Genomic DNA, 137,416 nt, shown 5'->3' with positions numbered 1-137,416 from the left:
GAACATACACACACACGCACGTGCGTGATGAACCCACACGTGCGTGATGAACACACACACACACACGTGCGTGATGAACACACACACACACGTGCGTGATGAACACACACACACACGTGCGTGATGAACACACACACACACACGTGCGTGATGAACACACACACACACACGTGCGTGATGAACACACACACACACGTGCGTGATGAACACACACACACACGTGCGTGATGAACACACACACACACACACACGTGCGTGATGAACACACACACACGTGCGTAATGAACACACACACACACACACGTGCGTGATGAACACACACACACACACACGTGCGTGATGAACACACACACACACACACGTGCGTGATGAACACACACACACACACACGTGCGTGATGAACACACACACACACACGTGCGTGATGAACACACACACACACACGTGCGTGATGAACACACACACACACACACGTGCGTGATGAACACACACACACACGTGCGTGATGAACACACACACACGTGCGTGATGAACACACACACACACACGTGCGTGATGAACACACACACACACACGTGCGTGATGAACACACACACACACGTGCGTGATGAACACACACACACACACACGTGCGTGATGAACACACACACACACACGTGCGTGATGAACACACACACACACACACACGTGCGTGATGAACACACACACACACACACACACGTGCGTGATGAACACACACACACACACACACGTGCGTGATGAACACACACACACACACACGTGCGTGATGAACACACACACACACACACACGTGCGTGATGAACACACACACACACGTGCGTGATGAACACACACACACACGTGCGTGATGAACACACACACACACGTGCGTGATGAACACACACACACACACACACGTGCGTGATGAACACACACACACACACACGTGCGTGATGAACAGACACACACACACGTGCGTGATGAACACACACACACACACGTGCTTGATGAACACACACACACACGTGCTTGATGAACACACACACACACACGTGCTTGATGAACACACACACACACGTGCTTGATGAACACAAACACACGTGCTTGATGAACACACACACACGTGCTTGATGAACACACACACACGTGCTTGATGAACACACACACACGTGCTTGATGAACACACACACACGTGCGTGATGAACACACACACACACGTGCGTGATGAACACACACACACACGTGCGTGATGAACACACACACACACGTGCGTGATGAACACACACACACACGTGCGTGATGAACACACACACACACGTGCGTGATGAACACACACACACACGTGCGTGATGAACACACACACACACGTGCGTGATGAACACACACACACACGTGCGTGATGAACACACACACACACGTGCGTGATGAACACACACACACACGTGCGTGATGAACACACACACACGTGCGTGATGAACACACACACACACACGTGCGTGATGAACACACACACACACACGTGCGTGATGAACACACACACACACGTGCGTGATGAACACACACACACACACGTGCGTGATGAACACACACACACACACGTGCGTGATGAACACACACACACACACGTGCGTGATGAACACACACACACACACGTGCGTGATGAACACACACACACACACGTGCGTGATGAACACACACACACACACGTGCGTGATGAACACACACACACACGTGCGTGATGAACACACACACACACACGTGCGTGATGAACACACACACACACACGTGCGTGATGAACACACACACACACGTGCGTGATGAACACACACACACACGTGCGTGATGAACACACACACACGTGCGTGATGAACACACACACACGTGCGTGATGAACACACACACACACACACACGTGCGTGATGAACACACACACACACACACACACGTGCGTGATGAACACACACACACACGTGCGTGATGAACACACACACACACGTGGGTGATGAACACACACACACACACGTGCGTGATGAACACACACACACGTGAGTGATGAACACACACACGTGCGTGATGAACACACACACGTGCGTGATGAACACACACACACACACGTGCGTGATGAACACACACACACACACGTGCGTGATGAACACACACACACACACGTGCGTGATGAACACACACACGTGCGTGATGAACACACACACACACACGTGCGTGATGAACACACACACACACGTGCGTGATGAACACACACACACGTGCGTGATGAACAAACACACACGCGTGATGAACACACACACACACACGTGCGTGCTGAACACACACACACACACGTGCGTGCTGAACACACACACACGTGCGTGATGAACACACACACACACACACACGTGCGTGATGAACACACACACACACACACACGTGCGTGATGAACACACACACACACGTGCGTGATGAACACACACACACACGTGCGTGATGAACACACACACACGTGCGTGATGAACACACACACACGTGCGTGATGAACACACACACAAACACGTGCGTGATGAATACACACACACGTGCGTGATGAACACACACACACACGTGCGTGATGAACACACACACACGTGCGTGATGAACACACACACACGTGCGTGATGAACACACACACACGTGCGTGATGAACACACACACACGTGCGTGATGAACACACACACACGTGCGTGATGAACACACACACACACACACACGTGCGTGATGAACACACACACACACACACACGTGCGTGATGAACACACACACACGTGCGTGATGAACACACACACACTTGCGTGAAGAACACACACACACACGTGCGTGATGAACACACACACACACACACGTGCGTGATGAACACACGCACGTGCGTGATGAACACACACACGTGCGTGATGGACACACACACACGTGCGTGATGAACACACACACACACACACACGTGCGTGATGAACACACACACACACACACGTGCGTGATGAACACACACACACACACGTGCGTGATGAACACACACACACACACACACGTGCGTGATGAACACACACACGTGCGTGATGAACACACACACGTGCGTGATGAACACACACACGTGCGTGATGAACACACACACACGTGCGTGATGAATACACACACACGTGCGTGATGAATACACACACACGTGCGTGATGAACACACATGCACACGTGCATGATGAACACACACACACACGTGCGTGATGAACACACGCACACACACGTGCGTGATGAACACACGCACACACACGTGCGTGATGAACACACGCACACACACACACGTGCGTGATGAACACACGCACACACACACACGTGCGTGATGAACACACACACACGTGCGTGATGAACACACACACCCGCACACGTGCGTGATGAACACACACACACGTGCGTGATGAACGCACACGTGCGTGATGAACACACACGCACACGTGCGTGATGAACACACACGCACACGTGCGTGATGAACACACACGCACACGTGCGTGATGAACACACACGCACACGTGCGTGATGAACACACACACGCACACGTGCGTGATGAACACACACACGCACACGTGCGTGATGAACACACACACGCACACGTGCGTGATGAACACACACGCACACGTGCGTGATGAACACACACACGCACACGTGCCTGATGAACACACACACACGCACACGTGCGTGATGAACACACACACACGCACACGTGCGTGATGAACACACACACACGCACACGAGCGTGATGAACACACACACACACGCACACGTGCGGGATGAACACACACACGCACACGTGTGTGATGAACACACACACGCACACGTGCGTGATGAACACACACACACACGCACACGTGCGTGATGAACACACACACACGCACACGTGCGTGATGAACACAACAACCGCCATTCACCACTAAGTGGCGGTGACGTCACCACGACGCTTGTGCCAGGCCATGTGCACCTTGAGGCCACGTGAAGTGTCGAAAGCCCGCGGGCAGGAGGTCACGGGGCAGACCCAGGTGCCACGGGTCGACTGACTGAGATGACTTGCTGATGCACCACCTGTGCCCCCTACTGTGCCAACCTGCTGTGCTTTAGCCACCCGGCGCCCCGCTCGTTGTTGTGAGCGTCGCTCCTCCGCCCTCCGTTGTTGTTGGAGGGCGACTGCCTCCAACTGCCCAATAACGTCCTTCACGAGCCTCCTCCACAGAGGCCGATCTTTACACCGCTAGTACCAGTCATCGACAAGTCCACTCAGCTCCACGTCCTCCTGTACCACATCGCTCCATCTCTTCTCGAGCCCGTGCCGCGCCCATTTAGCCCCCTCGATACGGCCGAACAAAAGCTGTTTCAGCATGCGGCGGCTGGGCATGCGGGCTACATGACCCAGCCGAAGTAAGCCTTGCCTTCCGGAGGAGCTCACCGATGGGACCTTGCCCAGATCTTTCAAGAATTTGTGAGCTTGATGAACACACACACACGCACACACACGTGCGTGATGAACACACACACACACGCACACGTGCTTGATGAACACACACACGTGCGTGATGAACACACACACACGCACACACACGTGCGTGATGAACACACGCGCACGCACACACACGTGGGTGATGAACACACACGCACGCACACACACGTGCGTGATGAACACACACGCACACACAAGTGCGTGATGAACACACAAGTGCGTGATGAACACACACGCACACACAAGTGCGTGATGAACACACACGCACACACAAGTGCGTGATGAACACACACACGCGCGTCATGAACACACACACGCGCGTCATGAACGCACACACACGCGCGTGATGAACGCACACACACGCGCGTGATGAACGCACACACACGCGCGTGATGAACACACACACACGCGCGTGATGAACACACACACACGCGCGTGATGAACACACACACGCGCGCGTGATGAACACACACACACGCGCGCGTGATGAACACACACACACGCGCGCGTGATGAACACACACACACACGCGCGCGCGTGATGAACACACACACGCGCGTGATGAACACACACACACACGCGTGATGAACACACACACACACGCGCGTGATGAACACACACACACACGCGTGATGAACACACACACGCGCGTGCGTGATGAACACACACACACACGCGTGCGTGATGAACACACACACACACGCGTGCGTGATGAACACACACACACACACGCGCGCGTGATGAACACACACACACGCGCGCGTGATGAACACAGACACACGCGCGCGTGATGAACACACACACACACACGCGCGTGATGAACACACACACATGCGTGATGAACACACATACACGCGCGTGATGAACACACATACACGCGCGTGATGAACACACATACACGCGCGTGATGAACACACACACACACGCGCGTGATGAACACACACACACACACGCGTGATGAACACACACACACACACACGCGTGATGAACACACACACACGCGCGTCATGAACACACACGCACACGCGCGTCATGAACACACACACACACACGCACGTCATGAACACACACACACACGCACACGTGCGTCATGAACACACACACACACGCACACGTGCGTCATGAACACACACACACACACGCACACGTGCATCATGAACACACACACACACACACACGCACACGTGCATCATGAACACACACACACACACACGCACACGTGCGTCATGAACACACACACACACGCACACGTGCGTCATGAACACACACACACACGCACACGTGCGTCATGAACACACACACACACGCACACGTGCGTCATGAACACACACACACACACGCACACGTGCGTCATGAACACACACACACACACGCACACGTGCGTCATGAACACACACACGCACACGTGCGTCATGAACACACACACACACACGCACACGTGCGTCATGAACACGCACACACACGCACACGTGCGTCATGAACACACACACACACGCACACGTGCGTCATGAACACACACACACACGCACACGTGCGTCATGAACACACACACGCACACGTGCGTCATGAACACACACACGCACACGTGCGTCATGAACACACACACACGCACACGTGCGTCATGAACACACACACACGCACACGTGCGTCATGAACACACACACACGCACACGTGCGTCATGAACACACACACACGCACACGTGCGTCATGAACACACACACACGCACACGTGCGTCATGAACACACACACACGCGCGTCATGAACACACACACACAAGCACACGTGCGTCATGAACACACACACACAAGCACACGTGCGTCATGAATACACACACACGCACGTGCGTCACGAACACACAAACACGCACGTGCGTCATGAACACACAAACACACACGTGCGTCATGAACACACACACACCACGTGCGTCATGAACACTCAAACACACACGTGCGTCATGAACACTCAAACACACACGTGCGTCATGAACACTCAAACACACACGTGCGTCATGAACACTCAAACACACACGTGCGTCATGAACACACAAACACACGTGCGTCATGAACACACACACACACACGTGCGTCATGAACACACACACACACACGTGCGTCATGAACACACACACACACACGTGCGTCATGAACACACACACACGTGCGTGAATAATGATGTTTGTGAGTCGGTGGTTCTATACTTCCCGTAGGGGGTGAAATTATCCAAGTTTGTTATACTTCACAATACGTGAAACAATCATTGTCATCTATGTCACTCCACTGCCGGATGAGCGCCTCCCTCTGTTTCGCCGTACTTCATCACGCCGGTCTCGATGTGGGCTTGTGGAGGGTTGACTGGCTGACGCCCGCATGGACGTGTTCACGTAACATTGTCCTTTGCCACGTTAGCCGTGGTTGAGATTCCTACTCGGGTTTCCAGGTCAATTTACTCGAAACTACACGGCTCCACTCCCGTGTACTAGTACACATGTGCTACATGGCAGTATGTATCATAATAGGTAGACACGTGTTAAACGGGTATCACGCTGAAACATTAGCGGCTTCATTCCGACCGCCAATGTCACAAACCTCGGTGGCTTCTGATGTAATCCCCCCAAAATCGCGTTACAATTAAGTGGTGGCTCATTTACCGTTGGTGGAGCGGTAGGGCCGTTTTTTTAAATATCCAAATGAACACGGTCGACCCGAGTCAAATTCCCGGCCACGTCTAGAAGGGCAATTACCCGCAACGTCGCCTACAATATATATATTCTTTAAAGACCACTGTGTGACTGTCACATGCTTGATTGTCAGGGGCGGGTGACATTTGAACCCATCACGTCCTGTCGATGCCCACCCTCTGTCCAGCAACCGATGCGCTCCGACCATCGTGGCGCAGTGTGGCCAAACAAGCCCGATGACCGACACTGCCTTGAGCGAGGCACTTAATTCAGCAGTGGATCTACGAAGGGCTTTACATTATTCTTGCTGTCATATCAAATAACATCTCGTTGGCTTCTTTTGTAGGGAGGGGGGGGGCGTGGCGTGGCGTGGCCTGACATTGGCATTTGGGCAACGTGATGTATTGTAGGTCTCCACCATGAGCTATGACACTTGCGTCACACTCGCGACCAGCCTCGCGACAATGCTGAACCGTGCCGAATTGGGTGCACAGGTACAAAGGCGGCCCTGGTTAACCCTGACGGTGGCACCATCTCGACAGCAGTGCAATGCAGCCCGTGCAGCAAGCGGACGCGCACGCGCACGCGGTGGCCATTTATACGCGCGACACACGCACACGGCGCGCGCACAGCAACAAGGCGCTCGCCTCTCGCTCACAATCGGGAGGTAACAAATCCAATTTCAGGTTTTAGGTGCTGGCCCTACCTTAGCATCATCATGGTCGTCATCGTCATTAGGGCTGAATTTCTCACTCGATATGGCACGGGACACTCCTCGGTTGGCTTGGAGTAGAGATTATCCAGCGCAAGGCACTACCAATAGAGAACAATATGCGTCTTTGGAAAACAATTATTGTAATACTCTATTATTTGACGCTATATGTTTATCAGATCTGTGAAGAAGTTGAGGTTGAAATACGGAAATGGATGTGACGTACCAAAATGATTCCTTCAACAGCGAATTAACAACAACAAATTAAACAGCGGACAACATCATCATCATCATCAACAACAATTCGATGCCAATAAAATGAGCACGACTTGGTGAACCATCAGCAATCGTATCCTCATGAGAGGCTGGTGCCTGCCAGAGGAACGTGGAATTCCCACGTTCTTCTGCCGGACGCTCCTTCGAGTAAGGGGGAACGTCGACTCGCTGTGACACGTGCCAGTGTATTGTTAGAGCAATTCCGCGTCCGCGGATTTAACGTTAACATCACGAACAGTGCAATATTCTGTGTAATGACGCTTGTGCAGTGTCCACAGGGGTAGTTCATCCAAGAGGCAATATTACTGGAATAACCACGCGAGATTGCCACTCTGTGCAGTATTATCTACTGATACAAAGACAAAGATCCCCCATATAGCCTTTAACAGAGTGCTGGAGGCAAGTGCTGTTAGCGAGCACCTATAACAACCGACTTGGCACACGAAGGAGTGGATGCCCAGCACCACGCCCGGCCGCCTTCGTCTCCCGAATGGACATGTTTAGGCATCGAGTCGACCCAGAGGAGGCTCAGGACCTCTTCAGACAATCGTCACCGGTGTTGACCGTCAGCGGGAATCGAACTCGGGTGGCTGGTCTCGTAGCGCAATGCCGCTATCCGCTGCGCCATCGGCTCCCTACCCACGGGGCTCGCCTCTCCGCCTCACCGGGTGCCGGTTATCTCCCTCCTGATGCAGGCAGCGGCGCGCAGGAATTGGTGACAAAAGCAGCTCAGCAATGATGAATGCAGCTCTGTAAATCGGAGGCTTGCACACAACGAGTGCATCGTCTGTGCTCTCTACAAACACAAATATATCTTGTAGTTTGTATTATCCACTGAGCCGCTTGAAAAAAAACCCCACAAACACACACACACACAAGGCTTTCCCAGTCACACAATTAATTTACAGCTGCCTCGGGTCTGCAGCTTCTGCTTAATCGCGTAATGCGCGCTAAGCTTGCGCTCTGCCGAGTTCATTCACTTGATGAGCCATAATGCCGCTGACCCTACAGGTGACAGGTTGCCAACCCAGCTGCCAGCGCAGCAAACACGCGTTTGATAAACGCTCCATTAGCGCCCCTTTGTGTTCCACAAATGTGGACTCGTTGGGGTTTACAGCCGGCCGGAGATCGAGCGACCGGCTGCCGAATTGCAATCAAGGGGTCCTGTTCACCATCAGCGGTTCTATTGTTCGAGGCGCATTGTCGCGGCACCGATGTGTCAGCGACACCCTTCGTTGCTCTCAGATGCGTGTTCGGCTAGTGCCGCGTGTTGTCCGGCCCGACATTCCGACGTTTCGCTGCACGTGCTGAGCCCTGTCTCGCCAGACGTCGTGTCGAGCAGCACGTGGCACAACGCGAAAACTCCACTGCAGCAGTGACGTACTTTCGTCGTCAAACGTTAAAATGTGCCGGCTCCATACTCTAAAGACAGAGTTGAGCAGTCGTATTCTCGATTGATGGTTGTAATCTTGAACGGACGTCCAGAATAAGCAACCTAATATGAAACTCAAACATCGCACCTCCTGGCTTTGGAATTCCTCGAGGATACTAGTGCTAACCATCAAGCGCATTCGAACATCGACAGGCCGATGCCCACATCTCCTCCGTGAATACAAAAATTTAAGGCGAGCCATAGTTACGATTGTGTTCGTTTAACCCAAACGCGTGGTAAACTCACTGAGGTCTGCACGCCTTCGACAGACGAGGAACAGCAACACTGCACGAACTCTCTCCTCGAATCCTCTCGTCGTGACGCGCAGACCTCGCCATATGCAGGAACACAATGTGGAGTCACTCATATCGCGAGGAAACGTGGGACTGGCTGCTTCTTCACAGCGTACACCAGGAGCATAAACCATCATCACGCAAACTCCGGCCGTCATCCTCGCAGCAGCAGTGGCTTCTGGCTGCCCATCGAACAAAGGCGGTGGTCACCGCATTGCGCGGCGCTTTCAGGCGCGCTTCTGCGGCCGTCTGGAACGCTCTCCCTTCCGATACGAGGAAGCTACTGGAGCTATGCACTTTTAAATCATCTAGATTGAAAACGAATTTCTTGAGAACGGCTTTTTGTGTTTAGTTTGTGGTCCTTCTCCCGCACCTCCGATTAGCACCGTTGGCTATATACGGTGTGCAACAAGTTCAACATGCAACCATAGAATAACATTTAATAATCATCTACAACAACAAAAACCCCAATTTATCCACTTAAACCCCCCTCTCCCGATAAATACCAGTTTTACATCACAACATACTTCGATAACGCTCTAAAATGTGATCAATGAGCGCTATAGTTTGGTGCGAGAAACCGCCTCGTTAAATATTCACGAGTAGCATCTGTGCGGCGGCGGCGGCGTCAGAAGGTGAACGTGGTCCGCAAAGCCACGGGGCCTCCTTCCTTCCCAGCGCAGGCACCGTCGTCGAGTCCACGGCGGGGATGAATTTCTCGTTGTAAATAATTTAAAGTCAAACGCCCTCCCTACCCCCCCGCCCCCAAAGGAACGGGCAAATTAGATTGCAAAGATGTTGCCTATTAATGATGCCGTGTCAAAAATGCGTTTACATTCTCCGAATTCTCCGAATTATCCCCGCAACAACAGATTTCCGTATGTTAATTTTTACATCTGAGCGATACGAACGGCCAACCATTAATGCAAATCGCATTACTCTCGGAGCTATTAGGCAAGGCGAGTCCATCACCACGCGTGCTTCAGGTGCGCCCGTACGAAAATAGCAATCGCCATCGGCATGGCTTTTATTAAGGAAAGAGAGGAAGAAACCGTCGACAGCTTTGATTCTAAAACTCGGTACACGTTATCGTGACACAACACACAGCCTCATCAGCATCAGCTGCAGCTGTGATCAATCCGTTGCAGGGCGAAGTGGATGACCACAGTGTGCCCATGCTAATTTTGTGACAACGCTGGAAAGGAAATGTAATGCGAGTGTTGTTGTTGATGTTGTTGTTGCTAAAGCGAGACAATAATAGCGTTTGCTCGTAATCGACACTTCGCTGGCCCGTAAATCTCTCTGTGAAGCCTCAACGGAGCTCACTGCACTTTGTGGGAGTAGCGGCGGGGTCGGGTTTAACGCGGACGACTGCAGCAGCTGTGAAGGGGTCGGCGGCTATTCATGCGCAAATTACTGTAACGTTTAGATTTTCGGATTCGAGGTTTGACACGAGCCACGAAACGACCTATTCACGGCAATGATGTCACCGGGGTCTTTAATGCCCACTTGGCGGCAGACAGCACGCTTGGGTGGTTTCACCCCTCCACCCACCCATTCACCCCTCCACCCACCCCTCCACCCACCCACCCCTCCACCCACCCCACCCACCCACCCAACCCACCCACCCCTAACCCCACCCAGGACAGCACTGGGGGTGGCTGCTGAAATCAATTCTCCTTCGCAGCGTACGGCGTTTGAAAAACGCAGCCAGCCAGCAAGCAGGCTGTTACAATTGGTGTTTTTGTTTGCTGTGTGTCTGTGCAGGCAAACCGCTGTAGCAGCAGAGTGTAAGTCGACTCGTCCCACCACACTTCGCGTGCTGTGTTTGGGCAAGTCATCGGTGACAACAGATGCGCCCGGTGGCTTGTACCGGTGGAATCTTTGTTTGCTCTTCCGTTTTCACCGCAACATCGCGGCGGCGCTTTCAGACGCGCTGCTTCTGCGGCCGTCTGGAACGCTCCCTCCTTCCGATGTCAGGAAGCCACTGGAGCAATGTACAGGGAAAACGTCTAGATTGAAAACGCATTTCTTTAGAACTGCTTTGTGTGTTTTAGTTTGTTGGCCTTACACCGCGCCTCCGATTAGCACGGCTGGCTACGTGCGGTGCGAAAGAAGTTCAACATACATACACACAACACATCACAACGAAGCCAGACCTATGGGCAGATCACCCAGGATGCGCCGGTTTGAGCTTGAAAGCCGGTTTGAGCCTGGAGAATTCTTTGAAGCCGGTTAACCACCAAGCTCAAACGGGTGTTGCCACGGCTGCTGTGGAAGCTACGTGGTGGACAGCAAGAAGGGAGGGGGCATTGGAGAAAACCAAATCGTCGTATCTTACTACCACCCGCACGGTTGGCTATTTACGGTGCGAAAGAAGTTCAACATACGTAAACGCATTTGCGCTGGAAATGTCCCCAAACCTTCTTCCCCCCAACTTCTGCGGTTGTTGTGTCAAAATAGCAGAGAGCAACCCGCGCGCTGTCCCTTCGCCGCGTATCCGGTGCGGTCCTTGTTTGGGACTCCACTGTCCCCAACCCCCCTTGCCACGCCGTCTCGCGCCGTTGGGTGGCAGGGTCAATTGATTTGGCCCAACTAGTGAGCACGCGAACCTCCGTGCAAGCCACGCGTCCACGCGGCTTTCTTGAGACGGAAACGAACGCGAACAGACGGGCAATCGTGGCCTCGGCCAAGAGCATGCCACCACATTGACACTGGTACAGCACTTGAATGCAGGCGTTAGCGGAACCCCACGGCGTCTGCACGTCAAAACGAATGCCACATTATTGTACACTTTGAGACGAAATCTTGGCCTAATGTTGCGCCGTGCTTGAACCGAGCCGTGAATTGTATTAAAATCGTGAAACCACGGGCACATTATGATCTTGTTTAAATTGGGGATAAATGTGTTCGTATACAGGGTGCTTCAAAAAAAGTATTAACATTTCCATGGGACTATCGTTGTTAACGGAAATAGAACGGATAATTCACTGTAACATGATAGCAAATTAATGTTAATAGCCTCAAAAAGTAAAATAGTCTCTCCCACTCGCTCGCCATCGTTGTCAACACGTGGCCTGGGATCTTGTCCAGGTGGTCTCCAGAGCCTGGAGGCAGCAGCACATTTCTTGCGGTGTTGTTGCAAATTCTCGAAAGTGTTAACATTCTTTTTGAAGCACCCTACATTTTACGCTTCTACAGTTGAATAAAAAAAATAACAACCAATCAATCAAACATTTCTTTAAATCCAGACGAGGGCTTGTTGCTTCAAGAGAGACGTTGGCTCAGCCTGTACTCCCAGCGCCGTGGAGGCACGAGTGAGAATTGGGCTGGGACAGCACACACATCGCTCAACTCCTTTTCCTGGGGAGTCGAAGTTGTCATCCCGAGTTTACCAGGAGATGTCGGCACAGAGAATTTAAAAAACGTGGACTCCAGAATAATGACGTCATCCGGCACTATTTAAGACCGGAAGGAGGTGGATGGCTTCACTATTCTGGCAAATCGCCCATAGATTCTGGATGTAATTATCAGCGAAACTGTCGTACTCAAATTCGAAATGTTGTGGATTCACGCTTCAAACACACCGGTGGGCTGAAGAAGTAACTAATTGGCGTTTTTGTTAACGTTACACGCTTTTTGCTGATTGGCCGTGTCGGGTGGTGGAGGGTTGCGACACATTTATAATAACCCGATCTAACCCAAAAACATTTATTATCAATCCACCTGTTCCGTCTGTATGGGGATAGAGTGCACCCCCCTCGCACGCGTGGGTTTTCTGGAGATGCTCGGGTATCCTTCCACATGTAAACACTCATTTAATTGGCCGATAACAAATTGATAAAATAACGGTCAGCAGAGCTTGGGCAACTGTTATCGCCGGCTCATATAGCGTGACTGCCTTCCTCGCTTGCCTGTGGCTCCTCGCGCCTCTAAGAGTCGCACCATCCCTGCGAGAGGGAGTGAACACCATGTGGCACGTTATAAGTTGACACTGTTGTTACACATTGCTTTGCTTTGACGGCTTTTATTAGCGGCTCACTTAAGTACAATTATATATATCTGATGACTGAAAGCTTTCGTGACTGCAGGAATTCATATTATTTGGGTCTTTCGCTAAAGTCACGTCGATGGTTATTTCTTTGAACCGTCTACGTGACTTTGTCGAAAGACCCAAACAATATATACGTGTGTCTGTGTGTGTGTGGCGCTCGCCAGCCATGCCACGTGTCATCGCTACAACGTCTGCGGACAAACCACGACGATATGGCTCCTGCCGATGTTCATCACATCAGCCGCGCGTGCCGAGCCGCTGACAGGCAGATAAGACATCAGCCTAAGCCAACGGAAGGAATATTTTTTTTGATTGGGGGAGATCTGTGGCAACCTGTTCATATTCATCCCAGTTAAGACCTGGGACGCAATGGGGGGGGGGGGGGAGAGGGGGAACGAAATGAGGTTTAATATTTCACTATGTCCCAATTATTTACCCAGCGCGCGCATCGGTAATATTTGGCTATAACGCTGCAGCTGGGTGCAGAAACTTCACCCGCCCCGTACCGATAGAGATGCTCATTGCAATTCGGAGCTCGGGTGCAAACAATATAATAACAATCAAACAATATAATAACAATATCATGGGACCTCCTTTGCCAGCAGTACCAAAATATGATAACCGTTTTTTTCCCTCTATTAGCAATATAATAAGAATCAAGCAAAGCACGCCCGTGGAACAGCGCCACTATATCCACGACCACACTTTAATTTCGAACTTGCTTTCAGAAATACATCAGTCAAATGTAATTGCAAAACAACAAAGCAAATGTATGTGGCTCGTGCACGGAGCGCTGAGTCCTCCTTCGAGGGGCATGCAAATGAGGATGAGAGGACAACCTCACACGGGGGATAGATATTATCGGCCATCACAAGCAGTGACGGGTAGAGACAGTCGCTAATTAATCATGACCGCATTCACATTATTAACCCAAGCAAATGATATAATGATAATGATGATGTTTCGTTGTATATGTTGTGTCGTCATTCGCACAAGTTGCATCTCACAGTTGCTTAGGAACGGCAGAGCTGGAAGGCAGCGGCTAGGCAGTGAGCCAGTGCTACCAACATTTGCCAAAGCTCTGCAGTCCTCTGCATATTCACCCCATTAATGTGTACATGTGTCTGTGTGTGTGTGGCGCTCGCCAACCATGGGAGGGAACTGGAGCACCAGAAGAAAACTCACGTGTGCAAGTGGGGGGGGCAGCACCTCATCCCATACAGAAGGGACAGATGGCATCAGTGCGCATTTTGCTGGCAAGCTAGGGAACGACTACTCCGGCGTCCACGTGGAGTGAGTTTCGCAACGTTCGTGTGCGGTGAGCCACCAATCCTCGCTGCTGCCTCCACAGTGCTGGAGTACGAGCCACGTGCCTAGCTACCGCCACCTGGCAAGCGTCACATGTGAAACAGTCGTTACCATAGCCATCGCTAGCCATCGTCTAGACACTGCTGGACGAAGGCCTCCCCCAATGCTTTCACCATTCGTTTTCATGGCCTTGCACTGCCACGCTCTCCATTTGACGCCTGCGCATGAACAGCTCCCATCGCGCTCCATGTCCAACGTCGTGGTCAATTCCGGTGCATTCTCTACCCTCTGGCTGCCATTCCATCTACAGTCTTTCCCAGCGGCAATCGAACCTTCTCGTCACGGGGTCCTTGCCTTGGGACACCTCAACTCGCTCCTCACCAAACGACACGAAGCATTTGGAGAGGCGATGGCGTGGAGTTGTTACAGAGCCAGGAAGAGGGACATGTATGGATCAGGAAACTAAAATAAAAACGGTGGTACACGTGAAACAGACATTTACCAAATTACGAGACGCATAGTTTCAAAGTAATGCAAGTGGGTTACTAAACATTTATGTTACTCGAGATAATGTGATTCCAGCACCCCCTGTTTAATCCGAGCGATGTACTTAAATGCTGACTCTCCCTTCTTTCCCCTCGCTAAAGTTGCATCCTGTAAACTAGCGAGACAAAGTGTGCACGTTCCCGTGGAAAACAATGATAATCCACGACTCACGACTATGCATTCGGTGAGAAATCACACGTGGGTAATGCTTCATGAATTAAAGGTGAAAAGAAGTGCAGAAGTTTGACACGAGATACCGTGGCATCGACACATCCTGCAGGGCTTGTTAACCACTATTACTGCTCATGGCTTCAAGAAATCACAGCTGAGACCAGGACTGCGGGAAATGATAAAAAAAGAAAATCGGAATAATACATTCCATCTAATTAGCCTTCTGCTGTGCTAATGAGCATTCGTTAGCGGACGCGTGGTAATAAAAAAAACAAAGTAGAATTTGAACTGCGGCTCGCAAACTTAGCGGCTTGCCGTCTCTGTTAGTGTTGCGCGCACGGCTAGTTGGGCCACGTGGTTATTTTGGTCGTCATTCCGCCACTCCATGGCAGTGGCCGTCGACTTGTAAACCAGAAGCATCGCGTTAGTCCATGAGCCCAAGAGGCGGGTCCCAACGTCTTGTTGTGCGTTAGCCAAAAAAGCAGTGAATTATGCGACGGCCATCAGCAAACGGTAAATACATCGGTACCGTTAAAGTGTTGCTATCCGAGGTGACGCAGGTAGGCGCAAGGGCCCTTATGGACCCACGCGCTTAAACCTTCGACCCACGCGCTTAAACCTTCAACCCCCGATGAAGCTTGGAGAGCTGAAATGGAGTTCAGAAGAACTCACAAACAAACACTGCCTGTGAAAGACTCGACGCCGAAGATCCCTGGGTTTGACCTTCCACGAAGCTCACGGCCCACCCCCGAAGTGCATCCGTTGCACAAACCATGGCAGATGCGGATAACCTGATGCACAATGAAAAATGAGAAATTCTCCAGCGTGCGGCTGTGGTCGTCCAGAACAGACCGTACAACGTATGACGACACAATGCCACATCCACAAATACCAAGGAGACATCACAGCGACAATGATACACCGCTCCACTGCTCCTCCTGACGCGGTCGATCTGGGCTTGACCACCTGAATGTGACATTGTAGTCTGTCGCTCTGCATCTACATCAGCCGTACGAAAGAAGAAGACAAATTGATGCCGATGCTGTAGGAGATAATCATATTTGTTTTACTGTGACCGTAGTCGTTGCTCATGTTGCTTCTGCTGCTGAGGACAATGGTGATGTAGAAGAAGGGAATGCAAAAGCAGTAGTTTTCTCTGGCAGCCCTCACCGCGTACGTACCAATAACTCGTTGTTCACAGTGTTTGAAACGTGGGAGGAAACTGGCATATCCAGGGGCAACCCTCTGATGGGGATAATGCTCAGAGATTTACGCAGATGGATTCAAGGGCCCATTACTTTTTACTCTCTTCGCTTCCTGGCCATCTCGCAGCGCCCAGCGGATTTGTGACTTCCATAAATCTCAACACGATCCACCTCGCCCTCCAAAGTGATGGATCGCGGCTGTCGTGCGCACACCGCGGCGTGCCACGCGTTGGAGGCTGAAGTCACCCAATCGGCGAGGGCTCGGAACGGGTCGAGAAAATCCGCTCGCCGCTGAATGTGCGCGGTGGCCGCTAATCAAAAATTAAGCGAGAAGGTTTCGCGGCGCAGTGCACGAATCACTGCGCTCCCCGCCACATTCACAAACGAATACAAAAAAAACCAAACTCGTATAGCCTTTACCACATTGTCGGGGCAATTGCTGACAGCTTGCACCTATCAAGGCCTGCGAGGAGCACGAGGGGGTGGGTGACCAGCAACACGTCTGGCTGCACACTGCACCCGGTACTCATTGAAGGCTGAGTCTATCTAGGGGAGGTCCAAGACCGTTTTAGATCTTTCGTAGCCAAAGTTGGCCTTGAGCAGGAATCAAACTTAGGTCACTTCATTGATAGCGCAGTGCGCTAATCACTGTACCAATTCTCCACCCAAATGCAATTGTGGGTTGGTGTAATGAGGTCTTTGTATCAGCCTGCACAATGACTCATTTCATTAAAACCAACATTGCATATCGCTTAATGCGGAACGCCGAGTGAGCCACAAGGCACCACCTTCCTTTCCCCAAGGTTTCCCACTTATAAATAAATAATGCGTCGTTTGGCAAATTAGCAAAAATTGTGAAGAAATTTTTTTTCACACCAACTGCCAACGATAACGTTGTACAAATGCTGTGGGCGTAAACACTCTCAATATTTAACTATTGACGAATTTATTTTAAAAAAAATCCCGAATTGTTCCAAGGGAATGCAACAAGTCCGCTACTAATTAAACGCTCCGTTGTGATATTGGTGAAATGGAAGGAAATAAGGGACAGAACCCCCATTTATAGGCCGGAGATAACGAAGTTTCTTCGCTTCATTGTGCGCGGCGCGCGAATCTTGACAGCTGCCCTCACACCCGGACGCACTCGCTCGTCGTGTGAATCGGGGACGGAGAGCGAAACCCTGGGCCTGTCTGTTTCCAGGCAACTGAGAGGGGAAGAGAGAGAAAAAATAATAGCTTCTCAAATTAATGCGAAGCATTTGGGCTTGTTAGCTCCGAAACAGCGATGACTACAGGATCAGCGTTGGCCGCGCACAACAGTGTGCGCCATGAGCACCAAATTCTTGTGACATTGAACGGGAATGCATACGAGATTTCAGAATTTTAGATGCATTTTGCAATTTTTTCCACAGAGTGTGCGCGCGTGTGTGGAGGAGGTGGTGGTTGGGGAGGGATCGGATGAGGCTGTTGTTCGCACAGCCCGCTACGATGCCGGCTCGTCAGATCAATTCCGGGCCCAGGAAACTACACCGGTGGTAATTGGTATGTGAACTTGACCTGGGACCCTCCCCGAGATCAATTTAGCCTTAAATAAGCGCACGATGCAGTGTGTCAACATCCGCAATAGACATACGCCGGTGGCCTGCAAAGATTTTGATCACACCGTTGATCACACCGCTCTCACGAGTGCCTGGCCAGCCTTAATAGGTGCTCGCTAAGAGCATATTATATGCGTTGCAATGCTAAATGGGGTGTTTGTGTTCATCTGTGTGCGTGTGAGAGAGAGAGAGATTGTGCATCTCCTTGAATGGGGTTGTGTGCGCGTGTGTATATGTGACTATGAAATAAGATGCTAAATGTTACGCATTAAATAAAAATACGGATGCATTAAATCATGAGGACATTTGCTCTTCGCTCAATTCCTATAGTGCACGGTCTTCGCCAGCGCGCTGCCGTTTCACAGATGATTAGTCCGCAGTAGTTTGCGCAAGGTGGCGGAATACAAGTAATTGTCTTTTTAAAATGACGTCAAGGGATCTTTAACGTGCACCTCAGCCCCTATACTTATGGTTCTTTCTCCAGCATTAAACTAAAATCTAATAAGAATAATAATAAAATGTTTTACTCAGGTAAGGTCCACTGAGCGATATAGCTCTTTTTTTTTCAGAAGCGACCTGGCTATCACAAACGATAGCTCAACGAAGTGGCTCATCGCTTGCGTGCAAATTTATAACAGCCGTATAATCTTAAATGCGTGATGTTAATTGTAATATGTGGAGGGAAAAACCGGACGACCCTGAGAAAAATCCACACGACCACGGGGAGAACATGCAAACTCCAAATGTACAGCAAGTGTCAGGGTCGAGATCGAACCCACGAACTCCTGCATACCAGGCGAGGTAGTTAACATCTCCGAGCCACCGTGATGATGATGAGAGAGAGACACACAAACTCCAAATATACAGCAGCAGCAGGCGTCAGGATCGGGATGGAACCCACGACCTCCTGCATACCAGGCGAGGTAGTTAACATCTCCGAGCCACCGTGGCACCCCTAACCAGGGCATCCACTGGGGTCGAACCGCGAACCTCTGCAAGCAATCGACGAGCACGCTACCGCTTGGCCACGTCACCGACCCACTCAGGACATTTAATATAAATATTCAAACTCTACTTTTTTTGTACATTTACGTTATCACAATAATTTAGAATTTGGTTTGAATGAATGATTTAATTGTAATGGATGCTTTTCTTAATTCCTACCTTTGGAACTGCTTATTAAATCCCTGAACAGATTCCCAAGGGCTTCGGTTTGTAAAAAAAAGAAGTCACATTTTAAAATCATGCTTAAAAAAAACAATGAGTTCTTGGGGAATTACGCAAATGAGGTTTAATATAATATTCAAATTACACACTCCTATCGCATAAGTGCATCAATATGCATGCTTTCCCGGCTATGTGTGTCTGTTTTGCATCACAAGTGCAAGAGTAATGTATAACAACTCATTAATAATATTCCCGTGGAGCATGCTAGGTTATAAAACAAATTAAAACCCAGAACTCCGTTGAGTGTAGCAGGAGGTAAAGGGGCAGCGCTGTAGTGTTGTCGCTCACGCCACGATGCTGGCAGAAGAACCCAATCTAGGATAAAGATCGAAACAGCCTCTCTTTGGCCTACTTCAATTAACAGCAGTCCGTTGTCCTTCCCCCATCACTTCCAATCAGTGCGGTTGACTGCGTACGGTGCGAAAGAAGTTCAACATACGTGCCTTCCCACAATGGCTTGACATTCACGAAGAAGCGGAACTACCCGGAATGTACCCCACCATACGCAATCTGCTACTATTGTTTCAACTTTTCGTGCGAACACCCCCACAGCGGCATTTCTCAAGTTTGTAACTCGTAAAAACAATTGGTTATTGAGGTGTTTAGGACCAGCTGCATTGGGCAAGTAACGTAATGATCCACTTCACAACCAAGCAACGGGAGAGCACAGACTTGAGAGGTTTCTTGACCTATCGGGCCATTGGCCTTATAGGATTTATGTTAATGCTAAAGTGATGCAAATGTCGGTTTCATCCATAATATAGATATAGCCATCGAGCTTAATTGATCAACGGATGAAAGAACTTGGGTTAGGCATTTCAGGGGTAAAGGTTTGCGCGAAAAAAACCTAAGATCATTCACAAACCTTTTTGAGCATTATTCCTGTTTCAAAATGCAGGAGGAAACTTTTTTTTCTCCCTGAAAGGTCACACTGTTTTGTCTGCGTCTTTCACGTATTATTTATATATAAACATGACATTTTAAAATGCATTCTGTCTTCGTGTCAAGCAAAAGGGCATCTGTCCGGGCTGCAGGTCCACCCTGGCTCTGGGAGACGATGCTTCATCAAGCACAGGTGAGTACCCCCACGTACCTGCTCCCACGCTCTTCACCAACAACCGGTCCCTTCCGACCCTCGCAAATTCCACCTCCCTCGCGTATCCCTCCCTCCTAATCAGCGAGCGGCAGTAAACAGATACAGTCAATGCCCCTTTGTCATCCTTCCCACGGTGCTTTTTTGTGCGCGTTACATTTGGCATTTTGACTGCCAAAAGCAGTGGGACAACCGCCATTGTGCCGGCGGTGCGACTGTCACTGGGAGCACTTTTGAAAAAAAATAAATAAAAAAATTGTTTGGCCTCATTGTCCCATCGTGAGGAGCTGTCAGACGTCGGCGCAGCGCCGTCCGGCTGCGGGAGAGAGCGCGATGCTGCACACGCGCGCTGCCGCTGTCGGGTTTTCGACGTCGCGCCACGCAGCTTGTACGGCGTGTTCGATGGATGTTCTCGTCGGGAACTGAATAGGCACCGAATGGTTTCCCGAGGTAGCTCCCCGGAATGCGGAGGCAAAACAAAACAAAAAAAAAACGTCGAACATCGTGCCGAAACAAAATTACGCGGCAATGATTCGAAAGAACATCGGAGAGCTATTTGAGCGACAGTATTACATTAGCCTGCGCTTAGATGGGAGGGGGGGGGGTAGTGTGGGGGCTTAAAAGGACTGTGTTACACGGGTGGATTTAGATAAAATGATCCCCGATGCTTCAATGTCCATGCCGGGAGATTGCACGTCCAGTGTGCTCACCATTACTCCAGGGACTTGGAAAATTCAATGTCTCCCAATAGTTTGTTGTGGCTTGAGTCTCTCTCTAATTGCCGTGGTAGTCCAGTGTGCTCACCATTAAATGATGGCAGCTCCTATTTTGTTTTTGTTACTTTAAAAACACAAAACAAACATATTCGCTGTACACATTAGGCCACTGTATTAAAGTCAGTCATTGATGAAAATTGGCAAAAGTCAGCAACAAGGACATTGATGACATCACACTATCTATTCGAGGCCGACAAGACTAGAAAAGACATTCTCGCAATCCTCGAAACTGCCACGCGATGCCGGTTGTAACCGCCAGCGCAACATCGCTCCCGATCGTTAAATGTTACGAGATCGCTCTCCGGCACACCGGTGGTGCTGAAGCAGTGAACCACTGGACACGTTTGTTCATCACGTGACATTTTTTGTTGTTAATTGGCAGTGTCGGGTGGAGGAGGGTGTACAACACACATTTTCGTTACACGATCAGACCCCAAAAAGCTTATGCGTTGAAGCTCCGCTATTTTATGTATTCGGCGGAATGAAACGCGCGCGCGCGTGCACCCATACACACGCACGTGGATGCAATGTCTAACGGCGCCCTTTGTTTCGTGAACTTTAAACATCGGGAGCGTTTAAATAAAAAATAGACGGGGAAAAACGCAACGCGGGGGACCGGGTCAGAGATCGCGGCCGCACCACGGATCACAATTGTGCACGTGTCCAAATAAAAAAAAGGCGGGGGCGGGGGAGAGAGGAGGGGGGGGGGGCAGTTAACTTCCCATCGTCGCATAAATGCTGCGATTTAAAACGTCGTGACTGCACACGACGCACAGGAAGAAGAGGAGGAGCAGCAGCCGCCGCCGCCGCCTTTGGCAGAACGCCCAGAACGCTTCGTGCACTGTGATAACGAGTGTGACACCATCTAAAGATTCGCGCTGTGGTTTGTCTGCCTCGAACACAAAAAAAAAGACATGTGAGAGGGGTTACTTATTTAATTCATTTGCATCGCACAAATTGGCATCGCGATGGAGAAAATTAGCCCCGGCACGCCCCTGCAAACCAGGACAACAAAACCCATTCCCCAGATTAAGATAACAGCAGTATATATTTGAGATAGTATCGCAGTTTCTTCAAGGAAACCTTGTCTCTCCATCTAAATGAGCATTGGGCAGCTCACATCTATATTTATGGAGCGAAATCCATTGTTGAAATCGGACGCTCCAATGGCAAGTGTCGGTTTCTGCGAAGCAAAATTGTCACGGATGGCCGTTTTTCACGACGATGAGATGAAGGTGCAGCCCCTGCTGTTGCTTGCACACGCCCCGGCAATTGGAAGGGCCTCTACGGAGCATGCGTTCTGAAATATCCGCTCGAGAAGCTATTTCGGCCTAATCTTCCACACCGGTCATATGAAGGCCTCCCCCCACCATGCCGTTCCGGCAATGTGGGTTGTCTAACCGCACTCCTCCACTTGTGCGATCTTGGATGCACTTTTGAATCTAGATTGAAAATGCATTTATTCATAACTGCCTTTTGGTGTTTAGTGTTGTTGTCCTTCTCCTGCACCTATGATTAGCACGGTTGACTACGTACGGTGCGAAAGAAGTTCAACGTACATACATTCCTAGAAGAGGTGGAAGTACCCACACCTGACTGTGGTGTTCCCATTCATACTGTTGGCTGGTGGGGATGTTACAAAATGTTCCCATTGTTTCCACTGCCGTGCCAGGAGATCGAACCCGGCGACCTCTGGGATTGCCAGTCCAGCGTGCTGACCATTGCACCGCGGCAGCACCCAACCCATCACGGTAATCATTTGACGGGATTATGAATTGGAAAATCAACGCTCGGATATGTCAGTGTTGGCCGCTCGCTCACACAATAGCCTCTGGGGCGGTACAACTTCCCAGCGCTAACAGATTCGTCCAGACTCCCGCCGAGAAAATCTATCTCGGCGCACATTATCTCCGTATACATTTGCAAGGTTGGGGGTCAGTGTTGCTACGTGGCTTTCTATGCAGGAGGCAGTAATGCAATGAGTAAAAAAAACCCCTATGTGGTTTATTGTCGTGTGCCACTGGCCATTGAATAACAGGGAAGTGTCTCAGTGTCTCTGGGTGGCCACGTGGCAGGCGGAGGGGGGGTCTGACACAGCATGCTTTAATTTGGCGATTCTGGCAATTGCCCACAGGGCCAATTTACCAGTATTTTCATTCATAACAGTCATTTTCCAAACGTGTAGATGTTGCAGACGTACGCATATGTATGCATGTTGAACTTATGTCGCACCGTACGTAGCCAACCACACTAATCGGAGGTGGGGGGGAGGAAGAACAACTAAACACACAAGTTTGAAAGGGAACGAGCTTTCAATCTAGAAGTGCATGGCTCCAGTGGCTTCCTAATATCGGAACGAAGAGCGTTCCAGACGGCCGCAGATGCACATCCAAAAGCGCGCAACGCAGCGACCGTTTAAGATCGATGGCCAGCCAAAAGCCGCTGCTGCTGCGAGGATGACCGGAGTTTACGCGACCATGGTTTACGTGTTCCTTGCACAGGCTGCCAGTGACTCGTAGAATATGTTTTATTACTCTTTGGTTCTTTCGGTAAAGTCACGTAGGTAGAAAAATAATAGATCACGACGTTTCGATCGCAACACAAGCAATCGTCATCAGGTGGGACAACCACTGCAGAAAAAAACCTGCTGAAATCGTTTAATGGATTGGCACCAGCATACATGTCCTCTATGCTTTGTAGATATGAACCAACACGATCCCTCAGATCCTTCGGCTCCGTTATTTTAGTCGTATCAAGGGCCAGGATCAAAGGTTACAGAGAAGGCGGCCTTCAGTGTGCATGGTCCTCGCCTGTCGAGCAGCCTGCCAGGGGATCTGAGGGCTTCGCAATCGTTAAGCAATTTTAAGTTGAATCTTAAAACGTACTTTTTAAACAAATTTTGCTTAAAATATTTTCATGGTGTTATTCTTTTTTTGTAACGTGCCTTCGCTAGCAATTCATTATAATACGATTTTGTTACGTATGGAAATTGCTTTGCATGCTCATGACGCGACTTGTGATGACAGGCGCCCTATCTGTCAGCCCTAATTATTATGACGATCCGTCAGACGGTAATGGGCAGTGAACACGTGCTACGGGTTTGACACCGATAACTGAGGACCTGTATAGTTCCATTTCAGATCTCGAGACACAAACGATACTCCACGCTGCGAGAATAACGCTGCCCGCGGCAGTCCGATGTAACATCTCGCGTGATGTCTCCCGCCACGGATGGCGAAGGGATAGGATGACCATGATCAATGTACCGTGCCATTAATGTACAAAAAGTGACACGCCTTTCGTCCTGCGGGTATAAAAGACGCGCAGGGGGGGGGGGGGGGGGCGAGGTGGATTGGTACATTGCAGAACCGCCAGGAGATGGCAAAATCTTCATCCAGCAGTGGATCGATCATGACCGATAATGGCGATAAGCCTCCCCCTTTTTAGGTGAACCTTTTAAAAGCAAAAGGCGGAGATAACGTAATGGAAATGCATTGGCTTTGCGTGGTGTATTATTAGGCATCAGACAAACAAAAAAACGGGACTCATCACCTTCCTGCCAAGCATTTCCAAATGTTCGAGGACAGCGGCTACCGAAAAGAGAAGAGGATGCTGGGAAAACAAAGGGAACGGTGGCACCCCTGCAACCACGCCATTCGGCAACATCCTGGATTCTCTGTTTGCACAGTCACAAAGTCACTTTTAGATGTTTTCTCCTTCATGTTTTTGTTTTTTTTGTTTGTTGCGGTTGCACCCGATTCAAGAGCCGAATGGCTCACAGGGCTATACCAAAATAAATGGAACTGAAACTGAACTGCGGGGGCCCCGGTGTCCTACCCGCGCCTGCACAGTACCACCCACACACATGCTGCCCCAAAACCTAATTACCACTTGAACACGTTCTCGTTCTGTCTCTCTCTCTCTCCTCGAGTCGTACTAATGGCGCAGTTAATTGCGCTCACAGGACAGGTTTGACGTGCCTAATAACGGCCCGTCTCCGGCACAAAGTGTGCATTGCGCCCCCTGTACCCAACGGCACAATCCGATACCCGAGAAGCGTCGACGCCGCCTGCGCGTTGCGCCGCGCGAGCCCCGACGTCGATCCACTGCTGAATGAGGGCCACGCCACGCCACGCCACGCTGTTCGTGGAGGTTGTTTGATAATGCTCGGAGGGTTGGTGAAAAGCGATGCGGTTTTGTTTGCGGAGAGAGTTTGAGAACCGTAATTGGCTGGGATTGCACTAACAATGGTAGTTGCAGCTGCGCTGAAAAGCAAACTTATACGAAGAGTTATTGAATAAAAACGATTTCACACGGCGAGTTCGGTACCACATTGTATCCTTTGAAATTTCAAAGCATTGCGATATAAACAGCAGACAGGAACAGCGTGGCAGCACTCTCCTAATTGCTAAGCGGAACGATCCGAGACCGTACCACTCAGATTGCCCCCCCTTTAGGAATGCACCACTTAGCTCGTGGAGGAGGGGGGTGAGCAAAACCCAATCACTCAAAACGGACAAATGTGCCCTAAGAGGTGACTGTGAGATTTGGCAGCGCAGCGAACTGCTCCCCTACCAAGCTCTATACAATCAGCTTCAACCATTTTTCTCAGGGCTTCAATTCCGTACGAAAAAAAGAATCCCTTAACATTTGCAATTTGTGCCAATTTTACCTTGCGGCTTCAAAGCCCACTTCTCTCAGCATCCAGGGCTTGGGTGGCACCCCTCCTCAAAATGCAGATTAAGTGACAGCTGCTGCCCCCACGTGAGACAGCTCTCGTTTCGGGAAATTGTCCAACCGTCCATAGCGGCTTCTTTTCTGGCCATCAAAACAAGAATATCTGATTGCTTGCTTTGAAAATCTGGATTGCTTGAAACAGTGCCATGCTACACTTTTACCCATACATCAGAGTATCGCGCGGAGAAAGAAAAATACCGTAGAAGCGCCCAATCTCTCTCCAGTATTACACCTGCCTCCAGTGGCAGTATTGCCTGGCCTCAATTACCCAGGAGCTGAAATTCCACCGTGCTGTATTGAATCAAATGCAGCTCGCAGACACTGCGTGTGGTTTTTTGTCAGCTGCCCCCCGCCCAAAGCGCCTTACCAAAAGGGTAATAAAATCTCCTTCCAAAATTCAACCAGTATGTGATACGAAAAAAAAAAACTGTAAAAGAGCGGTACCAATCCACTTTAACATCGGGTAGCAGGGTGGCGCAAATGACATTAGTGTCTCACAACAAGAAGCGCCTGGGTTTGATTCCCAACTCGGGTGCTTTTTTGCGTGGAGATTGCAAGTTCTCCCTCTATTCGGCGTGGCAGCTTTCCTCTGGGTTCCCCGGTTTACTCCCAAAGCAAAAAAAAACAAAAAACCCACCCATGGTGTCAAATGGCACTGGACAAATATCCCGATGCTTAAAATTTGCTCGCAGATCAATCAATTGAGATTACGCACGGCAGCAATGCCTCTCACCGGGAAAGTAAAACATTTTGGCAGGACCCTTCTGAAAAGCTTCATCATGATAAAAAAAATTAAATTGCGTCCGTGTTTTTGTGTGTGTGTGTAAAGGCTGGTCCCGGTGTAAAAAAAAGTCTCCACAACATTACAGAGTGGATTGTCACACAAAGTGTCGCACATTTAAAACTGGCGACTCGCCCCAATCCTCACAATCATCCGTGGCCTCGATGCAGTGCTCCCCAATCCGTGGCTCGCACAACCGCCGGAAAGAGCCGTGAGATGTGGCCCGTGGGATCGCCGATACAGCCCTTTGTCAACCCACTACTGGATTGATGGACTCTCCATATGCAGTGTCAGTTATCATGGTTGTTTAACCTATACTTCGCCACTCTGGCCAGTACGGGATGGTGAAAGTGGCCGTGCCCGCAGGAAAGTTTAGATCATACTCTCCTGTGATGTCAGCCATGGCCAAGACTCAACCCTTATGTAGGTGGGTGCGCAAACAGCCCTGTTGTGCAAACTGCTGCACCACCGCATCTCCCTATTTAAAAAAAGGTACAGCATTTTAAGGTGGCCACGCTGCAGGGCATTTGTTACGGGCAATGAGCATCTATATTTCTGTGCTAATTCAGAAAGAACAAAATAAAAATAATCGCATTTGAGCCATGCAGAGTTCCGTGTCTCCACCGGCGCGTGAAACGTCACCGTTCATCTGCCGAGATTAAAAGAGGTGGCTCTTCTCACATTGCCCCCAGTTCTCAACCTACAACTGCCCCCTGGCTGCACTCGCACTTTTTGGAGTAGCATGCGACGTGCAGTGGGTGCTACCGTACGGCCACTTACACACTCGACTGGCCACGCCGAATGCCCAAAGGGAGCCAAGGCACAGGCACACGTGGCGAAAATGAATAGCGAATGGTACACGAGGCTATTGTGCTGAAGCTTTAATGCCACGAGTAGTAGTCGCGTGCGTCGGCAGGGGCTGCAAGATTGCGCCCGTGATGTTGCTTAAAATAGACATTTTCAGGCTCACTTGAAAGGCATCGAATTGTGGGCGCAATATATATTTTTTATTCCTTGTGCAAATGACGTGCACGCGCAACGATAATGCTAAATTTAGGTTAAAGGGGGGAAATTAAGAAAAAATAAGAACGAGATGGTAAAAACAGCCAAACATAATTAGTTCTTGAATAAAATCCTGGCCTCCAATTCGCGAGAAAATATCAAATTGCAACGCTCCTCGTGTTAACGGTGCCAAGAGGAAGGGAGTGATGGTAAAGTATCGTGGCATTCATAGAGTTGGGCATCATGACCTCGTGATATTTGATAATTATTGTTTAATATTCTTAGCTCTTTCGGTAAAGTCACGTTGAAGGAAAGCAATAAAATAATAAAATATATAAACGGTCGTCATCAGGTGTGTCGGTTTGCATTTACCGACACACCCGATGACGACCGTTTGTGTTATGGTCGAAACGTCGTGATAATTGTTATTGTTTTATATATTATTATTTTATTGTTTCCCTTCAACGTGACTTTACCGAAAGAGCTAAGAATATGAATTACTGCAGTCACGAAAGCTTTAAATCAAAATTATTTTTTGTTTATCCTGGGCCGTAGACATTGTTTTTAAGAAACCTCAGTACAGTGTTTCACAGTCGTAAATTTCACAATCGCGTCGTTATTTTACTTGGTCTTGACACCACGAGCATGCGGAACGTATTTGTGAGAGAGAAAAAAATCCCTGGCCAAAAAAAAGAAAACGTGACGTAAAATGGGCTTCTACATTTTGACAAAACTTCAATCGGAATTGTTGACCAAGGCGAGAGACAGTTTGAAGAAATCCACAGATACATTTCAGAAAGTTACACGTCAGCAGAAGGCCAAGCGCTTGGGCAGCGCTCGCGAAAATATCCCCAGAAACACAGCAACCAGTCGTGCAAATAATGTCCACTGCCAGGAAGAAATAAAAAATGAGGAATGTCATCATTATCGTAAACATCGCAGAGCCTGGAAAGTGTCCTGCACCACACAAGAGAAAGTAGCAGAGCTGCTCAGGCCCATCAATGAATTTTGTCAACTGCGGAGAATGCATTCAGACTGCTGGGCAGACAGAGGCAGTGGGGGGGCATGAATAATAAAACCACTTGTCCCCATTATTTCAAATGCCACTTCGGAAGATTGACCTGGCGACCTTTGTAATGCAAGTCCAGTGCGCTAATCATCACACCACGCTGACAGCCCTCATTGTGGTAATGATAAAGGCTGGGTTCTCAGCTTCAGTTATCTTTACCAGCTCAGGTCAAAGACAAAGATCCCCCGTATAGCCTTAACAGACTCGTTGGGGCAAGTGCTGATAGCGAACACCTATGAAGGCCGGTACGACATACGAGGGGGTGAGTGGCCAGCACCACGCCCAGCCGCCTTTGTCTCCCCTTCGGCGATGCTTTCACGCATCTCGCACCAAGTACTCATTTGAGGCTAAGTCGACCTAGGGGAGGCACAGGACCGGTTCAGATAATAGTCACTGATGTTGGCCGTGAGCGGGAATCAAACTCTGGTCGCCGGGGCTTGTAGCACGGCGCGCTAACTGCTGCGCTACCGCGCACCCCAAAAATGAGACACGCGCGGATAATTTACATAATGCACCCGACCACGGAAATCGTTACACTTTCAAAAGAGACGCACTCAGTAACCTTATCACGAGTCTCAAAATAGGCGGTCGAGTGTGAAATTTTAGTTTTGCCTTCATTAGAAACATTTAACCTCGTCTAATTTTATACAAGAACTCTTAACAGGAGATTTGAAATGGATCACAGAGCACTCCCGGCTTGCCCGGACATCACTCATCATTAAACATAAACTGGGTTTAAATTAAAATCGGTGTGACGTCAAGGAACCTCGACTACCGGTGCAGCGCTTTGTGCGTTTTGACTCTCGCTCCTATGCAGAGTCCGGCCCTGCCCATAGGAATGTCGAATGTCTACCCACGCGCAGGGGATCTCCAACAGAGACGAGGACTGCACCACGGTCTCTTGACCAAGGATGGGGCTGGGCTGGGGGAGGGGGGAGACGCGAGGACGGAATGGGCATTGCCCATCGGACCGCGCGAACAGCAAGCCCCCTCTCCTCCTCATCCAACGCAGTTCTGAAATGAACTTGGCGACGGTCGATGGCCATGGAGCGCAATGAGTCTGCCGTGGCGGAGTAGCGGCGCCCAGGGCCGCGTCGACCCAGGGGCCCTGCCGGCTGCCCGGGTACCGTCGGTGCAATTTCGCAAATTTGCATTTGAGATTTGTTTTTTTCTTTCTGCTTTGCAGAAAAAAAAACTAAATTCGTCGCTTTCCCGTAAAACCCTGCCAAATATGCACTTACCCCAAATCCCCAACCCCCCCTCCTCGGCCATCTGGTGCCCTGTAGACATGCCCCATCAATTAACGTCGTGCCACCTTCATTTAAATACTGAAACCCCGAAAAGGAAAGAAGGCACGCGCGTTTTGTGCCACGGTTTGCTGCGACGTGACATGGAGGGGCCGAGCAATCTATTGGCTTACCCGGGCCACGCTCAGCTCTAATGTGGCCAGGCGACATTGGTAGTGGTGTGTCGGCCGCACGCTCTGGCACGCTTGAAACAACTGTTATGGAGGGACATTGAACCAGACGGTCCATTGGGATAATTGAATATACGACGTTATTTCCTGCTCGACATAAAAAAAAAACATTGTGAGAAATCCACGAGGATTGTCGTACGGAGCTTGCAACACGTCCCATCACAGGGAATGTGGAATTTCCTCGACAGCCTTCGGACCGCCAAATGAGAAGAGCGTCGAGGTGCGAGTTGTATGTGTGTAGAACTTCTTTCGCACCTCACGTAGCCAAGTGCTGATCGGAGGTGCGTACGAAGGACAACAAACTGAACACAAAAGCGGTTTTAAACAAATCGAGTTTTCAATTTAGATTTTAAAGTGCATAGCTCCAGTGGCTTCCTAATATCGGAGGGAAGTGCGTTCCAGACGGCCCAATTAAGTGTATCCAAAAGCTCGCGATGCGGTGACCGCCGTCTTTGTTCGATGGTTCGCCCAAAGCCGCCGCCGCCGCTGCTGCTGCTGCGAGGATGACCGTGGGAGTTCACGTGATGATGGTTTATGCTCCTTGATGAGATCAGCAAGGCAGTGTGGGTTCATTTGCATTACTGCTTCACTTTTTTTATTTTTAGTTACGGAACGCACAGCGCACGTGCCCGTGCGAGGCCGTGCAGCTTGGGACCGACAAAAATTGACACTACAATGAGCGGCGGCGCGGAGTGGATTATTTTTTTTTTTAAAGGAAGAATAAGAAAGAAGGGGCCCTCCCAGCTGCGGCCGTCTGGTCCCATTAGCGGCACATGGACCAGAGAAGGAGGGACGGTGGGGGGGGGGTGAGCTCGTGGGAGCATGAAGGGAGCAGCCGGTGAAAAAAACCCCAAAGCTTGTCAGTCTCGGTCTAAATTAATACAGCAACGCCATTAAACAGCGTCGAGTATTTAAATCTGCCTGTCACTCCCGACGGTCGATGCTTCACACGAATAGAAGAAACAAAGCAACGTGAGAAAAAAGCACGTTGGTCCAGATTATAAATTTGCATTTACGGCGAGCAAAAAAATCTGCGGAATGCATTTTCACTCTGTTTTCTTCCACGCGATGATAGCAAAATTGCCGGTGTGCGTGCATGCGTGCAAAAGAAGAAGAAAAACCTAAAATAGAATAGAGGGGGAAAAAAAACCTGTTAGAATGTGTGCAGCGTCAAAATGCAACGCTTTTTTTATATTCCACAGAGCCAAGTAAGGAATAAATAAATTTCGATTTAAAGCTTTCGTCACTGCAGGGATTCATCTTCTTGGTTCTTTCGGTAGTCACGTAGAATAGAAATACAATAATAAAAATAAAACATAAAATAAAATTCTCACGACGTTTCGGCCACAACACAAGTAGCCTTCTTCAGGTGAAGGAACAGAACTGTCGGGACGACAGCGCTTCAATGAACGCTGCTAAGCTTCGCAACGTCTTTTAAGCTGGGTGGGAGGAGCAGAGCGCCTTGACAAAGGAGTTTACATAACAGGAGAATTTAGCAGAAATAGCTGTGTTAAAGTGTTGGATCAGCAGGGTGTTAAAGTCAGAAATGAGCATGTAACTGGGAGATTAGTATGATGTTAATGTGAGGGATTAGCATGTAACTGGTCACGGAAATAGCTATGTTAAAGTCAACAGAGGCATTTAGTATATTGACGCTAAAGGACTGCAGATCTTGCTACGTCTGCAGCGATGTAACCTAGGCCCTTGAGTGCCACGACGACATGGGCAATGATATCATTAACTGGTATGTGTCTAGGTGTGACTGCAAAGTTTAGCCCTTTAGCTAAAACGGCTTTCAGACCATCAGAAATAGAACTGTTACTGCGATTAATTACGACTTTGTTAACGTCTAGCTTTTCGGTGTGTGGGTCCGATTTCTTGTTGGAAAGGCGGTTGAATTTGGAAATCAAATTGTCCTTACAGTTGGTCGACAATGGCAGCTGAAGAGGCAGTCATATTGTCTACATGTTCAGTGGGCTCACATGACATTGACTTCTCCAAGACAGAGGTTCTCTGCAAACCATCCGGCTACCATGAGAGATTCGTTCATGAGGCCATCCACATATACAAACAGAGACAATTTCAACCGAGAAGATGGATTCTGGCTTAGTAACCATTGGAAAGACGTTATAAACCATTTCGGTTCTTAATTGATTGTGTTTTACGGTGACTTTCAGACCGCAGTCCATTCGCTGGCACTGCCTAGTAATAAATTTCACACGACGGTCAATGGTATGGTTTATAGCATGTTGTATAATAATAAATAATATAACATTGTAATGTTTAACATAATTCATAAGGCAATATATAGTATCGTAACTGTATAGTGAATATACAGCAGTGTGGTATACAGTAGGGTTGGTAAAATAATACATCGTGTAATATTACAAGTCTAATATTTTACAGTGTAAAGTATTGTATGATTCAAGGGTGGGTTTGTCTATGGAAGTGTACATTACGGTGTATAGTCGTGTAATGTAAAAAAAAGTTTAGTTGGAGACATATCAATATAATGCATAATGTTAGAGCTTACATTGGGCTGTGTATACGATATTATACAATATAGTTTAGATTGGAAGGTATAACATTGCAATGTATAGTAGTCTAGTTCATAACATAGTTGTAACGCAACACAGGACAGAACAGCGCATCGTGGCTGTTTCTCTCTGTCTCCCCCCTCCTCCGTTCCAAGCATAGATGGACTCGTCCGTCTGAACAAAGCTCGTCGCTTTCCGTGGTGCTAACGTTGAAAAGAAAAACCGCCACCCTTTTTTTCGACATAGAATTGTAATGTATAACGACTTATTGTTAGCAGCTCAGCTGCTTGGAGAGTATGTTGAGTTTATTGATAACATTGATGTAGTTTATATTTTAGTTTTTTTTATCAGTTTACCATATGGTATTCATTATATAGTGTAGTGTATACCCAGTTACTTTATGTTAATAGCTCAACTTATTGAAGAATATATTCAATACATTTATTATATTGCTGTAGTTTATACTTAGCTGTTTCACATCGGTTTATTGTATGATAGTTCGGTAGTTGCAGTCCTTTAGCGTCAATATACTAAATGACTCTATTGATATGTAAACTCTGACTTTAACGTAGCTATTTCCGTGACCAGTTACATGCTAATCCCTCACATTAACATCTTGCTAATCTCCCAGTTACATGCTCATTTCTGACTTTAACACCCTGCTGATCTAATACTTTAACACAGCTATTTCTGCTAAATTCTCCTGTTGATATGTCAAGGTGCTCTGCTCCTCCCACCCAGCTTAAAATACGCTGCGAAGCTTAGCAGTGTTCATTGGAGCGCTGTCGTCCCTACAGTTCTGTTCCTTCACCCGAAGAAGGCTACTTGTGTTGTGGCCGAAACGTCGTGAGAATTTTATTTTATTATGTTTGATTTTTATTATTTTATTTCCATTCTACATGACTTTACCGAAAGAACCAAGAAGATGAATAAATAAATCTCAACCACAATGTGGGCTGGCGTGAGAATGAGCATTGCCAGACGTTGTTATATGCAGCGGATACTTAGAAAGGATGCGCACTGCAAATCAATCAATGCTTATAGCATGCACAGGATTCGTGTAATGCAGCACCATTGCGACTCGGGAAGTTGTTGGTCAGACCTGCAAAATACACACGTGGCGCTTGTGGTCACGGCAAGCAGTCTTCTGCAGCCATTCCATATTCCACTCCACTTTTAGTCAAACTAGCAATTGGGTACAGCGGGCATCTCTCGTTGCTGGTGCCGAGCTGACTGACGGTAAACATTCGACATTGCCCGCGATGGGAGCCAGTCTCTCCACAGAATGAGAACAGTTGACGATCGCATAAAAACGGTAACTGATCTCATTGACCTTTCAGCAGTTCACAACAGGCCACATGCCCACAGGCACGTGTGATAGCTAATCGAATTGGCTGATGTTACATGTGAGCATTTAAAGTAGCCAAATAATCCGAGCGGATGTTTTTTTTTAAATGGGGAGGGCAAAAACTGGAGGACTCGGATAAAAAAAAAAATCCACGCCACCACCAATGGGGAGAAGAGAGCATGCGAACGAACTCCAAATATACAACAGGCATTGGTCAGGGTCTGGGATCGAACCCACGCACACTGACGTATCAGGCGAGGGAGATAACATCTCCTCGCTACTGCGGTGGCCACAACTGAGTTTAAATTGTGCTCCCCTGCGCTCGCTCGCTGTAATCTGCCCTGAACACAAATTCAAAATCAATGCATGCGACTTTTGTACAACACACACACACCACACAAACTGCATTGCAGGCGATGCCACAGTGACAGTGACGGTCTTGACGACCCAACGGGTTCAGTATACCATGCCAACGAGCAGTCCACTGGACGCAAATACCTAACACACGGTCTTTTTCTCTCTCTGCCACCTGCTGTGGCGACCACGTTGAGAATTGAGGTTCTAAGAATCGAAGAAACACTTTGAAAAAAAATCAGAAACCAGGGACGTATTTTGCAACGTCTGAGATCAAAACAGACACGAAATGAGGCATTTAAAAAGTAAATCACAGATTCAACGCAGTAAAGCATTGCATTGATCGTCAAATTGAGCCTCTTTGTGTAATCTGCTCAGCAGTTGCCCAGTTATTATTATTATTATTAGGTTTGGGTATTATTTTAGTGTTTTACCGATATATATATTAAAAAAATGAGCCGGTCCACCTTTGCACAATGCGCAGAGCGCTGAACGTGACAGATTCAAGCGGAAAAGCCTGCGAGGACCGAACTCGCGAACACCGCCCTCCACGTGCGGGAACGAGCCTTGGTGGGCACGAGTCAGAATCACGGCTCTTCGGCTGCCAACGACGAGGTCTTTACTCATGCGACATTCCGTCAAACGAAAACGGGCCCCTCTCTCCCCTGTCACTCGGACAATTCGTATGGAGCGAGCGTGGTCAAAGCACCACCCCCCGCGTGCTATCGCCATCATTGGGCGGCACTCGTCGACGTTTTTTGGCGACGCTTTTTTAGCCTCGAGCGAATATTCCACGTTGCTATGGCGGAGGCCGCGGTCGACCCAAGCCGTCCACCAAAGTGGCGGCCTCGTATTTGTCGAAAGCTGGAGTCTTCTCCTCGCTGTGCGTCGCACACAGTCGTATTTAGGGGGGGGGGAGGGGTGCCTGGTAAGCAGGAGGTCATGGGTTCGATCCTGACCCCGACGCCTGCTGCTGTATATTTGGAGTTTGCGTGTCTCTCTCTCATCATCATCACGGTGGCTAGGAGATGTTAACGACCTCGCCTGGTATGCAGGAGGTCGTGGGTTCGATCCCGACCCCGACGCCTGCTGCTGCTGTATATTTGGAGTTTGCGTGTTCTCCCCGTGGTCGCGTGGATTTTTCTCCGCATCCCACCATTGTCTCCCTGCACATTTATAATCAACGTCACGCGTTTAGACTATTTGGCTGCAATACATTTTCACACGATAAACCACTTCTTTGAACTATCATGTGTGGCCAGCTTGATTCTGAAAAAGAGCTATAGAGTGGGCTTCACCTGGCAAAGTAAAACTAGTTTTTTTATTGTAGTTTTATCCAGTACCGGGTACGTGATGATGAAATTGATCGGTTCTCTTGCCCTGCTGGAGGAAGTCGTCCACGCCAGAAGCTAGAGGCGATGGCAGACTGAGTCTCAACTGGATTTGAACTCGAGACCCTTGCGATTGCAAGCCTATCATAAGATTACCATGTAAATTACGTGACAGTGTATATATACACACATATATTTCAACGTACAATATAAGTCAGGGTCTCTGTGTAATTTGTGCAACAATGCCGACTATTTTGACTTTAAATCGAAAGACAGCCCTGGCAAGGAAAATCCACAACGAACACGTCCCAGGTTCGGAGCCGTCTAATTAAAATGGGCCGTGTTGTTCAGGCCGCTGACACCGGCGTGTTTGAGCGCGGATCCCACATGTCCCCGGCATCAAACCACAACTCCTGGCGCCAGAATTTCTCCTCTCGGGGCTGTCCGTTTCTCTTCCACTCCGCTGCTTTGGAACGAGAACTCCGCTGAAGATGGTGGTGGGGTGGGGGGGGGGGGGATATGGTGATAGGGGGAGTAAGGAACGGATCCTGGCTGCGAGACTGCCTCCCTCCCTCCACCCACCCCTACCCACGCTCACCCCCGATCCCTGAAGGAGGCCGTCTCGGTTCACCTCACACCACCGCAATCCCCGCACTCATTACACACACACACACAGAGAGTGGCTTCGCCACAAACCAATCGCAATAGCTTGCCGTTCTCGTCAAGAAGCGTAAAGCATCATCACGCGAACTCCCACGGTCATCCTCGCAGCGGCAGCGGCTTTTGGCGAACCATCGGACAAAGACGGCTGTCACCGCATCGCGCCGCTTTCGGACGCGCTTCTGCGGCCGTCTGGAACGCTCTTCCTTTCGCCACTCGGAAGCCAACGGGAGCTATTGCACCTTCATATCAAGATGGAAAACTAATTTCTTGAGAATATATTGTTGTGTTTAGTTTGTTGTTATTCCCACGCACCTCCGATTAGCACGGTTGGCTACGTGCGGTGCGAAAGAAGTTCAACGTACACATACTGCACATACTCCAGCAGCGCGCTCGCGTTTGACAAACTACCGTGCGTTCTGACACTCACGGTACGGTTACGCCGTGCAGGATGCTTGCCTGCGGTTTCTTCAGCGTCTTGGTAACAGAATGGACATCACTGCAGTAATAGAGCGCCCGCATTATTGCCATGCGAACATTTTTTTTTAAATTGTTTTTTTTTACCGTCAACGTTACCTGGATCCGCCCGCTCCGATTAGCACGGTGGGCTGAAGAAGGCAGGCTTTAAAGCGGCACAAGGTTACCCGCTCTGACCAACTTGGTCGAGCGAAGAGCTGAAAGGTGGCCCAAACAGGCGTGGAAACGTGCACCTCGTCATCCTGGGAATCACAAAACAAAGACAAAGATCTTCTTTGGTTCTTTCGGTAAAGTCACGTAGAATGAGAATAAATTATAAATTGATGAAGGCCGCTTGTGTTGTGGCCGAAACGTCGTGAGAATATTATTGTGTTATTTTATTTTATCAATTTATTATTTTATTCTCATTCTACGTGACTTTACCGAAAGAACCAAAGAAGATGAATCATTGCAGTCACGAAAGCTTTAAATCGAAAAAAGACAAAGATCCCCCGTATAGGCCGAACAGACTGTTGGGGCAAGTGCTGTTAGCGAGCACTTATGAAGGCCGGCACGGCGCACGAGGGGGTGGGTGGCCAGCACCACGCCCGGCCGCCTTTGTCTCCACATTGGCAATGTTCACACATCGCACCAGGTATTCATTTGAGGCTGAGTCGACCAAGGGGAGGTCCAGGACCGGTTCAAATAATCGTCACAGGGTGTTTGCCGTGAGCGGGAATCGAACCCGGGTCACCAGGTTCGTAGCGCAAGATGCTATCCGCTACACTACCGCTCCCCACTCTGGGAATCACACACACGCGCACACACACGTGCACACACACGCACACGCGCACACACACGCGCACACACACGCACACCGAGAGACAGAAAGAGGATCACGCGGATCGTAGAACAAACACAAAACGACTTCTACATCCACCGCGGAGACGGAACGTCGCGGTCAGCTCGCGCGCAGGAGCGAGTCAAGTTGCTGCACAGCGACACCGCGTCGGATGGCGATGATTTGGTGGGGGGGGGGGGGGGGGGGGGAGGAATTCATCGTCCAACAGTGGATAGATAATTTTTGCCATTTTTATTTTTGCGGGTTTTTTGCTTTTATTATTTTTTATTTCCATTTTATTATTTTTACTTGTAATTAAAATTTAATTTTTATTAAAAAAAAAATGTTTTTTTGTTTGTTTTCTATTTGCGTGACTCTACCGATCGACTACCGTCGCACCCGGCGGCAAAACGCGGCCGTGCGGGCGCCTCTCATCCTCGGCCGAATGCGCCGAGTGGCACCGGCGATGCTGGCGCGGGGTCGGCTCCAGCTACGCACGGCTATGGGGGGGGGTGAGAGAGGGGGAGAGTTCACCCGGCTGTCGATGACCGAGCGCATCGGCGTCAGTATTAGCACCCCCCCCCCCCCCACTCCCCACACGTGAGATGGCTGTAGCCGTGTCCCTCCAAACCACCTACCCCACCACCCTCCCCCAGGCCCCTCCACCCCATCCGTGCGTCCAATCTGTCCGGCCACCGGCTCCGGGGACACGAACCACCACCATCTAAACTGAGCAATTGTCACCCATCCCAACTCCACATCTCTCTCCGTGCCACACACGCGCACGCGCTCGTACCATCTGCACAGATTCATTTTTTCCCCCATTTTTTTGGGTTAAATTCCGAACCCATTTTCTATTGATAGCTCCTACCTCCAACCCCCCCCCCCCCGTCAGCAGCGAGCGATGCAGCGCTCGGAGAATTCGAGAGTTGGTGAGCGGTGGCAGATGTCGCGCGTGCCAGCAGCGCACGAGGTGTTTGCCACGGAGTTTTATTTTGTTTTGTCAATCAGTCCCGAATAGCTAACGGCGGTTACGTTTGGCGTTAGGAAGTGAGCAAAGTAGGAGGATGAACATCGTTGCAGAGATTATCACCGTCATCATCATCATCATTATTATGTTTAAATCTATAATCGGGGGCCATTTTCATAATGGAAACGAGTTATCATTGAAATTAAAAAATTGGCACATTTTGTAATTAAGAGATACATGTTATCGGCATGCCCTAATTATAAGGAACGACGCGGATGATTGCATGGAGCACGCATACTGAACACCGTGAATCACAATTAACAGCGGGCACCTATGCACGCCTATATTATCCCTGGCTTCTGTCCACGCGATAATGTTTGCATGTGCGTACACACGGGGACGTTGCTAAACGGTAACTCAAATGGAGCATTTGTCGAATCGGTGGTAAATGAGCATAGTTTTCAGTGTACGGGAATTAAAGATATGATAACTGTAATATGAACCAAACACGTGATACTATAATATGTCACAGTACCCTCCGACCTTAAATCGTGTGTTACTTTAAAACATCAATTCCTGTTACCAGAACAAAAGCGCATCATTATCAAACAACAAAACAATCATCGTAACGTCACGCGAGAAATTAATGTTACCTATTCATAAATATCATCCACCCACCACTCTTTTTGGTAAAGCAGTGACGCAATGAGATGCAATTTTCTCAAAATAACATGTGCTGCAGTGCTATTGAATGAGCTTAAAAAAAGGTATGTACAGTATGTTGAACTTCTTTCGCACCATACATTGCCAACCGTGCTAATCGGCGGTGCGGGGGGAAGACAAAAATCCGAAAAAAACCCCACAAAGTTTTAAATCGAGATTTAATACATGTTGAAGCATATCAGCACCTTTGCCTATCGGGAAACATCACCCCACCATCTCAAATCACAATGTCTGACCACCTCCCCATCACACAGCTGCGTCACCACTGCTCTCCTTAACCGCACCACAACCGCCACACCACCTCGCTCCAACTACGCCGCAAACTGCCATCACACTGCCTCATACTGCACAGCGTTAACCACCTCCTCGCCGCCACCCATCTTCTTAGGCCTGTGTGTCTCGAGAGACAATTCTTTTGCGACTTACGAGGTCAGCTGTCGGTTTCGCAGCGCCTAGAATGACTTAGTAGGCCAATCCTTGAGTGACAATCCTTGCCACAGCAATTTAAAGTGAATGCGGTGGCAGCTCCAGAGGCGTTTGTTGCTTTTTCTTTACGTCGCTCCCTCTTGGTCTGCCAAGCGGTGCGGCTTTTCTCCTCGCCTCTCCTGAGGCCGGTTTTCACAGCCTGCTGTCAGCTGAGTCGGTCGCCGGCAGTTTTCTCCCAGTCACTTGGGTTGATGTCGCAGCTCTTCATGTCCCGTTTACAGACATCTTTGAAGCGCAGGACTGGGTGACCAGTGGCCCGTTTGCCTGATGCCAGCTCGCCGTACAAGACATCCTTGGGTATTCTGCCATCCTGCATGCGGCGCACGTGTCCAAGCCATCTCAGGCGCCGATGACCGAGTAGAGAGTACATGTTGGGAATGTTGGCCAAGTTGAGGACTGAGATGTTGGGAATGCGATCTTGCCATCTGATACCGAGGATGCGCCTGAGACATCGGAGGTCGAATGTCTCGATGTTCTTGATGGGCGTATGGTGTTGAGCGTTAGCGATTTGTTCTCCCACACTCTTTTGGTCAACCTGAACATAGCTGCAGACGCTTTTCCAATGCGCTTGTCAATCTCTGTGACAAGGGACAGGTCGCAGGTGATGGTGGAACCCAAGTAGGTGAAGTCCTGAACGACTTCCAGGGTGTAGCTGCCAATGTTTATGGAAAGGGTGTCTCTGACATCCTGGCCCATGACATTGGTCTCTTTCAGACTGATTGTCAGGCCAAAGTTGTTGCATGCATTGGCAAGGTGGTCGATGAGTGTCTGCAGACCTTGTTCTGTGTGAACTGTCAACGCGGAATCGTCAGCGAATAGGAGTTCTCTGATGAGGACTCTGCGGACTTTGGTTTTGGATCTGAGACGGCCAAGGCTGAAGAGTTTGCCATCAGATCATGTATGTAGAAAGAATCCCTATACTCCTGTCCCAAAGGCACGTGTGTGAGCATAAGTGAGAAAAATATGCCAAACAGTGTTTGGGGCAAGCACGCACCCCGCCTGCTTTACACCGCTGAGTATGGGACATTCCTCTGAGGTGGTGCCGCTGTGCTGTATTGTTCCTTACATGTTGTCATGGAAAGAGGAGATGACTGCCAGCAGCTTCGGTGGACAGCCGATCACTTTGAGGAGTTTGAAGAGGCCTCCCCTACTGATGAGGTCAAAGGCTTTTGTAAGATCAATGAATGCCAAGTACAGAGGCATTCTGTTCTCGACATTTCTCCTCTAGCTGACGCAAGGAGAAGAGCATGTTAATTGTAGACCTTCCTGCTCTGAAGCCACACTGAGCCTCATGATACGTCCTCTCAGCTAGTATCTGTAACCTGCTGAAGACCACACGGGCAAAGGTTTCCCCCACAATGCTCAGCAGGGAGATGCCGCGGTAGTTACTTCAGTCCCCACAGTCACCCTTGTTTTTATATAGGGTGATGATGTTGGAGTCTCTCATGCCTTGAGGCACTGCTCCTTCTTCCCGGCACTGGCAGATAAATTCATGGAGTTTTGTGAGGACGGCGGGTTTCGCACATTTCAGTACCTCAGGTGTGATGCTGTCCTCTCCCCCCGGGGACTTACCGCTGACTAGTGAGTTGATGGCGTTGTCAAGTTCCTTCAAGGTTGGAACATTGTCCAGTTCGTGCGTCGTTGGTAGGGGCTTTACAGCAGCAAGGGCAGCTTCTGACACACCGTTGTCTCGTGAGTAGAGCTCTGAGTAGTGTTCTACCCACCTGGCCATTTGCTCTTGTTTATCAGTGATGATGGCCCCTTTGCGGGATTTAAGGGGGGGGGGGCAGTCCTCCTGATGTTTGGACCAAAGGCTGTCTTGATGCCTTCATACATTGCACGGATATTGCCAGTGTCAGAGGCGAGTTGGATCCTACTGCTGAGGTTCACCCAGTAGTTGTTGGGGCAGCGTCTGGCGGTCGTTTGAGCTGCACTGCGGGCAGTTTTCAGAGCCCTTGATGATTCTGTACTTGGGACTTGATTGTACTTCAGGAGCGCCATGCGCTTGGCTTGGAGGATGGGTTCCAATATAGCCAGGTGTTCCTCAAACCAGTCTGTGTTCTGCCTTGTCTGCTTGCCGAAGGTATTGATGACTGCATTGAAGATGGCGTCTCTGATTTGCACCCACTTTGTCTCAACGCTTCCATCTGGTGTGTCGTGTAGAGACTGCTCAAGGCTCTGGGAGGGAGGTCTTGGCAGAGTTGATGGGTAGGTTTCGCTTTTGTTTGAGGCGGTGTATCGTTTATGGGCGTAGTCTGACCATGCTGGATACCAGCGAGTGATCGATGTCACAGACTGCACTGTGGTAGCTGCGTATGATGAGTACTGAGTTGAGGGGGGCTCGTCGGGTGATGACGAGGTCCAGTTGGTGCCAATTAAGAGACCTTGGATGTCTCCATGATACTTTATGGCATGGTTTTGTGAGAAAGAATGAGTTTGTGATACAGAGATTGTGGTATGAACAAAGCTCCAGTAGTCTTTGGCCACTGGCATTCATCTTTCCAATGCATCGTGGTCAGCCCCAACCCTTGCATTGAAGTCTCCCAACAGAAACATGTGCACAGAGCTGTGGATTTTGTGATGCTCTTCATATAACTGGTCATGAATCTCCGAAGGTGAGTAGAGTGTTGGGGCGTAGACACTCAGGATGTTTACATGGCCAGAAGCAGTGAGCAGTCTCATGAGCAAAATCCGCTCGGAACCTGCAGTCGGTGGTTCTATCATGCCAAGGAGTGTGTTTTTGACTGCAAACCCAACACCGTGTTGCCTTGGTTCGTTCTGCTGTTTTCCTTGGCAGTAGAAAGTGTAGTCACTCTCTCGTAGTGAGCCACTGCCAGCAAGCCGGGTCTCCTGCAGTGCTGCAATATCCACATGGAGTCTCGCCAGCTCCCTGTCGATAACTGCAGTCTTGCGGATGTCCTCAATCTGCAACAGATCTTCGGAGAGTCCAGAACACATCGTACGTACATTCCAGCTTGCAAAATGAAGGGCTGGAACCTTCATTCGTTTTGTTTTGCTTTTGTCTGGTGCAGGTGTTGTAACCATAAGCTCCAAGCACCCATTGGAGCAGGTGAGCCGTGACGGGAAAGCACCTTATTGGCCGGGGGCTGCCCAGCTTGAGGCGGGTGGCGGTAGCTATCCATTGGGGTGCAATGACCCCTCCCACCGACGATGGCAACCCATGGCGCCCATTTTTTTACGCCAATCTAGAATGAGCGTATAACCCGTGACTGCTGCCATCCGGGTTTCTTGGCCACGATTAGGTGGCCGAGGAGGAGTGTCCTCTCCCCATTTTTGCACCTCTTGTTGGCGCAAAGCCCGGGCAGGTTACTCTGGAAATCCTGGGTTGCCCATGCATCAGGATTCCCCCCCTCGGCCTTGATGGTGAGGTCCAAAGGAGTGCATAGCACGACGTTTGGTACCAGTTTGGCTGCAGGGGCTGCCTCGAATGTGCCGCAGTGCGTCACAAAACCGCCTGAGGGGCCCCACTCCTGATGTCCTGTAGGGGTTTACTCCCTTAGCCATTGACTCTCCAGAGACACTCACCCATCACCAAACGCGATAAACCCTCACCGCCACACCAGCATCATTGCTCCACCACCATTTCCCCCACCACAGCCCTACCACCTCAACATCCAAATAAATCACCACCACATTACACCGCTTCTACCATCAGTCCATCACTCCTACCTCACCACCACCACCACGCTCTACCACTACAAAGACAAAATCCTCTCCTCCTCACTCCGTATAGTCTTAACAGGCTAAATCTTGACTTAACGCTTTCGCGACTGCAGAAATTCATATTCTTTAACAGGCTGTTGGGGCAAGTGCTGTTAAAGCGAGCGTCATCTACGAAGGTCGTGCAGTGGTATGGCCAAACGACGTTGACCGGTGCGCATCGGCGCGTGACTGGCATGGTCCTATTGTGACGTGCATCGCCTGTGTCGGCACCGCGTTCGTTGGGGTTCGGAGTCGAAGTGGGACATTAGCGAGGTTTCCTTGCGCGTGCTCAAGCCACTTGGCGTTCCCTTTTGACAAAACTAGAAGCGCTTTTTACCGAACATTTAAAACGAAGCACCTTGTTTTTTTTTAATCACAGCAATTTTCTTTTTTAAAACTTAACTCACATTCAGGTGTCAAATAAATGTTAAGGCAATGCAATTAAAAAAATTTTTCTGGTACTTTCCATTTTCCAAATCTCAGATTTTGCGCCAAATTATCTACTAATCTTCCGCGGTGAATTCACTGCAGTATTCAAGAGTCAACGAACGAAAGTGGAAAAAGTCAACGGAAAGCCACAGCACACAAAACGGTTACATTCACAGTCGGTTGATGTCACGTACGAACAAAAACAAGTACAGATAACAAACAACTAAGTTAATTTAGCAATCGCACTCTGCGAGGTGCAAGTGGTTCATGCACCGCTCTATGAACCCGGCGACCTGAGTTCGAGTTCTCCCCACGGCTAACATCAGTGACGTGCGATTTGTGAATCGCCTGTTATATCCCCCCCCCCCCACCACCACAACCACCACCACACGCCTTTACGAACCCATACCGACCCAGCATGGCGACGTATGGTCGAACAGCCAACAAGACCTTCATCCAATAGCGGAACGACAAAAAGAGATGCCGGCTCTCATTACTCCATCCATTTCGGCAGCTTTTCCGGTTAATGCGCATATTTAAAAAAAACGGGGAAAGGAATTCTTCATCGCTACAAGGGACACCTCCTCTGCCTTCAATTCAAATCCAGGGTTTGTTATCGTTCGTCGCTAAGCGGGCAATGCGCGTGGCTGACAATTTTTCACATGACAAGGACAGGCGGACAAGACGCGTTTTCACCTCCCCGCCCGCGGGGCAGTCGGCATGCGGGAGCGATGCGCCGTGTGCACCACACGGCGCATCGCTCGCGTAGACGGGAGCGGATTTCCAATTTTTCCGATATCAGCAGACGAACACGCGGCCACCCACACAAAGGCAAAGATCCCCCTCCGTATAGCCTTAACAGACTGGAGGGGCAAGTGCTGTTAGCGAGCACCTGTGAAGGCACGCCACGGCACACGAGGGGATGGGTGGCCAACACCACGCCCGGCCGTCTTCGTCTCCCCCAGTGGCGATGTTTACACATCGAACCGGGTACTCATTTGAGGCCGAGTCGACCTAGGGGAGGCCCAGGACCGGTTCAGATATTCGTCACTGGCGTTGTTGGCCGTGGGTAGGAATCTAACCCGAGTCGCCAGGTCCGTAGCGCAGCGCGCTAACCGCTACACTATCGCTCCCCACACACACACACACACCTTCATTCCAAGAACATGACCGGGCGTTGAATTTAAGAGGGATGCGGTAATAATAAAGTTGATTCCCATCTTCCCTCCATCCCCCCCCCCGCGCCCCTTTAAATGCATGCGGGAGTAACCGTTGTTAAGTGTCATTCCAACATAACCGTGTGCGACATCGCCAATCGCATGAGAGGCGGCAGGTGGTGGTGGTATTCAGTCTCTCGCGGCCAGGAGCTTGGCCACGACACAGGCCGATCGTTGTAATTGCTGGGATTCCACAAAGCCAAACATATTTCAGTGGCAGCTATAACGCCTTCGGATGCGCCCAGAGCCCATCATCGTGCGCACACCACAATTGTTACTTCCATTTATGATTTTAAAAAAATAATTGTTACGTCTCCCTGTCATATTGCGTCAATGATGTTTTCGCACCATTTGTATATTTTGATCTTCACACTATTGTGTTCCACTCTCGTGGTTATATTAAGATGTCCCTGGCAGCACAGGAAATCTCATTATTGGACGCTCGCTTGATTATAAATAAAGGATTATAAAAAAAAAATCACAGCCTAGAATTGTAATATTAATAATAAAATAAAATAAATTCATCTGCGCAAGCTTGCATATCAACGTTATGAACGGAGGTTTTGATGGGACCTTCAAATCAAAGTATTTTTCATGATTCTAAGCAAATAAATGCATGCTGCGTCTCGTGTCTGGTGAGCAGATGTGTGTAGCGGTGAGAACGTCACGCTACGAACTCGGCCACCCGGGTTCGATTCCCACTCACGGCCAACACCAGTGACAAATATCTGAAACATCGCCACTGGGGAGACAAAGGCGGTCAGGCGTGGTGCTGGCCAATCCACCCCTCGTGTGCCGTGCCGGCCTTCATATTAGGTGCTCCCTAACAGCACTTGCCCCCACAGTCTGTTCAGGCTCTACGGGGGATATTTGTGTCATCTGCAGCATCGACTTGTCACGCTCATCAACCATTGCACACAGGCACATTACACGTTAAGACGATTAACCCGCAGCAGGAATGCACAAATGTGACAAATTAAATTTTGAAAACGTATTTGAAACGTTGAGAACATTGCAAATGAATCGCCGTGCGCACATGCATATCCATGCATAGTTTTTTTGCGCATCGTATGTAGCCAACCCTGCTACTCGGAGGAGCGGGGCAAGGTCAATAACCTCGAGGACAGCTCCTTGGAGCGATCCTCCTTCGGTGGCAAATTTCAAGGAGAGACACCCAAAAAAGGGAGGTGGACGGTGAACGTCGACCCGCGGCGGATGACGACGCCGAACGAATCGTCCGCGCAACAGGTTGCACGTTCGGCGACGCGGAAACAGAAGCCGAAGCAGTCGGCAGGGCCGTCAACCTTCAGCGCGGAGACGGCACGCGGGCGCGCACAGGCGGAGAGAGGAGCACCGCGCCGGTCACGTGCGCCGACTCTGCGTGGGAGCACTCTCACACGAGAACATCTGCCACCGCCGCCGCTGCTGTGACCCCGTAATGAGCGAACGACCTTGATAGTGGCACGTAACTTGCGTGTCCATTTAACAAACAAACAAACAAAAGGAAGGGGGAGATATGAGCTCTGACGGTTGTGTTTTTGTTGGTATTCTGGTCCGTCAATATTTCGGACAAGTCGAGAAAAGTCGTCGTTATAATAATAAAAAAGAGGAATTATTCCCCATGTTTGATTTTTTTTTATATATATTCTTCACGGTCACGACCGGGTGTGTCACGTGCTGTGCTTTGTGCCCTCGTGTTTTGTTTTACAGCGGACGTCCTGATGAAAAATAGCTTGTACAGAATGTAAATGACGTGCAGATAATTGGTCAAATGAAAACTCATTCACTGCGTTCTAAAATGTTTTTTTGTTATTCTAGGAAATTAATAGGAAGTATAAAGTCGCGTCCTATTTGCGAGTTGGATATGTATACATTTTAATCCTTTCCTTTATTTAGTTTAATGTGTCATCGAATAACAAAACATTGGGACGTGACTAGCCGTCTCGAGCTTCTACCACTTATTCTTCGAGTGGGGCACGCTATTGTAGCAAAAGTAGCAGACCTCAGTCACGAAAGCGCCTAATCAAGTTAGTAGCAGACCTATTTACAAAATATTAAAAACCCAAATGAATAATCTCAACCATGGAATGACGACCCAGCAATCCTTAAATTCAAAGGAGAGTCAAAAACAACTCGGAAATTTGCACTCCCATATTAGCCTCCTATCGCAACATACATACACTCTTCATACATATTATTCACAACGTAATAATGGAAAGTTGAGGCCAACCGACCATGACAGCGAGTCAGATTTAGGAAAGCACAAAGCTGCCATTGACCAAGCGTAGACCATCAGGTTCTGAAATCCGAGAACTGAATATTAAGTGCCATTATCCAGAGCCTTTGAAGGCTACCAAAAAAGGCATTTGATTCGGTGGCAAATTGAAGCTCTCATCCCAAGGCTCACTAAGAGAACCAAGGCCCGGTTACAAAGGCGGCGAGCGAGGGCAGGATGGCAGCTCCAAAAGAGGGGCATAATAATACATCTCAGAGCATGGGCGACCACGGTGACAAGGAACGATACAATCAGCTGATGTGCACATCGTTCGATCACGATACTTTGGAAGGATAGGGACTTGAGAAGGCATTCATCCAGCAGTAAAGAGAGCACAGCTGCCGATGGTGATAATACCTCAAAACAAAATATCATAACTTTAAATCCAATTGATTACGTGGGCGTTACTATTAGGGTACTGGAAATTAGGAGACACGTCATCGAATAATATTATGTTCAATTCTCGACGTGTCAAGATGTATTAATTCAATCACATTAGACGTTCATGGCATGTGAAAATTTACATTACAAATTTAACAGGTTTTTAAATGATACATGTTCACACATACACCTACTGAGCGTGATGATGCAATAATGAATTAAATTTAAGTGGATTTCACCTTAAAAATTTTACCAACCTGGCAACCGAAAGATTTCCAAATTGCATTTGCGAATGTAATGTTTAAGTGCCGTGTATATTAAAGAAAAAAAAATAATGCCCATAGGTGGAACGCATTGGGGCGTGAGACGTTTATTTTAATTGGGAGCATTCGGCATATTGGATGAATTCCATTTTCTCGCGATGAGTTCACTACCGCACAGAAACGAACAACGAAGCACAACACTGCCGCCGATTTCCACTCGGCATCTGCAGATCTCGGGCAACGTTACCCGTTGCAACGATACCCGCGCAAGAGCGATGCTTCATTGCGTGTGTGGATTGGTGCTCGCTAACAGCACTTGCCCACAACACTCGCTGTATGGGGAGGGGTGGAAATTGTCTTTTGATAGCACCGTGCTACTTGGTTGGCGACCCGAGTTCGATTACCGCTCACGGCCAACATCAGCGATGATCATCCCTACTGGTTCTGGACCTGCCCTCGGGTCGACTCAAATGAGTACCTGGTGCGGTGTGAAAACATCTCCACTCGGGAGACAAAGGCGGCCGGGCGTGGGGCTGATCACACACCCGCTCGTGCAGTGTCAGCCTTCATGAGATGGTCGCTAGCAGCACTTGCCTCAGTCTGTTAAGGCTGCACGGGGGATCTTTGTCTTTGTCTTGCGCTGCGCTGCGTGTACAGATATCCGTGCCGCCCGCTCAGCACTTTGCCCCAACAGTCTGTTAAGGCTACACGGGGGATCTTTGTCTTTGTCTTGCGCTGCGTGTACGGATATCCGTGCAGACCGCTCTCAGAGGGAAATTAAAATCAGCCACCCTCATCAGCTACCCACGCTGCAGTGAAATTCATAACGCAAGGGCCTTTCGAATTACAGCTTACAGCAGCAATCTAAACAAGGCGGGGGGGGGGGGGGTTGAAATAAAAAAACCGAAAGTATAAAATGCCCATCAATGTTTATTTAAGCGCTTCTCGTTGCAAGTGACGAAACTGTGAAACAACGTTTGGTGCCTTAGTGTGTGTTCTTGTTATTTGTAAAAAGGAACGTTCGTTCACGTATACGAATTTAAATCTATTTTTGTAATAAATGCTACATGAGAATCGCCTATTCCAGATGCAAATGCGTTTAATTACACGAGTGAGCGGACATGCATCTCCCAATAAATTATGGAACAAATGCAGCTACAACCAAGCGCGAGAAAACATTGGGATGCCGGAGCGAAACGGCGCATTTGCAAGGTAACGTCTCTAAATCTTCCATTTTCCGTGAGCGATGTGCATTGAGTAGACATATTTCGCACCGTACAATAGAAGTTCACGCGCACATATTGGTTCGGCATCAGAATGAGAGCGCCTTGCCTCCCTTCCAGTCCAGCCAAGCTTTATCCAATCCACAGCTAAATGCCCCAAACCAAAGTTATCTTCATTTCTCGAGGAGAGTTCAGATAACAAGTCGAGGCATTTCCGTTCGCATCTTCATTGGCAACCCCGAGCCCATTAGCTCGGGAATGGGCAGCACATCCACACTGCAAACACTGTCAACAAATTGCTACTCAATGTATTAGCTCCTGGCAGTCACTTGTTGTAACCATAGCACCGACGGACGGGTCGGGTAACTTGCTCACAACTGGCAAAACATCGACATCTTTTTGGAGCATGCAGGCGATTCGTTCCATCCAGGCGCTTAATGTCCGAGGTTGAAAGTAAACATTTCCCCCACAGTGGCACGTTAAAACACGCATTAAAAAGAGCCTTCCATTTTTCTCGATGCAGTATTTATCAGCCGGATGCTGTTCGGCACAACGCCCGACGTTTCGATCCGCGCGCCATGAGCAAAACATCGGAGGACAACGTGCCGTGCAACACCCTCCCCCACCCCTAAAAAAAAAAAATCCCCCCACACACGGGAGAGCGCTGCACAGCACAACCACGAAAAAAACGCACGTGCCAGTACAATGTCAGACAGATTGACGACCGTGTCTCCTGCTCAGCTGCAGGTGAAGCCACTGCATGGAACCGGAAACACAGCCCGCACTGGCTCGTATCGGCATGTGCGTTTAAATAACCTGCAGCAGCTGGGGTGGTATTCATGGCAACGCTCCAGAACATGGACACGTGGTTTAGTTTGGGTTGCGGTGACGTCCCCAACAAAACCACGGAGCCTCACCACAGCTGCATTGCTTTGAACCGCACCGTTTGCAAAGCCGGCATTCGACGGTATTTTTTATTTAAATTGTATTTCTCATTCATTAACATCATTTCAGTTGACCTTTTCCTAACTAGCAAATGGAAAAAGGGGAATATTAAACATTTGTACAAGTGGAAAATGGAAGGGCAAAACAAACTTTACATGCATGCATTCCAAAATGTCCATTAATTTAAATCTCGCAGAGTTGTTATTATTCCATACACGGTTAATAATCACGTGCATCGGGAATCGTTACCAATCAGTGGCAGGATTTGGCAGGAAGCAGGTCTGGAACTTTCAAAAATAGCTCCACCGGCAACCGCACCGTTACAGAAAGCAGTAAGCGTGTTTTTTTTTAAATATAATAATAATAAAAAGTGCCACCGCGCGTGCAACATTTCTGTTTTGGTGAAAATGCTTCTGCAAAAAAACAATTAAGTTCAATGCAAAAAAAGCAAGACAGTGTGTGGGGGTGACCAGTGGACAGCGAGACCGATCCCGGCTCGGTTGCTCTGGGTAACGACGTGACGTTAACTGCCACCCTCCCTTGCCTTACTACCCGAGACCGGCAGGAAGGAAAAAATATAAAACGGAGGAGGGTTCTCAGCGGCTGTTAAACGACAATTCGTATGGAGAAGACATTTGTTTGAGTTGCTGTTGTTGTTGTTGGCTTGCAGAGCTGCGAGGAGGAGGAATGAGTCCACGCAGGCACAGACAGACATACGAGCGTTACATAAAATATAGAAACGTGGAAATATTTGGTGATGATCGTACACGTAAGAACATCGGTTCTTGGCCATTAAACGAAAAAGGCTTAGAAAACACATCGTCACGAATATGATAACACGAAAAGTCAAAGCAAATACCTAACGCGACAGATAATATTTTTTTGGGTATAGATCATAAATAGGGGAAACCATGTTAACGGAAGTTATGGATGCAAATTAAAATATGGTTTAACAATTTGTTTTTTAGGTAGATGTCACAGGGGAACAGCCGAACGTCTCGTAAAATCTGGGAGCTCTGGTGGCCTGGGAATGCCGCTCACTAACAGCAGATGACACCAGCAGACACGGCAGACACATGGCCACGTAAACCTTGATCTTTGGGATTAAAGACTTGTTTGTGTGATACTGCATTGGCAGTGGTGGACAAAGCCACGGCCCCTTCATCATAGCAGAGGGCTTCCTCACGGCCAGGAACATGGCCTCTTCATATATTTTTAGGGCAGTGTTATTGACAAAAACGTGTTGAGGTTTAGTTATGTGGGCTTAATCTTTGATAGGTCAACTTAGACTGTCACGACTCTGCGACAGAGTATTCCTCTCTTGAGCTTGGCAAGCGAGAGCCATTCTCATTCAGTAAAATGCATTTTCAGGCAGTGCCATTTAGCCAGTCCAGCATTGTGGGTCCATTTTTGCAAATTTCATTTAGCAAAAAATATTCCATAGAAATGGAAAACCAATGGTTAATAAAGCGTTTCACGAAACGTTTCGGAACACTTTTTTTATGGAAGCTAAACATTCATCTTGAAAATGTGCTATGTATGAACAGTGCACGTACATGTAAAAAAAGACATTACATGGAATCATTACAATTGGCTGCAAATACTAGCGTTTCAACCGAATATGGCATTCAGAAATCATATTAACGAAAGATAATGAACGGCATGCAGAATGGTGGCATCTAAAAATGGAATGATTTATATACTTTTTTACGTCAGGTCTTCGTGAGCCCGAGTCACGTGACAAAGCGAAATGAATTAAAAACCCGCGGTGGGTCGCCAGGTCAAAGGTCACCGTGTTAGAGCGTGCGCAGGTGTCAACGACCGTGAGATGCCGACAACAATGGCCAAAGCACAAACGGAATAAATTATTACCACGTTATAATTTCATCATTTACAGCCTCTTTATCAATCCACCGTTGGTTGAGAGGTTTTTTTTTCCCCCCACACTGTGTCTATCATGGAGCGGGGTAGCGGATCGACAATACTTCACGATGCTTGCCAGTGCCGGTTGGTAAAGAGCTTTGGTACGGAGGGGGCCGTGTCCAGCACGAGTTCAGGGACATCGCTCACGGCTGACGTTTTATCCTGTGGCTGGGAATCAAACCGAGGTGGGGCCGGGTTGATCGTGGTGCGCTCAACACTGTGCACCACCAATCCATATTGAATTGACAAAAACAAAAAAAATGGCTTCATCCCGACGTGGGTCACAAGGCGCAGACCTCTGGCCGATCGGCACATTTTCCAGAGTAAAGGTTGACCGGGAACTGCAAGGCGTACATTTCGAATGCCATTGGGCCACTCGCAGCTGGCACGATCTCTCTGTGGGGGTGTGGGCGGGGGGTGGTGGAGATGCCCCCCCCCCGTCTCCAAACCTCCCCCGATCCCCCCTCCCCCTGTGTCCAGCCGTCGCTAAGGCAACGAAACATTCTGAAAAAAGAGGAAAAAAAAACACATCGACGGAGAATGCCAAAGCATAACCAATTTGACGTCCCTTTAAATAAACTAGCACGAGAAAGGTGGAATGAATTTCCACGCGACACAAATCGCACGAAGCCGAGGGCACGGAAACGGGCAGTGGCGACGGGGCCCCTGGGGCAAAGGGCGCTCGCCGCTTACTGCCGAGGTTCGCGGTTCGAATCAGGCAGCAGCCCCCCACCCCTGGGTTACGACTGCGGTTTCAACCGTGCAAATATGCGCCGTCTGCATGGCGGTGGACGCGTGCGTGCACGTGTGCAGACATTCTGTCGCGCCGTGCGTAGCCAACCGCGCTAAATCGGAGGTGCGGGGAGGGGTGGTGGTGGTGGTGGGGACAAACTAAAACACAGAAAGCAGTTTTGAAAGAAATTAGTTTTCAATCTGGATTTCAAAAGTGCGTAGCTCCAGTGGCGTCCTGATATGGGAAGGAAAGAGCGTTCCAGGGGGCCGCAGAAGCGCATCTGAAAGCGCCACGCGACGCGGTGACTACCACCGTCTTTGTTCGATGGCAGCAGCCAAAAGCCGCTGTTGCGAGGATGGTGGTTTAAGCTCATTGACGTGAAAGATCCCCCCCCCCCCACCCTCCTTGGTTGTCATTCGAAAGGAGTTCTACCATTGTTGCGTTGGCGTCATGATCCACATTTGAAACATGGCCCGGGATTGCACGCGAGTGATTTTGCGCCCAACTGCCTTTGTGGTACAGCCCTGTGCCATGGAACAAATACCAAAATGTAAAAAAGTGTCGTTTACGATTTTTTTTTATAAAGAAAGCAGCAATTACGAGGTCAAAGCAACCACACAGCTTCACCATGGGAAATGCATAACAATTGTCTCACATTACAGGTGGCGAACGAACTTACGGAGGTCCAATTGTTAACAATTCATGCCAGGCATTGACGATGTAAGAGATGGCAACATCATGAAATCAAACAGCTCTCCATGTGGTGCACACTTGCTGTGAACACCAAGTTAAGAAAACAACCAACTATATACGTTTTAAAATTAAAATCTAACGACACAGTTGCGAAGAACAGCACGCGTTTGCATAGTTCTTGTTTAACACGGTGTTATTTCACACATCCGATCTAACCATTAAAACGTGTCGCACGCCAAAACACATCAACTACACACAGGCTGCTAAAATTGTACCATCAGAACTCCCTGTAACTGGTTCATGAAACCCTTTGGTCGTCAACCCAGCGTCCGTCGGTACCAAGGGACACATTCCAAATCACGACAGGGCGAGCACGAAGCAGCAACAGCAAACAGCTCTCACACGAATGGGCAATGCAAATCAATTATCTCTCGTTACAGATGGCAAACGGATGTCCCCAGTTGGTCGTGGGAGAATAAAGGCACGAGGAGGCTGCCGTTCCGCCTGCGAGGTTGACGCCGGCAAAACACGGATGGTTCTTAACTAAAACGTGGTTTAAAAAGGTACCTTCATCAGTGTCGGTTGCCGTAAAATAATTAAGAGGCCTGATCGAGGGCAAAAGCTAAATCCGCCTCCTTCTATGTTCCAATCAAGTGTGAGGCGGCGTTTATTACGTCTCCGACGGTGGCTCAGAGCTAAAATTGTGGAAATTCCACATTCCTACCTAACTGGTGCGAGCGATTTTGTCAATGACAACATGTAGGATGGTTCATGTAAGTGCGAGGACTCCCACTCCTTCCAAGACGTCTGGCGAGCGTGGAAGAGTAGGCCAAATACACCCTTTTAAAAAGGGGCTCTCTAGAGCTACCTCTATTGGAGGGGCATTTCACTAGCAGTGGCGTGAGCAAGAGATTTCAGGGCTGCACCTTAACCCTTGATATATAAACGCATGCAGCCAGAGGCAGCTAATTAGAAGCAGACTATGTATTTATAATGCAGAAATCCGACGAGCTTATGAAGCTCGTTTTAATCAGATGTCCTGCACAACTCACAGCTCATGGCATGAACAGCATTGTTGCTCTGAATGTAGACTAAACGTTAATGCGTGCGTTAGTGCAGGAAAGCATCGCTAGGTCTCTTTTTCAGCAATTTAGTAACGTTTAAGGCATCTTTTTTAGCCAATTCCCTGCAGCCAACAACCCCCCCCCCCTCTCCTCCACAACCCGGCACGACTACATCCCTTCCCACCACGATTTCCACGGTTCCCAGCAGGGCGTGCAGCTGGAGGGCACTGGGAGTCGTGGGTGGGGGAGCGGCTACAGGTAGCTGTGGTGCCTGCGGGGTCGCGGCAGGGTTTCTTGCTCGCGCCTTTGCTGCACGGACGCCACCAGCTTGGCCAGGTCCTCCGAGAGGTCGCGGTACGGGTCTTCGCCCTTTTGTGGCACGTAGACGATTGGCACCGGGTGCTCGTTGCTCTTGCTCCGCCTCCTCTTGGACTTGGCCTTCTGCTCCTTGTCCTGCTGCTTCTGGGTCAGGGCCTTTTTCAAGTCCGTCTTCAGCCTTTGCAGCTGCTCCTTGAGGAGTTCGTTGGACACGGCGCGGTCCTTGGAGCCCTGGGCCTGAGCGGGGATCGCTTCGCCTCGTCCGTCGGCCTTCTGCGCGGGGTTCGCTTTTCGCGCATCCGTTCCATGGTCGGTGTTCACGGCGTATTCCTTCACCTCTTTCCGTTTTCCTCCCGGAACTTTGAAGCGGACGCCAATCTTTTCGCCTCCGTATTCGAATGGCTTCGCGGCAGATTCTTTGACGGGCGTCGATTTTCCGTGGTCGACGTTTTTGTTCGCATCAATTAGCTCTCCACCGCCAAGCAGGTGCGCGTTGATCCTCTTCCTGCCACCATCTCTGGCCGCACGATCCGCTTCCGCCGACGAATCTTTGCTCTGCACCTGCGCCGAAGCGTGCTTGGCCAGCCGAGCAGCTTGATTGGATTTTTTCAGAACGTCTCGGTGACCAATTTGCGGGCTTCTCGACACGTCGCTGCTTTTGACCACGCCGCGCCTTTCTCGTCCATCGCCGCGTTTACTCGGCTCCCGCTGGTCCTCCGCGTCATCCTTCCCTAGACTTCCAATGCCATCATCCTCATCAGAGACTTGCTCGAGTCCGCCGCCGCCTCTGATCTCCTTCCATCTATTCCCGGCATCCGCGACATCGGAGCCGTCGTCTGCTTGGGCAGAGCCTCCATCGACGGTTTTGCCGAATCTCCACGCAGTGCCGAGGCGGTCGTACAGCCCCGACGGCGAGCCGAGACCGCACACGAGCCAGACCACCATCCCCGTACCCAGCAGGGCCAGCAGGTAGAAGGTGCGCCGCGTGTTCCGGCGGCTCATCAGCTTCCTCCTGCTCCTCGGCTCGTAGGAGTCCGTCATGCCCAGCGACACGTACACGCGCGTGGAATCCATCCTCGTACGATCCAACCTCACGGCGCGTCGCTCTCTCGAGCTCGGGGTTGGTGGCGTACAACAACAACAACCACGAGAGAGAGAGAAAAAAAGAGGCCGGGACCCGAGGTCCTTCTACGGCACAACACCACGACCCTTCGGGCGGAGTCGGCAGACTCTCGACAATAAACTAACAAAATCGATGGTTGTCACTCAAAAGTGCTGCGGCGTATTTTGACTCCCGTTAAGTTAACAAAAAATAAAAAGCGCGGTTCTCCACGGTTGCCTTTTGTTTTGGCGTGTCCATCGGTGCCGGGCCCCTCTCTCTGTCCGTGAGCGAGTGTGCACGCTAGGCACCGACGCTCCGTTGGTCTCGAGCTCGGGGTGGCTTGGCGGCCCGCCAGGAGGCACTCGATGGAGGGGGCCACCATGGCAGCGGACGTGGCTAACCAATGCTCGCATCACACGCCAGCTGACTTCCCCGCATCGATCAGGATTCGACGCCCTCGCATCGATCAAGGAACCAGCGCCAAAAATAGAGGCGACGACGCAAACTTCTGGAAGAAATGAAATAAATTAAAGGGTTACAGGTGAGGGTGTTGTTTAATCACCGGAAAACAATTGGATTTAATCCACCGACCAATTGACTAACTCGGTCGAGGCATCCCAGTAACATTCGTTTCAGTCAGATCATCCCCGGGGGGCCTAGGTTTATTTACTTGATCGCCGAATTTAATAAAAGGTCTATATTTATCCCCCTTAGCTGTTTTTTTTCCTTTGCAGAGGTCATTATATTCAGCTTGTGTATAAATGAACCAACACATTGCTACCTTTACTTGGTGAATCCGAGGACCGAGTGATCGGCTCACGATGAGAAGGCAGAATCGAAATTCAGGTTTTGTGGTGCGCCTCCTTCGAGGTCGATGACAAAACGAAACTCATCAATTTAGGAGTAAGCCAAGCTCGATCATCCTTTGGATTGACTGCAGCTTACCATGGCAACGTGACATGTTCACGGCTAGCTTAGGGCTGCCAACACATATGAGCGCTCTATTTATGTACGATGTATGTACGTAGCATGTTGTATGAACTTCTTTCGCAGCGTACATAGCCAAAAGGAAGTGTGGGAAGTTCATTGTGTTTTTTTTATTTTTTAACAACCGCGTGATGGTGAATAACTGATCGTGCATCGATTGTACATTGGTGTAGTGGTAGCCCAGTGTTTCACACACCGGGGCCACGAGCCATTTGATCTCATTTCTAAATGTCTGGCCACGCGCGTTGACCAGCGTGGCGAAGTATGGCAAAACAACTGCCATGACTGGCACGGAAATGGGAGGGCTTTTACCCAGCGGTGGGTTCTGTAACATCATAACAATAATGCTAGAATAAAAAAAAGAGACACGCCTGTCACCGTGATTTGTTTTTATTTGATTTCATAGCAGTAACCCCTTCAATAACAAACCGTGCAATCTACCGCGCGATTGGCGAATTGGGATGGGAATTTCACAAACTACCCGTTGCCTTGGCACGAATGCTTTTCTTGTTGCATCATTCATCCTCATCATTTCATAATTTTGCTGCTCCCCGTCTCTTTCATGTCTGTTCTGTTCGTGTGTTACAGCTGTTGCTCCCCCACTTCGTCTGACAGCCAATCAGCCAATAGCACATTGCGCCAGTTTCACTTTACTTGACACGTGTCCGCATTCTATCGATCGCTTGAAAAGGACACTTAATAAGGAGAGTCTTCACTTTGTAAAACGGGGGGGAAAATATCCACACGTCAGTTTTTTTATTTATTATTCAAGCCATTCATTGGGCTCATTCCAATACTGAAGACTTGGGAAGTGGATTCTAAATGTATATCAGCTGCCCCCCCCCCCCCCTCACTCCATCCCCTGCCATACGATTGTACATATAATCTTCACAGCAATGTACCATAACCGGCATGGAGACATTCTATGTCCTCACCGTGCGGTGCGAGTCTGGAGTGCGTCAGTGGCAGGACAGCGCAAACAAGGAACAGCTGTGACCATAAAAGACGACTGACGCATCAAATTGAAGAGAGACCCGACCGGATCGATGTATCCCGGGTTGCGTTTGTTGAAACCAAGGCAACAAACCTGGACCCCCGGTTTTTCCACTTCACTCTGCGACGAAAGGAGCCGCCCTGGCAAAGTCGCAGCCCTGCAATCGCTGTGCTCAGGCCCCTGGTAACGGAAGTGCTCCCGCTCGAAGAGGAGTTCCAGAAAGCTCACCGCTTGAGAGCTGTCGATGAACAGAGGTGGAGCAGTCCAGCGCGCCGACCGATACCGCCAACGGCAGCTGCCCTGATGAATTTCGAATTACCCACAATTCATCGGGGCGCTACAAACTGGGTATCGCAATTATTTTGAGAGAGACGCGCACATCGGTAGTCACAACCGGGCCTAGGAATTGGCCGCATCCACACGGAACTTTGCGCACTCTGCATGGGCATTTGCCCGCGTTGCAAAAAAACAAAAACAGCGGGCGAGTTCATTAATCACAAAAGAAAATAACCGTTCCAAGGATTACTCAGAAATCCCCCCACCGGGGAAAGCATATTACTCGGATAAACATAACCAAACAACCCACAGGGAGGTCCCATGCCAACTTCAGATGAGTCCGAGTTACGCAGAGTCGTTGGGGGGGGGGGGGCAGCTACCGTCCCGTGGAGCTCTCAGCTCGCGAGGTGCCTCGGGGAGGAGGCCCGCGGGGGCATACGCGGGATTAAACACAGAGCCTCGCGTCCCCCTCTGATTGGATTACCCCCCCTCCTCCCCCCCCGTCGTAATGAAGGGCAGGCGAGCATTTGTACCCACGGTGTTTTGTTTGTCCGTGCGGAAAGGCGTCTCTCGCTCACGGTGGAATGGCTTCGGGTTCCTCTGCTCTGTTGTCCCAGATTTTTGTTGTTGTTGTTGTGATTATTTAGACGCCAGACGCAACCCGCCATTAGCAATGTGGAATCGTCACGCCGCTGGGGACAAGAGCCGCCAAAGTGAGACGAGCATTTTTACGCCGTCAATTTCCACCGTCAATTTCCACCGTCAAGTTGCATGGACGGCACTCTGCCTTGAATTTCGTTACACGTCGCACTGCGGGTGCACGCGTCCGTGGGTGTTCTGCATCACAACCCGGCTATATTCGAGCTCACGCGTCTTCTTGCCAACATCAACCAAGACCTCAACAATGTACCCTCTCGCCGCAAACTCTCGTCCCGATCCCCTTTCTGGGTATCGCGCCGTCGTCATTCGACACAATCCCACCCAGAACCCGAAAGAAAGCTGGCACACCACGCTAACGCGTCCACAACAAAAACACATCATGTGAGACTCAAACGTCGCACCTGCTGGCTTTGACACGCCACCTCGAAGACACGAGTGTAACCATCAACCACATCAGAACATCGAACAGGCCGGTGCGCACATTTCCCCCATGAATGTTAAATTAAAGACACACTAGCCGCATGATTGCGACTGTGGCCATGCAAGCCAAACTATGGGCCACAGTAAACCATCGTAGTCTGCGCTCATTCCACGGCGGAGGAACAGCAAAACGACACGAACGCTCTTCGCTGATGCCCTTCGTGAAGAGCAGGCCGCGACATTGGCATTTAGCTCCTGAACATAATCGCCATCACACGCAAGTTCTACAGGGTAGTCCAGATTGCCTTGTGGCCCCCAATTGACCCCGAATATTTGTTTCACTTGTACATCCATCTGTTAATGAAATAAACCTTACTTTAAAAATTGTGAAGTGGTCGATAATTACATGGGGGGGGGGAGGGTGGGGAAAATCACAGGACATCGGAATAGACAACCAAAGAGGCCGTCATTTGAGTCCACGAGCAACACCATTCAAATTCTTCACGCAAAAAACCTCCCCGACCTCCACACAAAACACAACGCTATCCCCTGTACGTATGTTGAACATCTTTTGCACCGTACGTAGCCAACCCCTTGTTAACATGGAAATCACTCACCTTTGTAACGTTCCCCTTTCGTTAACTGCAACTTTATTACCAAAGAGCGTAACGATCAACAAATTAGCAGCATCTTCTCGCTGATGACCGGTTTACACGGGCAAAGGTTTCCCAAACCTCAGTGATCGCGAACCCCACCGACGCTCCAACGTCTTTCCACGTTTTCCAACGTACTCCTCCCCATTCAATTACCGAATTAACGCGTTCCACGCTGCACACGCCCAATGATTGTTAAACACGTCCCACGTGATGCGCTAAGCAATCGGCGCCGTTTGTAACACCGTGTACACGCGGAACACGTGGAACACCCGCCGTGTACACGCGGACTGAGATCGCTATCTTAATTTTAATCGACTCTATCAACGCAGACAGCGTTAGCTGCTTAGCGCGTCACGTGGGACGTGTTTGACAATCATCGGGCGCGTGCAGCGTGGAACGAATGAATTTGCATCGGAATGGGAATGATTAAATTGATCAACGCGGAACCACGCAGTGGCGTGGTGGTGGTGGGGGAGGAATGGAGTTTGGGAAACGGGGAGTCGACAGAGCTCCCACCGATGGCACGGCTCAGGCAATCAACAGCAGCGGGCGGCGTGTAGCGAGCGCTGTCACGCAAGGCGAAATGGAGCGGTGGGGCTGCGATCCCCGTGGCACACGCCACGGGGATCGCAGCCCCACTGTTGGTGCAAGGGCACCAAACGCCACACTTTTTTTACCAAGATCCTAAAATGTTATACTGCTAGCATTGTATCTATTTCATGGTGAATGTATGTACGCAGCATAGGATTTATATTTTAAAATATGTGTAGAGATTAAGTGGGCCCTCATATTTGCGCCAAAACACAAATGTATCTATGAAAATGTATATGATAGGTGACGTTTCGGGCAATGGCCCTTCTTTATAGCACACGACATCGAATGAAAATGTCTTCACTCATCTTAAAATGAACGATCGTCATGAATTGACTGAAAGCATCTTAAAAAAAAAACAATACCGTAGCCTCCTGAAAAAAGTCCGATAACTCAGTTTGACTCTCCCAGATAGACGGATACACAAGTAAATTCATTTAAAAAAAAAATAAGACCGAATTCTTGACGAATGCCTGGAGTCATTTTGTTGTTGTTTGTGCACCACTGGCAAAGCAACAGCATCGCCAACTAATTGGTCAACTTTTACATCATGGGACCTCCTTTGCCAATACCAAAAAATGAGAAAAGGTTTTCCTCTTTTTTCTGGCAACATAACAGGTGTTTGTTGAGACGTTAAAGCACCAAAATGAAACCTTTTGCAAGGAATAATATCTGCATTAACCACAATACTTGTGGTCAAAATGTAAAACAAAAAGAAACACACTCTGATAATATATGTGGCGTTGTCTTTGAAACCGATTGGTCCACACCAGAGACAGCCGCTATCGGGAAGCGTCTCCGACGATACCCGTCACGTATCACACAGCCTGCTGCTTTCACCACGCGCCAATTAGCCGTCGCAATCACGAGCCAGACGAAGGCCATCGCCATCGTAGCGCGGCGAGAGCGTCAAGTGCACTCCAGTGAGACTATCCCGCTTTCGAATTTTTAAATGGCATTAAAGATTCCAAAATAAATTGTATGACCGCACGTGCACAAAAAAATGGAATCAAATGTCAGCTAATTACCGCGCAAGAGAGCGCTGCATTGTATATACAATATTTAATACCCAGGGGGACAAGTGTCATTTGTCTGGATTAACAAAAAATACTTTATTACCGCTGCATGCTTAACGTTTTCACAAAATCAAACGATTCGGAGCAAGGCAGCCCGTGGCTACGTAAGTGCAATTAAAATACCGCTTCGACGCTTTGAGAAATCTGATCTTTAAATTAATGCCAAACGCATTACTAACGATTCTCTCTCATTGTTCGCTCTTTTAAAGAAATTGCCTCCCCCCCCCCCATCCACCACCGCCACCACCACCACCGTCCCTCCCCTGCACGACGGTTTTCAGTCGATAGAACATTTAAGCAGCTTTCCGTGGTTTGACGTCAGCACTAATCACGCCCGCGGACCACGAGGGCCCAGCGAGAGAGGTTGTATTCGCGGGGTTCAAATTGTGAGCGGGCACCGTGATGTTTGACCCTCCCCCTCCCTCTCCGCTTCTCATTAAAGTCGTACGCACGCATTTCGCCACGGTGGCGCGCTACACAAACATCGCGCACCTCTCGAAGACGGACGACATCAAATCTGGCTACTGCCGCGCTTATTATTATTATTAGGTTTTTTTACCACTTCGAACAGTAATCGGATTCCAATTGTGAAAAAATAAATAAACTCTGCACACATCAGTGGGCGTTGCGATAAGGCTCCCGTTAGCTGGGAGTACAGAAGCGACCGTGACAAGATGTGCCTGGGCTCACAATGAACTCAACGTTTCTCCCAACTCAAATGATTATTGGGTGTCGCTGCTCGCGTCCATTACTTGCTATGCGCCTGCGTTGGAAACTCCATGTTCCCATGGCGGGTGCCAATTACTTCACAGGCTGGCCACTTGTGGACTTCCAGCGCAACGTGACGCTCAAAATTATTTCATCCAGTTGGGCTGCGTCTATCCCCAACCAGGATTCTGAACTCGTGGATGCCCCCCGTCTAGTCCGCGAGTCCGGGAGTTCCATCCACAGCTCCGGTCAAGCCTCGTGGTGACGAGGCGACGTTCTCCGCTACATTTAATTATGATATTTTCTTGTCTGTCGAGTTGCGTTCGTCTATTTTTAATGTCGCCTGGTGGCAGCGTAAACGAGCGAGCTGGTTGGGGTTGCGTTGTTACCCGTGATGGTCGTGTGCTGTAATTGTGAATAGCAGCGGCTTCTCCCGCTATCTCCAAGCCCGTGTCTGTATTCAATGATTTGCAAATGTTATGATTTATGACACACCCCCCCCCCCCCACACACACAAATTCCCCCCACCCCCATCGCCCCCCATCGTTGTATTTGTATAGTTGTGGCAAGATAAAAGTTTGCAGCTCTGATGAGAGTGTCATTTGGAAGATTGATTTAGAAAAACACATACAAATTAAATATAGATCGTCGCGCCACAATGTTTTCATTAAATGAGAATATCAGCCCCCTAATCCACGCTCGAACCGCACCTCGAAGAAGCACGGCATATAAATGTGGCTTAAAGGAGATCGACAAGAATTCTAAGGACCACAGACAATCACGAATCGCTAAGTCCCAGCTGTGGGTTGTATTTTGTGCCGACAATTTCAATGGGTTAGCAGTAACGACGCACAGATCAGCGGCAAAGTCCGGTCTCATCCCCTGCTAGGTGATTTTCATTAAAAGACAAAGTACAGCCCCCGATATTCCACGTCTTTAATGCATCACAACATAAAGACCCTGGGTTCGATTTCAGACTCGAGTGACTCTCGGTGTGTCGAGTTTGTATGTTCACCCCCCTGCTACTGCATTGGTTTTCTCCAGGTTCCCTAGTCGGGTGGTGTCCAAACATCCCAATTTAGCAAGACCCGATTGGCACGGTTGGCTACGTACGGTGCAAAAGAAGTTCAACATGTACGCATACATATGACCCTCCTGAAAAATAGTGTTTGGCCTCAGTGTGCCTTCCCCGGGAATATACATAATGTAATCATGATTATAAGCCGCTGCCATGCAGTATTGCCAAATTATTACCCATCAGCCTTTGTTGTAGCACCACTCACCACAAACCTTCTCCGCCTGATCGCACCACTCCAATGGAGCGCCATGAAAAATGTACATCAGCAGCTTTTCCTGCGGGGCTATGTCTCGAAAATCAAAAGATAGCTGACAATTCAATGTTTTTTTTTGTTCTCTCTCTTTTTTCAAGACAAGGTGAAACGGAAGCAGCACTATAAAGAATTTAACACGACGCCCGTGAGTGAAGTTTTCCGACCGTCAGAAACATCCCCGCTCGCCGCGGTGACGAGCTCCCCGATGCGGTGCACGGCCGTCACCGGCCCTCCCTCGATGCAAGTTGCCTCTTGCAGGCAGAGGCTTCGAGTGGCGGGGTGTTGACTACCTCGCCTGGTACACAGGAGGTTCGTGGGTTCGCGACCCCGACCCTGACGCCTGCCGTGTATTTGGAGTCGGCGTTCCTCTCTCTCTGCCCGTCGTTGCGTAGATTGTCCTCGGGTGTTTTCCCTCCGCATGTAAAAAACCCCCACGTGCATTCAGAGTGGACATTGCCACGTGAAAAGCCACTTCCTCGGGCTATTATTTGTGGCCGGTTCGCCTCTGAAAAAGCGCTACATAACTCAGTGGGGCTTAACCTGGTAAAATAGAGAGTTTAAATGGTAACATTCACGATGTCCTCTCTGTTAAGTGCTCAGCACAACCGATACCGTCACCATCAGCCTCCCGGTCAGCGCAGCACGCCATTAAAGACACGGCCGATATACGCACCAACTAAAATCGACGTCAACTTTTTGATGACTTGCTGCTCCCCTACAACACGTCTGCTATTCTGCAGCAAACCATGCGCCATAAGAATAAGAAGACCAAGTCAAGCTCACCGAGCTACAAGCTGTTTTTCAGAGGCGACCTGGCCACACGTGAAAGCTCATCGAAGTGGCTGCTAGCATCACACGTGGGAATGTTCTAGCAGCAGCCAAATTATCTCACCGCGTGTTTCTGGAGGAGAATATTCAGCGCTACCACCACCATGAGAGAGAGAGAACATGCAAACTGCAGATGTATACAGGCATCGTCAGGGGTCCGGGATGAACCCCTGCGGGTTCTTGCTGACCAGGCGAGGGAGGTAACATCTCGGTGGCGAGATTGTATCTCCGTCTTACATTAAAACAAATGTAGTCGGTCCCTAACTCTGAAGCAAATGGGCAGAAAAAAAATTAGCTTGGCAAATATTTCCGATGGTACCTTGGGAATCGTGTCGCAGTGATTTGCTCTGTGTGAACCTAGCCATCTAAGTTCAATTCCCGGCACACGGCTAACGTTAGTGACGAGTAACATCTGAACCGTTCCTCGGCGTTCGCTCACCCTTCTTCCTCCCACTTACTAGCGTGGTGAGGCATGGCCAAGCAACGCCTTTCACCCGAGCAGTAGATTTGTCAATGGGCTATGCAGTTGTTTCCATCCATTAAACTGTATTTGATTCTATAAACATTCACATAACATAACGAGTGATGGTGAAGTCACATGTCTGCAGTTGCCCATTGTAAAGCTTTGTTTTGCCTGTGAAACCGCCGTTCCGTATAGCGATACCACACGCCACGTGGTGGGGTGGGTGGGGGTGGAGGGAATCCCGCTGGAGCTGATCTGCAAGCTTCTGAATTTCTCGAGTCGAACAAAGCAAGAGAAGAGAGGCGGGCAGCCTTGTGAGCCTGACGAATGTCTCACCCGGGGCACGTGTGTGTGTGTCTGTGTCTGTGTGTGTGTCTGTGTGTGTCTGTGTGTGAGAGACATGGCATGGCCTGAACTCATCTGGCACTGCAGACAACAGTCAGTGCCCCATTCGGCCTCAATAAACTAACTGTTGTCAACACCATCATAGTACTCATCCATCGCGCTCAAAAACCAACATCGGAATGGGAATGAAAATACGGTAATGGATGAACGCCTCCCCAAGACAATTTCGCCCCCAGCTTGGGTCTGGGGCCGTCCATAAATGACGTCACGCGATTTTGGACGATTTTTGACCCCCCCCCCCCCATCGTCACACGGCGTCACAAAAGTCAGACCCCCTCAAATATGACGTCACAAAGCTCTGCCCCCCCCAAAAAAAAATAAAACATGCTTCAAATCGCTTTAAACTATTGTCATTGTAGTGCGTATTTAATGTGGTGCTGCACTCTGATGTTGTAGGAGAAAACATTTATTAAAAAGTCGATTTAATTAAGTAGAACGTGTTGGCTATAATTATTTAAAGTTGTGCATTTTGATGTGACGTCACATTTCTCAACCCCCCCCCCTCGTCACACATCGTCACAAATGTTTATCCCTCCCCCCCCCCTAGGTGCGTGACGTCATTTATGGACGGCCCCTCTGTGAACAAGGACGTGAGCCGTGGCTGGGAATCGAACTCAGGTCGCCCCACCGCTCCATCGCTCCGCCACAATCGACGTCGCGCTATCACGGCTGCTTAGTCCCCAGCGTAACCTGTGGCCCATAATTAAGAAGTGCAAATACGGCTTAGTCGTGCAAACAGGAATGCGCATCCTACATTCGGTCGAACGGCAGCTTGTCGTGTGGTGAGGCAAAAGTGTGGGTGGTGGCAACGCTTTCGTGACTTCTGATAGACATGTAGGGCAAGCTATCCTTTCAGAGCGGGGCTCTTTCGCTAAGAATTGGCGTGAGCCAGCACCTACAGGAATGCGCCTTCGCCTCTTCACTGTGCAATGGAATCTAATGCCTATTGCGCGCGTCCCTGTTCTCTGCTCTGTGCAGCAGACGCTGCCTATCCCTACATTTAACAGCGGTCGAGAGCTGATGGAGATACGTTGTCTGTGTTTCGAGAGACACTGGGTGGGTGGGGGGTGGGCATGTGGCGAGACTCAATCTCGGGACCTCCTCTCTGGCTGCCAAGCAAACACTCATCAACCGAAGCTGCCCTTCTGCCATCGGTGTATTTGTGATTACTCGAGCACCCGAAGGGATTACTGCAGAGGCAGTCTCTTCCGTGGGGTTGGGGGGGGTAAGTGCTGTTAGCGAACAACTATCAGGGCCGACCACGGTACAACCATGCTCAGTCACCTTTGTCTCTGATGTTTGCACACCGCGTATTGGGTAATTGTCTAAGACTGAATCGACCCGGGACCCGTTGTTGATCGGGAATCGAACTCGGGAAGCTGGGTTCGGTTGCGCAGTGCGCTAACCTGCTGCGTCATCACGCCCACGCACAACACAAATATAAAGACCCCCCGTATAGCCTTAATAGATTTTAGGGGCAAGTGCTGTTAGCGAGCACCTATGAAGGCCAGAAGGAGGGGGTGGGTGGGCAGCGCCATGCCCGGCCGCCTTTGTCTCCCCAGTGATGATATTTTTACGCACCGCACCCAGGTATTCGTTTGAGGCTGAGTCGACCAGGACTGGTTCAGATATTCGTCACTTATGTTGACCATGAGCGGGAATCGAACTCGGATCGCCAGGTTCGTAGCGCAGCGCGCTAACCGCTACACCACCTCTCCCCACACAACCCACGCACGCCGGCTCTGTGCTCCGTGTCCTTAATTGCGAGCTCTGTGCGGTGGCACTCAGAGGTAATTACCGACCATTACGCTTTGTTTATTTATGAGGGCACAGGCTCTCATTCGTCAAAGAAATAAGTGGCGGTAATGCTCCTCTTAAAATGAAAGGGCCGATTTAATTTCCGATTTTCTTTTTTAAGAAGCGATGTTACGTTTTATATTGAAAATTACGATAAATCATTTAAAATTATAATACATTTCATATTGTTGTTGGTTGGGAGGGGGGGGGTGTTCATGAACATTTTGGAGAGCCCCGCTCATCGCCCAGCATGAAATGCGAGGAATAGTTCCACTCTCTTTTGATGAGCAATCTTAAAAGGCTTGAATGGACCCGCCAGTGTTTTTTTCGTGTTACAATGCGAGGGGCAGCTGGTGTACGTTTGTCAACAGAGCACGGGTAATTTCCCGGTGCTAATAACGGCAATCATATAAGAGGCGGTAAGTTCTCGAAAAAAATGTTACTCTGTTGTGATGGACATCGGCCATCGACATGGACACTTCATTTACCCAACCGCCGAGTGGACATCGGCCAAGCAGAACGCTCAACGCGAGCCTCCCGTCTTGATGCTTTTTTTGGTCGGAACATGTGAATTGTGAATTGTGTGTGTACGTGTCTGCAGCGGGGAGCGGTGGCGCACCGCACGATGAACCCGGCGACCCCGACTTCGAACCCTGCTCACGGCCAGCGTCGGTGACGAATGTCTGAATCGGTCCTGGGCCTCCCCTAGGTCGACTCAGCCTTAAATGAGTACCAGGTGCGATGTGTAAACATTGCCAGGAGGGAGACAAAGGCGGGCGGGCGTGGTGTTGGCCACCCATCCACTCGTGCACCGTGCCCGGCTTCGCGAGCAGCACTCGCCCCCACAGTCTATTCAGCCTTTCCAGTTTTCCACGTGGGGTCTTTTGTCTTTGATGTCCTCGATTTGCGACGTGTTGCCTCAAGAGCGCGCGAGTCGGTGCGTGTCAGACCGTTAAAGGTTATTTGTGTTTGTGCTTTTAGCCGTGCTGGTCGGTGGAGGCATTTGCCACGGATGGGGCTCAATGTCACTCTCTGCGGCACGACGAACAGTCCCCACCGAGGATCAGCACCCAACACACCGCAAGCAGCGTTTGGTAAAACGACCGGTGCCATGTGCTCGCCCCAACCCGTCATTCCTCATAACGAAGCGCATCCTTACAAAATCGCCTCCTGTCGTGAACGTGAAGTGGCGAACAGAGTAACGTGACCGATGCGTCATCGTCGGTGCTAGACCTCGTGATCCACTAAACTCTTCTGCACTCGCTCACCTAAGCAACTTACTGCGCTGTACGCACATTGGCTTAACAGAGCAGTGTGCATGTATGTTGAACTTCTTTCGCACCGTGCATAGCCAACCGTGCTGATCGGAGTTACAGTGCAAGTGTTGCATGGCTAGCGATGGGACTTTAAATATGCGTTGGTATCGCCCACAATATATTTAATTCCAATTTACCCACTCAACTTGCCAGGGAAGGAATGCAAGATATGAGCACTCTTTATAGGTAACCCCGATAATTAAATCCAGCTCTTCTTTCCCTCCAGCCCCTTGGCAGAGGCCAGGAGAGTCACAGGCTTCCGACAGGGACACATCAGTCCTCCACTGTTGCCGATCATCAGATTCGATCAGTTGCTGACATTTTCGTGGCATTCCTCTGTGCTCTAATGACTTTTCCACCTCCATCAGTCCATATTTTTTTTTGTTCCCCCCGGCCATCCTCTGCCCCCGTATAACCAGAGTCAATTGACCTTTTCAGATTAAAAATAATAATTGTAGCTTTCAATGCGCCGCACAGTATTCGCTCAACTCTCGTGAAGAGAGTTAACGATTCAGAGGCGCGAGGAGGGACCACAGACAATCAGGAAGGTAGCCAGATGGTGAACCCGGTGCCAACAATTGCCCAAGCTCTGATGGCCCCCTATTTATAAATATGTTTTCAAACAATTAATGTGTTTACGCGTGGGAGGAAAGCGGGGGGCAACTCTCGATTCCCCATACAGACTGAACAGGGGGCGTCCACATGTGCTGTACTGAATTACCCTGGCAAGCCATGGTGTGGGCACCTCCTCGACGCGAATGCTAAGGGAGTTTGGTGCGATCCACCAAACCTCAATTACGTGGTGCTGCTGGATTCCAGATTTACCCCGACTTCCCAAGATGCCGTGCCATCCTCTCTTCCCAAATTCGATGAGTAAAACACGCAGCACGTGCTCCTTGCTCGACTCGTTTGCTCTAATTAAGGAGAAATGTCACTTTCACGGAAATCAAATGCTTTGCGATTCCGCTCTCTCGAAATGTCAGGAAAACCTGCATCACCCTTAAGGATTCGAAAATGCGTTTAATTTATATGGCAGTAACCCCGACCATTCAAACCCCATCAGGAGTTTTCCAGAGCGGTCAAAGGGGTTAAAAAGTAATTCAACAAACTCTTAACAATCCAGGTAATAATAATTATTGTTATATTTTAAAAAAACCCATGTTTTGGAGCAGAGTGTTTTACATTTCTTATACCACCGTTAACGGACGCAGCGCTGATCATAATTGGAAAACAGATACGCATCGCCAACCGCCGCGTTGCCTTGCAGGTGAAGATGACTCGGGGGCAATTTCCCCGTTTCTCGGTGTTGGGCACTGCACGGTCGATGCTGCAGCTCGAACAAAGCAAACTACAACAACAGCAGCCATACACGTCAATTCGTAGACAAATACACACACGTGTGTCCGTGTGTGCGTGCGTGCGTGCAGAGCGGCAGTGCAGCTGTTAGCGCATTGCGTTACCCGAGTTCGTTTTTCCCGCTCACCGGTAACGATTGTTTGTACGCGCCCCGGGCCTCCCCTAGGTCGACTCAGCCTCAAATGAGTACCTGGTGCGGTGTGTAAACATCGTCAATGGGAAGACAAAGGCGGCCGGGCGTGGTGCTGTCCACCCCACCCCCCCCCCCCCTTCATATATGCCTTGCCGGCCTTCATAGGTTCTCGCTAATAGCGCTTGCCCCAACAAGGTGATCGGGGGGACGGGATCGTTGTCTTTGTGTGCAGGGTACGTTACCTAAGTGGAGCAAAAGAGATGATAATGGTCGTGTAAGCGGATCGTGAAAGCGCGCTCCGAACAAAGGCGCGCGAACCCCCGCGGGGGTTTGTAAATTGCTTTTTCCAAACGACACCTGCCGACTGACTCCTCCTGATCGCTCCGCGTCTCTCTCTCGTCGCCGCAGAATGAACCAACAACGCCGCCAGGAGCCAGCTGCTCAACAACAAAAGTAATTAACGTCTATGGCCAGCAACCGATAGCTCACAACATCTAGTATATCGAACAACTTAACTCTGAATCCTCTTGCTGGGCACATGGCACGCATTTCGCGCGCGAGTCGAGGTAAAGGCGCAGCCCCGCAACTGCTTCCGCTCACGCCACTGCCAGCAGAAGGGCATCGAGTAGAAGGGGAGCTGTACAGAGCTCCCCCTTCAGACAGTATTGGGCCTACTCTTCCACGGTGGTCAGACGTCTCGGAAGAGGTGGAAAGTATCCACGCTTCATCGCATACCACGCTGCAAGCAACGGATCGACCGTTCGATGTATTAGTTTACACGGGGGGTGGGGGGGGGGCTTTGAGGAGGGGGGGGGGAGATATCCGACGGCCTCTGGATTGCAAGTGCAAAGTGCGTGCGCTCACCAATACACAACTGGCGGCATCAGCGTCTCACACGCAGCAGCAGCAGCAGCGGCAGCAGCAGCAGGAGCCATTCCTCGTGTGAGATTGATGATCATACTGGCGACAGCCAAAACTCACTCGGCTCCCCACGACGGCGTGGTGCCACGTCCAGCGACAGCGTGCGTCAGGCAGCCGACGTCCGCTCTCTTCCCGTCAGCTCGCAAGCCCTTCGATCCGCAGGAGGGTGGGAGGGTCCGGCGTGATTGGCGCCGTTCTCAAAGTGGCACGCGCGTTGATGGTGGCGCGGCTGAAATCAATGCGAACCGATGAAGCGGCGCGCAGTTGACAAAGAAACGGCCGCGGCCCCACCACGCTTTGCCTGCAGCGGTGTCGGTGGCGGGAGGAGGGGCAGGGGGCACGGTGGTTGGATAATTTACTCGAATGGTCTTATTGAGTCCTAGCGGTCGCTCATCCGCTTTTGTAGGAAGGCAATGAGCGAACGAATGAATCGCGACACACCGCGAAGCGACGTTCGAGAATGAGACGCCGACGGCATCATCGAGCTGCGCCCGGGCGGTTCACCGACTCGGGAGGGATTAGATTCGGCCGGACGAATCAGTTCATGCATTTGTGTGTAACGATTCTGACGATCGGCATTGTCATTGGGAGGGCACACTTCGTTTTCGTCGTGGCTTCCGTTGAGGTAGGCGCTCAAACGGTGCTGCGTGTGCGCGGCCAACCTGTCACTTGGCTTGTGCCACGGAGGAAAAGAAAAAAAAACCGATGACTTTCGTTGGGGAATATGAAGGGACAGGAGGAGAAGGCGTCCCTCTGCGATTACACGGCCCTGTGTAGCAACAGCAGCAAGCGAGCAGCTTCCTTTCTCACCAATTAGCGCCAAGGGTTGCAGCGCATTAAGTATAGCGAACCCCGAGCAAGCGTCCGACGCGAGACGAGGCAACCCTGCGAAGAGCGGTATCGCGCTGGGTGAGAGGGAAGAGTCTAATAAGGAGGGATGTGCCACAGGGCCGCCGTTTATTTTGTGAGCAGTCGATTGTGTGTGCCCACTGACAGCTCAAGTCCTTGGTGCATTTAACAAGGGGTGGGCAAATCGAGAAGGCGAACAATTGTCACCTACCCCGCGTTAAATACGTTCCCAACAGAATTTATTTCAGCGGCAAATACCCTGAGCCAGTCTTGACATCTCCAGTGTCACCTGCAGTCAGGCCTCGTCGTGTCACGCATCTGTCCGTGTGGTGTTCAGGCGAAACGCTCGTTGCAGGCTTAGCTACTCGCAAAACGGAACGCGGGTGACGCTGACGTTCATCGCTATCGGCGAACGCATTCGTAGGACGAGCGAGCCGCGAAAACCACAACGGGTGTGTGTGTGTGTGCATGACACGTCATAATCTGAGCAACGATTGTGTCGCGAAACCCCTCCGCCAACCGGACTCGGCCAAACAAACCGAATTGTCGCGCGCAGCTCGCAAAGCGATTATTTTTTTTTAACTGCGCCAATTCTTATCGTGCCAGTGCACCGGCAGGTTGACGAGAGAGGTTCTCACAGCCAAAACTTTAGCAAAGGGCAACGGTCGTTGACCCTTTGGAAATACGCCAACTGCGCAACGCGATCGCGAGCAGCGCACAACCCACCTGGGACACGTTGCCGTAACAAAGCCAGCTGACGACAAAGACACGCGGTGCAGCTTCAGCAAAAAAAAAAAGTTCCACAAGTCGCCGTTTATGTAAGCACGTGCAATGAACCTCGTTCGCAACCACACGCAGGCGACCGTGCTCATCGGCGGCGCGGGTCATCTCACCCGAGATTTTGTTTTTTGGATCTCAAAAAAATCTAACACCACGAACATTTTTATTATCTGAGCAAAGGGCTCGCGCTCACGGTGCACCGAGGCTTCGTAGCGACCCGGCGCGCAGGCCACGTAAATGAATCCCGGTCTCCAGCACGGAACAAGAAGAGGTCCCTGTCATTTCCTTCCCACTCAAACCACTCAGGCCCTTGAAAACCCCGGTTTCATAACAGTATTCGTAATTGGATTCAAGACAGCCACTATGTTACAAAATACTACGTTATTTCTTCTTAATTGCATAACATACATTTGACCTTTCATCTTTTTGTAAACAGAATTTCAATGTCGCTTGAAAGCATAAAACACAGTCTTTACAAAACATATATTTCGATTCTTTTCTACGTGCAGACTTGTAAAAATATATTTTTTCGTCAAACCCTAAAATACGAGTATGCAACACTGCAGGCTTAAGGACGGAAGCGAACATTCTGATCGGGAGCGTGGTGGATGAGTGATCGTTACGTTCTTGTACTCACCGACTCCACCCAATACAACCACACTCAGTCCAAATACTCGTCTTTAGCATAGGGGTGTTTGCTCACCAACCACTTACACGATACGTTTACATTATTTGGCTGCTATACATTTCCGCACGATATGCCACTTTCGTTGAGCTATCATTTGTCGCCAGGTTGCGTCTGAAAATTAACGAATAGCTCAGTGGGCTTTACTTGGTAAAATAAAAGTAATTTAGTTTTGGTTTATTCATTTATTTTAAGTGATTTGTCTAATCCTTTGCACTCATATCGGTTTATTTTTTTGTATTGTTCGTCATTGTAACTCTCTGACCCGCCCCTACTGGACATCTGTAAAAAAAATATAAAAGAGCTTCATAGCTCATCGGATTCCTCCAGGATAAATAAACATTCTGTTTCTGATGTCCTTAGCTATGTGACGAAACAGGAGACCCCGGAGGAACACCATGTAGGACATGGCGGCAGAAAACACAAACTCCACACAGTAAAAAGGCACCCGAGCGCGGAATTGAACCGAGGTCCTTCTTGCTGTGTCGCCGCGACTGTTACTGCTGCAACGGTGATGCAAGGGCCCACCTGACTCTGGAACCGAACCTTTTCCCCGAGTTAGTAGGCTTGCAACCTGTGCCAGATGAAGAAGCATCTCGCAGGCCCCCTCGGCTTACGCTAACGAGTTCGATCCCTTCTTTTGGCAGACCGACAAAGCACACAACCACAATACAACCTCCGGCATGTACCTAGAGCGAATAGACACACAGATCCTAAAACCAATTGCACTCTATTAAGACATTTCAGCAGTCAAGCCTCGGGTATAATTCAGTTGAGGAAATTAATTGAGAGATTAATTGGAATTGCTGTTGATTGCCGTCGTCTTTATCAATTATAATTCTCCCCCCCCCTCACCGTCTCTTTCACCCCCTCCCCAGTATCCCCCCACCCCCTCCCGTCTCCCCCCCCGCTTCCTTCCACCATCCCTCCATCCCCCCCGTTTGCAGCCACAATCTCAATTGTGCAATTAACGAGACCCCTGGGACTGATATTGGACCTGACGTTAAACCGATCATTAAGGATATCAGACGCTGGGCTATTTAGGTGGTGGCTTGACGCGAGTGGCTAATGAGTTGATCACGCGCAGTCGAAGGTCACAGTGCGGCAGGGATGTTATCTGGTACAGGCATGGAAGCAAGCTCCGTGCCCGCAACCAATCACCTGACTTATAATAAACTAAAACTGAACTAAACTTGTATTTTTTTTTTACCAGGTAAGGCCCACCGAGCTATATAACCTTTTTTTCAGGAGCAGCCTGGCCGCACATGATAGCTTAATGAAGTGGCTTATCACGTGCAAATTTACAGCAGCCAAAAATACTCTCTGTGCGCACGTCGATTCGATATGTGGAGTTAAAAAAAAACAGAGGACCCGGCGAAAATTCCACGGCGAGCGAGACGTGCACACTCCAAATATACAGGCGTCGGGCGTCGGGATCGAAGCCGCGTGCACGAGGCGAAGAAGTTGACATCTTCTCACGCTCTCCAGATCCCTCCACCAGGACCCCTCCTCCTCCACCAGGGCTGTCCAGGCAGGGCCCACCAGAGGCCATCGCCCCCCCTGCCCCCCACCCCGTTCTTTAGAGCTGCATCTCCGAACCGGACACCAACACGCCGGCCTCGTCGCGCTTGCGGGAGTTGCGCCGCCCTACCGCCGTGCGGATGTACGGCGAGTTCCTCAGATCTGCGGGGGAAGGGGGGCCAGCCAGCGGTGCAACGTGTGAGAGCCGGCGGCGCCAGTGCCACCAGCAGGCCCCGTTCAGCAAACCGTCCACAATTCCTCCCGGCTCAACGTCGGACACCGCGGCGCCCCCGGGGCTAACGGATCGCATGGAGACTGCGGCGAGAAGCGTGCGTCCACGTGTCGGGCGAGGACGGGGTGGGGTGGGGGGGGGAGGGGTTCGTCAACCTGCGGCTCCGGAGTCGCATGTGGCTCTTGCAGAAACTGCTTCGTGACGTTGTTCACGAAGGACCACCATTTCTCATATTCGCCGCATTGCATTGCGGCTCTTGAAATATAGAATTTTTATTTTTTTCCGAATTCGAACAACAAAAATGGCTCTGCTTGTTATTCAGGTTGCCGACCTGCTGGGCTAGGAGGTGGCTTGCAGACTTCTGACCTCCGCCACCCCCCGTGGATTCATTAGCGCCAGGAGAAACACACGACGCACGCTCAAATAGGTGAGCAACCCACTTTCTCGACTGCCTCGTGGCCCAGCAGGTGGGTGGTGGAGTTTGTAACAACCACCACCACCCGATCAACGTTGACATCCCGGGGGGGGGGTGGGGGACTTTTTGTTGTGTGACCTATGTGGAGCTGTGCTCTGTGCTGTGGTGCAGACCCCCAGAAGCCGGTTGGTCACATGGTCGCTCTCTGCTCACGAGTGAGTTTTGTGCTCATATAACCTCTGCTATACGGAGTTCCGCTGATTTTGCGATTTTACCCAATGGGTTACAAACAACGCAAAGATAGTGTGTGCATAATATGGTTGTTTGCGTTGAAACGGGGCCCTATGGTTTACGTGGAGTGCTCTTTCAAATCACATCTCGTAGGCAAGCAGACTTTGATCAAGCGGGTTGCGGATGAGACGCAGATGGTCGAAACCGGTCCAGAGTTTGCTGCTGGGCAAACGTGGTGCGAAAAAACAAATCTGCTGATGGACTTTTTAATTTTAATTAACTCATATGTGGAGACAGAGAACCGAGTTCTGCCCACATCTGTTTAACGCTGGGCTGCTGTGAAATGGCATCCACGGAGTCTGGGGAGGCTCGGGAGAAACCCGATATGCTTTGAACAAAATCTAATTTAAATGTGAGTCTGGAGAGTTAAAATGTAGTGGATCCCAGTTGAGTGAATGGTAATTTCAAATGCGTGGCTGCTCTGCACATATTTGACAGGCGACCCGTGACTGTAATGCATTAGGCGTCCGGTATTTTATGGTGGCTGAGGGTAACATATTTCACGTTTGTCTTCATCCGTAGGATGCTGCGTCGCACAAGTAACATTTGCTAGGAAAATATATATATACACGTTGGGTCAAACGTTGATCCTCAAAAAAAAAACACTCCTCGAGCGTGCCAACAGTAAAAGAGCCTCGGATAGAATCGGCGCTCTCTGTCGCACAGACGTTTCGGGATGAAAATGCTTTCGTTTTGCCCTGGCAAACGCCGCGTGCGGCATGAAAAATCGCTGGGCTCTACGTCCGGTCGGCAAAAATAGATCCCTTCACTTGCATCCCGTCCTGCTGCGCGAAGCTAATAAAATGGGCCACGGGTCCTGTGCAGTCAGCACGAGGCAAGGGCAAAGTTGTGCGGTCACCTAATTTTTTTTTATTTTTTTTACCATAAATAAGCATTAATATTTACCAAACGGTTGCAAATAAGCGGTAGCAATAAGCATTAATATTTACCAAACGGTAGCAATCGCGCAGATTATTTGACTTTGCCTCTTATCGTGTTCTATGGTTCCTTCACGTAGATTGAAAAAAGAATAACAATAAAATAATAAAAATGGAGCGAATAAAAAATAAAATAAAAATATCACGACGTTCTAAGTCAAAATTCGCTCTAATCGCTTGGGAAATAAATAAATGAAGGCGCCCACCTCTGATGGATCTTCAACAAGTTAAAGTGCTGCGGAACATTGAGCAGAGCGTCACGCGGCCACGCATCGGGTCAATGTAAGTGAGAGCATGGTGACTGCCATGCAACGTGTGTGCGTTGAACCTCTTTCACACCATACGTAGCCAACCGTGTCAATCGGAGGTGTGATAATAATATCGTACAACAATAATAATAATAATAAAAATTGCAGAACAAGCGCATCACGGGCAATCAGCAGGTGCGTGTGTGCCATGTTTGCGTTTGCTTATTTATTTGACAGAAGGAAACAGGCAGCTCCCGCACCTCCGATCAGCACGGTTGGCTACGTTCGGTGCAAAAAAAGTTTAACGTACACGCAGCCATAGGTAGGGAAGAAGCGTAGAGGTCTCCAGAGTAGATTTGAAGCGGCACAGACATGTGCAAGGGGGAGGGAGAGTCCCAGACGATGTGTCAGCAAAAGGGAAGGAGCGACCCCCCGCTCAGTGAAGGTTAACTGTGGGTGATTCGGAGACAGATGGCCTCGTCGATGGAGCAGGAAGCGTCTGGCAGAGGGAGCGGAGCGGGATGAGAGGTAGGCAGGAGCGAGTCCACGGAGGATCCTGACTGCAGTGACGATGCGAGCCATTGGAGAGATCAGAGCAATTGGGGCGATGCGGTAACGTCTCGAGATACGGGTGAGCTATCTGCGGTGGCATTTTGGATCATGTAGATTTTGAGGTGAGAGATTTGGATTGCGTGGGGGAGGCCGTAGTGGAGAGAATTGCAGTGGTCGAGTCAATCGGTGATAGGACTGCTGAAGAGATGCCGAGGGTTGAAACTGATCCCGTGGCTACATGCAGAATTCCCTACAACGCACCTCTGCAGGCGACTCAAGGGTTAAGGACAGCCATTTACAAAAAATAATAGCGAACAGGAGAAAAGTAGAAACACTTCAATATATGTCTGAGGTAAAGCAATCTCCACCTTTTTAAAAAGCGCATTGTAAAAGGTGAATCTATGAAAGCGAAACCCGTTGGTGGTAAGAAGGGCTGCAACTAATTGTGATTTTTTTATTTTTTAAAGCAACTACACCTCAAGTGTGGCGATCAGTACAACATTGAGACTTTTTCACCGGCGTCATTGTCAAACGCCGCCTCAAAACCTAAATTCGAATTTCACGTGGCCACACTTGCACTGCCACAATAAGCATGAGCTGCACACATCCCTGTGTACGGTGTGGCCCAAAAACTCAGGGCACGTACGGTTATCGTATTTATTTGTACAAATCATATAGGCTGATTTAATTTATTTTAACAAATGTTAAAATTGACTCCCATTAACATTCAAACATGCATGAAATATCTTTATCAATTCATTCAGGATTTTTGTAAACATTACTGGTGTAATCTTTGAACATCCATCAGTTATTGTGTTGCCTCCATTCATTCAGGGTTCTTTGTCCAGTGTGACCCCACAGGAAGAATACAAATAAACATTAATAATGAAAATAATTACTTTAACGAAGAAACAATTGGAATGTTTAATGCCAGTGTTCAAATAAATGAAATAAGTGTCCTGACTTTTGAGCTGCCCTGTATATATATACAGTCTACACAAAAGGCAGAGTTTGTTAATGACGACGACAGAGAGGTAAGTAGTTTAGCTTGAGTTTCAACACCACTTTCACAACACCGTCCCAGAGTATTCACACCGACGGTGACGCCCTGCAGAAATCAACTCAGCAAAAGCCTAGGGGCCCCAAGTGGCCCATTGGGGGTCCCCATTGTCAATAATAATTAGGGGTGCACCAAATATCAACGCAAATATCAATAAAAAAAGGTATTACTTCCAAAATTATTGTAATTGTGCTCAGTCTAAACCCATCATTATTTCACACAACCGTGATACACGTCATGGACTTAGGTGACCTATCCATCACAGCGTGTTCGTATTCAGGTGATGCACTCAACAAAAGATTTCTGCCCACAGGGCTCCCGACCGACTGGCACCACCGCCGACGAACGTTTCCAGCCCCGAGGCTCCTCAGCCGCGTGTGTCTGCTGTGTACACGTGTGTGTGTGTACACACGTGCTGTGTACACGTGTATGTGTGTGTGAGCGCATGCAGTAGTGCAACGGTAAGCGGTACGGCAACAGTTAGCACGCTGCGCTATAAACCCAGCGACCTGGGTTCGATTGCCGCGCACGGCCAACACCAGTGACCATTGCCTAAATCGGTCCTGGATTTCCTTTAGGTCGACTCAGCCTCAAATGAGTACTTCGTGCGATGTGTAAACATCATAACTGGGGAGACAAAGGTGGCCGGGCGTGGTGCTGGCCACCCCCTCGTGTGCTGTGCCGGCCTAACAGCACTTGTCCCAACAGTTTGTTAAGGCTATACAGGAGATCTTCCACTTTGTATGTATAACGTACTGCTTTCGCATCGTACATACCCAATCGTGTTAATCAGAGGTGCGGGGGAAGGACGAACTAAACACAAAAATCAGTTCCGTAGGATCATTTTTCAATCTATATTTAGCTTAGCTCCAGCGGCTTCCTAGCATCAGACGGAAGAGCGTTCCAGACGGCCACAGAAGCGCATCAAAAAAAGCGCCGCGCGATGCGGTGACCGTCATCTTTGTGTGATGGCCATACCAAAAACGTTTCTGCTGCTGCTGCTGCTGCTGCTGCGAGGACGGCCGAAGTTCGCGTGACGACGGTTTATGCTCCTTGACGAGATCGGCACGGTGTGGGAGTTGTGTTTGCGTGCGAGTGTGCGTGCGTGCGCCGAGGGCGTGCTGCGGCAGCGGTGCAACGGGGGAGGGGGCACCTGTGATGATGTCCTCGATGGCGCCGTCCTTGCCTTCGTAGACGATACGCTCCTTCGCCTGCTGCCTCCGTTTCAGCTCGGCCATCAGGTCCATCTGAGGTTTCTTGGCAGTAACGCTCTCCGGCTGGAGCCGCGCATATCAGACGCCCAAAGTCACGATCCCCCAACTCTGGTTTTAGGCGTTTACTTTCGGGTGCGTTTAACGTGGCTTTTAGGCGTCAACTAAAGACGACGAAAATAAAATGAAACTGCGAGTTGTGTGTGTGTGTGTTGAACTTTGTTCGCACCGTACGTTAGCCAACCGTGCTAATCGGAGTGTGAGGGGGGAAGGACAACAAGCTAAACACAAAAAGCACTCCTAAGGTAGTGAGCGACAGTCCTTGCAATTTCAGCTCCGGCGTGCGAGGCCCCAGGTACGTCGGGCGGGAATTTTTGTGAGCAGCCATGCCAGGTGTTGACAATAGATTAACTTCACTGTTACATGGCAGTGCATACAAAAAATAACGTCAATAATGTCCAATAATGGGGAACTGGTGGCGTAGCGGCGAGCGCACCGCTATATGAACTTGATCATCAGTTGACATCAGTGAAATATGAACAGATCTCAGGCCTCCCTCTTCACCAAACACTGGCACTGATCGGCATGGTGAGGTATAGTGAAACAATCACCATGACCGACAGAGCATGGGGATATCTTCGACCGCCAGTGGATTGATAAAGGTGGACTGTGAATTATTAATATTAAAGTTGAGTGCCAAAAATGCCCATTATTTTTGCCGCCAAATTGCGGCGGCAGAATTGAACCGTGAGGGGCTGACACTGAGCCATGTCTCTCTGTCTCTCTGTCTCTCTGTCTCTCTGTCTCTCTGTCTCTCTCTCTCTCGAGAGAGACAGAGAGTGGCCCTGCCCTGCGGATTGCCCTGTCAACGTCCCCCAAGAAGAGAGGCGCACTGCCGACGGTACCTTCGCCTCCTCTTGGTTGTCCGTGGGCTCCTCTTTCTTGGTCATCCTCTCGAGCTTCTCCCGGGCCTCGTTGTCCTGCTCTGCTTTCTGAAAGAGAGCGCGGCGCCACCGTCAGAGACGCGGCAATGACCCCCCCCCCCCCGATGTCACGTCACAGCTTAGCTTAGTCTGGCCTTCCGCGCTGTGGCGGGGGGGGGGGGGCAGTATCGGATTATCCTAGGAGCAAAAGTAGCTGCATATGTAGTAGCTACTACATTAGTAGTAGTAGCTACTACATATGTAGTAGCTACTACTACTACTACATATGTAGTAGCTACTACATTTGTATTAGCTACTACATATGTAGCTACTACATATGTAGTAGCTACGGGCCCCGCACTTTCAAGGGCCCCATGCTAAATGCTTTCAAGCTATCAATTCCGGTTCAGTGATTCTGCACTTACTCTATTACTATAGTACTGATAATTGTTTTTTTACCCTTTTATCTGGCAAATAAAAGTGACACCTTTTTTTGTTACAAGGAGTCATGTTTGCATTGACCACAATACCTGCGGTCGGAATGCAAACAAAAAACATAACTCTGATAATGTATGTGGCACTGTCCTTGAAATTAATTGGTCCACACCCGAGACAGCTTTCCTTGTCTCACATGGTGTTGGACCAGATGACGCCAAAGACAATGCATCATCAGAGTACGAGAGCTCGAGGTAAGTTTTGTTGCCAGATAAAAGGGTAAAAAAAACAATTATCATATTTTGCTACTGCCAAAGGAGGTTCCAATGGTTGGTACTATAGTACTATACAGCCTTCTACTTTTATGAACAACTCGGTGTTTGAGGTTAGCGATTTATCGTATTAACTGGTTGTATAGCAAATGAAAAAATACAATAACTTTAGCATGCAAGTAAACATTTTGTATTTTGATATTTACGTGTTTTTATCATTATTATTTAGGGCCCCTTCATAACATCATGCTACAGGCCCCGCACTAGCTTCATCCGGCACTGGGGGAAGGGGGGGGGTGTTGTTCATTGCCGGCACCTCTACACAGCCGCGGCCGCTAGCGAGCCTCAAGTAACTACCGTGCCACACACGTGATGCGAGCACATATGCAGGAGATTGTGGCTTCGATCCCGACCCTGACGCCTGTATCTTTGGAGTTTGCATTTTCTCTCTCCCTGTGGTCATTTGGATTTTTCTCCGGGTCCTCCGGTTTTTTCCTTCACATTCAGAAACATGGATTTTACAGTATTTGGCCGCTATAAAGTCCCACGTGATAAGCCACTTTCGCTGAGCTATCATTTGTGGCCAGGTCGCTTTTGAAAAAGAGCTATATAGCTCAGTGTGCCTTACCTTAGCATTGTGAGTTGTGTGCTCTACCATAGTGCCACTTGGCCGGAACAGATGTGAATAGCTGTGATCATACAGCTACCATACAGGCATAGTTATCTGCATGTGTACCCATGTCTCTCTCATTTGGTAAGGCATTTGAATAATTGGCAAAATATTGCAACCGTATGTTAGATTTGGGAATTAATTGAATGGCATCGGGATTTGCTAGATGTATGGCGGCAGGGTGTCGGGAGTGGAAACACTTGTGTCTCACAGCAAGAAGGCCCAAAGTTTAATTACTGATTCAGGTGCCTCTCTGTGTGGAGTTTGTAGGTCGTCTCACTATTTCACACTGTCACAAAAAGGGCACTTTTTAATTTTCCATCTTTGGAAGAAAGAGCCGCACCTGCCGTGTGTGCTTCGAACACAGCCCATCGTTGTCTCCTAGTACGCATGTTTGCTGAACTTCTTTCGCAGCCATCCGTGCTAATTGGAGGAAGCACAATAAACCAAGCTCAAAAAGCATTTCTTAAGAAAATGCTGCAATGGGTGCGCTTCGATGGACATCTCCCACTGGAATAGCCCCGTTTGTGCGATCGAGGCTCCCTGAACTGCGCGCTGACCACAAGCCACGTGGGCCACACCGCGGTAAGTTCGACAACAACAACAACAACAGAAGCAAAGCGAACGCACGGCCACGCGTCGGAGCGTGGCCGGGAGAAAACGCGGCGACGACGCCCGCGCAGAAGAAAAAAAAGACACGAGGAATCATCGTCACCGCAACGGGCACGCTCGCCCGCACGCACGCTGGGAGCGTCCGCGCCAAAGCCACCGCCGGCCCTGCGGCTGAGCCGTGCCACCAAAACCGCGCGTTGGGCGCTGCGGCGCCCCGGACGAACGGCAGAGCATCGCGCCACGAGACCGGCGGCGGCGCGGGTGTCTCAGTTGGCGCAGCGCCGGCAGTGACGTGCTCACGCCACAGGTGGCAGGAGGGCCTCCCGCAAGATCCATCTACAGAGTGTTGCGTTGGTTCTACTCTTCCAAGGTGGCCAGGCGTCCGGTAATACGTGGGAGTAAACCCACTCTTTAGCCCACCACACGCGACCTCTGCCGCTCGACTCGACTGCGGTGCATCCATTTATACTGCCGTGCGAACAGAGGTGGTGGGAGTAGCGAGAGGGATGGGTGGGAGTTGGGGGTGGGGGAGTGGTGATTTGAGACATTTGCACCGCCGCGTCGCCTTGGCAGCCGCGGCACCACGCCTCACCTTGTACGCGGCGGTAAACCTGACGAAGAAGGGGAAGAAGGTGGAGGGAGGCATGCTCTTGGTGGTCTCCCCGTAATATTGCACCACACTCGTGTACGCCTCCTGCAGACACGCGCCGTGCAAAACGTCGCGAGAGTCAATCGCGCCTTCATAGCTGGGAGAGTGCCTCTCTCTCACACACACACACATGCACGCAACTATCACTCTTCCGGCAAAGTGGCATTGGACGTTATTGACGCCGACATGAAAACGCTATACGGCGTGAAGGTGATGCGTTGGTTTTCGCGGGCCGATATTTGAGTCATAATTGCCTTATTTTTTTATCGCTCTACCTTCTCTGGCCTTCATTGTGCGCTGTAAAGACGGGGGGGGGCATTGCCTGAAACGTTGCCCATCATACGTATAATAATAGGGGTTTTCCTATTTTTTCTGGCAACAAAACTGAAACCTTTTAACGAGGATTCATGTCTGCATTAACCACAATACCTGCAGTCAAAATGCAAACAAAAAACATACAATAATGATATATGCATATATTATCATATATTAGCATTTTGACTGCAGTTATTGTGGTTAATGCAGACATGAATCCTTGTAAAAAGGTTTCAGTTTTGTTGCCAGACAAAAGGGGAAAAACCCTATTATTACATTTTGGTACTGGCAAAGGAGGTCTAATGACATCATACGTATGTTTATTTATTTCTATGGAAGATTTTGCCGACGGGCGTGTGTTTTTTTTCTCGTTAATTGTGCTTGTGCCCCACTGCCGCAACAGCAGCAGCAGCAGTAGTTCCAGATTGTTCTTCTGACTTTTTGAGTGATTTTCTTACCTTTGCACTTTTATTGTTTTGTATTGTCTGTTGTTGTAAATTTCTGACCCCGTGCCCCTACTGGACATCTGTGAAAAAGAGCTTCATAGCTCATCGGATTCCTCTTACAGCATAAATCAAGGATCTGATTATGAAATCATCAGTTTAATTGATTTTGTGTTTTAGGTCACGTGATGATCTGACCAAATTTGTGTCGATACAACCCCCCACCATCTGACATGGCCAAACAAATTATTAATGGTAAATATATATTTCAATAAAACCCACTGGTACACGTGACAATTCGTTTGGTTGTGTCGGGTGGTGGAGGGTCTTAACAACACACATTTTGTCCGATCAATCTGTGGCCGAACCCCCCAAAAAATCTGTTATTCATCAGATATATGAGCAGTTCAATAACGGACCGTGCCCTCGCTCATTATGCATACAGGATGACATGGCAGGCTTGCACTGAGCATAGGACTCACAACCGAAAGATGTGAAATGGGTTAACGCACTGCCCTCCGAACCCGAACACACAAGTTCGACTCCTGGCAAACTTGCTAACATCAGTGGCGAATCATATCAGAATGGGTACTGGGCCTCCTCTAAGTCGGCTCAGCCTCAAAATGAGTACCTGGCGCCATCTGTAAACATCAGCAACGGGGAGGCAAATGTGACCGGGTGTGGAGCTACCAGGTCGTGTGTCATGCAGGCCCCAAGAGGAATCAGCTAGCAGCACTCGCTGCTAGCTGCGGAGGCTATACGGGTGCCTTAGTCATTTGTATCTCTGCGTGTCCGGTGATCTCTCCAGGTACCTGAGCAGTGATGGCATCGCCCTGAAGCTGCTCCAGCTTGTCCTTGTTGTGAGCCAGGAAGTCCTGCAAGGTGGCGTTGTCAGGCAGAGAGGCGAGCTCCTTATGGCTCAGCTCCATGCCCCGCTGCAACTCCTTAACGTCCGACAGTACGCTGTCCAAGGACACTGGAAGGTCGCACGCACGCCAGAAACAACAACGCAACTCATTTGTAAGCGCTCGCGTCGTCGTGCGCCGTTTAATCTATATTAATGCCTCTTTTAAAAAAAAATTAACAGCTTTTAATTTCTTTTTGAATAATTAACAGACTTTCACCCAAGTCGACGGACTTAAAATACGGATTGCCGGCCAAAATGTGCGAGGCCGAGCCCCCGGCTCCCGGCGGACGGAGCGGATTGGCACCGAGGGCTCATTCCCGTGATCGGTGGGCGCGCAAGACCTGCAGCTGCTTTGTCCAGGAACTGCAGCTCCGCGTGGAAGTTGCCCGCCTCCGGGTACTTGCTGTGGATGACCGACGCTAGGTAATGCAGGAGCGTTTGCTTCCGGTCCATCGACTTCGTCTCGTGCAGCTGCCGGAGAAACATTTCGCCACCGTCGTCATCATCATCATCATCAGCCAAGGTCAATCGACTGCTGCATGAATGCCTCCCTCCAAGATAGAAAGATTTATTCGGCAACAGCAAAACACACGGGAAGCGAACTTGTTGGTAAATTGGCCCTTGTTCAGAACGCAGAGCGTAAATCAGGGCCGTTATAACAATGAGCAATGCTGCCAATGACTAATGCTATAATGCTGCCAATGACTAATGTTATAATGCTGCCAATGACTAATGTTATAATGCTGCCAATGACTAATGTTATAATGCTGCCAATGACTAATGTTATAATGCTGCCAATGACTAATGTTATAATGCTGCCAATGACTAATGTACAGCTGCTTTGTGAATCCACTACTTGGATGAATGCCTCCCCAAGGTGTGTTGGTCACGGGGTTTGTTTGGGTTGCGTGGAGGTGAAACCCTGGGACAGGATCAGATATAACTTCACCATTGACGTTAGCCATAGCCAGGAATCGATTTTGGATGGTCAGGTTCACAAGTGCGGTGCACGGACCGCTGTGCATGTGCTCCGTTAGCTAACACCGGTGGAAAGTGATATCCAAACCCAACCTGCCCAATCTCCCCCCCCCCCTCTTCCCCTGCCATCACCACTTTCACCAACTCACGCTCACCAGCGTGGTGACATACGTTCAAACAACACCTCTTGCTGACCACGACGTAGGAGTGGCCTTCATCCAGCAGTGAATTGACAAGCATCGGTAAAACTACCTTCGACTGGTATACAGGAGGCCGTGGGTTCGATCCCAACCCTGACGCCTCTATGTTTGGAGTTTGCTTGTCTCTCCCCGTGGTCGCGTGGATGCTTTGCTCCGGGTCCTCCGGTTTTACCCTCCACATTAAAAATCAACATCACGCGTTTAGAGTTTTTGACCGCTGTAAATATTTGACTGCTATAAATGTCCACACGATAAGCCACTTTGTTGAGCTATCATGTGTAGCCAGGACGCTTCTGAAAAAGAGCTACGTAGCTCAGTGGGCCTTACCAGGTAAAACATTTTTTTAAAAAAGAGTTCAGTTTATCGTTCAGATTGTTTCTATCCTATTTAAATTATTTAAATTATCATTCAGAGCTTACACACCACTGCGAGTGCATCCCCCTGGACCGTCGCGATTTTGAACGGAGGCAGCAAAAGAAAGACGAAGTTCTACAATCTCGCGCCACGACGCCCGTCCACGAGCGGACCGCACCGAGAGCACCGGCAACTTCGGCCGGCCTCTCGTCTCTGCCGTCCCTCATGCGCGGAAGCGGTGGCGGGGGGTGGGGAGGGGTCAGGCGAGCCATGCTGGGGGAGCTCACCAGGTCGAGGCTCTGCAGCTTGAAGCCGTACGCCGCCCCCCGCTTGCTGCTGTTCATGTAATTCCCAAACGCCAGGATGATCTGTCCATCCGAGCAACGCACACAAAGACAAAGTTGCCCCCGTGGGGCAAGAGCTGTTAGCGAGCGGCACCTATAAGGGCCAGTGAGGCACACGAGGGGGTTGGGTGGCCAGCACCAGTGGCGATGTTTACACACCGCTACGCCAGGTACTCAATTGATGCTGAGTCGACCTAGGGGAGGCCCAGGACCGGTTCAGATATTCGTCACCGGTGTTGCCCGTGAGCGGGAATCGAATTCGGGTCGCCGGGTTCGTAGCGCGCTACCCATTACACGACCGCTCTCCCCACACGCACGCACGCACACAGACACACACGCACGCAGACACATGCGCACGCAGGCACACACACACACAAACACACACAGACACGCAGACACACACGCACGCAGACACACGGGCACGCAGACACACACGCACGCAGACACATGCGCACGCAGACACACACGCACACAAACACACACACACAGACACGCAGACACGCACGCACGCACGCAGACACGCACACACACAGACACGCACGCACGCAGACACACACGCATGCACGCAGACACACACGCACGCACGCAGACACACACGCACGCACGCAGACACACACGCACGCACGCAGACACACACGCACGCAGACACACACGCACGTGAGCTGCTCGCGAGAAGCCGCTTGATGGTGATCATCATCGTCATCATCGTCGTTATCGTCATCATCGTCGTCATCACTTATTCAACAGCTATGGGCACGGCGTGACACCTGAGCAGGACTGCCCGCAGTTACTCTCATTCATGGTAAACCCGACACGACTTGTCTTTTAGCCGTATATCTGCAAACATCTAGGGTGTCACTATTTCAACAACCGTACACGGGTTAAATCAAATAACAAAAGCAGCTCCTTTTTCGTGGCAAACAAACGTCAAATAAAAGTTGGATCTAATTTTCACTTTATATTTATACATTGCGTCTATATATGTAAGTATTTGTGTTGACACTTACTATAGATGCCTCCGTGTAGCCTACATTGACTCATGGGGCAAGTGCTGTTATGGAGCAGATATTCAGGCCATCTCCCCGGTGCTCATGATTTCACACCACATTAAGTACTTATTTCACACTGAGTGGTTTTATAGTCGTCCCAGGGTCAAGCTTCAGATATCACTCACCACGGATGTTAGATGTGGTCAGGAATGGAAATCGAAAACGCTGGGTTTATAAAATAGTGTGTGTGAGTTTGTTGCATATACACATATACATGCAAAGACAAAGATCCCCCATATCATCTTAGCACACTTTTGGGGCAAAAGCTTTTAGCGAGCACCCTATGAAGACTCGCATGGCACACGTGAGGGTGGGTGACCAGCATCACGCCCGGCCGCCTTTGTCTCCCGAGTGGTAATAGCGCTCGGTACTCATTTGAGGCTGAGTCGACCTAGGGGAGGCCCAATACTGGTTCAGATAATCGTCAACCGGTGTTGGCCGTGAGCGGGAATCGAAGTCAAGTAGCCGGGTTGGTAGCCCAGCAACCGCTACACTACCGCTCCCCACACACACATATATATACACACACACATATACACACACAGACAAATGCGTACTTGTGCATGTGACATAAAACTACGTACCTCTAAAATCTTTTTCAACTTCAGTGACGACTTGAGGGAGCGCGACGCGGCAATGATGGAATTCACTTGCTGGAAGAAAAAAACTACAATGAATAACCAATTCATAAAAAAAAATCCGTAAAAGCAAGCGAACAGATTCCTCAACTGATCTGTGTCTATGTTGTGTGTCTCTCTGTGTGTGTCTGTGTTGTCTCTCTCTCTCTGCTTGTGCGTCTGTCTGTGTGTCTCCGTGTCTGTGTTTTGTCCCTCTCTCAAATTTAGTTCTACCTGATAACGGTTGCTTGTGTTGCAATCGAAACGTCGTACTCTATTATTTAATTTATTTTCTTTCTACGTGACTTTACCGAAAGAACCAAAGAGTTATTCCTGCAGTCACGAAAGCTTAAAATCAAGTTTGATTTGAACATTCAACACATGCACGGTGCGGTGCCAATTATCCATCGGTTCTCCCGTGCCAATCATGTAACCTGCACATTCCTACGGTGAGGTTCCAGGTTCCCCCCTACCACCCCCCCCCCTCGTCGATGGCACGACCCATCGATGACTTTCCACAGAACGGTAAGCCAGTCGATGCGTACGGCTACGCGCGTTAACCGTGCGCGATCGATCTCCCGCTCCGGCGGGTTGCGACGAGGATCGACGACCGGTCATGGCTTTTTGCCAGGAGCGTCCCCTCGTCGAGACAGCCTCCACGCAGTCGTAGGAAAAGCTTCCCGGGACATGAAGAGCGTCGCGGATCGTGTCCGCTGTGTAACCAATACACCGCTGACGATGCCCGTATTGTTTCACGGCAGAATTGTGAAGACTGCGACTGTAGAAACGAAGGCCAATTTTCAACTAAAACTCCAGCAGGCACTGACTCAGAGGCCATCGCGAGAGATGATTCAATCAGGAAGCGCAATCTCAACAAGTAGGGCATCGCTCCCCCAGACTTTTAGTGGGGGGGGGGGGGGAGTGAGGGGGGTAGGGGTCCACAGGCTACAGCATCGAAACGTTGCGGTGACAAAAGACGCTCATACAAAACGTGCACAAAAACGCGACCTCTGCACGGTGCTGTTCGTCATCTGGGGAACAGAGGAGGAGGAGGGGGGGCGAGGGGGGGCAGAGGTGGGGGGGGGTTAGGGTGGGGTGAGTGTGGCAACAAGTGGGCTTCATTAGGGGTGGTGGGGGGGGGTAGTGGCGGCCGCCGTACCACAAATGTTAAAATTCACACGAAAAATGTGAACGTTTTAGTTGTATGTAGCGTTGTTCACGTGGGGCGAGGAAGTTGACATCTCGCCAGCGTGGCATCGGCCTAGGGGGATGGGGGGAGGGGGGGGGCAAGGAAGCACGCCAGTGCCCACAGGGGGATGGGGGGGGGGCACCGCCTATCGTGTCGCGGCGAGAACACGCGGGGCGCGACGTGGAAGCCGTCCGGGGGGCCCCCACCGGCGTGAGACGCTGCACGCTCTCCTCGAAGTTGCCCATGAACACGAGCACGGAGAGCCGCTGCGGCAGGCGCGGCACGGCGCTCAGTCGCAGCATGAAGCGGTCCACCTCGGCCAGCTCGGACAGCGGCTTCCCGTCGCGCTCGTACTGCTGCATGCGCAGCACCTCCGCCTCCGAGGGCAGCTGCCGCGTCAGGCACTCGACGAAGTCCAGCGAGAGGCGCGACACCTCGAAGCTGCGTCGCGCGGACACACGCCGAAAAACGAGCGATCGCTCCAGGGTGCGGCAGGTTTCCCGGATTGCGGGAATTCGAAGCCGGGTGAAAGAGCGTCTATTGTGTGAAGTGCTGTGAAGATCCACCAGAAGTCACACGCGAGCCAGAGGGTGGCTGGGTGGCTCGGAGACCAGAGTTCTGAGCTGACACCGCTGAGATCCGGAGTTTGTACAGCGCGACCATCTGTTATTAGGGTTGTGATCTACGCTTAAGTGTAGAGAGTTGAATGTCTCTCAGCCTGGTCACCAATGGCATTTTCCTAAATTAAATTTCTTTAAAAAAAAAACCTTCTTCAAAGAAGAAGGTTCACGTCCAAAACGTCACCCAATATAATTGTTTTCCTTTCAAGGCGATAGTGTTGCGAACCAATGTGATTAGCATTGCTGCTGTTTGTGCTCGCACACCACTGCCAGCGCAGGATCATCGAACAATCAGAAAAATACAAATATATATACCTTCTCATATTTTTCAATTTTTAGAGCGCCTTTCTTTTAATTCGACTCTCGTCTGGAAAGTGCTGTCCCACACCACGTGGACCTAAGATCACTTTCTCAGAGCTCAGAGGTGGCTCTGCGATATTCGCTTCCGTGGGCCATCCCCAACAGGATTGGTTCACACCGCCCTGCGACAGATTAAAATCGATCCTCCACCCATAGCACGAGGAGACAATTGGGTTTAAGGACAACGACGACACAATCACACGTGACCTAAACTGCCACAGGTGGTGGTTACCTTCTCTCGTCCCGAACTGTGCGTAGCCGTGTGAGCGTACATGCGTATGTATGTTTGTGGGGAGAGGTCGTGTAGCGGTGAGCACGCTGTGCTAACGAACCTGGTGACCCGAGTTCGATTCCTGCTGACAGCCAACTCCGGTAACGATTATCTGAACCAGTCCTGGGCCTCCCCTATGTCGACTCAGCCTCAAATGAGGACCTTGGTGCAGTGTGTAAAAACATCGCCATTGGGGAGACAAAGGCGGTCGGGCGTGGTGCTGGCCACCCACCCCCTCGTGTACCGTGCCGGCCTTCATAGGTGCAGCTCGCAAACGGCACTTGCCCCATCAGTTTGTTAAGGCTATACGGGGGATCTTTTTCTTTTGTGTTTGTATGTATGTATGCACTCATAAGCGTGCACGATAACACGTCTTCAGACTTACTGACTTACGTCCACCGCGCAAAACATGAAATCAGCACGTGTACAGGTGCTAGATAGTTACATGTTAGGATGACGAGAGATTGGGGAGGCCTTTACCCAGCTGTGGATTAATCACGGATTAATCCCACGGTGGAAATGTATGTGCGTACGTATGTACTTAGCCAACCGTGCTAATCGGAGGGGGCGGATTGAGGTAACATACTTCGTTGCGGGTAAAAAAAAAAGATGTAGTTTAATTTTTTGTCGGGGCAATATTGCAGGCTTCTCAGCACTGCAATGATCTTCTTTGGTTCTTTCGGTAAAGTCACGTAGAATGAGAATAAGAGCTCTGTCGTCCCGACAGGTTTGTTCCTTTCACCTGAAGAAGGCCACTTGTGTTGTGGCCGAAACGTCGTGAGAATTTTATTGTTTTATTTTATTATTTTATTCTCATTCTACGTGGTGACTTTACCGAAAGAACCAAAGAAGATGAATCCTTGCAGTCACGAGAGCTTTAAATCGAAATACTGCAATGATGTTAATTCCTTCTGCAACCATTACGTTGTCAGAACGCGCAGTACTTTTCGAAACGCGAGCGCGCTGCTTTGGGGGGGGGGGGCGGGGGGGGGTTGTGGGTATGTACATATACGTCGAACTTCTTTCGCGCCGTACGTAGCCAACCGTGCGAATCGGAGGTGCGCGCGTGTGCGGTGTGCGGCGACACCCCCCACACACCCCCTCCCCCCTACCCTTCGATGGCCGTGAGGATGTCCTCGGTGGGCATCCCCGCACGGCGCAGCGTGATAGACACGTTGCGGGCGCGGTTCGCCTCCATGAAGCTGACGCTTGAGCTGGGGGCCTTGGCCACGGGCTTGGCGCGGCCGGCCGAGCCGCCGCCGCCGCCGGCCGCCGCGCTCGGGCCGCCACCCTGCGCCTTCGTCTTGAACAGCTCCTCGAACTCGCCCACGTTCAGCTCCTGAGAGCGAGCCACGTGGGGGAGGGGGGGGTGGTGAGGGAGGCAATTTGACGCCTCTTTGCCTGCAATGTGGCGGCGCCTCGTTAGCGTCGGAAATTGCGAATTTTGAATTTCACCGCTGCGGATGTTCATCTGCGAATGTTTCACTTTGCACTTTTATAAATATAAAAACAAAAAAAACTTTACACCTTTGTCATTGATACTGCCTAGGGACAGAGAAAAAATACACATTAGGCTACATCCATGATGTCATGCCCATTATGCCATCCCTTCAGGGGAGAGCAGCGCAATTGACTAAAACACGAGGAAGCTGACGAGATCTTTTCGTTTGTGCACCCACTGCCAGCGCAGTCTGCGTGCGTTTATTTATTTCAAGCCATTTGCACCGAGAGCTCTGAGGCCACGGCCGTCAGTCAGCCTGCCTGCCGGGGTTAGAATCGCTCATCGCATAACCACCCTGGCTTGCCCCCTGCCGGCCTGGCACCGGCAAGGAATGAACGAGGCGTCGGGCGCCCACACTCAGACGTGGCAGGGAGAGACGTGGCAGGGAGAGACGGGGCAGGGTGCCCACACTCACACGGGGCAGGGAGAGACGGGGCATGGTGCCAACACACTCACACGTGGCAGGGAGAGACGGGGCATGGTGCCCACACACTCACACGTGGCAGGGAGAGACGGGGCAGGGTGCCCACACTCACCCCGAGCACCTTCTCGTCCTCGAGCTCGTGGAAGATGGTGCCGTCTACTTGGCTACTCTGCAGAGCCACCCAGTTGAAGGCCTGCATGCGCATCTTGGTGACGATGGGCTTTTTCATCTTGTATCCTGCGACCGCAGCGAAAATAATATATAAATTAAGGAACTTGCCATGGGAGTGGTGGATCTATAAGTCGTCTGCCAAGTGGCAGATGTTTGGCCCTATCTTCCGTCATCTTGTCTGATCCTTTTTCGCTTCAATAAACGGACCACCTTTTACTGCAAGTCGTCGAGAAGAACGGAAACGTTTCTGCTCCTTGGCCCTTTTTTTTGCCCAACATCACGAATCTTTCCAGAACTTCACGAAGCGTCCACCTCTGAGAATGTGCTCAATCAAAGACGCCGCCTAATAGCAGAACATTACGAAGGGGGATAAGAATGTCTGCGGTGGCCCTTCTGCAGAGCGCATGTGTGCGGAATGATATTCATCTGAGAACGCGTCAAAACCGTACGTCGAAACCGGTCCATAGCTTGGCTTGTGTTTGAATCAATGCCGCTGAAACTTCACTGTGCAGCTGATGGGTTGTGAAATATATATATTTTTATTTTTTTTAGTTTTACGTGTAGAGACGGGAATGTCAGGAAGACAAGTTGTCTTGTTCTTTATTTTGATATTAGTATTCTCCACAACGACGCGAACGATTATTTTTTAAAAAGAAAGGTTATTCCTTCCTAACCGTTCAACCGATGGTATTATATTTTAGTGCGTTTAACGACCACGTTAACGGTGACGGTTGATATAATGTATTTATTTATTATTTGGCACCAGATCCACCCCCGCCGCCCCCTTCCTACAGGTGACGCGACCCGAACGTCACCGTCGGCTTTTGGTTCATCAACAATTCAGTCGTGTAGATTTTTTTTGAAAAAAAAAACTGACTTCAAAAACTAAATCAACGTGCCCTATCCCTCGCGTGTATTTAGACAGACGAGCTTTAGCCCTCATGACATGAGACGGTATCAATTCGAGAATGAATAATTTCAGCGGGTCGGATTAGCCCAAAAAAAAAACGTCACTGTGTAAGTATCAGGTGTGACTACATCGGCTCCTTCGGAGGTAGTCGGTGTTTCATTACGCAGGAGACATTATTTAAATTGTGCGGTGCATTGTTGCGGCTAATTGGTGGGTATGGCTCTCCTTTATTCCATCTCCTGAGTTCAATTAATCTTCACCAGCTCGATCAAGCGGCAAGGGGGACACGGATGGAGCCAGCGTGATTGTTTCAGTCTTACTGTTGTGACCGTTAATATCAAAGGGCATCGATAAGTCAATGGGCTGGAGCAGAAATTTGTCACACCTAATGGAGCAAAATTTTGATCGTAACCGATTGATTTAAACTAAAATACCCCCCCCCCCTCCGCCTCAAATCACTGCACCTGAAATGAGTTAAATGATGACGTCACCCTGCTGCTCTATTTAAGACCGGGAGCAAGCGAGGGCTTTACCATTCTGGCGAATTGCCCGATGATGCTGGATGTAATTACCAGCGAAACGTCGTACTCAAACTGTAAATGTTGTGGATTCACTCTTCAACACACCGGTGGGCTAAAGTAGTCAATTATTTGTCTTTTGTCAACGTGACACTTTTTTTGCTGATTGGCCATGTCGGGTGGTGGAGGGTTACGACACATTTATAAATAACGCGATCTAACCCAAAAACCTTTATTATGAATACAACTTTTTTTATTTTACTACGTAAGGCCCACTGAACTATATCTATCTCGTTTTTCAGAAGCAAGCTCGCCACAAATGATAGCTCGACTAAGTGGTTTATAGTAATAGTGAAGTGGTTTATCGTGTGGAAATGCATTGCAGTCAAATTCTTCAAATGCATGTTTCTAAACGTGGAGGGAAAAACCGGAGGAACCGGCGAAAGTTCCACACGACCACGGGGAGAACATAACATCCACACTCCAAATATACAGGCGTCAGGGTCGGGATCGAACCTATCATCTCCTGCATGCCAGACGAGGTAGTTAACATCTCGCCACCGGCCATTAGGAGTGCATTACTTGATAACCCTTCTCGCTTCAAATGGTTGTCCCGTAATTCGCTGTTGCTGCCAATATAATGAAATTGTAACTCGCTAGAGCTATGCCGCCTCAGGTGGTACCGACAAGTGAAGTGTCTGGGCACATGGACAAAACTACTCAGACTCCCGGCCACACGTCTCCAGATGACGAACGTGAAGCCTGCCAACACTTGCCACGGAAATACATTTATGGATAGCTTGCGTAACCCAGAAACTACCACGTCTCCAAAATGTATATGCATATTAGCTTCATTTATTATTTTTCCAGACAATGTATGGACATTAAGAGAGACACTACACTGCAATTGAAATAATATTAGTTACCCAACAAGGCTTCACTGAGTGAATACTCTTTTTTAAAAAGGGTTCTGCACTAGGCTCTTTGGGAGGTAACAACGGTGCCTGGAGGAAACCCATGGATACGAAGGCACAACACTGAAACAGTCATACGTGCAGATCAGCAACCGCCTTGCTGTACTGCTATCTACTGGAAATATTTTGCAGACCTGCAGACAAGGTGGTAAGTGCGTTGTGCCTACTTTGATCACTGAACGATCCAGCAAACCGACTTTTGACTTGATGACTCACTACATTTTGGAGTGACGGTTTAACCCAGGTATTGGTTTGTTGTTTTTACAATGTGGTGAATGCAGAAACTCCAGTGCCTTGCAGGAGTCACGTGAACCAATTACATACAACGGACACAAAATTGAATTGAATCCAACCAACTGTCACGCACACGATTCGACGCGTGTATTGGGAACAGAAAGAATAAAAATAACAACACAACCATTATAGTACAGAGGGCTTCACAGCAGCTGGAGCTATCCGGGGCTGATACTGGAGGTGGGGGGGGGGGGTGGTAGCCCCCAGCAAATATTCCACAACAAAATAAATGGTGAACGTGAGAATCGATTTTAATTGATTAAGCGGCGCATCACTAATTGGTGATTTCTGAAGGTGTGCCCCCCCCCCTCCAGGTCGGGTACACAGAGCGGAGGTCGCGGGTGCGCTGATTGGCCGGCGTTGGGGGCGATTTTCTGACCTGCAGCAGCGTTGCCTGTTCCCTGTGGCAGAGCTCCGCCTGGTGGAGGCGGCGGCGGCGGCGGAGGGGGAATGCTGCCGCCTGGTGGAGGAGGCGGAGGAGGAGGTGGAGGAATGCCTTGTCCCGATGGAGGAGGTGGGGGCGGTGGAGGAGGAGGAGGTGGCGGTGGGGGTGCCACAGACCCTCCTGGGAGAGGTGGTGCTGGAGGTGCAGGAGGAGGCGCCACTGGGCGACACAATGGAGGAGCATGCGGGCCTCCTTGAGGACGTGGAGGTGATTCATCTGCGACAGATGGCCGACCGGGTTCAAGCAGAGAAAATAAAACCACAGCACAGCGGGGATGTGCAGGACAATACGATCACCCGCAGCAATCTCGTGAATCATGCCTATCAATATTGAAACAATGGTGTACAATCTTATAATTTCTTAAGTGGAATTGTATCGCGATCGTCCCGTTGTCAGTCGGTCGATCGCAGTGTAGTCATTTATCTGCATCTACATCAGCAGCCAAAACGACGGAAGAACGTTATGGTGGGCTCGCACACGAGCCCAAAACTACCTTCTGGGTGAGAGTTCGAGAGCTCTTGGTCCACCAGAGAGCAGGTGAGGTGAGGCAGTCCCGGCTGGGTGCCACCTCCCATGCCCCCCGTTGAGTCTGACGCGGGCAGTGACTTCTCGTCTGCGTTTCTGGTGGCCGGGACCACCACCATCTGGGCCTGCAACTTCTGGCTTCGCGACACCTCCAGCTGCAGGGTCGTGTCTTTCAGGAGGCTCTCCAGCTCATGGATGCGGCTGCTGGCATCCCTGTACAGCCCCTTCCGACCGACCGACCGACCGACGCATTCACAGTGAAATTCCAAATTTCAACCAACGCACGACATAGGGCCTAAGATTACCCTTTGTCCAGGGGAGATCATCATGAAATGATATGAACGTACGTTGAACTTCTTTAGCACCGTACGTAGCCAACCGTATTCATCGGGGGAATTCAAAAGTACTTTCGAAACGAGTTGCACCTTTTCCTAATACCTAAAGGGGTGGATTTATGCATATCACAAAATTGGGCATAGAGTGAGACCTATGCACCCGATCTAATAACAACTCGCAATCTAAGCAGGCTTGAGCCTTGAAGGTGCCTGGATGGGCAATCACCACTAACAGCCTGTCATAGGCCTGCGGGGCTACGTGGTGGGTAGGAGAGGGCGATGCAGCAAAATCAACAGCTGTACATTACTTCTATTCCCCTACAGTTGTGCCAGCCGCCTTCACCGACTCGCACCCTTCAACGTGGTGAAACTTGGTCCAACACAGATACAGGGGCCACAAAGGCAGGATGGGGAGGCCCTCGTACGGCAGCAGATTCACGAAGGCGCTGCCGCTGTTAGCCATCACCATCGCCGCGAGCCGAGGCGGGCGCCGTATTTTGGCTCACCTCGATGCTATTGAGCGCGCTGGCACCGTGCATCAGCTGTTTCTCCAGCTCTGCTATCCTGGCCATAGCCTCGAGCTCCTTCTCCTCCATGTGCCGCGTCACCTGCGGCGCAAACGTCACAATGGCGGGGGGGGGGGGGCTCAGTCGGTCGGATCCTCGCTGCGGTACACCCGGTGGGGAGAATGGCGAGTGAACGGCGAGTGAATGATGGGTGAGTGGCGAGTGAAGGGCGAGTGAACGATGGGTGAACGGCAGGTAAACGGCGAGTGAACGGCGAGTGAACAGCGGGCGAGCGGCAGGTGAACGGCGAGTGAACGGCGAGTGAACGGCAGGCAAGCGGCAGGTGAATGGCGAGTGAACGGCGAGTGAACGGCGGGCGAACGGCAGGCGAACGGCAGGTGAACAACTGAGCGTGGCGTACGCTGGCGATCTGGTCCTCCAGGCTGTCCACGTGCTCCAGGGCGGCGGTGCGTGTCTCGGCGTCCTCCAGCAGGGCGCCCACGTCGAACACGTTGTCCAGGTACGCTTGGATCTGCATCAGCAGCCGCTCGCTCTCCGTCTCCTTCAGGCTCTGCGGGGTGCACGCCGGGCACACGCGGCGATCGTGAGCTCGGTGCGACACGCGGCGATCGTGAGCGCCGTGCGACATCCGGTCCACGCCCGGGGGAAACGGCCGCGTTCAACTAAATTCTAAATTGAGAGCAGCCAAATACTCTGAAGGCGTCGATGTTGAGTCTAAATGTGGAGGAACAAACCGGAGGACCCAGAGAAAAATCCACGGAGAGAACACAGAAACTCCAAATATACAGGGGTTAAGATCGAATCCGCGACCTCCTGTATACCAGGCGAGGTAGTTAACATCTCGCAACCATGGCGCATAAGACGGTGAGGCTCTCGACGTGTTCAATGTTGTTCACAGCGACGAGCAGCTTGGAGGGTGGGCGGCGGGGGAGGTCGAGGGGTCACGCCCGCGGGAAACCTCAAAATGAGAATCATAATATTTATGTCTTCATACTGGAGGAATCCGATGAGCTACACATCTTTCTTTTTCACGGGTGTCCACTAGACCTGCCTCGAGGACGCCGTCCAGGCCCAGCTCGGTGAACTCGTACTGCAGGTGGACGCGCAGGTTCATGTCCTCCACGGAGTGCACCACGATGTTGATGAACTGCATGCAGGCCACCTGGCGGCAGGAGGAGGAGGCACCATCCATCACTCGCACACTAAAACGCGGGCGCGCACACACAGCAGCACTCCGGTGTGTGTCCCCACGTATAAACTATTTTAAACTGCCAACTATTTTGGTTTTTTTACACAGGTATTGCCCGCTGAGCTACGTAGCTGTTTTTTTCAGAATCACGCAAATGATAGCGCAACGAATTGGCTTATCGCGTGGAATTTATATGAGCCAAATACTCTAAACCAGTGGTTCTTAACCTGGGGTGCATGCATCCCCTGGAGATGCGAGATGCCCTTTCTGGAGGTGCGATACATGGCCAGATATTTTTAGAAGGGTCATCATCGAACACACAAATTATGCGCTGATACGTAAGTGCAACCACGTTGTTTCATCAAATCCTCTATGTATTTACTAACATGATAAAACAAATTACGATTGAGAACCAAAGGTGAGCAAGGCTGCAGTAAATATTAAGAACCACTGCTCTAGACGCGTGGATGTTGATTCTGAGTGTGGAGGCAAAAATCCGGAGGACCCGTAGAAAAATCCACGTAATCACGGGGAGAGCATGCAAACTCCAAATATACAAGCGTCAGGGTCGGGATCGAACCCATGTCCCCCTGTGTACAAGGCCAAGGTAGTTAACATTTCCCCACCGTGGCGCCGTAGAGGTACAGGGGAGGGCTCAATCCGTCTGCCTGTTGGCCTTCCACACCGATGCCGTCACCCCGGCATTTTGTTCAAGCGAGCAAAAATCACTGAGGTGGTCACAACCTGCCGGGTCTCGTCGGCCGAGTCAGCCGCGTTAAACGGACGCTGCCGGATTAGCGGACGTTGCTGGCGAGGGAACTCCGTGCGCTCGCAAGCAGCTGAATAGAAATGCTTTGACCGGGAATGTTCTCGGTACAAGAAGCCTGGGAAGACAACGATTTTGTATACGTAGCAATTGTGAGCGAACGGATGCGACTGGCAGGCGTATTCGATGCAAAGTGCTTGAGTAGATATCGTGGACAGAGATGAATAGAAGGGCCATGATCATCGACGTCTTTGAAAAAGGGCATTGCATATACAGTGAGGGAAAAAAGTATTTGATCCCCTGCTGATTTTGTACGTTTGCCCACTGACAAAGAAATGATCAGTCTATAATTTTAATGGTAGGTTTATTTGAACAGTGAGAGACAGAATAACAACAATAAAATCCAGAAAAACGCTTGTCAAAAATGTTATAAATTGATTTTCATTTTAATGAGGGAAATAAGTATTTGAAGGAAGATTTCTGGCTCCCAGGTGTATTTTATACAGGTAACGAGCTGAGATTAGGAGCACACTCTTAAAAGGAGTGCTCCTAATCTCAGCTTGTTACCTGTATAAAAGACACCTGTCCACAGAAGCAATCAATCAATCAGATTCCAAACTCTCCACCATGGCCAAGACCAAAGAGCACTCCAAGGATGTCAGAGACAAAATTGTAGACCTACACAAGGCTGGAATAGGCTACAAGACCATTGCCAAGCAGCTTGATGAGAAGGTGACAACAGTTGGTGCGATTATTCGCAAATGGAAGAAACACAAAAGAACTGTCATTCTCCCTCGGCCTGGGCCTCCATGCAAGATCTTACCTCGTGGAGTTCCAATGATCATGAGAACGGTGAGGAATCAGCCCAGAACTACACGGGAGGATCTTGTCAATGATTTCAAGGCAGCTGGGACCATAGTCACCAAGAAAACAATTGATTTCACACTACGCCGTGAAATACTGAAATCCTGCAGCGCCCGCAAGGTCCCCCTGCTCAAGAAAGCACATATACATGCCAAGTCTGAAGTTTGCCAATGAACATCTGAATGATTCAGAGGATAACTGGGTGAAAGTGTTGTGGTCAGATGAGACCAAAATGGAGCTCTTTGGCATCAACTCAACTCGCTGTGTTTGGAGGAGGAGGAATGCTGCCTATGACCCCAAGAACACCATCCCCACCGTCAAACATGAGGTGGAAACATTATGCTTTGGGGGTGTTTTTCTGCTAAGGGGACAGGACAACTTCACCGCATCAAAGGGACGATGGACGGGGCCATGTACCGTCAAATCTTGGGTGAGAACCTCCTTCCCTCAGCCAGGGCATTGAAAATGGGTCGTGGATGAGTATTCCAGCATGACAATGACCCAAAACACACGGCCAAGGCAACAAAGGAGTGGCTCAACACGAAGCACATTAAGGTCCTGGAGTGGCCTAGCCAGTCTCCAGACCTTAATCCCATAGAAAATCTGTGGAGGGAGCTGAAGGTTCGAGTTGCCAAACGTCAGCCTCGAAACCTTAATGACTTGGAGAAGATCTGCAAAGAGGAGTGGGACAAAATCCCTCCTGAGATGTGTGCAAACCTGGTGGCCAACTACAAGAAACGTCTGACCTCTGTGATTGCCAACAAGGGTTTTGCCACCAAGTACTAAGTCATGTTTTGCAGAGGGCTCAAATACTTATTACCCTCATTAAAATGCCAATCAATTTATAACATTTTGACATGCGTTTTTCTGGATTTTATTGTTGTTATTCTGTCTCTCACTGTTCAAATAAACCTACCATTAAAATTATAGACTGATCATTTCTTTGTCAGTGGGCAAACGTACAAAATCAGCAGGGGATCAAATACCTTTTTTCTCTCACTGTAAAGAGAAAGAGAGAGAGATGTTTATCGCCAAAATACAGCGTCAATGAATTAGAAGGGATGGGACATTGACTTTTTTTTATTAGATTCGCAGCGAAGATTTTACCATGAAATCAATGTTGTTGTCCTCCGTTCCAAAGTATTCCATGAGCCTCTCGAAGCGATTCTTCTCTCCACACGACTGTTTAGAAAATACACAATCGTCATCATCGCCATTATCACCGTCACCGTCATCACCACCATCATCGTAATCATCATCACTATTATCCACCGCTCTTGAAGCATGTACGTTTGTACAAAAGCCATGGCCTGCCGCGATCATCATCATAATGAAAAGCAGTTGAATAGTTTGTACGTATGTTGAACATCTTGGCACCGTGCGAAGCCAAGCGTGAAAACGCGAGATGCGGGGGAAGGACAACAAACTGCACACAAAACGGAGTTCTAAGTCAATGAGTTTTCGATCTAAATTTAAAAGTGCAAAGCTCCGGTGGCTTCCTAATATAGGAAGGAAGAGCGTTCCAGACGGCCACAGGGGCGCCGATCCTCAGCCTGCCTCTCAAAGGCTCCTCGCTGCTTCCTTCACCTCCTTGAAGTTGCTGAAGGCGGCGAGGATCTTGCTGTGACCTCCCAGGACGAGGCAGACAGCCGCCAGGAGCTCCAGCACCAGGGCCTTCGTCCTGCGGGGTGACAGCGCCGACAGCTCCAGAGAGAGTGGGGCACGAGGGGACTGATGCACACCCAGCCGCTGCCTCTCGATGTTCACCGATTGTTGTTCCGCGACTGCTTCTTTCAGTGCTCGGCTACGGTTTGTGAATGTGGTCGCGTAACCGTTTTGAGTCTGCACCGAGGGGTGGGTGAATCGTAGCCGAAGCTCGCGGAAGATCAACGCGCCTGGGACGGGAGCGGCGTCTGCCTTTGCTGAAGCAAGAGCAAGCTGCTGCATATTCTTCGGGTTTTTCGGTAAAGTCACGAGGATAGGTTCAAAGAGAATTACCAAAAAAACTACGACGTTTCGATCGCAAAACAAGCTTGTGTTGCGATCAAAACGTCATAGTTTTTTTTTGTTATTTTCTTTGTTATTTTCTTTGAACCTATCGACGTGACTTTACCGAAAGATCCAAGGAATATGAATTCCTGCAGTCAGAGAGAGCTTCAAGTCAAGATTTAAGCTGCTGCAGTTAGACTCGGTTGCATCACGCAAACAACAGCTGAAGTATCACATGCGACCACTTTCATCGCGCGTGATAATTCATCGTCAGCAGCAGTGGGTTCAGATTAAAACAAATGTTGAGAACGCCACGACATGGCATGATCACGTATGTATGCACGTATGTTGAACTTCTTTCGCGTCGTACGTAGCCAACCTTGCTAATTGGAGGTGCGGAGGAAAGACAACAAACGAAACACAAAAAGCAGTTACATGGAAATGGCTTTTCTATTTAGTTTGAAAGTGCATAGCCCCAGTGGTTTCCTAATATCGGAAGAGCATTCCAGATGGCTTGCACAAGCGCTGATAAAGCCTAGACAGTAGCGCGGCATCGTGAGGCCTTAAAGAAAAACGAGCCGTCTGCCTTCTGTCACACAATCATGATGCGGTGATATGAAACTCTTAAGAGCAAAGTTTTTGTTTACGTGAGTTGCGTTTTTTTCTCTTCTTCCCAGTCGGCCGCTGCCAACGAAGGCTGCAGGACAAACGCGCGTGGCCGGCTGCCGAGTTGTGTTTGGCAGCCAAGAGGTTATCTTTGGGTTTTAAAAACAAAACTAAATCGAAGCACATCACCGGTGGTGCGAGTCCGCTCCTCACCTGGGACTCCTGTTGTTGAGGCTCAGCGTGATCTCGTTGACACAGCTTGGGTGCGACATCACCAGGTTGAAGCCAGACTGCAAATAAACGAAAACAAAGTCAGTCAACTCGCTGACCGTGTTTTGGGACTTGGGCGCAAATTGTTAGGGGGCGGGGGGGGGGGGTGATAAATAATCAGTGGTAGTTGGATCTGACAGCTCATTCAGATGACCTCTGTGAATAAGCAAAGTATCTCAAATAAATCACACTATGGACATATTTTCCAGAAAGTGTCACAATGCGAATGTGGATTTTTGTTTTGTTTTACCTACCACTGTCTCAGAGCTACCGGCGAAGATGAAAGCCACCCCCATACACATTTGGCCAGGGAGAATAACATATATATTAACTTTTTGTACATATAAAAGATACGCAGTTGACATCATTTGACAGATTTTGTGATAATTGTCAGCCGTTTTGTCAGTCCACCGCTGAATAAATGTCTCCCCCATGCCTTTCAGCCACGGGGTTTGCTTGAACATTCTTCGCGAATTCAGAAGCTTTATTTATCCTGGAGAAATCCGATGAGCTATGAAGCTCTTTTTCACACATGTCCAGTACTCTACACCAATGGCCAATGCAAGATGGTTGCAGGGGTAGGGTCCAACACCGGTTCAGACATCGCTCGCCGCTCACGTTAGCCGTGGCCAGGAATCAAACTTGGGTCTCTGGGTCCGTAGCACAGTGAGCGAACCACGGCGTCGACACTCCACCCCTAATGTGACGGGATAGTCAAGCTTTCGCGCAAAAGGCGGTTCTCACCAGCACGTGATGCTTTGGTGTTTTCTGCTTTTCGGTGGAACATTTGTTCTTACCAACCTATGAATCGGGCCCTTAAGTGTTTTGCAAGGGGGGTGCATGTCGTGATGGAGCGAGCACCTGTGCTTGGGGTGGGCCCCAGCACTTGCCTGGTAGTTCATGATGGCACGCAGGCACATGATGCACACGTGGACGTCATCCTGGCTCACGGCCTTTTGGTTGCGGAAGGTCCACCGGCGGTTGAGCGTGTTGTGCCTGGCGGTGAGAGTTGCAAGTCAATCACAGCAAGCTGCACGTTGCGCGTGCAAAGGCGGCGGGGGTGGTGGTGGGGGAGGGGGGGTGATGAGTCGTCACTTTATTCCCTGCGGCACCGTCCTAGGTGCTCTGTTATTCTTAACCGTGACTTTAATGCCACTGGAGTCACGCATGTTCAGCACCCTGGTACAGAATCAAGAGTTTGTTTTTTATTTATCTTGGTGAAATACCATGAGCTTTTTCACAGATGTCCAGTAGGGGCCGGTCAGAAAGTTACAACAACAATACAAAAACACGATAGCTACTTACAACCCTGGCCCCAACTTAAAAAAAAACTTACAGATGCAAGGCTACATCCCATTGTTCTCATCTCCTGTTTGGTCACCAGGAGGCAACGGTGGATGAAAACTCCAAATGTGTAAGCATGCATTTCTGTAAAGCTGTGTGTGCCTGTGTGTTCGCGAGCTTGTGAGGAGCGGTAGTGTAGTGGTTAGCGCGCTGCACCACAAACTCAGCAACCTGAGTTCGAACCCCGCTCACGGTCAACAGCGACGATTATTTGAACCAGACGTGGGCCTCCCAAAGGTTGACTCAGCCTCAAATGAGTGCCTGGTGCGATCTGTAAACATCACCATTTTGGAGCCAAAGGTGCTGGCCACCCACCCCCTCGTGTGCCGTGCCGGCTTATGTAGGGGATATATTTGTCTTCTGTATGCTTCGCTCAAGTCTATGATACGCTATTGGAAATTTTAGGGCAACTGTCGACAGGAATCATGACTGACAAACGTGGATAAATCCGCTCAGATCAGGGACAGGTCACATAACAACCCGAGGTATGTGCTTTGTCGGTCAATCACTGTTTTTCAAAGTACACTTCTCAACAAATCATCTACAGCGTAGACTGAGAACTCCACCGGCTCTACGCCACTGCCCGCACAAAAACACCAAAGTTTCTCAGGGTAAAAACAAATAATTACCAGCAATAACTGCCAGCGATGACTGCCCTAAAATAGGCCTCGTTGGCCCTCGCCGTAAGATCGTGCTACGTTGTGAGCAACCCGCACTCAGTCCCGGCTCATCCACCGCAGCGAGCAGCGAGAGGCTTGCTACCGGTTGCAGTTTGGCATCCCGAGATAATTAACCGACGTCGCAGCACACGGACGTCAGTTCTGGCGAGACAACGCGAGCCAGGCGCCCTACTGGGTCCGAGCCCCGGTGCCAGTGTCAGCGCTCTCGCGGCCTCTCCGCGGGGTGACCGCAGTACCGCAGCAGCAGTTGCTTGGCCGCGCGGGACACGCTGCTGGCGGCGGAGGTGAGGCCGCCGCCGCTGGATTCGTGCTCCGCGTCCTCGTCGACGGCGCCGTCCAGCGACTTCTGCCTCTCGGCCATCGACGGCGTCGCGCCGCTGTCCGTGGTGGCCGCGGCGGCATCGTCGTAGCTACAAAATGTTGGAACGACGAGAGAGGCGGTGGGGAGGAACGGCGGGACACGTGTGCGGGGAGACTCCGGCGCAAGAGACGCGGGGACTCAACACCTATGGTGGTTGCACGGATGGTCGACTGAAATTACCTTCGGCGGTCTTGTACCCTGCCAAGGTGGCGGGGATGGGGGGGGGGTAGAAGCAATAAGTTGCGCCGCGTCCTCGCTAAGCCCCCCCCGGACGCGGCGGGGGGGGGGGGCTTAGCGGGAGAATGACGCGGGCCGATGCGAAGCAGTGATCGTTGTCAATTAGAGAGAGGAAGAATTCCGACGACTGACGGAATAAAATGAGAGAGAGAGAGAAAAGGTGTCGTCGGCCGGGCATACGGTGGAGCATGCGAGCGCACAGACGACGCGCATCTGGAGGCCTCGAACGGGCTGGCGATTACGTGCAGGCATCGCCCGTTCGCTCCCTCCTGATGCGCGCACGTTCACGGCAACGGCACAAAGAGAACGTCCAGAGCACGCCGTGCGGTGGACTTCGGCCTTGTCCCGGAGATCCAGCAAAGAAACGCAGAGAAGTGAAAAAAAAATGTATGATCTATGATCTATGCCGCTTGTCATAGGAGACTAAAATAGCAAAGATAAATATCATCGGCCGAAAGAGGAAACGAACACAAGAGGATGTCACCAGCTGAAGTCGTCGATGTCATCATCAACATCGCCAGCTGATGATCATCGCTCCAAAGATGGAGAAATGAAAGCCGCTCGTGGAATCGGCCGTGCCTGCCAACGAGACGGTCCGGGCAGCCCTTCATCCAGCAGTGGATAAATCACGGATTAATGAAAAGAGCGAGCGCTGCTAACTTAGAAGCAAGGCACAATAAGAAGAGCAACCCTGTGGTTAGATGTTGTGTACTTAGCAATGCTGTGCGTATGCGCTGCGTGGTTTGGAGTGCATCCAGCCAGGTGGCTCAGCGGTAGAGCAAGCGGCTCACGATCAGAAAATCGCGAGTTCAAATCATCCCGGTTGGGGTCGATCAATTGCGTATCACTTGGTGGAGAAGTCAACGGTGGTTGTCTTATAGATGACCTCCACCCCGCTGTAGGATGTGGAACTTAACCAATGGCTCGGGGCTGTAGATGGGAGGTGAGCACTGCTTCAATGCTCATTTGGAGCAGGCAGCCACTTTTGCATGGTCAGGATATGGGTTTGCAAAGCGTTGAAGACGTGGTTATGGGGTCCGCGAAGTGGAGCGTTGAGAGAAGGAGGAGGAGGTGTAAAGAACGAGCTTCCGTTAAACAAACAAAACCTAGTAACTCACGTGCCGGAGCTCTGCGTGTGGCACAGGTAATCCACGAGCACGTCCAGTCCCCGGTTCTCCTCGTTCAGAAACTCCCTCACCCACCTGGGCAAGAAGAGAGGGGTAGGGGGCCCCGCGCGGCGCGGTGTGAACGCACGACAGGGGGACAACCGCGGCTCGCGCGCGTAAGAGTCTCGCTCTCGGACAACGTCAAGGAGACGCGAGTCACGTGCACTGAGGATGGAGAACCGCTGGGTGTTCTCTGGATAGTCCAGTTGCTACCCCACAGGTGACATTCACTCGGTGGGGAATTGACGAAACATCCTAACGAAGGGTCGATCTGGAAGAAAAAAAAACATATCTTTTTGAGGCTTTATTGTAGTAAAGATTATCATAATAACGATAATGATAATTGGAAGCGCAAAAGCCAGGAGGTGTGATGAGTCTGTGTGTTTGCTCGGTAGATTAAATTTGACTGGATAATAAATGTTGTGAAATTGCTTTTGATTGTTTTGTTGTACGGCAAAATAAGCACGGTGTTCCTTATTGCGGTGTGATTAGATGAGAGATTAAACACATGTGTAGGCAGTAATTAAATGAAAATAAGAAAAGCACCTAAATAAATAAGCAAGCAATACGGGAAGGATGCGCATTGTCTGCTAATTTATTTAATAATAAATCACTTTCCTTACGCTATTGGTCATGAATTTTAATTTGCTCACTAAAATAATACTCTTCCGTTTACTATTGTGCGTGGGTTTTCAGTTCCAAAATCTCAGTAGGTTATTTACAAGATAGACAAGCAGACGACACATCTGCTGCCCATATCCATCCCTCCACACGTAAAAAACCGATTGCATCATCCCGCGGCCTTCTGGAAGAGATTATTTTTTTTATTTAGATTATTTAAACACATCACATCGGCTACACGGCATTCTGCGAGTTATTTAATTATACATTTATATTTTTAAAAACACATTCCATCGGCCACACAGCCTTCTGGGAGACATTGACCTGCTCTTGTTGTTTTTATTATTATTATTATTATTGTAAGATATTTTCTTCATCACGGATGACCGCGGCACGTGTACGCAGAACGACGAGTGGGTGCGAGCGGGACGTGGCCGAGTGGCCTCCAACTCGGCACGAGCCACTCACCCAATGTGGTTCGTGCGCAGAGAGATTTCGATCTCGCGCAACACCTGCGTCGACTCTTGCACTCGCCTCTTGAACTGCAACGAGAAAACCCATCGGCACATTCACCGCACTGTACGCACGTGCGTATGTTGAACTTCATTCGCGCCGTACGTGGCCAACCGCGCTAATCGGAGGTGCGTACGCGCGCACACAGGTTGTACATCGCGCGCACATGAGTGTGTATTCACGTGGGCAGCCTGTGTTTGCGTCAGTCCACTAGTGGACGAGGGCTTTCCTGCCCCTTGTGGGTCGAGAGGGAAACTTAACCAAACTTCACCACGCGATGCGAACTGCTGCTGTGTCACAAACATTGCGCAAGTTGGGTCTACGTCAAGTTGACGCAGAGCTTGCGTGTCTGTTGAGCGGTGTTCATCTCCGTTGGTGATGCTGAGCCGGTGGTGTTCACGTGACGGGGGGGGGGGGGGTCAGCGTCCCAATAGAACAGCGACGATTGAATCCACGCAAAGCGATTCGTATTTTATTGACCCCCGAAGTGTTGTTAATCGGTAAAAAGACCCTCGACTTGGAACCAAACTCACAACCGTACAATGGTGAGTCAAGCCGCTCTGCTTTTGCAGCGCCTGGATTGATATGCATTTGAATTAAAAAGAAAGTAGATATTTTTGTTGTATCACTCAGAGGTGGTAAAAAAAAAAACAATCCCATTGCTTTTGAGCATCTGGTCATCGTTGTTGGACGGCACCTCGGAGAGCAGGGATTACAACAATAATATTGCACAGCGCACATGGTTGCCAACCTGTGGTCTGCGGAACCGGTGAACAAATCTGTAAACGACGAGGGAAGCCCATCGTCGTGAAACCATGAACAACAAACAAACAACAACGATGTGCTAACGTGTGTACAAAGCACTCAGCCTTTGTGCACACTGAAACACCACCGAGCCCTTTTCTTAAAAGCAGCTCCTGAAGAAGTGCATCGTTGTCCTGTCGTGCTACGCCACCGTCAAAGGGCATTTTCAGCAAAACGTGGCCGACTGACGCGACCGCCGGTGGTCTCCCAAGGCCACGGTAAGTGGTCCGCGGAATTGCTGCAGATACGTTTTTTGAAATACAGTAAATGTCAATCTTTATTTTAGGTGCCACTATCGCCCTTAATAAAGTAGGCATCGGTGCTCATTGCAGCAGAACGGGAACGATACAGGGGGCATAGAGCAACAGAAATGGAAAGAGAAACCCGATACATGTGTATATATGTCACCCATTGTGATATGCAGTATTCCATCGTTATTCGCGTATGATAAGTTCAGAAGATGCTCGTGAAGAGCAAATTTCACGGATAACGATAGTGGCATAAGAAAACCTTTTCTCTCATTATTTTATCTCCCACCACTCTATCCCATCACTTAATCTCATTATTTATTTTATAATCCCTCTCTCTCGATGCAGTCGTGTAGAGTTGCAGATACAATTCGCATATAGCGATTTCATATCGCAAGTTCGCGAATAACGATGGAACACTGCATATACATACCACAAAACATATTTTTAGCACATGGTGGCCCACAACCATCTGTCGAGGGTTGACGGTAACCCACGGGTCCAGAGAGTGGCAACCACGTCCACGGACGATAGAGCTATGCCGTGGGCATGTCGAGGGCGGTGCCCGGGTGCCGAATGTCGCCCATGGTTGGCGCGAGTGTGGGGGGCACGGTGGTGGGGGAGGGGGAGGCAAGTCACCTTGCGAGCCATGCTGAACTCCATGTGGCTCTTGAGCTGCTGGATGTAGGTGTGCGGCGGGTTCTTCACCTGGAATCGCTCCTGAGAACAAAAACGAGCGAACACAACGGTGCTCACGCACCCGCACCTCCGATTAGCATGGTTGGCCTACGCACTGTGCGAACGAAGTTCAACAAACACACATGCGTGCATACGCACATACGCAGATCTCATCCAAAACACGACCATGCCCTCCGGTCCCGCAACCATATCTTCACGTAATGTGTGTATATATGTATAGGGCCTTCATCAAAGGCGTCTTACAGAAAATTAACGATGGGTACGCATTAATGTAGTGGTGAAGATTCGGTGAATAAATAGACGATAGGAAGTCATGGGCGAACCCGTGATGCGTGAATTAAGGAAAATAAAAATTGATGACATCAACTGACGATGACCGGATTAGATGGATGGATGGGGAATGAGTGCTCGCCATGGAGAGAGACTATCAAGAGGGAGCAGGAGTGTCGTGATTAGAAGAGATTACTGGGTCGTGGAGTGAGCTGTGGAAAAAAAAAGTTAGTTTTGAGGGAGTAGCGGAAAGTAGTGAGCTAAGACGACCGCTTGGATGTGCATTGAACTTCTTTTGTATCGTACGTTAGCCAACCGTGCTAATCGGAGGTTCGGAGGGGGGGGGGGGGGGGGGGAAGGACAACAAACTAAACACAAAAAGCTATTGAAAAGAAAATCGTTGTCAATCTAGATTTAAATCTAGATTTAAAAGTGCATAGCTCCAGTGGCTTCCTAATATGGGATTGAAGAACGTTTCAGATGGCTGCAGAAGCGCACGTAAAAGCACGTGATGCAGCGACCATTTTTTTTATTCGATGGCACGCCAAAGGCCGCTGCTGCGAGGATGACCGTGAGAGTTTGCGTGATGATGGTTTATGCTCCTTGACGAGATCACCAAGGTATTGTGGTTCATTTGTGGCAAGCACTTTGTGCGTAATGAGTGCGACCCTATAATGTATTCTTGCAGCAACTGGAAGGCAATGCAGCTCAGTGAGCACCGGATGGGCACGGTCGAATCTTGAAGTACCCGTCGCGACACAGGAGAACGAACTACACAGACAAAAAAACTGTTCTAAAGAAGTGAGTTTTCAATCTACATTATTTAAAAGTGGAGAGCTCCCAGTGGCTTCCCAGTAAGGTCTTAATGTGGAGGGCAAGTTAAGAGATGCCGTGGGGAAGCTGCAAATCTCGGCATCATCTTCCAAGGGCTCCCGCAGGCATCACGTAGCAATCGTAGATGGCCGCCTATTTGTTCTTGAAGATCAGAATTCACACATTTCAGAATTCACACATTTCATAATTCACACATTTCAGAATTCACACATTTAATAATTCACACATTTCAGAATTCACACATTTCAGAATTCACACATTTCAGAATTCATACATTTCAGAATTCATACATTTCAGAAATATCCACGTAAAAATGTCATGTTTAAAAATGAAATAACGGACATCACATTGACCCAATTTCGTGAGACAATGCATCTCACTGGGCTTTCACTTGTATGTGTGGGAGGACAGCAAACTGAACACAAAAAGCAGTTCTAAAGAAATGAGTTTTCCATCGAGATTTTAAAACATCTTAACAGACTGTAGGGGCAAGTGCTGTGAGCGAGCACCTATGAAGGTCGGAACGGCACACGAGGGGGTGGGTGGCCAGCACCACACCCCTCCGCTATTGTCTCCCCAGTGGCGATGTTAACACACCGCACCAGGTACTCATTTGAGGCTGAGTTAGCCTGGGGGAGGCCCAGGACCAGTTCAGATAATCGTCACTGCTGTTAGCTGTGAGCAAAAATCGAACCCGGCTCGCTAGGTTCGTAGCGCAGCACGCTAACCGTTGCTCCACCGCTCCGTCTTCACGTTTATGGTCATTCGGGATGGCGGCGCGCAGTGAAGACAAGGCGACTCCCCACCTGGTCGCAGACGAGCTCCCATTTCTTCTCGACGTCGTAATCTTGCAGCAGCTGTGCTTTGTCCGGTGGCAGGTTCATAGAATTCTGCAAAAGAAAAGCGGTGACGCAGCGCCGTCATTTATCGCCTCGCCGTGTCTCATGTCAAACCAGATAAAGGTTTATCTTGCCTTCACGGCTTCTCCCCCCAGTCGGGCATTGCTTGTTAAGATCATCTATGAGGGCATTCAGGCACCCCCACCCCTCCCTTCCCCCCCTTTTAATCCCCCCCCCCATTCCCATCCTTCCCCTCGAGGCGTTATCCGAGTTAAAGAAGTAGACACAAGGGATTTAGAGTTCATTGAAACACATAGGCAGGTTCAAAATATAAAAAAGTTGGTAATATTCATTGTACTTGGCATTGTTTTCCCAACATACTGGTGGCAATTCCCACGCATGTCCTCTGCGTGTACCTGAATCGTCTGTTCGATTAAAAAAAAAACTACTTTTGGAAGACGATAACAAAGTTAGCCTGCGGGCTTGGAGCTCGACGAAGCGAAATATATCTCAGTGATAGTCATGGCTGCATTGTGTCGTGCAGTTTCCAAAACGTTCACACCCGTCGAGGACAGGTCACGCGTTCCCAAACCCTCGTCTCACACGCGCGGTAATACACGGCTGTGTTTAGCAGGTTCGTGAAACAAAAAAGAGCTTCGCAACTCATCGGATTTCTTCAAGTCTAAATAAAAATTCCGATTCTGAATACAGGTCGCGGGGAACGCCGCAGCAGTTTTTCACTTCACGGAGTTTGTGTCAAGGAACAGAGGCTTGACTCGACAAGGCCCTCCTCTCTACTACTGTCTCATTCTGAACATCTTAAAGACCACGTGAGCTTTGGACTACAGGGCTTGCAAATGCACGCAGTTGGAGAACGGACTTCCACAAGTCTTCCTGCTTTCTCTCACCCAGAGCAGAAGCAGTAGGGCACTTGTTCGCGCGTTGCAGCAGTAAGTCACGAACTTGACGGAACGGTTCTGGGACATGGGTCCCAGGGCTTCTGAGATGAATTGCAGAGTGAGCAAGAATATCGCTCAAGCATCAGGGCTCCCGAAATTAACATCGCAAGTTCATTGCACTTAATGGCTATCATCACAACTCACCACCATTCCCTCTGGCCGTGGGCAAATGAGAACCACCTGGTGAAAAATCGCTTGGGTTTTAAATCAACGTTGGTTTTCCAAAGGAGGGACTAGGCCCGCTCCGTGGGAATGTGGGGTTGTCGCCACTGACGTTGGGACCACCAGAGGACGTGAACGTTAAACGAGGCTCGTTTTGAGTGCAGAGACGCCGAACGAAATGAACTGGAGGCCCCTTTACGACACCCCCTCTGCAGACGCGAGGGTTCAGGTGGCCGTAGGGAAGCGAATGATTAGTATCAGCCAGATGCGAGGCACGTGGCTGACTTGTTCCATTGTACGGCACGTGTGCATGCATGTTGAATGCCCTTTCTCACCGTACGTAGCCAACCAAAAAAGCAGTTCTAAACAAATGGGTGTGTCAATCTAGATGACGATTTTAAAGTGCAGAGCTCCAGTGGATTCCTAATATCGGAAAGGAAGAGCGTTCCAGACGGCCGCAGAAGCGCGCGATGCGGTGACCGTCTTTGTTCGATGGCCAGCCAGAAGCTTCGGTGGGAGGGGGTGGGGGTGGGGGGTGCAGCGCTGTGTTTGTGTTCACGCCGAGGTCGGTGAGGTAGCAAGACAGCTTCAGCAGAAGCCACCAGAGGCCACCACGCGGCGGTGGAAGCAAAACGTCGCGCAGTTTACAAAACCAAAACCCAGGTGTGCACGTTTTGCATCAAAATGCCGAGTCTTCTACTAAAAAAAACTATCAACACATGCGTCATCAAACGCTGCCTTAAAAGGAATATATATTTACGGGAAAAAAATGTTCTGCAACAGGTGTCGGCTTTGTGTGATGCTTGCGGGTTTAGGCCTCAACTCCTATATCCACAGTAGGGTTGCTAAAAATGAGAATAATAACTATGTTAAGTTTGTGTTTCATACAGCGTTGCCGTTCATGCAAATTGCACTTCGCAAATGCTAAGACGAGCGGGAAGGCACCGGCGGGCAAGTGACGAGCCGACGCTACCAACAATTGTCCAAGCTCTGCCGTCCACTCTCTCTCTATATATACATATCAAGGTGTTTCTATCCGGTTAATGAGCGTTAATACGTGTGGGAAGAATCTGCAGCACACGGAGAAAACCCAACGACATCAACCGGTATAGTTTTCATAACGGATTACCGCTTCCAAAAAGTCACGAAATGGTCATCAATTTTCGGTGTAATTCTAGGAATGAACGCGTTGATTGGCACACGTGGAGCTACAAAAACCGCACTCCGCTAGAAAGCTAAAAGCGCAGCCCTGCAGTTGCTGACTCGCTCGCTATCGCCACCGCCGGCAGAAAGGGGCTCCACTAGAGGGAGCTCCAGAGGAATTGTGGCCTACTCATCCACTTGGAGCGGACATCTAGGGAGAGGTGGGAGCACCCACACTTTAGGCCACCACACGCACGAACACACGGTCGACTAATTTGGGTGTGCCCTCTGGGTGGACAGAGGCGCGGGAGTGGCGAGGGGGGGCGGGTGTAAGAAAACTTCCACGTTATTTTGTCTGCCGCTCGTGGAGGATTGAGTGGGAAATGGGACGAACTCCGGAGTGCGAGTTCCAGCGAGCATGCTGACCGTTACTCCGCCGAGGCAGCAAACCTTCGTTTGCTCGGTTCATGAAGCTAAACACGCCACGTGGAGGGCAAGAGACGTTTATTCACGTGCGGCTACAACCGACGGTAACCAGGATTTTTACCGGTTGCTTTTTCTTTTAGTTCATTCGGTTAACCGGCAGTGGAGAGAGAAACTAAAACTATTCTAGCGACTCTAATCTCGAGTGCCACCTGCCAATTCACCCTTCCTGCCATCTCTCGCCCCCACCCCCCCGATCCCAACCACCAACTTTCATAACGCGCGTGCTCTATGCGCGTTTACCAAACCAGAGTTCCTCAACAACAGCTGCCTCCGATGGAAACGTTCATCGACACTTAGATAAAGTTTAAAACACATCTAAACGATCTAAAAAAAAGTACGGTGTTCGCTTGAACACACTCCCACACACCGTGTACTTTTGACTTGCAATAATCCTCTAAACGCTTCAGTTCGCCAGGTGCACGCTTGTAAGTGCAATGTATTATAAGTCGAGCATTCATGGGGAAAATACATATAAATGCTGCCAAAGGAAACAAAACGATGGACATTTTCACGTAGCTAATTTTTTTCGCCTAGACATGTAAATAGATCATTGCCCGGCCTCTGTCAGTCCACTGCTGGATGGAGGCCTCTCTATCCATGCCACGCTGGTCACGTCCCACGGACGAGTCCAGCGTCTCCCTCCACGCTTTCGGATAAAAAGGCGGAGGTGTCACCTTTCGCGAACGGACGTTGAACAGCGCTGTCTGCGAGCACGCTCGAGCTTTGCTGTGGAGCAGTTGAACATTTTTAATCTCTCGGTAAGACCACCGCCGACGTCGATTTCCCCACGCAAACAGTAACTCGTTTAAGGAACCCCAGAAGGGGTATGACGGGCTGAAGTGGCCCAAGAACTGGCCACAGTCCCCACAGCACAATGCCACTCAGCCAGCTTACGGGAACGGTTTCCACGTGCTGGCGTACAAAGAAACATTCCGCGGGAGCTCGCAGAATATCTCACGATAACCGATGAGAGGGAAGAAGCCACATGCATTCCCTTTCATGGTGTAGGAGTGTGCATTAATATATTAATGTACGTGTTGAAATTATTTCGCACTGTACGTGTAGCCAACCGTGCTGATCGAAGGTGCGGGAGAAGGACAACAAACTAAACACAAAAAGCAGTTGAGAAAAAAAAAGAGTTTTCAATCTCGATTTAAAAGTGCATGGCTCCGGTGGCTTCCAAATATCGGAAGAGCGTTCCCGACGGGCGCAGAGGCGCATCTGAAAGCACGCGGTGCGGTAACCGATGGCCAGCCAAAACAACTGTCATTAAAAAAAACATTCAATGAGTTTTAACGACCCAGGAAGACGTACATATTTCCCAAGCGGCTCCCTCGTAAAGAGAACGATTCCTTGGAAAACCAGGAAAACCATCACACGTGGCAACCCTCTGGCTGCCACGCCGCGCTTCCCGTGGCGCTCCCCGCGCGCAGCGACAGGAGGGAGGAAGTGGAAGAGGAGGAGGAGGAGGTGGAGGTTCTACTCCGGTTCCCGCGTGAAACGCAGAACTCGGCTGGTTTCCCTAGCGACCAAAGTTTACCCAAACAAAAAACCGCGACGGCGATACGCCGTGTCGTCAACATTCGTTTTGAAACGCCAACAGCCGAACGTCGACCGCACCCGCATTTGCACCTGGCTCCTAAATGCGAGCGGGGTCTTTTTTTTTAAGCCCGGAGTAATTATTTAGTTGCAATATCCGGTTCGGTTAAACGTTAATGTTCTTACATCCCCAGAGGTCGTTGTGGATTGGCAGAAAAGTGAAGCAGCATCGCGCGGCGCTTTCAGGTGGCGCTTCTGCGGCCGTCTGGAACGCTCTCCCTTCCGATGTTTGGAAGCCACTGGAGCAATGCACTTTTGAAACATCATCTAGATTGACAAACTCATTTCTTTCGAACTGCTTTGTTGTGTTTAGTGTTGTTGTCCTTCTCCCGCACCTCCGATTAGCACGGTTGGCTACGTATGGTGCGAAAGAAGTCCAACACACGAGGAAACGTATTGTCTGTCCGTTGCAAAATAATGACACACCTACAATAATAATTGCGCCCGTGATGTTGGACAAATACGGATTGCACTGAGCTCGAGCATCACAAATTTCGCCGAGAACGTTGCGAAGTTCAAATGCCTCCGAATCAAATTCCAATCGACCTTTCCACTCGTGCCTCCAAAAAAGTGAATAAAGTGAGCTTCACTCTGTAAGGCAGTCGTCGCCCTGTTGAGAGAGACAAGGGCTTTGCCCTCGTCGTGTGGAATTCCCGCCGCTGACTCAGCCCCACCGATTGGAAAGTGGGCACCACCCGACTCTCGCTTGAGCAGGGAGACTCATCCATTTATTCTACCGCTGGCTCACAGGAGTCCTCAAGGCACCGAATAACAATTTCCAAAGCACACAAAGCGCCCTCACAATAGGAAACAAAATACGTTGTGATACTGCATTGACAGTGCTGCACACACACAAATAACGAAAAAAAACTCAACACATCTCCGGCAATGCTCTTTATTAAGTGCTATGAATAAAGTCTACTGCCCGAAACGTCACATATTTTTTTTCCTTTTAATGCCCCGCAGTGTTATTGACGTATCTGTTGAGTTTTTGTATTATTATTATTTGTGCCATCACTGTGAATGCAGACTGGTCTTCCGCCAAAAGGGGAATTCTCCGATGAGCCTGAGAAGTCGAACATTGGACGTTGGTCTCGCCAGAGAGGTCACCTCAAATAACGTGTCTTACAACAACAACAACGACAAATCCCCAAACAGTATCCCAGTTCCGTTATGCTGAACGGCCCGTGCGTCAGCAGTCTGTAGAAGTTTTAAATACAGCAGCTGCGGCATGCGTTATCTGGAACCACACTCGCACACACAGCGTTCTTCGCTCGGGGCTGGCTAACTGGCCCTAAAGCTCTCGCCCAAGCCGACACTGTTTTTCCAACCGTATTCCTGACTAAATGAGACGTCACAACGAGATCAAGTTGACATTCTCCACGAAATGGTGACAAAAAAATCACTCGGCGGCACATGCAACCGGGGTATTACACGGTGCTCTCTCTCTTTCTCCGAGCACTACAGGACACCTGGTGCTCAGCGCCTATGTAGCTCAGCTCCATGGAGTCCGGTTTCACTCCACCACCTCTCCCTTGCCCTCTCCATCGACTGCACGGACACGCCGCTGACACTTCCATACCGCTACCTGCAAAATCTTGTTTTCCCATCGTTCATTACGATGACATCTTCAGATGTATAATACAAGCATCTGCTTCACAGTGTCTCTGTATGTGTTTTTGTGTTTCATGTCGTGACAGGAGGCGATGGAAGGTGTTGGCTCTCTCGTTTTGCTCTGGGGGGGGTTACTTTTGGTTGTTTTTGCTCTGACTACCATTTGCTTCATCGCTTTAACTTTTCTTTCGGTGATTATCCGTGTCATGTTGATGACCCAGGTCACTCGTGCGTATTTGAATTGATCGATTGCGTATTCGATGCGATTGTTTACCGGCTAAGATCAAAATAGTTTCGTTTTATTTGTAGATTTTTAAAAAAAAAAGTGATTTGCTCATCTTTTCCCTGAACTTTGCACTCCCATCGTGTTTGTGTACTGTTTGTTGTTGTTGTGACGTTCTGATTCCCGTGCCTCCTACTGGACACGACTGAAAAAGAGCTTCATAGCTCACCGGATTCCTCCTGCAGTTAATATACATATAACGATTATGATCGATTGCATTTGCTTACTTTATATATATAATTAATTTTTTACATTTATGTATTTTAATTAGTAGTTTTTTTTCTTTCTGATCGATTGTATTCGTCCACGCTTGAATGGAACATTCAGCAGTCATGCTGCTTTACAATAAAACAAGTAACTCAGGACTTCGATTAAAACGAGGAAGTCACAGAAGCAAATACATCGTGAGATTGCGCACGAAACAAATTGGAGGAAAACAACATTTTAATAGTACAGGCAACGCTGGCGAAGCGTAGCGTAAACATAACGCCGAGGCTTATTTAACCACACGTGTAAGAAAAGGGACATCTTCAAATTAAGGAGGGGATGCAATGAGGCCAGGTGGTAAATGAGACTATGCTTGTCTCCCGAGCTCCCATCTGGTTAAAAGAAAAACACAAAAACGTTATTTGTCTGTGCTGCCTTGGAATCAAATCGTACAATTTTCTCTCACGCTGCGTTCAAAATATCACGCGGCACGTGGGGGACAGTAAGAGGAAGGCGCCGTGTGAGCTTCATCAATTATCGATTCTGAGCTTAACATCTAAACTCTATATGGAAGCACTCAATTTGTCTCGGGATACCATTCTGGAAACCACAAACTATCGGACGAGAACAACTTAAAACAAAAGGGACGTCAATGTGAAACGATGCTGCATTGCACCGCACTCCTACCGTTCCACAGCTGTTGTTTTTTCTTCCAGTTTTTACTCAGAGACTGAAACGAATTAAGGCGCACGGATGAAGTTTGCGAAAAACCAGCAACGAGCGCTTAACCCCGTTAGGTCCAGCTGCGTTGAGCGAGTGGAAGAGAGCCGGCCAACCGGAGCCGCACAGCTGTACCACTGTGCTTCCTTCCACGATACCTCGGGTTCCTTCCCGTTCCCTGGCTTTTCCCATAAGACCTCCCACAACCGGCTTCCCAAGAGGACCAGCACGGACGCGAGCACGCTGCGTTTGTCTTCGCGTCGAAAATGTTTGCGGGACATTTGTGAACGGGTGTTTGTTAAACACACAAACAAAAATCCCGGATTATAAACAATTCGCCGGGGTGACTGCCAATGCGAAGATCGCATCGCGTTCGGTGGAGATGTGAGCGCCGCTATTTGGTATCACTTCTAACCCAGAAGGAGGAGCTCGTACGTGTTCTTAGTTATTCACGGATGAATGCGAGGAAACGCGATGAATTTGAACGCCACCTCAGGTTTGCTCCTCTTATCCGCAACAGGACGCGGACGATTGGATGAGTTTCGTGATTCGGCGAGTTTACTGTTGGTTGACAAATCTGCGGATAAGCCGGATAATAAGATGACATTCGTCACCGCTAAAAGGTGATCCGTTTCATTTGGAGAAAAAAGGATGGATAACAGGAAGAATCGCGACGCGGATAATAGAAGTCTTTGTGGATATAATGGACGGGGTTCGAATATGGGAAGAAGCAGATAATAGGGCCTAATTTAGGCAGGGCGTCACTGCATTGAGAACGCCGTGGAGTTGAACAAACTCACGCCATCAGTTCTGTTTTACATTATTGCATGCGTGCAACGTTGGACTTCTATCGCACCGTACGCAGCTAACCGTGCCAAGCGGAGGTTGGCACTCAAGTACCTCATCTTACCGTCGCCCTAGATGAGCGTTGGCCATGTGTGTGTGTGGTTTTTTTTTAATGTGCAAAAAAATAGAAAGAGAGAGAAGGGCGCGGGCCGACTTACTCGTTTCTGGTATTTGCGGCTAAACTCCTTTTCCTGCTCCACGCTGAGCTGTGTGGCACTCACTCAGGAACTTACTCAGAAACTTTACGGCTCACGACCCCCCCCCCCCCTTATCAATCGCTGCCACCTGCTCAGAGAAAGATTAAAAAAACCCTCCACAGCGCCATTTACCACTGCAGCTCTCGCAGGCCCAGAGCCTCTACCACTCCCTTCCCTCTGCCAGACGGCTCACCACTGCTTCCGCAGGGCCAGTGACAGCACCAGAGACAAGGACGCCCCGTGTAAGCCTTGACACGATGTGTTTTTGGGGCAAGTGCTGCTGGTGGCTAGCACCTCCGATGTGCACGATTGGCTACGTACGGTACGAAGAAAGGCACAAACGTGTGAAGTCCGGAACGGCACACAAGGGGATGGTTGGTTAACACCACGCCCGGCCGCCTTTGTCTACCTTAGTGGCGATGTTTACACACTGCTCCAGGTACTCATTTGAGGGTGAGTCGACCTAGGGCTAAAACCCAGGAACGGTTCAGATAATCGTTACTGGTGTTGTTGGCCGTGAGCAAGAATTGAACCCGGGTGGCCGGGTTCAAAGGGCAGCGTGCTAACCGCTGCCCCACCACTCCAGCCACCGATAGACCTGCAGCAGGAGGTGTCTAAACAAAACACGTTTTTTTGTCACCAGCTAATGCTCACTGAGCTATATAACTCAACGAAGCGGCTTATGTTGACAGTTCTAGACGCCAAACACTCTAAACGCATGTTGATTGTGAATGTTTTTGGAAAAACTGGAGTTTCCCAAAGAAAAAAATCGACGCGACCACGGGGAGAGTGACATGCAACCTCCAACTATACAGGCATTTATGAAGGTTGGGATCGAACTCACGACCTCCTGTACTCCTGGCGAGGTAATTAACATCTCGCCACCGTGGCTAGATGTTAGCCTGTGCACTGTCGGTAGCCTGTGCACTGCATTTTGTGTGCGTGGTGTGAGCGTGGTTCTTGACGTGGGCCCTAGAATAAGGAATTAAATGAGGCCCCCCTCCTGAACAATTTCCATCCCTCTGCTGCGTGGCCCAACTCCTGGGTCCCTCTGGCCGGTGGGGCGGACCCTGGTACAGTTGCACCGCCTGCACACTCAATACCCACTGCCTGTGTGCATTAACACGACGCACACGAGTGTTCCACCACTTGTTCAAATAACTTGCCTATGCCATTTGCAGCGTTAAGTCATGGATGAATGCTGTTTTACTTCCCCATTTACCATTTTAAATAACACGCAATGTTCTGTGTTATATCACGAACAATTAAACGTATATGAGTTGTTTGTTTAATTTGGATGTAAAAGAGGCTTAGACACCTAGCCCTGTGTGTAATAATTTTTCCAAAAAAACATTCCATAGAATTGTTAATGAAGTAGGTTTCAGCATGTTTAATTTAAAGCAATACATTAACCAATAATCTATAGAATTAAAAAAAGTATGATCATTTGAAATCAATACTACTGTCTATAGATATTGCTCCTATCGTTATGGTCACGATATACATATATAGATCTAATACGAGGATGCAATAGTTTTGCATTTATTGGATGAATCCAAATAATTCTCAAAGGGTAGCCTGTCATCCCACGAAATTTTCGAACTTCAGCTTTCACAAATTGCATAATTGAACAGCAATTGACTTATCGTCATGGCCCTCAAACATTGCTAATTTGAGAATTATCATCGCAAAAAGAAAAAAAGCCGATCCAAAATATTTACTTAAAAGCAGTAATACAAATGTGATGGCAATCATAAAACAATGGTGTGATGTAGCTGCCGGTCTCTTCATAGCATTGTGCGCGCGCACGTGTCCGCCTGTGTCGGACGCGGCTCATGTCCAACCACGACTCTCTTGCAACGAGGGCAGTGCAACAACAGGAAATTACACACCAACCCAAGAGCCCTCAACCGAGCTTCCCACATCCACTTTATATCAGGCGCTCTCAGGATATAATCAACAGCCATGTGAGCTCATTGGACACATTCGAAGGCCACAATTCAAAACTCGCCACCGTAGAAGGCCTACTACAGAAGAAGTTACGTTAACGTGCCCTGCTCCAGCGAGCCGGTGGGCGACACTCAAGCCCGCGGGAGGTTATCGTCGTCGGGCATGATCAGGGTTCGCCAACCAAAAATAACAAGAAGAGACATTTTTTTCGAATTCTGTAAAAAAAATAACTTCAATAATTCAAGAGCCGCAATGCAATGTGAATGACGTCACGAATTCCGTCCTCCCCCCATTGATGTCGCCATCTCCCACGATAATGCGATGCGATGGAATCCACCGAAGCATCTGCTCAAGAGTTGATGTCATCTCCTCCAGGTGGACGTCCTCTCAGACGCGTTCAATTCCGCGGCTGCCACTCCGTAATTAGTCTTGACCATCGGCCATCGTCAACCCCCCCCCCCCTAATCTGGCTGTCGCGTGGTCTACTCAAGCCCAACTTACGCTCACCGTTCCAGAGTTTCCCGTGACAGAATTTCCATTCTGATCATGAGGCACGTGGTCAGGGGGATGGGGGCGGAGGTGGGTGGGCCAGTCCCAACGTAGGCCAGCCACTAAATTTCCCACAAGGCCGTATTCATTATGTTTTTTTTTATCAACCTATCCCAGTTGACCTTCTGATTGTGAGTTGAGCGCCGTATATTTAATAAAGGCAGCACGGAGAGCTTGGACATACTGGGTGTGGCCCGTTCCCCCTTCGACGCGCCACACACTGGAGCCGACCGTCAGTGGGTCGTTGCGGTGGCCACAAAACCATGGCCTTTGCCGCATCCGTGCGACTCACGCTCGCGTCCGCCACAAGGCCAAAGGGCTCTGCCAATCAACCGCGTATCAGTGCACGCCTCGCGCTTGACGTGTCACGAGCATCTCGCCTCAACAGTAAAATCTTGAATGATGTACTTAGCAATTTGTACTCATATACTTTATTTTTTTTACTTAAGCGACTTGCTTAACTCATCTAAAGTTTGTACTCCTATACGCTTCTGTATTGTTTATTGTTGTAACTTTCTGATTCCACATCTACTGGACATCCGTGAAAAAAGATCTTGATAGCTTATCGGATTCTTCCAGTCTCAATAAAGATTCTGATTCTGGTATAATATTTGGCATGTTTGCGTTTTACTAAATAATTTCCCCCCCCACCCCCCCCCTCTAATTTTTATCCCGAATGTTTAATCGGCATCATGTCACGAGAGGAAGAATCCACTGGGATCGCTCACAAAGCAATGCAACCCCTCGACTTAGAGAATGGCCCATGGAAGTAGATATCACAGAGCTACATCGGAGATCAATTCCAGTGACCCCTGGTTCACGCAGCACATTCCCATTCTCGCTGCCATTTGAAAGCCAAACAAATATTTAAATTTTCAGAGTTGGAATGTTTGCAGTCATTGATGACAGAGCTAAGCTCATCAACTCACCATAGTTGAGAGCCCGGCTTAGTCACGAGGTGGCTGCCTGGATTTACAGCCGGGTTATAAGCGGTTGTCAGCTCGGCACTCTGACACACTTAACCGCTTAATGTCAAAACAGATTGAGTTGTGATTTCACGCCTTAGGCGAGCGTTTGCTGTTTTTTTTTTTATAAACTTCCTTTTGTAGCTTCATCATGAATTCTCTTTCATAGATCCCAACACACGCCTTGTAAAATGGCCAATTAACGCTCTGCGCAGAATTTGACTGCTAAGAATGTCCACGAAATATAAATCTTTTTTTGCAGATGAGCCACGCGGTGTACGTATATTAGGATAATCAGAAGCAAAAAAAACATCTCCACGCTCAAGAAGAGGTGAACTGTCTCATCAACAGCGTACACGTCTTATCTGCCAACAAAATTAACCCCTCCATGCACGGTGCAACACACACACACACGCCGTATTTATCGGCCTTAAGTGCAAACATTTGAAACCCATTTGTATCGATTTCACATTTGACTTAATGCATTTTCTTCGTGGGGCTATTTTAGCCTGCGGAGAGGCATTACCGTTATTGATGAATCTTCTGTCAAAGCATCGTTCACCATCTGGCTCTGGGTCATGCAAAGGCTGTAAACATGCGAATGATGAAACATGGGTAAACTAGTAATTTCATATCTTCTTCAACGGATTGCCATTAAGTAAGATACACATTCTAGTGAGCATATTCCAGAGTAGGTTTGTGACAACGTTAATGGCTAAGGTGATATCACTCTTGGCATTTGCGAGCACAGGAAAGTGGAAATATTTATAAGTCACCCTTAACATTTGCAGCGCTTAACCTCCACCAATGGAAGTTCAACCCCGATGCAGCTTGGAGAGCTGAATGGAGTTCAAGAGAACTCACGAACAAACACCTTGTTGAGAAAGACACAAAGCACAAGATCCCCTGGGCTTGATCTTCCAAGAAGCTCATGATCCACCCTAAAACCGGATCCACACAAGCCATGGCAGTAGATGCAGATACCTGATGCGCACATGGTAAATTTAAAACAATCCAGTGTGCGACTGCGGTCATCCAGAACAAAGCGTAGCACAACGTAATAACGACACAATGTCCGGTCCACACACACGAAGGAGACGTCACGGCGATGATGATGCACCGCTCCGCTGTTCCTAACGCGGTTGGCTGGCTTGATCAGGTGAATGTCAAATTGTAGTTGTCGCTCTGCATCGACACCAGCAGCCACTCGACATGACAAGAAGAAGAAAAATAATAAGATACAAGAAGCATCTGCAGCGGTGGCGTAGGAGGAGAGAAAGAGCCGGGAGGATCCACAAAGTGGCACGAGAGAATCGACAGTTCCATAATAGAGGGTTTTTTTGGGGTTAGATCGTGTAAATGTACAAATCTTGTGTCGTTAAAACCCGCCATCACCCCACACAGCCAACTTGTAAGGGCTGTCACGTAAACAGAACGTGGCCAATTCGTCACTAGTACAGCACCACCGGTGTGTTGGAGAGCCAAGGCACAACGTTAACAATCTGAGCGCGACGTTTCGCCAAGTAATTACAACCAGCTTCATCAGGCGACAGCCAGATTTGTGGAGAAGTCCACGTGTTTCGCTCCTTGAAAACAGAGGGGTAGATGTGGTTTGAATAAACACTGCTGCCAGGCAGCGAAGGACGGGCGAAACATCACTGCCTCTGAGGCTGAGAGTCCCTCGCGATGCCTTTAGGGGCCGTCCATAAATGACGTCACGCCATTTTGGCCGATTTTTGACCCCTCCCCCCCCATCGTCACACGGCGTGACAAAAAGTCAGACCCCCCCCCTCAAATATGACGTCACAAATCTCTACCCCCCCTCCCCCCCAAAAAAATATATAAAACATGCTTCAAATCGCTTTAAACTATTGTCATTGTAGTGCGTATTTAATGTGGCGCTGCACTCTGATGTTGTAGGAGAAAACATTGATCAAAAAGTATATTTAATTAAGTAGAACGTGATTTAAAGCTTTCGTGCCTGCCGGAATTCAAATTCTTGGTTCTTTCGGTAAAGTCACACCTGATGATGATTGCTTGTGTTGCAGTCGAAACGTCGTGAGAATTTTATTATTTTATATTTTTATTATTTTATTGTTTCCCTTCTACGTGACTTTACCGACGGAACCAAGAATATAAGTAGAACGTGTTGTTAATATTTATTTAAAGTTGCGCATTTTGACGTGACGTCACATTTCTCAACCCCCCCCCCCCTCTCGTCACACATCGTCCAAAATGTCTGACCCCCCCCCCCCTAGGTGCGTGACGTCATTTATGAACGGCCCCTTATTCAGAAGCGGCGCACACGACGTCAGACTCCCGCGTAGCGAGGTTACATTGGTCGTGGGGGGCTCCTCGCAGCAAGTGGAAACAATGACCCACGCACAAAAAAATGGAAAATATTTTTTACATTGAAAATTGCCCGAGGAAAGATACGATTTATTGACTCATGAAGCTGTATTTATTTGTTTTAAGCAGAGTGGGCGAAAGTTATTTTTTGCATCCAGTTAGCCTTGATTTTAATATGCTAATTAAAATGTCTGTAGCGATCCACCACCCCTCCCCAAACTCAGTGATTTCGATGAAATGTCACAATTGAGGTTTGAAGAAATGTTCATATCTACTGGGTGTGTTGCGCTGAATTATAGCTCCTCGCCTTACTCCATAGGCGGCATGAACCCATACCGTACGACATATATACAGCACATCAAACTACATTATTTCTCACACACGAGATGTTACGTATGTGCTTCGGGAGCTAAATGCACTAATCGGCGAATAGATGCGTCGTTCCATACGGAGCTAATTTGCCGTGCAAAGTAGTTTTAATTTCAGAATGATGAGATGCAATAGGATTGAGATGTATACATCATCATGTTAATGCGACTGCATCCCAAGAAGCCGTACGAAAAGCTGGCCGCGAGTGAACGATTGAGTGAAAGAGTTGACGAACGAATCAATGAATGAAGGAGCCGATGAGTCAATGTAGGAATTTGCGATTGAGTCACGGAACGGGCAACGTTTGGGGCAGGTCCATGTGCGTGTCGTGTTTGTGTTGTGCCGATGTTTTACCCCACTGCCATGGGATATAACCAATCCAGCGGGGGGAGGAGGGGGTGTCGAGTGGTTTTGGAAGTTTGAAGGTGAAATTGTTGAGGATTGTGATCGCTTTCCAAGCGAAGAAACCTATCACTGCGTGGAAACGCCGGTTCACTGTCGCGAAAGCACAATGATGCAATGACCTCAAACTCTAAATGGAGCAAAAATATTTTAATCTCTGATCCATGCAGCACATAGCCATTGCGGGTAATATGCATTGACCGCTGGTGACCAACTCAGATCGAGGCGTCGACTAAAACTTTTGCTGTGTGTTCAAAAGTGTAACTTACAGGATTTGGAAATGTTGAAAATTGCGATTGTTTTTCAAGGGAAGCTGAACTAATGTGCAATATATATATACACAAGCACACACTGTATCAATATTACAGGTGTTAGACATTGTTCCTGCCATTGCAATTACTCTTCTTCTGTTGTACGTCGCGTGAAAACAAGCAACAGACTACCAATTATAATGTTAATGTTCTAAGCCATTCCACGGCATCCGTGGTAGCGGAGTGAACTGGAGTCCCACGTGATTCCCATCGGAGCACGCGGACTTGTGTTGGGCAGTCGTCAACGATCGATCAGCCATCTCACTCATATCCTAGAGCAGTGTGGTTCTTAGTCTTCTTGTTCTTCTTCATAACCTGGGGTGAACGCACCCCCTGGGGGTGCGAGATGCCCTTTCTGGGGGTGCGAGACATGGCCCGATCTTTTTAGAAGGTAAATCGTCGAAAAGACAAATCAAGCAGGGGCACGTGAGTGCAACGTTCTCTCTTTCCTCAAACCCTTTTCTATTTATTGACAGCATGCATTTGTCTAGCGATTGGGAACCAAAGGGGTTGCACGGCAACCGTTAAAGATCACGGAATGAGTAACGATCGGGGCAGGTTGCATGTGTGTGTTGGTTTTGTTGTGCCGATGTGGCACCCAACTTGCCATGGAAATGGAACCGATCCAGCGTCGTAGAGAATACCCCAAAATCGCGGCGACGATTTCATCCGAAACGCGACTTGGCGGGTGGCTAAACAGACGTGGGTGCTGACGATGTGTTTTTGTTTCCATTGGTTCCAAGCGACACCCGCCCTCGTGACCGCGCGGTTGACTCGCGATCCGTCACTGTCTCTGATTTCGCCAGAATTTACCCACAGCGTCCAGAATATCACGAGAGCACGGGTGGTGTTGGTGGGAGGGGGCGGGGGGGGAGTAAGTCCCTCTCATTAACACATCACGCACTGCGCTGATTAATGCAATGGACTCCACGAGTCCCATTAACGTGTTACCTTCATTAGAGGTCACCGTCATTTGCTTAACTCGTTACCTTGCCATTAAAAAGTATATTCTGATAGCCCCACTTGTTCTCAACGACGCAGCATTTATACAGGACAGTTATACGTTTGTATGCACGTGGATCTTCTTTCGCACCCTACGTAGGCAACCTCGCGAATTGGAGGTGCAGGGGAAAGACAACCAACTAAACACATTTAGTGTGACTTCCTTGTGTGCAACACTGCGCGACAAAACAAGGAAGTGTGGGCAAGATACGCAACAGTAAATGTGCAACAACGGTCGATATACGTCCCTCGGTCAACACTTGGGTTTGATTGAGGACCCACGTCAAATAGTCCACAGGAAGGACGGTGAATTGCCCAGTAGGTTCACTCGGGAGGGTCAGTCGGCTCACTGCAGAAGGGTTATCGTGCCACCCAGAGTCAGGCAATGACGTCTGGTCTCTAGGCAGTAGTCAGTGGGGTCACCACAGGTTGGTCAAATGGTCACACAGGAGAACCATCGTGTCACTGGGAGGTGGCCACATTAAAAAAAAAGTTAACGGGTCACACAAGAAAGTAACTTGCCCACCATTTAAAATGATGTGGTGACCCAGGATAGTTGATGAGTCACTGAAAATGACGAGGATGATACAGATGATGACACTGCTGCTACCGATGATGATCATGATGATGCTAATGACAAGGATGATGATACTCGTGCTGCTGGTGCTGCTGCTGACGTTGTGATGCTACTGATTAAAAAATAACATACCACGACGAGCATTATACATTGCTGCTGATAACGATGTTGCTGATGATGCTGATGATGACGGTGATGATGCCGGGTGGAAAATTCCAGGCAGCAGCATCACGGATGGATCAAATAGTCACCCATGCCACTCAACGCGTCACTTGCGGCGATCACTCCGACACCAGCGAGACATCAAAACAATCAAACCACGAGGGTCTAGAGGCGGGCTGGGGGGGGCGAGGGGGGTCCCTTATCAGGATCGATCCAGGGGGAGGGGGGGGAGGGGTCATCGAGGGGAACCCCATGGGGCACTTACCAGCACGGCAGCGAAGCGCATCTCCAGCTCCTCCTCGCTGGGCATGGGCAGGCGAGGAGGCGGCTGCCCATGGAGAACCCGGGGCTCCGGGGCAGCGCTGCCCTGCAGGGCGTCCACGCTCCCTGCGTTCCCCATGGCTGGATGCCGAATCACCTCGTCCGGCCCGCGTGGGTCCTTTAGATATCGCCGGCTCTCCACGAAGTCTCTCTCTCTCTCTCTGCCGCTTTGCTCTTCCTTCTGGACGCCCTGGTGGTCTCTCCTGCTCCCCGCCCGCCCGTCACCCCCAGGTTAAAGTCGGGGTCGCGTCGTCACGGCAGCTCGCCCATTCTGCCCTTGCTCGGCTGTGGAGGAGGAGGAGGAGGTGACGCCTCCTGAGCCGCGTGTAGTGACGAGCGGAAAGCGGCGTCACAGGGAGCGGGCGGGACCATCGCTCCTGCCTTGGTGGATACACTTGAGTGGGGGGCCCGCGGTGCGTGTCCTCGTGAGACCACGCGTAGCAGTGTCCGTCACTTATTTTCAGGGGGGGGGGGGGCTCCGTTAGGCGGCTTTGATGCCGTTGTTAATATTCTCGTGTGCGTCGTACAGGTGCGAGCCGGACAAGGCGAACGGTCAAAGTAGCTGCACACTCCAGCGACTAAAAGTGTCCAAATGGCCACCTAAAGTGTAGAATCCGAACAAACCCTATTACAGTTATGCATTGCAGAAATATGTCACCCTATTACGTTACGTGATTTTTGCGTCGAACTGAGAGCCCCATAATAATGTAAGGGGGTGGGGGGGGGGGGAGAAGGTCCTTTCGTATGAGATCGGCATTTCACCGGCGTTGATTCGGGTGGGTCAGGCGGTGCTGATGAGACACTGGTGCGTCGAAGCCGCCACGGAGTTTGCTGCTGTAACGATGCGCTCCCAGCCGAGGGTCGCGCTGCTAATGGGTTGTGTAAGGGGCCGGCCATAAATGACGTCACGCACCTGGGGGGTGGGGAGGTCAGACATTTGTGACGATGTGTGACGAAGGGGGGGGGGGGGGTGAGAAATGTGACGCCACATCAAAATGCGCAACTTTAAATAAATATAGAATTGTTATAACAACACTAATTGTTATAACAATTTCCTACAACATCAGAGTGCAGCGCCACATCAAATACGCACTACAATGACAATAGTTTAAAGCCATTTGAAACATGTTTTATTTTCAAAATGGAAACATGGTTATGGAGGGGGGGGGGCAGAGCTTTGTGACGTCATATTTGAGGGGGGGTCTGACTTTTTGTGACGCCGTGTGACGAGGGGGGGGGGTCAAAAATCGTCAAAAATCGCGTGACGTCATTTATGGACGGCCCCTAAGAGATATGTTGCGTGTGATGAGGGAGACGTGTACGTAGCGAAGTCGGCCCTTCTTCTTTACTCCGTGACTGTGGAATATCCGCCGGCTGATGCCTGCTATTATTTTAACTCCACAATGCGGCCTCTATACTTTGACGACGTGAGTCATTTCCAGACTCAACAAATACACGCCCGCGTTACGATCATACCCTCACTCAAAAAAAACTCACCACATTCGTTATTGACACACGCACTTTTAACATACCACTATTACAGTACTATCAGGCCCGACGTTTCGGGCAATGTACCTTCTTTAGAAGAGCTTTTTATTGTACAGTATTTTAATGGTGTGCTTGTTCACAACCCCTGTACTTTGTTGCTTAGCAGAAGGTGGTTCCAGATGTTTTGTGACCACCCCCCCCCCCCCCCCCATTAATTTACACCTAACGATGTTTCTTTCCCATGTTTTGCTCATTCATTTCTGTTTTCACACCCATCGGTAGAGAAAAAAACATTACGTTTTAGGGAGTCGTCTGGACCACCCTGCACAGCGCTGCAAGTGTTCCATTGCTCTGTGTGGGGATGCCCGTGGGTCTGAAAGTCCCACTTTAACGTTGAAACAGCACCACCCCGTGGAGAGCAAAGAATCCTGAACCTCGCCGCGAATGTTTCCACGGCCCCCGGGAGCTCCATAATCATCTCAATCACGCTCGATGGAACGTGGAACACCGCAGCCGAGGCTCGGGCGAGGAAGGGTACGGTCACCAGCAAAGTTGGTGGGGGGGGAGAATGATCGCCAAGATGGTTTCATTTTGATTTGGGGATTTGAGGGGGGGGGGACAGTCTAAAAAGCAGGCCAAGTGCAACCGGGGTGGGTTGCCTGCTGTGTTCGACCTGGCCGGCTGGGCAGCATAAGGGGCCGTCCATAAATGACGTCACGCACCTAGGAGGGGGGGGGGGGTCAGACATTTGTGACGATGTGTGACGAGGGGGGGGGGGGTGAGAAATGTGACGTCACATCAAAATGCCCAACTTTAAATAAATATAGACAACACGTCCTATTTAATTAAATAGGCTTTTTAATAAATGTTTTTCTCCTACAACATCAGAGTGCAGCGCCACATTAAATACGCACTACAATAGTTTAAAGCGATTTGAAGCATGTTTTATGAAAAAAAAATGGGGGGGGGGGCAGTGCTTTGTGACGTCATATTTGAGGGGGGTCTGACTTTTTGTGACGCCGTGTTACAAGGGGGGGTGGTCAAAAATCTTCCATCTAACTTGGCTTTGTGTTTCGGGAAGGGTTACAATGCTCACCTCGTTGATGGGAGAGGGGATTCCTTCTTACCCAGGGTGTGCTTGGGTAATCGTCTCAGCTCCTGCTCTACAAAGGGGCTGTAGACGCCAGAGCTAGAAGAGGTGGGCAGGAAACTGCGGCTTTGCAATGCTTCTACTGATCATACTAAGCCTGATGATGATTATGAGAATTCTGTTTGACACGTAGCAGCTTTCGCGACCAATATTATTCATAATAAAGGTTTTTAGGTTAGATCGCGTTATTCATAAACGTGTCATAACCCTCCACCACCCGACACGGCCAATCAGCAAAAAAGTGTCACGTTGACAAACGTGCCACGTTGACAAACGTGACACTTTTTTTGCTAATTGGCCGTGTCGGGTGGTGGAGGGCTACGACACATTTATAAATAACGCGATCTAACCCAAAAACCTTTATTATGAATGAGAATTCTGTTGTGAGTTATAGATAGAACGTGCACAACGAACCCCGTTTTAGAATGTATCTGCCGGCGCTGGATAGAGCCCTTCTACACCACACTACGTGCAGGGTTCGGGAAAGAGAGCGCAGAAATTGAGGGTATGAACATATATAATTTGGGTGGACAGGAAGGCATGGGGAATTGTTGTCGTCCAACTGACACAAGCATCGCCTGACCCCGTGGTGACCTCGGGGTTGACGGTGGCGAGTCATGAGGATGACGGTGATGATGGCTGTCATAATTTCTGAATCAGAATCTTTATTCATCCCGGAGAAATCCGACGAGCTGTGAAGCTCTTTTTCAGAGTTGTCCAGTGCAGTGTATGAACTCGACGCGAATGGCTCATGAAGCTTCATCAGTTGGAAGGAGGTTAACACAACGTTCACACACAACGTTAGCCTGCCGATTAGCACGGTTGGCTACGTACGGTGCGAAATAAGTTCAACATACATACACACATACACACCACGTGTCTATCGCCACTCAAGCACTGGGTGGTGCGCATCTCCATTGACGGTACCGAGCCAGTGGTGGGAATTGAGCCCCGGTTTGCAGGGAAGGCCCAACAATTATCTCCCACGAAGGAATATCGCAAGACCGTGCTTTTTGGCCCACCTCAGCTCCTGGTTCTTTCAATAAGGCAATCCGTAAATAGAGCAATTTCATTACATTTTATGTTTGCCTTACAGCCACCAATGATGCATTTGCTGTGTGTACGTACATAAACATAAACAGACAACAACATTTATTAACACGTTGGCTTTCGCGACCAATATTATTCATAATAAACGTCTTTGGGTTAGATCGCGTTATTTATAAATGTGTCGTAACCCTCCACAACCCGACACGGCCAATCAGTAAAAAAGTGTCACGTTGACAAAATAAAAATAGCTCACTACTTTAGCCCACTGGTGTGTTGAAGAGTGAATCCACAACATTTACAATTTTTGACTACGATGTTTCGCTGCTAATTACAGCCAGCATCTTTTAGAGTTGCAAATGACACGTGACTTATGATTGTAATACGTTGAAATCTGTGTGCAAAGATCTGGTTTGGAGTTGACTCGGGCCATCATAACTCTAAGGTCAACAATTTACAGGGGGTTATTTTTTATTCAACAGAACGAGGCTATAAAATGTGGACTTTCCATGACTGTCTCGGGGGCATCTATGGAATTAAGCTCTGTTCCATTGCTCGTTGGAGCCGGGAGACAAGCAGGCGCGTCAGCAAATCAACACCAATTCTGGTGGCAGACGCAGATCGGCTCTCCTAACCGTCTGGTGGTGGAAGCTTTTATCCAGCCACTGCCAAGTATTAAATACAGCCACGTGTATATGTCGTGTAAACACTCATTAACTGGCCCAAATCGCATTGACATAGAGGACCGCAGAGCTTGGGCAATTGTTGGTGCCGGCTCATTGCGTGGCTGCCCTTCCTGCTTGTCTGTGGCTCCTCGCGCCTCTGAGTTGTTCCCTGCGACGCGTTACAAGTTGAAATGATCATGACGTCTACCTGGGTAAACCTTTTCATGAAACTGCCGCGTCCTCGAATTGGAGTCTAATCAAGCCATCCCTGTGCATGAGAGGTCTTGCCATCGACTCCATGCAGTGAGAAATGTCAACGTCTGTCTGGGTGGTGGACACTGCAGTGTAACCCGCAGGGGAGGTTGTGATTGTGTTATTGGGCCAAGCTACGTAGAACCTTTTACAGTGCATTCATCATGACCCCACGAAACTCAACAACGACTGCGGCAATTGTGTAGGCACAAGCGGAATATTGTTTTTTTTAAATATTAACATATACTGTATGCAGCGGCTAGGTAGCCTTTCACGTTGAATCAAGTGAGAGCCCTTAGAGACAATACGTCTCTTTTTTATGGCAGACCTGGATTACGAAAATGTAACAATAACAAATGGCAAAATGGTGCAGAGGACATCTGCAAGGAATTTAATATATCGCGCACACTGTGCAAATTACAACTACTATCAATTTCCACACTACGAGAACTAAAACGATCATCCATGTGACCATTACTTGATTACGCTCGACGCATGAAAGCAGTACGCCTCGCTTTAAAACCTCCTTCCAAGACATCCTACCGTAACACTGTTATCTAAGGTGTGTGTATATATATAAAAAAGACGTTATACAACAAAAAAACGACGAATAAGAGCTACGATTCAAGTTGATCAGACACAAGGCCGGTCCTCAGCACCTGGGCCATCAGGACCCCTTCATCTTGGCCAATGGCCCGACCAGCATGCGCACGCAGTAGGGCGTCGCGGCCACCACGGCGACGGGCCCCAGGACACTGCGGCAGAAGGCCACGAAGTAAAAGAGGCCACCGGCCCTCTGGGGCATGGGGACGATCCACTCGAGGACGTGCACGGCCAGCAGGGACGCGGCGATGCAGCAGCCTTGAAATGCCGGCGATGTCGGCTCCCTCTCCGCCTCTTCCTCCCCCTCCTTCTCATCGCCGACCTCGGAGGAGGTTCCCGTTACGAAGCGGTCGCGCACGTGGAGACCCAGCCCCAGGCCGAAGAGCGCGCCCAGCCCCCGTGCCAGCCCGGCGAAGGGGGTCGTGTCCACGTGGACCCACTCGGCGCGGGCGCAGCGCTTGCGCGCGAGCGCCACCGACCAGTCGAGGTCGACTTGGGCGATGCGCGCGGCGCCGTCGTGGACGAAGAGGGCCACCAGCAGGAGCAGAGCGCAGAGGGCGGCGTGCGCGTGCAGCCGCGCGCCGTGGATGAGGCGGACGCGGCCGAACACCTCGGCCACGAGGATCCCTGCGAGGGGGAAGTGGAAGGGGACCTCCGTCAACGCCGCCGAGGAGCGGTGGGCGACGAGTGAGCAAGGCCGTAGAGCAATGTTCTTTACTCATTTCGAGAGAGGGGCTGGGTGGGTCACTTTCGCCGATAAGACATCATCAGTGTGAGATTGCGCAACACCGATTTGGAACCATCGTTAGGGTTTGACAGCAGCACGACGATGATGATGATGATGGGGCCGTGTGTTTCACGCGTCAGGGGCCGCGGGGTCTTACAATGTCGAGCTCTGCCGGAGAGTGTATGGATGGATGTGTGTACGTGGAACTTTTTTCGCACCGTACGTAGCCCACCGCGCTTATCGGAGGCGCGGGGGAAGAACAACACAACTAAATAGGAAAGGCAGTTCTAAAGAAATACGTTTTCAATAGAGATTATATAAAAGTGCATCGTTCGAGCGGTGAGGAAGACGCAAACATTTTGTGGGTGGAGCACCCCCAGTTAATCGAATGCTAGTCCTACCGCTTACCTTATACAGTTTGCCATCCAGTAAATATATAAACAGCTCTACCCCACGAGCAATTAGTCAACCGGCCAATACCAATAGCCATGCCACTGATCAAAATAACTCCGTCTCTTTAGAATGGAAATAATAATAACTCATTAATAATAGCTATGACAATGGAGTTTCAATAGTTGCCTACGAGAGCCTTGCTTAAAGGATTTGGCCAATGTTATGTTTTTAATAAATGATGTTGTTATATTTTTTTGTATCGAGCGAAAGACGTAGGTTGTAGGATATTCGCTTCCTTGCTGCCCTGCTCTCCCCCGGTGCTTCAATTCGCAAGCAGCGGGCAAACGCCGCAGTGGTTACCGCCCAGCAGTCCGAGGATGACTTGGTGCGGGAAGTGGGTGGCAACGAACACCCTAGAGACGCACACGTTGATCTGGACGAACCAGAAGAGCAGCCAGAGGGCAACGCGACACAGCCTGCGGGGCAATAGACACCAAACAATAAGCCTTACTCAGCAGTGAAGTATCACTGCACACAGAGCCGTCCCTGGGGTACGGCGAATCATTGGGGCGACCGCCCTGGGCCCCGTGCTTTGGGGGGGGGGGCGCCAGATGTAATACTGTTATCCACGCACCGCCTGTGGTCCGAGAAGGGTTTCCGCTTGGTGCACAGATCGCTCTCCAGAGCGGCCGTCACCATCACGTACCACACGCACGCAGAGCCCATTGCGTGTCCGGATGGTGTACCTGTAACCACGGCACGAGTACACGCGCACGTTCGCTTTCTCGCGGGCACTTTGCAGCAGGCCGGCTTTGTTTGTAAATCGGGCAATCGTGGGCTCATCCCGGATTCACGCGGCAACGTGACCGGACCAACCCAACACGGGTTCGGCTCGTGTCTGCTTTATTAATCGTCTTGGAAACGTCGCAAACGCACCCACACCAATATATACATCACGGAAACCAATTACACATGAGGCAGGGATATATAGATATATTATTTTATGTTATTGATCATTTATTACGGCCAGCATGGCACACGAGGTTTGTTGAAGCTAGCGCTACACGTGCTTTTGTCTCACCAGTGGCGAGGATCAGACACGTTCAGGGTATACACAGGACGAGTTTAAACACCACGTGCCTTCTGATG

At 49.6% G+C, this 137,416-nt stretch overlaps 3 protein-coding genes across 7 annotated transcripts in view; all 3 read right to left on the bottom strand.

The window, feature by feature from the left end:
• Positions 1-18,111: 18,111 nt before the first annotated feature.
• On the bottom strand, positions 18,112-62,812 carry LOC116949523 (uncharacterized). Of its 5 annotated transcripts, none has more exons than XR_012942840.1 (3): positions 60,892-62,812; positions 37,749-37,891; positions 18,112-18,387 (listed from the first exon to the last, which is right to left on the bottom strand). XR_012942840.1 is itself a non-coding variant. In XM_076069186.1 (3 exons), the coding sequence occupies exon 3, from the start codon at positions 56,907-56,909 to the stop codon at positions 55,770-55,772; it is 1,140 nt and encodes a 379-aa protein (XP_075925301.1). In that variant the 5' UTR covers positions 56,910-57,445; positions 59,012-59,218; positions 60,892-61,286; the 3' UTR covers positions 53,538-55,769. The 5 variants fall into 5 exon arrangements, 4 of the variants coding, with proteins under 4 accessions (XP_075925301.1, XP_032822814.2, XP_075925302.1 ...); XM_076069186.1 differs by lacking the exons at positions 18,112-18,387; positions 37,749-37,891 and adding exons at positions 53,538-57,445; positions 59,012-59,218 and having other exon boundaries at positions 60,892-61,286; XM_032966923.2 differs by lacking the exons at positions 18,112-18,387; positions 37,749-37,891 and adding exons at positions 53,538-57,445; positions 59,147-59,218 and having other exon boundaries at positions 60,892-61,286.
• A 7,633-nt stretch (positions 62,813-70,445) lies between these two features.
• LOC116949534 (formin-like protein 2) lies at positions 70,446-130,282 on the bottom strand. The gene is made up of 26 exons (XM_032966950.2): positions 129,887-130,282; positions 112,737-112,820; positions 110,767-110,847; positions 109,031-109,104; positions 107,894-107,977; positions 106,414-106,587; positions 105,044-105,149; positions 104,097-104,173; positions 102,876-102,969; positions 102,396-102,470; positions 99,521-99,631; positions 98,870-99,019; positions 98,449-98,550; positions 97,576-97,831; positions 97,017-97,298; positions 93,883-94,007; positions 92,958-93,184; positions 90,801-91,035; positions 89,373-89,441; positions 87,683-87,763; positions 86,205-86,334; positions 85,769-85,932; positions 84,142-84,243; positions 81,543-81,629; positions 80,580-80,703; positions 70,446-75,852 (listed from the first exon to the last, which is right to left on the bottom strand). Exons 1-26 carry the CDS (start codon positions 130,019-130,021, stop codon positions 75,749-75,751), a joined length of 3,333 nt encoding a protein of 1,110 aa, XP_032822841.2. The 5' UTR covers positions 130,022-130,282; the 3' UTR covers positions 70,446-75,748.
• A 3,362-nt stretch (positions 130,283-133,644) lies between these two features.
• The window catches only part of LOC116949542 (glucose-6-phosphatase 2-like), a 7,550-nt gene continuing 3,778 nt past the window's right edge, over positions 133,645-137,416 (bottom strand). Inside the window, exons 3-5 of the mRNA XM_032966962.2 lie at positions 136,902-137,013; positions 136,628-136,743; positions 133,645-135,774 (exon numbers count right to left, since the gene is read on the bottom strand). Coding sequence (XP_032822853.1) covers positions 135,212-135,774; positions 136,628-136,743; positions 136,902-137,013 — 791 coding nt within the window. The 3' untranslated portion in view covers positions 133,645-135,211. The remainder of the gene's footprint in view (positions 135,775-136,627; positions 136,744-136,901; positions 137,014-137,416) is intronic.

Source organism: Petromyzon marinus, chromosome 2, assembly GCF_048934315.1.
Source record: "Petromyzon marinus isolate PM22_M1 ecotype Great Lakes invasive population chromosome 2, UKy_Petmar_22M1.pri1.0, whole genome shotgun sequence".
Taxonomy (NCBI): Eukaryota; Metazoa; Chordata; class Hyperoartia; order Petromyzontiformes; family Petromyzontidae; genus Petromyzon; species Petromyzon marinus.
This window is presented reverse-complemented; position numbering and strand designations above follow the sequence as displayed.

Coding starts and splice junctions, on each gene's coding strand:
- LOC116949523 (XM_076069186.1), bottom strand. CDS start 56,909: ATGGATTCCACGCGCGTGTACGTGTCGCTGGGCATGACGGACTCCTAC.
- LOC116949534 (XM_032966950.2), bottom strand. CDS start 130,021: ATGGGGAACGCAGGGAGCGTGGACGCCCTGCAGGGCAGCGCTGCCCCG. Junction 102,471..102,875: donor CCTTCAGCAACTTCAAGGAG/GTGAAGGAAGCA, acceptor TTTTCTAAACAG/TCGTGTGGAGAGAAGAATCG. Junction 97,299..97,575: donor CTCGAACTCTCACCCAGAAG/GTAGTTTTGGGC, acceptor CATCTGTCGCAG/ATGAATCACCTCCACGTCCT.